At 41.8% G+C, this 121,896-nt stretch overlaps 7 protein-coding genes across 8 annotated transcripts in view; 2 read left to right on the forward strand and 5 right to left on the reverse strand.

Moving 5' to 3' along the window:
• The window catches only part of epha4b (eph receptor A4b), a 70,506-nt gene extending 42,331 nt beyond the window's left edge, over positions 1 to 28,175 (reverse strand). The window contains 5 exon segments of the mRNA XM_026375046.2: positions 8,221 to 8,572; positions 8,789 to 8,896; positions 10,068 to 10,268; positions 15,938 to 16,002; positions 28,013 to 28,175. Coding sequence (XP_026230831.1) covers positions 8,221 to 8,572; positions 8,789 to 8,896; positions 10,068 to 10,268; positions 15,938 to 16,002; positions 28,013 to 28,130 — 844 coding nt within the window. The 5' untranslated portion in view covers positions 28,131 to 28,175.
• A 14,860-nt stretch (positions 28,176 to 43,035) lies between these two features.
• Positions 43,036 to 45,461, forward strand: LOC113171314. Its single transcript, XM_026373604.2, has 5 exons — positions 43,036 to 43,377; positions 43,488 to 43,602; positions 44,064 to 44,254; positions 44,361 to 44,475; positions 44,917 to 45,461. The coding sequence occupies exons 1-5, from the start codon at positions 43,311 to 43,313 to the stop codon at positions 45,179 to 45,181; spliced, it is 753 nt and encodes a 250-aa protein (XP_026229389.1). The 5' UTR covers positions 43,036 to 43,310; the 3' UTR covers positions 45,182 to 45,461.
• A 6,814-nt stretch (positions 45,462 to 52,275) lies between these two features.
• On the reverse strand, positions 52,276 to 53,361 carry LOC113172151 (eotaxin-like). Its single transcript, XM_026374993.2, has 3 exons — positions 53,123 to 53,361; positions 52,875 to 52,983; positions 52,276 to 52,659 (listed from the first exon to the last, which is right to left on the reverse strand). The coding sequence occupies exons 1-3, from the start codon at positions 53,187 to 53,189 to the stop codon at positions 52,536 to 52,538; spliced, it is 300 nt and encodes a 99-aa protein (XP_026230778.1). The 5' UTR covers positions 53,190 to 53,361; the 3' UTR covers positions 52,276 to 52,535.
• Positions 53,362 to 60,793: 7,432 nt separating this feature from the next.
• Positions 60,794 to 62,184, reverse strand: ccl20l (C-C motif chemokine 20-like). The gene is made up of 4 exons (XM_026373734.2): positions 62,059 to 62,184; positions 61,824 to 61,944; positions 61,245 to 61,322; positions 60,794 to 61,128 (listed from the first exon to the last, which is right to left on the reverse strand). The coding sequence occupies exons 1-4, from the start codon at positions 62,138 to 62,140 to the stop codon at positions 60,981 to 60,983; spliced, it is 429 nt and encodes a 142-aa protein (XP_026229519.1). The 5' UTR covers positions 62,141 to 62,184; the 3' UTR covers positions 60,794 to 60,980.
• Positions 62,185 to 69,724: 7,540 nt separating this feature from the next.
• On the forward strand, positions 69,725 to 90,715 carry LOC113172392 (ephrin type-A receptor 4-A-like). The gene is made up of 19 exons (XM_026375339.1): positions 69,725 to 69,881; positions 70,288 to 70,355; positions 72,462 to 72,659; positions 72,907 to 73,017; positions 73,419 to 73,773; positions 80,471 to 80,626; positions 81,285 to 81,836; positions 83,275 to 83,399; positions 83,523 to 83,682; positions 83,780 to 83,891; positions 84,659 to 84,717; positions 84,909 to 85,022; positions 85,109 to 85,294; positions 85,376 to 85,437; positions 85,593 to 85,802; positions 86,034 to 86,210; positions 88,426 to 88,613; positions 88,845 to 89,030; positions 89,673 to 90,715. The coding sequence occupies exons 1-19, from the start codon at positions 69,725 to 69,727 to the stop codon at positions 89,788 to 89,790; spliced, it is 3,294 nt and encodes a 1,097-aa protein (XP_026231124.1). The 3' UTR covers positions 89,791 to 90,715.
• A 7,548-nt stretch (positions 90,716 to 98,263) lies between these two features.
• LOC113171387 (phosphatidylinositol 4-phosphate 5-kinase type-1 gamma-like) lies at positions 98,264 to 108,981 on the reverse strand. Of its 2 annotated transcripts, XM_026373713.1 has the most exons (18): positions 108,687 to 108,981; positions 106,405 to 106,433; positions 106,139 to 106,228; positions 105,872 to 106,002; positions 105,649 to 105,766; positions 104,441 to 104,593; positions 103,797 to 104,096; positions 103,446 to 103,654; positions 103,264 to 103,347; positions 102,738 to 102,786; positions 102,482 to 102,566; positions 102,147 to 102,314; positions 101,715 to 101,871; positions 101,483 to 101,551; positions 100,838 to 101,393; positions 100,233 to 100,307; positions 99,623 to 99,709; positions 98,264 to 99,520 (listed from the first exon to the last, which is right to left on the reverse strand). In XM_026373713.1, exons 1-18 carry the CDS (start codon positions 108,778 to 108,780, stop codon positions 99,518 to 99,520), a joined length of 2,457 nt encoding a protein of 818 aa, XP_026229498.1. In that variant the 5' UTR covers positions 108,781 to 108,981; the 3' UTR covers positions 98,264 to 99,517. The 2 variants fall into 2 exon arrangements, with proteins under 2 accessions (XP_026229498.1, XP_026229497.1); XM_026373712.1 differs by having other exon boundaries at positions 98,264 to 99,709.
• Positions 108,982 to 110,605: 1,624 nt separating this feature from the next.
• LOC113172419 (phospholipid hydroperoxide glutathione peroxidase-like) lies at positions 110,606 to 114,379 on the reverse strand. Its single transcript, XM_026375380.1, has 7 exons — positions 114,275 to 114,379; positions 113,462 to 113,556; positions 112,975 to 113,119; positions 112,539 to 112,690; positions 111,526 to 111,550; positions 111,340 to 111,399; positions 110,606 to 111,103 (listed from the first exon to the last, which is right to left on the reverse strand). The coding sequence occupies exons 1-7, from the start codon at positions 114,338 to 114,340 to the stop codon at positions 111,071 to 111,073; spliced, it is 576 nt and encodes a 191-aa protein (XP_026231165.1). The 5' UTR covers positions 114,341 to 114,379; the 3' UTR covers positions 110,606 to 111,070.
• Between the last annotated feature and the right edge of the window lie 7,517 nt (positions 114,380 to 121,896).

Raw genomic sequence — 121,896 nt, forward strand, 5'->3', positions numbered from 1 at the left:
AAAACACTCTCACAGTTGAATTGGTTGGAGTATATTCACACTGCTGTAAATAAACATGTATACATTTATGTGTTTGTGTCCAACTGTCGTCTGCCACCTGAGACATACAGCACTACCTTGACACGAATGAAGTAATCCATATATATTAAATCCCCTTTAAACACCTCCGTGTCACCCTGGGGTTCATTCAGTGCTGTGCAGTAAGTCAAGACTGTGAGATACAAAAGAATCCCCCCCCCCCCCCCTTGGGAAAATAGTATCCGCGTGTCCCCTTTGTGTCTCCACCTAATAAAATCTCCTCAGTTCAGGAGCTTTTCATTTGTCAAATAAATATCGACATTACTATTAGATCTAAGGGGCAGATCTGCTTATGAAGCAGCCTCGAAGGGTAATGACACTCAGACCTCGCTGATGCCCTTTTAATCACAGCGGTGAATGCAGCTCGGTGGCAAGTAACCATAAACAGAGGAGATCTTAGCAGTGACTGAGATTCTCATGATGACTCATGCCCTTACTCCTGCTCCATTAATTACGAGCCTTTAAAATAAACCAACCCTGAGTGTAGTTTAGTGGATGTTTGCATAGAAAAGAAATCATTACCAGTAAACCTGCGTAGCCTGCAGATGCATTTAGCTTCTCATACAAGATGTCAGTTTGAGCCTGCAGTGGTTGTAGAAATGCTCCATTTATACCTGCACTACTGCAGCAGCTGGTGTAAACAGCCATATTTAAAAATTGAAACCTAATCTGTCACATCTCTCATCAGGTTCTGTGTAACCACAGCTCGTTCTGGCCGACGCTGGAGCTGAAAAGTCTATTTGAATTTTCTGAATGGTTCCTCTTGGCTGTGGAATAATAGTGCAGCTGTACTGCATACGATAGCAGCAACAAATTAGACGTCGGCCACGGACACATCTGTATGTTGTGTTTGGAGCTGAGCAGTAAGGCCTGTGCAGTGCTGGCCTAATCAGTCTAACAGGCAGATTGTACATCTGGAAGCTATCCATAAACTAAAAAGAGAGCGAGAGGGAGGGGGGGGTGAGGGGAAGGGTCAATGGCTGCCTTCCTGTTCCCGTGTTTCCTGTTCAGCAGACACGCTGACTGCCTGCACGCCTCCTCTGCTCTCTGGTGCACACACACACACACACACTCACCTTTCTTGAAACCTTCAGATCTTAAATGAAGTGAATTAAACCTTATAGAAATGTGAAAATGATGAACTTTCCCATGAGTGCACACATGTTTATCCTAACCGAAACTTAACAGCATAGGAAGCAAAGCCAATTAACGGCAACTGTACCCGAAGGAGACACGCTCCCCTCTACACCTCTCTCTGACTCTCTCTGCAGGGAATAGTGCTATATAAGGACGTGAGGAGTTGAAACATGCGTTAACAGTTTTGGAGTCCTTGGCCTGCTTTTCCTTTTTTTCTCTGAGGGTTTGTTCACACAGCTAAACCTACTGCACCAGACTTATACGCACCAGAATTATACAATGTCCTGAATCCCAAAGCCACCTTGATGTCTTCCGGTTTCCTTGTGCCGAACACTTAAGCACTGCAAACACCATTTTGATGCTAAGGCGGCTTTTGGCAACTTATGTCTGGTGAGTGATGTGCTATGGCAAGAGGGAAGCTGTGCTGGGAGGCTCTGTGTGAACAGACATTATCTGGGTCAGTGCTGTGTGGGTATGTAGATTGGGACTGTGGCGTGTAGAGGACATAGCCAGAGCGCCTAAGCCTTTGTGATTTTGTGTGTCATTTATTCAAACACAAAAGAAACGGGATGAGAAAGAGGGAGAGGGAAAATGGGTTGAGTCAAGGAGGGAAGTGTGAGAGAAAGGAGATAAAGGCTAATAAACGAGACATGGACGCAAAGGTGGCTGTCCACAAAATAATTTTTAAAAAATTCAACATGAAGTCAGACAGGTGGAGCAGCGGAAAGACACACACCCACACAGACAGATAGGTGAACAGATGACCGGCCTTTACTTGCCTTATACTCCATATCCATTTGTCCTTTATGAACATCTGGCTAGTAATAACACCCTGCTGCCTGACACTTCAATAGCTTAATGCCCTAATGCCTGCAGCACACACACTCCGTGAGCTTCGTACACACGAAAGATCTCCTGACTTGCTGTCTAAATCTTTCTGTTAGTTGCTCACTCCCCTCCCACCCACACCTTCATGCTCTCAAGCTCCCTGAGCTGCCACCAAGAGAAGCGCAAGGATATGAGAGAACTGTGTATGTGTGTGTGTGTGTGTGTGTGAACATACTACATGCAGGAGGGAGCACTTGACCTTCACGCTCTGTATGTGATCAACATAGAAATCACTTTGCCCACTGCCTCCACTGTCCAGATCACATGGACATTCCCATGCACAGACACACACACACACACGCACAGACACACACACACACACACTTCTGGCAGAGATCGAGCTCTGTGTTGGAGAGGTAATAAAGAAAGGCAGGTTCCCTACTGAGCTTTCAACTCACAAACACACACACACACACACAGAGCACTGTGTAAATGAGCTCAATCTCTTTCACAGGTGTGAAGATTAGCCTTTTCCTACATGCTCAAGCCTTTTATTATGTACAGAGGCTGCACTCCTCTTATGAGATATAAAGTGTAAAAGTCTATTGTGTGTATGTGTGTGTGCATGTAGTCCATTACACATGGTCACTGACCTTCTTTCAATACATATATCAGAGTGCGTACATTACAGCGCACATATCACATAACTTGCACTTGTCTGTGCAGGATGTACAGATATACAATGTACCGATTTTGCAGGGAAGAAACAACAGCTTTCACTGTAAATCCTTTCCTGCTGTGCTGTGATCGGAGCCAGGTCTGATCAACTGAACGGTTGAGCTGGAGGCCTTTGATCACTGCTTGTCACTGGGCAGACAGAAAGCTCCCTTCACAGTTTGATTTTCCAAAATGATCAATTATAGTTTTGTTATTCCTAAGAAAATGACATTATTCAAAGTGTATTTATGGCTCCCAAAAAAGAAATGATTCCCTAAAGTGTGTTTTCATCCAAATGCACATTTGAACCAAGTTTTTTTTTTTTTTTTAAAAAAGAACGTGGGAACTTTTTGTTTGTAACTTATTGCAAAAGAAAAAGAGAAAGAGACCAGTCTGCAGTAAGAAATCATAGACTAATGACACAAAGATACAAAGTAGTCTACCTTGTTAGAAAAATCTCCTTTTCTAAGGATAACCACTCAAAGCTATTCCCTAACTCTAACCATCTTTGTCCTTCGATTTTCCGTTTTCCCTATTCATTGCTCTAAACACATTTGTTTCTTTAGTGCAAGTCTAAGTCACATAATCTGTGTTCATCATTATTCATTTGCCATATCTGGTAACTTGTAAGAGGCTGAACATTAGTGTGGCTGCATTACTATGCCTTAAATGAATAGTTCAACACAGGAGGTATTTATGAAAAATAACAGTTTCTCCATCCACCCACTTAGTTCCTGTGCGCACTTGCTGGAAACTGCCAGATACAGTCGGTGTGCACAGATTTTGGGTTTGACCTCTGGACAGACACATGGCTGCTTCTCTGGGATGAAGAGACTTCATAAAGGGGCTTTGTTGAGCTAAGAAACAGGAACATAAACTCGCCAAACTCGCTTTTCACTTTTATGTGTAAAGAGTGACACATGTTTTGTGCTCAGCTAAATTAAGGGGATGTTGAACACGATAGTGATGTCCGGCTTCTCAACTACTGTATCTTTCTGCAAGAAAGTTAATAAGTCAATATTAAACTATTCCTTCAACACAGAGACACGATCTTGAGATCAGCAATGTTATCTCTCAAAAGCTATAGTTCACTTAAACATTTCTTAAAGAAAAATCAAGTAGGAACTCATTGTTTCTGCAGCCACAGTGTTCCAAGAGAGCACACAGTTGACACAACACATCACACCCGATTGCACAGTGGTTCACACTTTGGTTTGGGCCCAATTTGAGAAGTGAAAAGAACAGCAGGAGAGCCAAGTGGAATCACTACCACCAGGAGGATGATGTGACTTTGAAAAGTTCTTCTTGTAAACTAAGTTCTTGCTTCGCACTAGCAGCATCAAACAGACAAATGAGTGAGAAGGGGAGAAGGAGACCATTAGAAAGCTATAGCTGACGGACAGACGTGTCACGGCTGACCTATATTACTTTTGCCTGCTGAGAAAGAAAGAGAAGCGAGCAACAGAACTTGTGTTGAGGTGACAGGTGTCTGTCCTTCTCCACTCTGTCTCCTCCATCTCTCTGGCATCTGAGGCAGTAATTGGTGCTGTCAGACACACAGAGAAGGACAGAACACACACACACACACACACATACGCACACTCCTGCCCTTCAGCATGTACCCCTAGGGCTTAAAGCTGGCAAGGTTTGAGAGGAGAATTCACTACAATCCCTACCAGCTGTGAGACAGAGAGACAGCAGGAGAGGGCAAGGCAGTACGAGGTGGAGACGGAGGGGGGGGGGGGGGGGGGGAGAGGAAGCAGTGGCAGACAGAAACAGAGCTGTAGAACAGACACAGAATGCACAAGAGACAAAAGGCACAGAGAGAGAAAAGAAAGCAAGAGAGCGAACAAGGCAGTGGCAGTTTGACTGCACAGACAGCGGTCCCTGCATGGGGTGGAGAGAGATGGAAGAGAAGTGACATGAGTGTTTAAATGTATGTGACAGAGAGACGGAGAGAGAATGTGTGAGATTATGCAACTCCAGTGGTGACAAAGCAGATGAGTGTGATTTTATGTGACTGAGCTGCAGCGTCACGGCCATCGGAGCAGCAACGCGTTTACATGCACGTCTCTGTACATGAAAAAACCATAATAAGGTGCGTCCAAAAGCACTAAAATGAATGTTTTAGGAGCTGTAAGGATGCCTATATTTATCTTAATGAGTGTTATTTGTGTGGCTAAAGCCTAATGCTGTTTGTCCTTTTTTTATTATGTAGCTTTATTGATGTTAATCAACAACTGAGCATAAACTCTGGAATTGTCTCTGTATTCCCTATAATTACACTGTTTCTTTCAAGATATGTCCTAGGAAATTACAGAGTCTGTTAAATAAGGTCTCCCAGAAATTATTTCAAAGAATGAAACTATATAGTTGTGATCTGTTTTTGAGGACGTGGTGGAAATGAACTGCCTTGGGACAGAGATGCACAGAGAGATGAGCGATGGACAGATTTGTTGATAATACAGACTGCAGCTTTTTCCATTTCCCCAGAACTGCCTTTGTTGTGCTCGGAAAAGAAATAAAAGTGTCCTACTCCATGTGAGCAACATCCTACTTTATTGTTAAAAAACTCGCTGTCCAAAATTAAAATATGATACATGCATGTAACATGCTGGACTACCTCCACCTCATTTTAGGGAATGTGAAACAGTCATGAGGTGGGAACACAGAGGACGAGAAAGATGAACCCCTGATCTATAAATGTTTAACGAGAGAAGACAGAGGAGATGAGGGCTGCAAGGAGGAGGATGGAGACAGAAAGAAAAATAGGTGAAAAGCGAAGACAATATCAGAAGAGATGGGTGAGGAGCAAAATGGGGGCTTGCAGAGGGAGAGGTGGAAAACAGTCCCATTATAGAAGCAGACACCAGAGCAAGGTTAGAAAATAGCAGAGAGGAGGGGAGAGACCGAGGAAAAAAAGCTGTAATTGGAGGTGTCTGGTGTTTGTCTAACGCAGAGAGGCTAGTAATGATTCCATTAGCGCCTCACAACGAGACAGGGGGACAGGGACATGAAGAGGGAGACGGGGAGAGATAGAACAGGAGTCAGAAGAGAAAGTGACACAGAGACAAAAACGAAGGCAAAGAGAGGCCAAAACATTGTGAGAAGACAGAGTTACAGAGCTGCTAAATGGTTAAAAAAAAAGAGAAGAAGACCCACAAAAAGAACAAGTGAAAGAGAATTCAAGGTGTCCATTAAAAAGCTTGTTCACCTGCACAGTGAAAATAATTACAAATGGCCCGCCAGTCCCTGCCAAGCTCTCTCTCCCCCACCTCACCCCTTCATCTCTGTGCGACTGCGAACGAGAGAGAGGGTGATTTAAATGCATTAGCGGAGCGTGTTTTCCCTATGGAAGACCCTCAGACTGTGTCAGGGCAGGAACCTTTTGTTTGGAGCTGACGCCGAGCGCTGAGAGGACTCTTTAAAAGCCTGGCCCCTGTTCTCTCAGGGACACATTAAAGCGCAACGTGCCGGGTTGTTGTTGTACTTCTCTGTGTCCTCTCATGTCTTTGTTAAAAGCAGGCAGATTACAGATGCAGTTGTATTTAGTTGGCTAAGTGAAATTTTTGACGAGGAGACTGTCAGAATGCAGGCAAGAGCAGGCGAAATGGCACAGGCACAGGGGCAATATGAACAAAAGAAAGCTGGTTTCCAGGGTGTGAATGTGGTATTATTTCAAAAGCATCAAACAAATATGAGATATGTTTGGCTGACATACGTGGGACAGTAAATTCCCCTGCTGTATGAAGAGGAAATTTCATTGCTATGCAAATCCTGCCCAAGATCCCACAAAAATGCTTTTCCTAATACTGAGTAGGTGGCGCAGACAACCCTGCAGCAGAGAAGCTTCAATTCACCACCAAGGAATTAAAATCTAATAAAAAATGTTTTTTTGATTATCTCCAGTATAATTGCTACACCAGAAAATTTCCATTGAAATGAACCGAAACATTTCCCTTTCTACATTACAGACCTTGGACACCTGTTTTCCCCACACACCACATCTTGCTTCGTGAACAGAACTTATTAGACAGGAGACACATATATTTCCTTGCCCTCTGACCTCAGACTGTCAATAAGGCCCCATTGTTACACATCATTACAGCACACGTTCACACACACACACATACACACTGTTACTGAGTTAAAGCCAGCTAGTTAAATCTACTTAGATTGCTTTATTTATTCTCTCCAGAGTGATAAGGCTCGGGGAACAAACCTGTGAGGTCATACAGATCACTGAGGTCAACCGGTTTACTGTGTAAAGCTCGAGTACATTTATATGTTATACAGACCTACACACTGTGAGTGGGTTGAAAACCTGCCAGTGAGGTCACCTAACAAATAGCCACACGTGTCATTTTGCAAGACAGACATATAGTTTACCAGTCGGTGTTTCGTGATTGAGATGCAGCCAGAGTTCTGCCACAATCTGTGCACATGATGAGTCTACAAACTGCAGAGTACAGCTTGTTCTTATTCACTTGTCTCCAAGGCCCAACTGCCAAGTTTTACGGGCCCCTTGGCTGCTTCTTCTCCAAAACAACTGAAATTGCATTATGCGCATGATTCCAAGTTTGCAGTGATGAATATCTATGATTCCATTTTGTGTTTGGGGAGGAAGCGGGCCTGTGGGGACAGGTGACGGCGTGAGTCTAATACAGCTTGCTCTCTCAAATGCATGCACGCACAGTGTACACACACACACAGTGCACACACCATCTGTGGAGTTTTACGACTCAATAATCTGCTTCCTAAGGCATACCTTTTCCACACTTCCTACAACACCAGCACACCGCAACGAGCGCTTTCTCACACACACTCATGCGGCTCTCCTCGACTCAGCAGGGAAAATGAGATATTCAGCTCTGACATGCACACACACACTCAAAAAAAAAAAAAATAAAATGAGGAGATGCCTCAAAGCAACTCCTACCCTTTCCTCTGCAAGAACTGTCCTTGCAGTGTTGGGAGCTATATAAAAGTCACTTGGAGTGATGACACACACACACACACACACACACGCTCACACAGAGAAAGTGCATCAGTAAACGAAATTCGAAGAGTCATTGTTATTCCATCCTCAGTTTCACAGCAGAATTCAGAGTGCTGAAGTGTCTCTGCACACATGCTACAGAAGGACACACAGGCATGCACTGATGCACACACACACACACACACACACACACACACACACACACACACACACACACACACACATATATTTACACATCATATATTCACACTGTAGAGAGCAAAATCAATATGATTGTTGTCTTTTGTTTATAAGAGGGAGCAGTTTGTTTGCAAGTGGCACTCAGGTGTCTTTCATATTAGAAGGCCAACCATTATGAGACTTGTGAATACACTCCCACTCTCACACACACACACACACAAACGAACACACACATTCCCACGCTTAAAAATTCATTGCCCCAGGACCGCCACCAGACTCACGTTGGCAGATGTCCTTGTTCTCCTCAAAGCCCGGTTTGCACACACATCTTCCAATGGGAACCAGCCAACCTCCGTCTGCACTGCAGTACATTTTGGGAGGCTCGAACTCCTCTGAGGCGTTCACACACACACCGTGGACCTCCACCAGTGCTGTGTCTCCTCCTGTTATTGTGTCGGGGAACTGGGCCAAGTTGAGCACCGTGAGAGGACACTTCTTATAGAAGACTCTGACTGAGACCAGGGCAATACAGGCGCCCAGATCTTGGAAGGCCAGGTAGAAACCCTTTTTACTCAGATTGCTGATGTCGCGCACCTCCGTGTTCAGTTTCATGACGCGGTCACCAACATCCACCTGTGGAGAAAGGACATTTTTCATATCTTAGCTCTCAGCTCTCCTAATAGAGGATTGTGTTGCCACATACAAACACATGGAGCTCCAGGGTGAATCAGTATATAGCCAGCATAGCCAACATAGCTGATTGTTTGAAAGAGTGTGTTTACATATTGTGTACATTGCACATGCAAGTACTTGTGTGTTTATGCCGTGTAAGTATTTGTGTCTCCATACCTGTGTAAAGCTCTCATCTGCAGCAATAGTATCAATCTTGACATACTGGCTTTCCTTGATGAACCACAGGTTGGCATTGTTGGACTCATAGTAGTACATGTTAAATGTCTGCAAAACAAACACAGTAAAATCAGTGTATGTATCAGTGTATCAGAATAGCACACAGTAAATCTAGACAGAAAAAAAAGGGGGAGAGTCCAATGTGGAATTTAACAAGGTTCTCATAGCGCTCTGGCTGTTCACTCTACTTCAAGTCTCAGTATATCTGTCTCAGTGGCTCTATACTGTCTCATTTTATCTCTACTACTTATTCTGGAGGTGTAATGAGGCTGAGAAGGGTTTGGAGCTCAGACAAAGCAGACCGAAAGGAAGGCATGAGAAGCAGGGATAGTGATATGACAGAATATATAGGCTATATATATATAGTATACACACACACACACACACACACACACACACACACACACACACAAACTATATGTATATAAAGGCTGTGATTCAACATTCTGTGAAATTTGAGCACAAGCCCAGACCCTGTATAAACTGAATTTTGTCTAAAAGCAACTGGGAGACATTTCTATTGTTCCACTTTACATCTATGACCATCTCATCTTGTGGTGTTGAATTTCTACATTTTCACCATAGTTGTATAAACAAATATAATGTACAAAACAACAATGTCTGGAAGCTTTAATTGAAATCACAGAGATGCCCCTTGCTACAATTTGCTAATCAAAGATGCCTAATGGACCATTTACAAATTGGTATACATCTGAATATGTTGTTAATTAATCTGCTGTTTTAAAGACAAATGCAATACGTTTCTACAAAGTTACACATTTAAACACAAGTGAAACAACACCGATTACATTAGAGTGAAATCAGTAATATCCAAGAGGCTGAGAGCAATCCTAGGATATTCTGTAGCTTTGAAGTGATTTATCTGAGACAAACCAAGACTGCAAACCTCCACCTCGTGTGGTATCAAACTTCCTCCTGTGCTACTGATCTCCAGAAAAATAAAAAATAAAATAAAATAAAATAAAAAGGCGAGAAAAAAAGAGATGTCTCTTTATTTGCTTCGGTACAAAGGAATCCAGAGAGCAGACAGCGACAGAACAGCACCCGCAGAGCTAAATACAAAATTCAGCATAAATGCAACAGGAGGGTTTAAACACAAGGACTTTTGTTATTTGCTACCACGTTGGCCATGTGCTTACAGTGTTATCCTGTATTAGTGTGTGTGTGTGTGTGTGTGTGTGAGATTAGAGATGCAGACCTCTTTGCAGGTGCCAGGAACACCAGGCAGACTGTTACAGTCCCTCAGAGTGAACTTGATCTCGATGTAGACGCGCTGTGCTCCTTCTCGACTGATGTGGCGCGTCCTCAGCCAGTTGTTTTGGTTGGCCTCCATGACGTTGCACACCTGGTAGGTCCTCATCGGGGTGTTCCTCTCATCCATCACACTGATCTCCTCCCACTAAGGATGAGAGGTGAGGAGAGAAAGGAAAAAGCAAAGTGGGTCTGTTAGATGACAGATGAAAGATAATTGAGAAAAGTCTGTTTTCCCATAAATACGTGTTTTCCCTTCCCTTAATCTGAACGTAACCTTAGCCCTAACATTGACCAGTCATGTATTCTAATTCTTAACTTGACTTTATCCTTAGTCTAACCAGTTACATGTGTCAATTTCTGAGCATTGGGGACTAACGTTTACCGTATATTTACTTTGAATGTTCTACCTTTATCAGATGCTCAGCACTTTTTGATGACGAAGGGAAGGAAGAAAGTGAAAGTGAAGAGCAGAAAGGAAGCTGGAAGAATGAGGATGGTGGAAAGGGTTAAGAAAAGAATAAATGCACAAAGAAGGAATAAAAACTGTAAAGACAAGTCAAAGGAACAGATAAAACAAAGGGAGAAGGTATGAAGAAAGGAGTGCAATTCAGAGTAAATGTATCAGGAGCAGGAGGAAGGAAAAGAGAGAGAGGAGCTGAGGGGTGCTGGAAGTATTTGGCAGATAAATCATTTCAACTAAGACATAAACTTCAAATTAAAGTCTGAGTGGACGTGCAACCAAGACAGAGTGGTGTTCAGCAGCACAGGTCCGGCTTCACAACAGCAGCGCTCATCCTATTTCATCACAAGTCAATGGACAAAGGCAATCTCAGTCAAAAGATTGCTTATGGGAAACTGGGCCCAAGTTCAATGAACTGTGGTTTAGTGCAGACCAACGCTCTGTTTTCACGTCCAGGTGAATATGACTGATGGTGTGTGTCAAGACGACTGAAGGACTGTCTTTGTCTATGCTGCACGTGTTGCACAGAGCGAGCGTGTTTTTCTAAAGTGCATGCGTGATTTAGCGCTTAAGAGGTAGGACGGTGAGTATGAAAGAGAGAAACAGCGAGGGAGAGCGAGAGGGAGTAGGTAGGACAGAGCTACTTTGTCTGCCGTCATCTGCTACCATCTGTTTCCACTTCTGACTAAGGCGGTAATTGAGAACACTTCTCGCATGAGCAGGAAAACATTTCTATCTACACACAAACCCATACCATTAGCACACACACACACACACACACACACACACACACACACACACACACACACACACACACACACACACACACACACACACACACACACACACTTCTTTTCCTTAAAGAAAAGGAAAATAAACCAACGTGGCTTCAGCGTCTAAAGACATCTGATCCATTTAAGGGAAAGCTAACTGGATTTTGTTAGACGCACACACGCCAGTGCCCACACACACACACACACACACACACACACACACTAAACTGGTTGAGTCCTAGTTTGTGGTGAGGGACGAGAGGACCACCATCTTTGTTCTGAGCTCCTGTCATCATCTTAAGAACGAAACTGTAAAATGCAGAGTGACAAGCACATGTCACCTTCTAACAATATATTAAAACATACTGTTTACACGCACCTGTGATACCCACCGCAATTCAGTAACAAGTAACTAACGTGTCCTTAAATTCAAATGAAACCAGTATTGTATTTGAAATAAAGTGCAAGAAAAAGAAAGAAAGAGGAAAGAAAACAGAAGACAAAGAGAGAGAGAGAGAGAGAGAAGTCCATGTTAAGGTTGGATTCTTCAGGTTAATCAGATTTGACGGCCCAACAACCCGACAAAAGCTTGATGTGTTTCACCTCCAAGTCCTGAACACTAAAACAGATCCGCATAAAAAAACACACACACATTTGCACATAGGCTTGCACATGCTCTTACAGCTCTCTCAGATGCTTTTAATCTCCAACGGCCTCCGCTGAAATGTCTACTGTGTATAAATTGGAGCTCTAACAAAACCAGCCCTCTCCCTTGATCCTGACCCAACGCTCCTTCAACTGGAGAAATGGAAAGAAGAAGAAGAAATGAGAGAAGAAGAAGAGGAGGAGGCAAAACGATTATTTCAACTGCACAGGCAGCCACGGCGTCACAGTCACAGACACAAGTGTCCCTGACAGCGAGTGCGGAGTTTGAAGATCACATATAAAGGATGTATAGCTGGAGTCTCGGCATCACTGTACGCGCGCCGAACAACTGCGAGTCGTTGTGATCAAACGCACTCGATTCAATTAAAAGAACAAAACATGAAACAGAGCGAGAAGGAGAGAGAGAGAGAGGAATGAATGTTAAATTACAGCCGCGCCTGGCAGCTAAATAGACCCATCTGTGCAGAGCTGCGACCAGTCGGACATCACAGGACAGTCGCACACACCCACGCACGCACAAATCTGAGTCCCTGAGGAGCGGTGATTAAAGCATTTATGGGAATAGTCATTGAGGGATAAAGAGGGCTTTATGATGTCTTTGTTTATTTCTTTGTAGGCACAGTTTGGAGGAGCTGGATTACCGCCACTTCCTGGTGAGTGACTTATATCCCTAGCTGGCGTATCTGTTCACTGTCATTTTTTGCCTAGTGGAAGGCACAGGTGTGTTTATGAGCATGAAAACAACCTGCTCCCCTCAGAATCTGCTAATGATACACCAGCCGCTCGAGAGAAAATCTCCCAAAAACACAACTGGGAAAATGTTTGGATAGGCTGAAGAGTTTAAGCTGGGATTTCTGAGTCTCTAAACACACACACAAAGTGAAAACTGTTGCCTGTGTCGGTTCAGTCCGAACACTAATTAAGAAACTCAATGAAACCCTCCTCCCTGAACCCTCAGTCACCTCAGCCAGTCAGCACTGAGCATGCCTGATTGCTTTGAAGTGAAGCAGGGACGTCGGATCGGGGTTTAAGTTCAACCATTCACCCGCTTAACATAATATCCCTCCTTCTGCAATCATCTGATAGCTACACCTACGAGGACATAATTGGCCTCCAAACTCCAAACAAGCTCTGGCGTGGGGGGTGGGGGGTGGTAGACAATGAGGGCGACAGAGAAAAACAGAGATGCAAGATGAGGAAAGAGAATTGGAGGGAGCGGTGACGGCTGAGGAGCCTGCGGGGGAGTTGAGATGCTGCGGGGGCCTCCCATTTTCCAACATCATTAGGGGGTATCTGTTTTGTGTCCCTCACGAGGAACACCCTTGTCCGGTGACAGAAGTGGGTCGCTCAGTCTCAGGCACATCCGGCTCAGATTAAGCGTGACCTGTGAGGGTCAAGTGTGGCTGTGGACTAATTCAGGTAGACATTGGTTTCCAATCGGTGGGAACTGCCCGCTCACTCAGAACAACCCCCAGTTTAGAAATTGGAAGGTCAACTAGATAATCCTCTTGATATGAAACATTGGGGCCTTCTCACAGCCTTGGCATTCTCCTTTTCTTCTTTAGATTTATGGAGCATTTCTATAAAGACATCATCACTACATTAAATCTGAGACATATGTGTGATTATAGTAAATAAGCAACACTGTTGCCCACAGAACTGGCAGCCTGCGAGGCTCTATACTGCTTTTTATTATGTGTGCCACCAGGTTAGATTTAGCTGGGAATTAGCTGGATTGCTTTATTGCACAAACAGACATAAATGTATTTGTGTTTTAGAAGTTTATCTTATAACAATAATTCCTTTGTAGTGTTTCAGACTGTTTAAATACAAACTGGTATACTAGGGATAAGAATGCACACAGGAAATACAGCGTGACATGTTTTTCTTCCTGCAATGTTCAAACCTGATGTGCCAAACAAATAGCACAAACAACACTGATATATACAAATATACTGTGTATTTAAGTCTTTCACAATAAAAGCCTCCAGCAGCTACTCTAGCACCGCTCTGGGTGATTTAAGCAAACTAAGCCATGCCCAGAAAAACACAGAATAGGAATCAGTCTAGACGAGCGGGCCAATCAGCAGGCAGGAATGAGTTGAGATGATGTCATTACTCACTCGTAGCGTAAGAGCTTCACAAACAACAGATGTAAATGAAACATCAATAAGACACTGCACAGACCACTGTTCTCTCAAAATGTATTCAGAAACTCGTCTTATTGATGTAGCCTCCGTGTTAGAAGTGAAAACATAAAAACTGGAGAGGTGTTGGGTAAATTTTATGTTTCTGTAGGAATTATATCAATGTATGGGGTTTAAAAGTAATTCCTTTTATTTAATCTTTAATCTCTGTTTATGCTACTTTAGTCACATTAGTTTATTTTTCTGCGCGTCTGTTTCTCTCTAACTGTTTAAGACAAGCACAATTTTTATTTCATGTCAAAGTCGCAGCTAACAGTAGAAAATTGTGCCCGTTGTAAGAAGCAAAAGCAAACGTGTTTATTTCAGACAACTTATCCTTTTGTTTTCGCCTGCTATTAGTAAGGATCACGACACATAGAGAAAGACGAGCAGGATCGAGTTTATCTAGGAGGAAGATAACATCGGCTCTGTGAGCCACAAGACAAGATGAGAACAACCATGAAAGCAAAGACTTTGAGACCAGCTTTAACCAATTTTTATGATTTCTTTGGTCAGATGACGCCGCTGATAAGGATGCGCCTCACCCCAAAGTAAAGAAACTCGAACAAGCTACAAACACGTTTGTAGTATTTACTTAGCAGAGGAGTTGTGTGGAGGCCCGCAGAGCCACTTTCTCCTCGGTTTCAGTGCACGCTCGCGGAGGAGATGGCAGATCCCCACCGAGTTGTCAGTTCAAAAGAGACATTTCAGTTTCCAGCCAACAACATTTCTTTGAGGGTAAACTAACAACACATGTGCTTTTCCGGGCCGTGAGCAAGCCACCTCAAACTGAACCATATTTTGAATAAAAAAGTAACTTGTGTAATCTGGTTTTCTAAATTAGATTGAACCTTTTGGCTTCGCCACAGATGGAACGCATTCTCCTCGTCTATAAAAAAAAAAAAAAAAAAGACACACAAACATCCACAGTATGGGCACACAATGATAGCATTTCAATTAAGTGAACTTGATATCCTTGATTGCTTAAGAAAACAACCTTGCTTAGCTCTGCTCACTTTGGCTGGGCACCGCCATGAAACTGCGTGTGGCATCCTGCAATTTAACACACCGATGATGAATAGTGCAGAGGAAGTGTAACTCAAGGGGAAACAGAATTCATCCATTCAACAACTCCTGTGCTAGACTGACGTACAGAAACGGCTCTTATTTCTTTATTGAATGCACTATGTCGTTCTTCCTCTCTACACTCTCGCCCTCTTCCTCTCCTCTCACGCCTCTGTTGTCATTTTCTGATTCATGGTGGCTGCACTTCAGACTCCCTTGGTCCCTGTACCTGCAAAAAGGCTAGTTATGCAATCCGTGCACACACACACACACACACACACTCACACGCAGGTACACACATGCAGATAACACAAACACACCATGTCCTCTTACGTAAGAATATTTATCCCTCAAACCCATCCCTAACATTGCAACCCGTAATAAATGGAGGCTCCAGTGCCACAGCATTTTCAGCACAGCGGAAATAATTTGTAAATTCCCCCTGCAGACTCCCGATTTAGCAAAGAACGCTCGAGAACCCAGTGCTCTCTAAAACACACACTCCAGTGCTGCTGCTAAGTTCCTGGCTGTTGCCTGAAAATAAAAAAACATGTCACACAACCATACTTTCGGTGCCAGCTCTGGCATAAATAGAGGATGATTTTGTGTGTGTGTGTGTGTGTGTGTGTGTCTGTGTCTGTGTGTGTTTATAGCAAATACTCACTCCCTCATTAGGGTAGGCCTCCCAGCCTAAGTCAGCTAAAGCTGACATGGAGTCCAGCAACGTAACTGCAAGAACAGAGAGAGAACAGACATGTTAACACATATAGAAAATAACGCAGTAGTTGACTAAATGAACTCACACATTCAATATCCAGTCATTTATGCATCACCTAACACCATATTGTCTTCCTTCAACATGTTTCGTGTTTTATACAACAGTGTCTTTTGTTGTATTGTACAACAACAGTGGAATCACAAGTAGTGGTGAAGCTATAATTTCAACTTTAAAATGACTGTGGTTTCTGCTGCAGCTGGTATGATTCAAGGGGACACAAAGTCAGTCATTAAAACACCATCAAAATACCAAGGCGAGAGCATATTTTACAGTTATATTTACATTTTAAGCTCTAGAAGTCAAAATGTCCTGTATAGCAACTCAATTTTAAGCAGAAAGGAGACTGTGGCCAAGTTGTATTCAAGTGGTTACTATGGATTTCACTGCTGGCAAGTTTTCATGCCAACAACTTCCAAGCCTGAAAAGGTGTAATACGATAACTCTGACTCTATTTTTCCTTTGTTGCTGTTGTGAGAATGTGGAGAATGTCATTCAGGACGAAATGCACCACTGTAGGATGCTGGTAACTCGAACTGCACATGTTGTTTTCTGTGTGTGATCTCTGCGAGACAGGAGGAAGTGAGGGGAGGATGCAAGAAGGTGAGAATGAAAAGTGGGGAGAAGAAGGTGAGTTGACCAGCAGGAGGCCTAATGAAAACCTGCTCAGATTCTGGGCCAAGGTTGTCCACCGGTGTTGTCAGTGTGTGTTCTTGTTGAGGCTTGGCTCAGTCAGATCCTAATCAAGCCTTCAACACCGCTGACCATAAATATTTGATCATTATCCATCTGCAGAGACTTCTGCTTCCCTCTTTCTCCATCACATACATTGTGGCTCTCCCGGCTTAGCCTCCCACAATTAAAATCTTTGAACCTATGCTTTCAATCCACAGATTGAACATCAGACATGAGGCACTGGCCCGACACAATCTAAAGTAACTGCATCACTTTAAAGCAACACGCTTTCATATTCTCTCCGATTTTTATAATGTAGAAGCAGTGACCTGGAAAAACTATTGCAAAATAAAAAGAAAACAGAGTTTGCCCTCCTGAATGCAAATGAGACTAATCACTCAATTGGAAGAGGCTGGAAGTGCCTGTTTACAAGCCCCTCTGTGTATCCATACTGCTTCTAAGTATAACAAAGGGACTGTAAAATTGGTCCAACCTCCCCGTTTTCCCTATCTTTCTTTCTCTTCCTCTTGCACTCATGCTGTTCATCAGCCCTAACTGAATCCCAGCCGTTCTCCCCAGCTCAGCACACCGTGACAGCGGGGAGGCATGTCATGCTGCATTAGTGTGTGCGTATGTGCGAGCGACGCCACATGCATTCGCCCGCGCTCACACACAGCGGAGCCTGCGTGAGAAAAAGCAGCTACAGAGAAAATAGCGCACATGGTATAATGAAGCAGACAAATAGGCTGCACAGCAGAGCCGAGATGAGAGCGAGATTAAATGAGAGGGACGAGACAGAAACAGTGGAGGAGAGGTGCTGAGCGGCAAAAGGTCACAGGGAGCCTCCAGCCTGTGTGTGTATTCAGGGAAGACTAAAGACCATTTAGACTGCTTTCCTCAGTTCATGAGCATTTGAGTGGCGTACAGAAACAAGACATAATAATATAATAATATGTGATTTCAGGGCTCTCTCTCTCTCTATCTCTCTCACACACACAGACACACAGACACACACACACACGTCTAAAAGCTACTGTACCCATTGACGAGGTTTGTGAAATTGCCTGTTTCACATCCAGTCAATTATGCCAGAGATGCTCTGTAAGTCAGTAACTTTAAAACAATGTGTTTGACTAAAGAATATACCCAAGTGCAGCCTTTATAGTTTTCCATAAAAACACATTTTCTCACTTTTCTATACTTTGTATCCAGAGCTGTCCCCTTTGAAACTGTGATTCAGTGTGTATTTTCCAGAAATAATGTCCTGGTTACTCAAATTCACAGGCGCCACTGAATTTTTCATAGGAATTTCTTCTTGCGCCAAAGAAAACGTCCCCACTGAGTGTGTGTTGTGGACTATTCTGTGGAGCGAATGTGTTATTTGCATGTTTATTTGTGCAAATTTGAACTGTCTGTTTTTTTTTGCTGCAAACATCCAATTTACAGACCGTACAGATGTTAGCTGTTAGATAGTTATCAACATGTGCGCTCGCCGTGTGTGTGTGTGTGTGTGCCTGTGTGTGTGTGTGTGTCTGTGTGTTCTCCATTTCTCTCTCCAGTTTCTTTTCTTCTCTGTTATGTTTACACAGTGGGATTTAGAAAGAATTAGCATAAGCAACAGCCTGGCGGTGAGGTATTAGGATATAGAGGTGGGATAGCCTAAGCAGGAGTGAACAGCAAGCAGAAATCCCATGTATTGCACTTTGAAAAAAGCTCTTTTTCCAAGTATTACCAAGCCACACAGAATATTTCATTTGTTTATAGCATCAATGTTAGAAAATAATTTGAAATCACACATATTACATTTACATTTTACAAAGGGATTTCTCAAAACCTGGGAATTTAAAGCCTAAACTATCTGCATGGCTAGACACCTCTAGAGGTTAAGTGGGAATTTGGGCCTATAAGACACTTGCTCGTGTCTGGTGTCCTTCATTATGCATATTTATGTAGTGAGCAAACGCGTTACTGAGACCTTTACATATTTTAAAGCCATTTTGCAGTCCACTGGGAAAAAACACATATTTAAACCTACACATCAACACTTTTTCCTCATCTCCTCACACCTCCTGTCAATACCACTTATCACTTGTAATCAATAACTGGTCTCATCAACTATGTATTAGCTATAGCTTCCTGTCTGCTGACACAGTCAATATGCATATAGGCTATCTGTGTGTGTGTGTGTGTGTGTGTGTGTGTTTGTGTGTGTCTGTGTGTCTGTAAAGAAAGGCAGGAAATTGTACAAATGATGTACCTTTTGTTCCAAATCCAACACAAAACCACGTTTTTACCTTTTACTTCGTTCATCTATAAACATATAAACGCTTCTTTTTCTCTGGGGGAATTCTCTAAATTGTGCGTGGGTGAAATCTAGGCTTTACCCAAGAAACAAAAGCACACACTAAATATTCACACACACACACTGTTCAAGTTAGTTGCAGTGAATCGCCTTCCAGATTTGATAACTACAGTAAATGACAACAATGGAAACAGTGCTTCTGCATGTATGTACAGATTTCTATTATCATCTACATATCCATTATCTCACAAGCTTTCATCACATAAGACACCAATGCACCGATCCCTCCACATGCACATGTGACCTGATTACTGGGAGAGTTGTTTGGTTACAGGGAGACATGCTGTCTTATTGATTTTCACCACCAATCTGCAAGGTTTACATTCTGAGAGTGAAACATGAGGAGAAAGCGGGGTTGCAGGGTGTGAATTTCTACATCAGAAATTCATCTGCAGATCCAGTACAATGCTGAAACCACAACTGCGTTTACTGTAGAACCGTGAAAAGAAAATACAGATTTTTTTTTCATCTCTTTGTCTCTCCATCTCCTTCTGTGTCTATTTTTCTTCCCACTCCTGTTTCCTCCCTCTGGGGTGTCTGTCTCTGTCTGTCTTCCTTTTCTTTTTCTCTCTCCTTCCCTGTCTGTTTAAGTCTCTCTGCCACTCTCTCTCTCTCTGGTCGGTATCCACTGCTATAGCTGGGCTGCAAGAAGCTGTGATCCACCTGCCAAGAATCAAACAGCGCTGCCAACAGCCAGACTGGCGCACAAAGACACCAGGACACTTACACACACCGACACTCACACGAAATTGACACACACCTTAAGATGGTGCCAGTACCGCAAAGAAAAAGGACTACACAATACGACCACCACACAGACTCAATATAGGCTACAATATGTGACTACATAATGAGTTCACAAGATCTTCATTCCTGCTTAATTTTAAATTAAAACTGGTAGATTATGATTGAGACTGCACATACGCGACAAATTGTTTTTGACTTTTAATGACGTATTTGGCCACACACCCAAAAGTTGTGTTTCTTGCTGCAAAAAAGTGATGTGTTTTTTTTTATAAAGAAATATTGGAAGAAAATTCAAATTAGATGCTACAAAATAATGTAATAGTGAGCGGTGACTGGTTTCCAAAATCAAAGATTTTACCTTGAGTCTTTTTGAGCTGTTAATCATTTATATTTAATATAACTCCAAAGAAACACCAACGAATGTGTTTGTTGTCTCTAAAAAACAAAGCCCACACATTAAGTAGGACAAAATAAATAATTAAAATGATTTTAGGAAGAACATGTATTTGCTTTCTATCCAAAAGTTAAGATTTTCAGATTGTTAACACTTTCATGCCTGTAGAACAGCTACTGCCTGTAGCCAGTTGGACGCTGCATGGCTCTGTTCGCTTATTAATGAATGAATCAAAGAAGATATAACTTCCTGATGGGTGAGATTTAGAGGTTATATAAGTATAAAAGTATATTTTGCTAGTCTGTAAGCTAACTATCTCAAGAATGAAAAGAAATTCTTCACAAGAAAGCAAAAAAGGATTAAGAGCATAAACATTTTGCCAAATGTCAAACTACCATTTAACTTCCTCAAGGCAAGGACAAAAATATTTGTAGAATACGTTCATACACAAGGAGATTCTAAATGCTTTACACGAAAATAATCAAACACTGGTAATAGTATCAGTATTAGTAGCACCACACACACACACACACCACACACACACAAGTTCCCCTGCTTCCACTCCACTGGGAGTGCAGTTCAACGAGCAAGAGTGTTGTCAGGGCAACAAACGGGCCGGTGGAGAGCAGGATGAAGGAGTGAGAAGAGTTGAGCTATGAACTTAAGGTACAAACTGGCTTCGCACCAAGACGGCTACACTTTCTCTCACAGTCTTTTCATCAGTTCTCCCTCTCATCCACAAATCACTACGTCTTTTTTCCTCTCCTGTCATCTCTCTTCTTCTCTCCTTTCTCTGTTAGCTTTGCTTTCTTTTAATAAATATGTGTGAATGGAGAAAATAATTCATGCATGTGTTAATTAATACACAGAGTTAGCTGTCTATACTAATATAAGCAGCTAAGCACCTTATAAATATGTTTCAGGATAAGAGCACTTTTTCACATGGTAGGATAGAATACTAAATACTGTCACTGCTGGCAGGAAGGTGATCATTCTGCTATCTGTTTATTACTAAGGTCATAGTGCACGGCCGAGTCATAGACTGAAGTGCATTGTATTGGGAGGTGTTTCCAGTGTTTGGCCCACAACACTGAGGTTTTTGATCTGCGTTTCGTTAACTCGAGTCACATCTTCAAATGGTGACCTACACAGTTTGCAGATGCCAGAAGAGAAATATATGTAGCAGCACTCAGCCTGTGAAAAGTGGGGTAAAACCTTAAACTGGTGCCTCATCTGGGACAGAAATAACAAAAGGTGGGAGGATTGTCAGGGAGTCAAAAATGAGAGAGTTGGAGGCCTAAATAATGTTCATCAATCATGTAGAGATATGAAATAGTAGCATGTGTTTTTAATGACTTTCCTTCCAATTTTTGTCTGAATTGTGAGGTGATAGTATGTCAGAATTATAGCCACAAGATATCTTAACTGCATACAGGGGAAAACGTGACGCTAGTTGAGATGCTCCTTTTTAGTGCAGCTGCTTTAGTGAAGGGATTTTTAAAAGGAAGGCACATGGTTTATTGAAAACCTTATTCTCCAAAGCCCTAAAAAAAAAGCCCTGGTAAACCAAAAGGTAGATTATGTGCAACGCAAAGCTAAAAATAATCATCAAAATAAAAACATATTGTGATGAACTTTACCTCGTTGAGCTTGTATTTTTGCCCCCCTCCCTCCCTGGTTCACTGTGAAAAAGGTATATTACCCTTCTCTGCCATTTCATATACAGTGGCAGCACTAGTAGAACAGAAGATGCCATTTTGACAGACTGTGACAGGAGCACTGCCCTAGTTTGTCGCTTGAATAGACTGTGTGTGTGTGTGTGTGTGTCTGTGAGCGCGCACGTGTGTGTATATGTGTGCATGTATGAGTTTTGTCTGCACTTGCTGGTTGAACGCTTGCACTGTTGAACAGTGACACCCAGTCAGATCCAGACACTTGTTTTTTTTTTTTAATAAGCCTTTTCCACCAGTATGCCAAACAACTCATCAGGGGCAAAGAGCAACAAATGCACACACAACCATAATGACGCACACCGACAAACATGCACGCAGACCAGACCTTGAGAATCCAGAAACAAGTTGCAGTACAAACCCCAGACACATACGCCTCCGCACATGCCCCTCCACACACAGTCAAACTGTGTGACGCATCCCATCATTCATTTAAAGAACTGAATTAAAATAGCTAGTGCCGAGTGAATAGAGTCAATGTGAGGTGATAGATAAAGCTTCTCTTTCCTTAACAAGACACAGGACAGCTAATTCTGCAGAAGCGTCTGTCTCTCTTCAAGTGCGTGCATTTCTCTGTGTGGGGCTTCTTCTTGACCTTTTTTGTGCTCTGTTAGTTCTTAAGACATTCCTCTTAAGACTCGCTCTCCCACACACGCGGCTGTCACACAGTGGTTGGTCACAGGAGGGTAAATTGGCCTGGAATCTCAGGAGTGAGCCACAGCAGTGGAGACAGATAGGAAATCACATGTCAGATAAAAGTAGTGCTTAGACAGGCTGCTACTGTTGGTATACACACATGTAACACACACATATACACACACACACACACACTGCCTCTGTGCAATCTACTTGCATGCACTGCAGTAATTGTCTGTGTAGCAACCTTCCTGCTTCCTTCATCAAACCACCCTAAACTACTTCTCAGCAAACGAAGTCAGCAAAAGGTTCGGTTACCATTTAAGACAGAGGGCATCAGGTATGCACAAATATGCAGAGACTGTTCCAAACACAAGTTCCTCCATGAAAATACTCCATGTCGAACATTAAATGATTGATATTTGCTAATTAAATTGAAGCTTTCCAAGTTTTCAGGTGTTTTCCTCTCATTATACCTTCACAGCTGTTCATTAGCAGGGGAAAGTCTAGAGCTGGTGAGCAAGCGTACCATAACGACAGCTGACAGAAAAATCTGTGCTTGTTGCTGCATAACGCAGCGTTTCACAGTCATAGCACGAGCCGACGTAAACAGAAAAAAAGCGAGAGATGGGTGGAGATATGGAAACACTCGAATTCGATGTAGTCAAATTAAAGGAACGGGGTTCGCAGGGTTGGGTGGTGTGTGTGGATAAGTAGATGCAGTGAGAAGAAACGAAGGAAAAGAAGAACTGGAGAGTTTGCACAAGTCAGGGTGGCAAAGAGATAGTGGTGAAGGCTCAGTGCTCAGCGATTTAACCAGCAGCTAAGGGCTCGTTCAGAAGGCAAAGGGTCAACAGATGTGGCGGTGGAGCAGGGGCAACCCATTTATACCCAAAATTCACTAGGGCCTTCACACATCACACACTGAGGGAAGACTTCCTTTGACATTAATGAACTCAGCAACTGCTGGGAATCGCTCAAGCCTAAAATGTTCAGGTTCAATGCTGGGTTCACATTGATGGTAAGAACTGGGCTAAACATCTAGCCAGAAGCTAGAGCCCGCTAGAGAACATGTGATTAGTTGTCTGTGTGCAGTGGGTTTCATCCAAATGTAGCTCCAATTTGAACCAAATCAGTTGCACTGAATGGTTACCACGTTTCGCATAATTGCTGATTTATGCAAAAATCTGCAAGAGAAAATGAGAACTAATGCATGTTTCCCTCCACTATCATTTCGCAATACAAACAGAATTAGTTGATTTATCGGGACAAACAACATTTATTAATTTGATGAACGTTACAACCTCGTTAACACACAGACCCGCTCCAGTCTGCTGCTAATTTCCATTTCTTCAGTGGATGTTAAAGTCATGTACGTCATGCACGTCAATCGCCAACTCAGTTTCCATTTCGCCTTCACGCATGTTACTTTTATTGATACAGCTCAGCCTCCACCTAAGCCAAGTTGTTTCTTGCGCAAATGATGTGTCCATTCACCAGTTTTATGCACATTGCTTATTGATTTTAACTTGCCTCACAGAGTCTGTCTTGTGGATTTGTCTTTTTATCTTTTACTTCTATAATTCCTCCCTCTCTCCTTCTTTCACTCGCACACCCACCCTTCACACTGAATCCTTGAGGTGATGTCCTCACAGCAGAATCATTCTCTGTCACTAAGCTATATTTATAACCCCATCTATCAGCCAGCCCTGGGAATATGTGACATTATTCTCTAGACCTAGACCACCAAACTGCCCCCTAACCATACATTAGGGCAGGATGGGTATATGGGCGTGGGTGTCTGAATGAGCACATACATCCATGTGTGCTTATATGCCTGTGTTAAGTAGGTATAGGAGCTCCACCTCATTCCAGAAAACATGCCGTGACTCAGTGCTCCTGTTCAACTGTAACACGGCTACTGTGGGTCAGAGACAGAGCCAGTGTGATGGAGAAGACAAAAGGGAAAACAACCAAGGGGAGAGAGATGAAGGCCAGCAGGGAGGTTGATGGAAAGTGGAGAAGTGCAGATATGAAAGAAAGGGATTAGAGATGGATCGGAGAAGAAGAGGTAAAAAAGAAAAAAAACAAGAGGGTGCTGGCGCTTGCTGTCTCTCTCCGCTGCTCTCTGATGAGAACGGAGATCTATATCCTATTCTGTCCAAGGTCATGGCTGTTACATGGGAGCAGAGCAATCTCTCAGACTCGCACACATGCGCTTTGTAAGCTATGGCTCTGCCGATAGCTACAAGAAACCATTATAGATTAAAGCAATTAAACCAGAGGAGACCTTTGACCCAACATTATACCACAGGCAGGGATCTTGTGTGAATCATACGATGTGTCCGTGCAAGTAGAGGCCGCGCTCTACATATGCTTGTCTCTGCACTAACTGCTCACCCCCAAGTTAACCTTACAAAGCAATACAGCGATTTCCCCCTAGCACCCAAAGGCCAATCCAATGAAAAGCTTCATGTGTAGTTCCAGGACCAATTAAAGATTACAGCAAATTGCAAGACTATCATACAAAGTGGTGTCATGTTTTTTCATATGTTTTGTTGTCCTTGTCCTATCTCCTCCTTATTAATTCAATTGTATATCAATTTGCACGCTAACTGCAGGCTGAATTTGGAGTTAAATCATTAATTTGCCTCTCCGTATACAGTACTGTAATCACCATCTAGTTGCAGTGGAAGGAAGCAGAAGGCTGCAATCATGCATCTGTGTTTTCTAGGATTGAGGAGGTATATTTAGAGCCAGAGAGAAGACTCAAATATAGGAGTGCTCCCTTCCTCAGCATGATTCTGCTCAGCAAAGCTGCAATAAAAAAAAAAGAGAGAGAGCGGGAAGGGAGTATATGCAAAGAAACAACAACAACAAAAAAAAAAAAAAGAGCCACATGCCCTTCCACTGTGTTAAAGTGGAAACAGAAAGAGGGGAAAGAAAGGATGAAATCAGCAGTTAAAAAAAGAAACCAAGGGGGAGACCTGTGCACATCCACCCAGCTGTTACACCAGCATGCCCTCAGGGTTCAGACACAGAGTGTGTCGGGCTCCCTCTGCTGGTGCACAAACAAACTCATTCCTTCCTTTCCTTCTCTTCACTGTTAACAACAAAGGGCCTTCAGATGATGCTCTTCGCGGCAAACACTTATGAATTAACCAATTTCCACTTCAGATCATGTTCCCCACGCAATCTGCAGTTAGCAGCAATTTCAAGCAATTCCATCAATTCTGCTGAAGCACTGTGTTCCTCCGGTCCACCCTCACAACTGTGTTTCTTGTAAATGCCAACAATTTTGGAGCAGATCAATAGCTCTGGTAGTAAACTAAGCTTGTTGACATCTTAACACTACTTTCCTGCTAACACTATCAGCTCTATCAAAGGGACTGTGTTCTTAATTGAGCCTTGAGAGCTGTATTTCTCCTTTTATGACAGCCTAGCTTCTGCTACTAGACAGACTCAGAGGGAGGATTTCCTGGAATAACATGACTACCAAGATGCGTGGGTGGAGAATATGCACACTCATAGACAAACACAAGGTACACACACTCAGGGAACATGCACACACACACACACAGGCACAAAGAAGAGCAATCTCTCAGCTAAGCGTGTAGTCACAGCAGGCAAACTGGCAGGCCGAAAGGTAAAAGCAAAGCACAGAGCGGCTGACAAAAATGGCTTCATTGAATTTCTGTCCCGTTGGGGCACGTGCACACAACTTCCATACACACACACACACACACACAAGTGAGCCACAGGGCTTAAAAATGCCAATTAGGCCAATAGTTTGAAACAGCAGGACAGAGAATTGACCGAAGAATGAAAGACCAAGTGAGTCACACACAGCCTTAAACACACACACACACACACACTGCTTGGGAGATTTCTTGAAGTGTGTATTACTAATGAAAAACCCTTTGACCTGACAGTCACCTCAACAACTTGAACACGATGCACACAGAGGCATAAACGCACGGCAACGCTGATGTCCGTGTGCGTTTGCCTCAATCAACAGGAGTTTCCTTTGGCTTCCACTTGGTTTCATCATTCCTGCTCATTTGAATGAATATTTCAGTGCTATCTTAGTGTCTCTACCACATGCATTGTCTCCTTCTGTTAGGAAAAAAAAACTCCACTCCACTCTCTCTCATCTCTCTCTTGTTGCCTATCCTATCCTCCAGAGCCGCGGTTCTCTGTGAACTCCTCGGGGCTGTGACATACATTCAGCGCTATGTACTGTACACACAGCCAGTATATTGTTAAGTCAGCCAGAAACAGGAGTTTCCATAAAACATTAGTGTTGCCTGGCAAAATGTGTGTGTGTTTGAAGAGAATCATTTAAGTGTTTGATCTATTTTGTGCAAGTGGTTGGAAAGAGGTTGTGAAAGAGAGAGAGAGTGAGCGAGACAGAAAATATCAATGAAAGGCAAATCCTGCAGCTCATAACAGGGATGGAGAGCTTTGTTGAGCTGCACAACAGGAGTGACTGGAGCTTTGGGGAATACTGAATGAAATGATTCACAGGATGACAATCAAGTCACAGCTGTATCATCTCCAGACAGTCACCACAGACCAACAGTTTGGTTCCAACATGCTGCACAAAAATAACTCATCAGGTTTTAAATACAACTTGTGTAAACTGTTCTGTTCTTTTCTGCATCTGATGCAAATCCAACCAACCCCCTCAAACCATGTTTCAGGCCACTAAGCAGTCAGGAGTAGTTAGGAAGTAAATGCATTGGCTAATTTCGGGCCGAGCATCGATGTTAATACAATAACTGAGAGAGGCTCAGCAGCAGCGTGTGACAAATTTAATGTAATTGCTGCTCCTCATTTGCAGACTGAGTCAGTGGGCTCTGGTCCACAGCAGAGAATAAAAAAAAAACATTTATCAGTGCGTTATAATGTGGACATCTATAATTAAGAGGGATTTGGACAGAGATGCCAATGCTGTTTTGCCATAATCATTATAAGTTGGGCTACTTTAATGCAAGAAAAAAAAAAAAACAAAAAAAAAAAAACAGTTCCACAGATGAATCAAATGCGAAGCAGCTTTAATGTCACAAAGTGAAGCGTCCACATCAGGCTGCTCTATCTTCAGCCTGTCTCTGTGTATCTGTCATACAAATTTAATGGCAGTGTGCTCAGAAAAAGCAAAAACGTGACAAGCATTTTCCCCCTCTCTCTCTCTCTCTCTTCTTTTATTTATTTTATTTTTTTTGCATGATTCATAACCGAGGCGAGCACTTAACGGGAGTCTGTGCCGCGCTCTCTCTCCGCTCCTTCCCCGGCGAGTGGAGCCGCTGGATCGGGGCTCCCCCCCCCCACCACCACCACCACCGTTCGCCAAACCAGCGCGCAGCCAAGTCGCGTACCTCGCTCGAATTAAGGTTCGCACAAGCCGCCACGGCACCCACCTTCATTCTCCGGGTAATTCCGTAAAGCTCGGCACGGTGACAACGCGTGAAAAAGAAGCAGGAAGGCATGAAGGAAAAGGGATGGATAGATCCACAGGACGCGCGGTGGTGGTGCCATTTTCAGGCTGCGCTGCGCCCTCGCTGCATCCCTGTTGGCGGTGTCGAGTCGGTGAGCGCAGCCTTGCGATTGAGAGGAGAGAGAGAGAGAGAGCGAGAAGGGGAGAGGACAGGAGAGGAGAGGAGAGAGAGAGAGAGAGAGGAGGAGACGATGGGGGAAGGAGGGTCCACAGTCAGCCAAGTCCTGTCAATCAGCTCTGTCTCTGGGGTGGAAAAGCGGCCTTTGGAGACTCCTCACAGTTACACTGCAAAAATGTCCATCTGTATGGTGATTTAGCCTAAAGTCCTGTTTGTTTGGAGGAGAATATAACTTCCTTCAGCACATCTCCTAAAGGATGCTTTCAACTGTCAGTGTTTCAAGGACATCGTGTTGAAAATGTTGTAATCTCTTCCAAGGCGATCCCAAACTGAAAGCTTCAGATTGAATAACAGCCTATGAATGTCACAGCAAAAACCAGGCCCCTAAAAGGATTAGAGGAGTTTAATTCTATCTAGTCCAATTCTCTAAAGCCCATTCACTTACAGGTAACTGAGCAATAACACACAGAGAAAAGTTTGATCTTCTGCCCGGGTATATTTACAGCAAAAGTTTTATGACATTGAATTTTTGTGTGGATGAGATTTAGAAAATGTGTTTAACTGCGTTGGGTTGGGTTCCCAGGTAGAACAAATCACGATGTAGCCAGCCATTCCATTACTTATATTGTTGATATCCACAGTAGGTAGTCACAGGGACAAACACTTCCATATCACTGTAGAAAATACTGTCAATTATTTTGATAAGTGACACGGGCACATGGCAATTACTGGATTAGGGTAAACTCCAGCTCATCCCTCTCTGTCTCTGCCTAGTTGTTGATATGGTTCCTGCAGATGCCACCATCGGTAGACACTGCTGACATGCACAAGATATTCCAATCAAACATTATATGGAGATTTATTCACCCTATAGGCCATTACATGCATCTGACTGCAGTTTGGACGTCAGGAATGTGAGCGAGCGTGTACTGTGTTTGTGTTGGTATGTGTGGAGCAGACTGTCTTTAAACATGAATAAATAATGTGTGCAGTGTGTCATATGAAATGTGCAAGGAAGAGCGGAGAGGGTGCAAGGTCAACCTTTCAATCTTCCACTTCTTTAACACAAGCCACCGACAGAGCTCGTGTGGTGAAACCTCTGCCCCCGATGGGAGAAGATGCCTTTAAAGGCAGCATGTTACCTCTCCTGCGTAAATGCTCGAGTGTGTTTGTGTCCATACGCAGAATGTTGTTCTTGTCGACCCGCCGGTGTCAGCTTCCCGATTTGTTTTACCAGTGTTATCACCTAAAAGTTGAGCTCAACACAAGATGTCACACAACTCTAAAAACCAGGAGTAGTTTAAAGGACGTAGATGTATTCAGTAAAAGGTGTAATTTAAGGTGTATAATTAATTAATTCCTTTCAGTCACAATTATCAGCACAAGGTGGAAGGGAAGTTAATATAATTGTCATTTCAAAATGTATGTGTTTTCCTCAGACTCAGAATCAGGGGAGATGATGAAACCACTCCCATGTACAGTAAACGATGATGCTATGACTGGCAACCAGTTAGCTTAGCATAAATACAAGGCAACCCTGTCCCTTAAAAATAATTATTACGTTTGCTGCAAACATGTTATCACAGTTGCAGTTTATTTGCATAAGAATATTATGGTTTTTTTTTTTATAAATGTAGCACTACATTTATTTAGGTCGAGGCCAAAGTCCTGGGTTTATGCAAGAAAACCACTGAGGTTAGGTTAGGGTTAGAGAGAGGTCGTGTTTTGGTTTCAATTTTAATGCATACGTTGTGCCTGTAAAGTCACTGTTAGATTTCTGTCTGTTATCGCAGCCCTCTTTCTGTGAATGCCTAGCCCTGCTGGAAGAAGGATAAAGAGATCCCATATGTCACCTGATGCACTGGGATTTTTTTTCCCCCCTGTAGCCACCAGGCTAATGTGAAGTAACCATACCATGATTTATGTAAGGATCATGACCACAATTATATTTACCACGAGTAACGTTCCTCTATCACGCTTCTGTCCCAAATGAGGCTCCTGAAAGAGCTATAAAGCTGTCAAACACAGCCTGATTTATGCTGAGATTCTGTTTTACCCCCTCCCGGCCATGTGTGTAGCTATACAAGGGTGTGTGTGTGTGTCAACTTTTGTGTTTTTCTCTTGTCTGTGTGAAGCAGCCACCTCCACAGATTTGTTAAAGGTCCAATTATGATGATGATTTGTTCCCTGCAATGGCTTTACTTGGATGACCTAATTTCTTCACTAAATGTGGGAGAAGGAAAAAAAAAAAAAAAAAAAACACTAGTCCTTTTTCTTCACCTCCTCCTTCTTCTCGCGCGTTGCGTCTTTTCCTTTCTTCTCCTCCTTTCACTTGTGCTGCCATGATGCTGCAGTCATGCGTACAGCCACAAAAACATTGCTGTCATGCATTCCAGTAGTGACTGTGTGACACGGCCCCTTAAAACCTTGTCACTCTCTCTCCCACACCAACACACACACACACGCACACGCAGCCAAGCACGCGCCTCCTGCATGTTTTGTGGAAGAGTGGTCTCACCAGTGTAAAGCACTGCTTTTGCATGATGACATTTCAAGGCTGCATACGCACATGCAACTGACAGAACGGAGACTGTAGCCAGCAACAAACTGTTGAAATATGTCATGCATTTCCGTTATGCACCTATTTGCAGAACCCCATCTTCATCTGATTCTGTGTTTTTTTGCACCTCCTCTACAGACTTTACCCTGAGGAAGTGCTGGTCTTTTTCTAACCTTTAATACATTTTGAGAAGAAATTCTTTTTCATTTGTTTCCCTCCTCTTTCGACCTCTAGATTCTCACCCTTCACCTTACTTGGCCTGGCTGGGTCAGCTATTCACTTTTCTGTCTTAGTCAGCTAACTGGTCACACTATTTCGCAATGTGATTTCCTTACAACATACACGCACACACACACACGAACACACACCCATTGCATATATACACAGAGGGCCTCTCTAGGAAAACTAGATAAATGCAACAGGCAGCACAGCACGCGTGTGCTTAGGTGTGTGTATGTCATGCATGAGCCATTGGCAGCGATCGCTTGTTTGACAAGGGGCAGAGGTGATGACAGGGTCGTCTGCCTTGCCGGGAACTCCCCCCATAGCCACCACACTCTATATACACACACAACCTTAGCCCTATTCAAAGCCACTCACTCATGTGGTAATGTCTCCATTGTGACAGCCTGAACGCTTTATGGGCAACAGCTTGGTGTTGGCATTTGGGCAGAAGCATTTGTGTGTATTTGATCCTGGCTCATCCGCTGAGGGATCCACCCATCTAGAGTTTGAAGCATTGAAACCTCAACTTTGCTGTTCCACACCGGTGACAGATGAGCAGAGAATTGCAGGACAGTGGATGGAGAGCAGAGGCAGTTTCAAGCAGAAAGATTAAAGGACGACAGTGCACACACATAAACACACACACACCTACATAGTACACACATCATTCCACTTCACTCTACTTTTGCTTTGTGACTGCCACCACCTCAGTTAAGCAGGCAGAACGATTCGTCATGTCAGAGAGGTCTGGTGCTGCCATACAACAAAAGGTGAAAGGGAGTGTGGGAAAGGGCTGCTGCACAAAGCCCTCCCTGCCCCCGTCTGTCTCCCTGTCTCTGCTGCATACGCGGGACGAGAGCCCCTTCAACATCCCCCACCATGTAGTCTACAGAGTTGCCCATCTGCAATAATATAACCCATCTCCTTATACACATGGCTTTTTTATTTTGTGGTATAGTATACCTTAAAGCTCAGGGCATTAACACCACCAGGAGTGACATTACTCTGACCACCAATTGTAAAAAGTACAGGTTCATAGATGCACACAAAATGTCTCAACATCAGGTCTCTGGAGCCCCTAAAAAACCCTTTAGCAGAGTCCAGACAGTCATTCAGCCAGGGAAATAGAGGGAGGATGAGACAGCAGGACACAAGGAGGGAGAAAGAGATAAAAACAGCTATTCAGCGAGGAAAATCTGCCCGTCTCTGCCAGTTTTACCCACAAAAAGAGAGAGGGAAAGAGAAGCAAGATCTCATTGAGACTGACGCCAGCTATGCAGACAGAGAGGCAAATAAACAAACAGACAGACAGAAAGGCTAAAGGGGGGGGGGGGGGGCATTCACACTGTTCCAAGTGTCTTCTCATCTGGGCCGCTGCTCAACTATGTTTGTGCACCTGATTTTTTCTGGTTGCAAAAGTCCAAAATGTTCGGGGCACATAGGCCCACACAGACACACCTATTGGCAAACTGCTGACACAGAGGCAAAGTGAGTGTTGTCTAGCGTACAGCTAAGCCCAGAGCGGGCATGGTTACCGTAAGTCTGCCGTGGAAAAGCAGTCAGTGTCTTACCGTCTCAATCGTGTCCATCTCAGAGGAATGATTTAACAATCAATGAAAGCTGACCTTGTCTTCCTGTATCACATTTCTCTTAGAGCTGATCTATTAGCATCTTATGAGAAAACATGTAGATTCACCCAAGCAGGTGAGGTCAACCACGATTTGAACTACATCTGTGAAGAGAAAAAGGACATTTACAAAACAGCTCGCCATCATATAACAGTGTGAAAATATTCATTTACAGCATGTGGGTCAAATCTAGGGCATACATGCCATGTGCTTTAGAGGATGTCACATCATATCAAACGGGTTGAAATGAGAGGGACGAATGGCTCAAAGAAAGGATGGAGTCATCGTGAGTAATTGGCATTTGCCCAGACAGTGACAGGACATTTGAATTTGACTGTTGGCAGAGAGAAGAAGGAGAGACGCCCACTCAGCGCTCAATCATTTCCTGCTTGCTCAGTGGCTTATACTGATCGGCTGACTGGGATCAAAGGGAATATTAATTGTGTGGATTTATGCTTCGCTGCCATGCATATGGCTCACAGGGAACTGCTGCCATCAGGTTTCTGGTCTTATTATGATCCGTAGTTGCTGATTCCTCATTGACAGTTAATCCTTTGTCCAGCAGAGTTCAAGTGTGCAGGACATCATGAGTAGACAGATAATCAAGGAATATGGGACCTTATTTATCTGAACTGGCAGATTTTGAAATGTCCCAATATAAAAATCATAGTTACAAATAAAAAATACGATTGATGTCGTATTTCCAGTTAGCTGCTTCTGTTTTAGGGTCCTGAATTTGCATTCTGGCTTACAGTCACAACTTCTTATTTACATGGCCAAGAATATCCTGGGTATGATGAGGCATTTGGGCTATATTTTTAATAAGGACCTAAATAGGTTCAGTGGAGTCCTCCTCCAGTGACCTTATCCAGGTTTCTGATCATTCTGTGCTACATGTGTTGTAAAGTTACATAGTAGTTAGTCATTAAAAACATAAGATGATCGTAACGAATAAAAACATGTATTTAATGATGCAGTACATGATAAGTTGTGTTATCCCTCTTGTCTGTTGTCTGACCACAGGCACTGTACTGTATGCCTTATGAGAGCAGGAAGCAGAGCACAAGTTTAAGGTAAAAAGCCAGGCAAACATTTTCCACCACTGAGGAGTAACTACACTCATAATGTCTTTCAGTCAAACTGCATTAAGTGCATGTTTGACCACTTAAGGGCAGCAAGTAGCAGAGGTAGTGGGCCGCACAAAAAAATATTGCATTTACCTGTAGCTTAAAGGCAGCTGGATTTCCTGCTGAGCCACCTTAATTCAGTAAAGTAAAGTGCAGGTGTGGACTGAGACTGGCAGACGAAAACAACTGGCTTCCATTTCACTCAAAGTTAAAAATATATATACATACAGTGTCACTAAGTAAAGTCTGTGTAAGGAAGTGTTGAGTTATTATTAGTTATTATTAGTTATTATGCACGCAAAGCAAATGCTGATTTTGCCGTGATTTGTCACCATCTTTGCCGGCATGGAAAGACCTGTACTAATGGACGGACACTCTTTGTGTGCTAAACGAATTAGCTCTATTACTAAGAAGCAGACAGCAAGGGTGAGAGAGAGAGAGCGAGAGAGAGAGAGGCAAAGGTTCAAGATAAGGAATACAAAGGGAGGTAGATGTAGTGAGGGGTAAACAGAAAGAGAAACAGGAGCAAGGAAGAGAGTTATGGACGGCGTACAATGAATAAGAGAGCAGCCGTCTTATCCAACACAGTTTTGTACGTGTGAGCGTTAATGTGTGAGCCAGGCTAGACATCTAAGCGCTTTGAGGCCTCGTGAGAGAGGGAAAATGTGCATTATCGTCCATCCATCACTCACTCATTACCCATTCACTTACTTACACTCAGACACACACAAGAAGCACATACATGAATGCTGATACGGCCTAATACGTGCACTTAACACCAGACTGGATGTGAGCGAGACACATTTATCTCAATGCAACCTTGTAGAAACGCCGCTGAGTGCATCCGCGAGTGTGTGTATGTGCGTAGGCGCGAATGTGATCCGCCAGGTTTCAGGTCAAAGCGATTCTCTGTCAAATGACTGGTTTATAATCTGATTGACAGACAGGCTCCCTCCTCTTCTCCGTCTTCTCATCGGCTGTCATCCATTTTCGTTCTCTCTCACTATCCCTTCCTCCAACTTTAAACATTCCTCTGTTCCTTTTATATCGTCTCACCTCTCCTCCTCTGCTCCTGCATTTATTTCTTCCACCCCTTTTAAACACCATGTTTGCCCTCCCCTCCCCTCCCCTCCCCTCCACTCCTCTCCATCCTCCCTCCATTCTGTCTCACTCTTGATGATATAAATACATCAGTCTGTCTACGCAGTGATCGCATTACCTGTGGCAACACTACTCATTGCCACAGCACCTCTGCCATCTGGAAGTGTGTGCGTCTATGTGTATGTGCGTACAAGGTCCTCAATACAAACATGTAAACATGCCCTATATGGTCAAGGTGAAGGGAAACAGAAGCACGTAGATCCCAGTCACAGTGGTACTATAGTAGCCTTGAGTATTTCCTTCAGAATTACTACAGTTATGTCACAGTAATGTGGAGTGGATCTTCTTCAATGCTGACATGGTGCGTCATTCGAGAGATTCTATTTAAACCACCTAATTGAAAGGTTTCTGTGCGCACATGAAATAATTTCTGACTTTTTGAACCTGGCTTGCAGTTATAGTTGGTTCTCTTTAAACCTGAAGGTCCAAAAACACTCATGTCCCTAATCTGACACCTGAGGATAAGCTGTAATAACTTCAGGGATGCCTTCTGTTGCCATAATCGGCTGAAACGTTAAATGTGTTTTAGGAATGAATACCTGCAAAACTAATGATATTATGATCAGCCTTACTTGCACTCTATGCTCAATGCAAATTAGCAAATGTTAGCATGTCAACATGCTAAACTAAGGTAACTTTTTATACCTGCAGTACACCTGCTGATCATCAGCATTAGCATTATCATTGTGAACATGTTGCCATGGTGACAGTAGCACTTTAAAATCAAACACAGCTGCAGGTCCTGCTTTCATCATCATTATAAACATCTTTTTTGTCACTTTTCCCGACAGAAAAAGTGTTTTCCAAAAATGATTCTTAAAGGCATACTCACCTGTTTTTAACTGCACCTTCATAAAGTTAGGACACTCACAAGAGACTCAAGAATATTTTAATTTGAAGTTGAAACATCCTTTTAGACGGATCACCTTCTAATATCTCTGGATCCTACACTCCCAAGAATGCAACCTATGAAACTTTTGCTAAACACAATGTACCTAGTCCACATCTTCATCAGTACTTGTCAAAGCCCCTCCACAGCGACGGAGGACATTATTCAGCTGCTTTCACAGGCTGAGCCGCAGTCACTAATCTGAAAACCCTTCATTATTTGCTACATTGGTGGAGTAATCCTTAAAAAATTGTGTGTTAGGGAAATCTGAAGCAAGTTGATGCTGATCATTTATAAGGAAAACACTTGAGTTTTTCTTTTTATACGTGTTAGTCTTCGGCCAGATGTAGCAGGAGAGAAAAGGATGTAGAGTTCAAAGTGAGTCTGCACCCTAATAAATTCAGGATTATAAAGCTGATGGTCAATTAAAGCAGGGCTTGTTTACAGCTGGCCTTCCCACCTCTAATATTTGAATGGATGTATTTATTGTTCAGTTTGAGAGATAGCAGCCAGGAGAGCGTACAACCAGTGTTGCAAATCATACACACACTTCAGAAGAAAACCAGCATCTCCTCTCACATTATCATAGAGTTTTAATGACCTGCTGTAGGCCTCAGTGAATCTCTTAGCAGCTGGCTGGGATCTATACTGCCACGTCACTCAACAGTCAATATCTTTTACACACACGCATATGTACACACAGCCTGGGAGGAATCTCTCTTATCGGGAAACATCAGATCAAGCAGATACACTTGAATGGTTATTGGGGCCAGATTGACTCACAGGGAGGCGACTCAGGATCAATGTTTTTGCTTGCAAGCTAAACTCATCCTGTTGTAGTGTGTATGTGTGTGTGTGTGTGTGTTTGAGTGTGCGTATCCAGGGAGTGCTTGCCTGCCCAACCAGCTGTCTGCTTATTCACGGCATATTAATATTAAAATGGTGTGGACGAGGATCAGAGGACGGACCTGGAGTCCCAGAGCAGGCCCAGTGTGTCTGTGGCCCTCGCCTGACAAGAGAGGCCCCGGGTTGTGCTCCCCCGCCGGGCATGAGAGACAAAGACAAGTGCCTGTGTTTTCAAACATGGGCCCCTCTCACCACCCAGAGGTCAGGAACTTGGAATAATCTATCTCAAGCAGGAGAGACCATGCTTTCTCCAGCACACACACACACACACACACACATGCAAACACACACACATTTAGGGATTAAGCTTTAATATGACCCTGCTTAACCCAACAGAGGAAAGAATAGCATGGTGTTGCAGTGGGAAGAGAGGGTTGAAGCAAATTGGGAGTCTACATTAGCAGAAAGACAAAAAGGTGGTTGTGAGTGAGACGAAATGGGCAATCGTGGGACTAGTGCTTGGCAGAGCGACTGTAGCTCGTATCTGTTAAAGGACAGAAGAAGCAAGACGGTGAGTTATGGGCTGAATGCATTGTATGATCAAAGCAGACAAATGAAGAGCAAGATGAATGAATGAGCCTGGTGGCACACGCTCTTTGATCCTCTTCTAATAATGTTTCTCAAGCACCACCAAAGGGAGACAAATGACTGACAGCCAGACACAAAAATCAATCAGCAGATTCATCATCTGCGCTCGAAAGGACACACATCAGGTTTTTCGAACACTTTTTAAGGCACAATGTCAAACTAACAGCCTGTGTTTAAACTGTGCGGCGTCTAGAAAGTGGGAAGTCTAAATTATTCAAGGCTAGCTGACATTTTATCTCTGTAGCCTTACAGCCTACTGTATCGCCATGAAAAGCAGATGAATGTCAGCAATAGCCCAGGGGTGGCAGTAGTTGTATTTTTGCCACTCTCAACTACTGGGCTCAGTTTGGATGACTCTCTCGCAGCCTGTCAAGCTGAGGCGTCCTGATGCCTCTCTGCAGGGGAATTACGCCATCTAGTGCAGAAGCAGTATAAAGAAAAATGGAGTAGAAGTCAGTCAGTCTAGCCAAAAGACTAGATCATTGGGTGCCCCAGAAATTCAGTAAAATACAACCATGCTTCAGCTTCTGTTCTTCTACGTCTTCCTTTTCCCTCCTTGTTCTGTTTATACTCCATTAAGTTCTGGACCTAACAAACAGAGCACCATAAAACTTCAACACACATGACTTCAAAAAGATGATAGTTTGACAAAATGGAGTATGAGTGAAATCCACATGCACAACACAAAAAAAGTAAGGCAGTAGAAAGTGGCCTCCACCTCTCCACTGAACGGCCCATTTCTCCAGGTCTAAGCAGAGTGGACAATTTGCTGTCTATAATAGCGTTTGCCAAAAGAGACAGGTTACTGAGGCGGTGAAAACACACTCCATCTGAAATGATCGTGCTGGATCAGCTGTGGCATTGCGCGCCCCCCAACCGTGAAGAACTGTGGGCCGAGCGCCGTTATAATTAAAGCGCTTATTGATTAGACTTTACGCGCTCCTGCGTCCTCTGGACCATGAACCGAGGAGCAGGGGGCGGGTCGGTCCCTCTCACAGACATTCAAATCACCTCAGAGCCACGAGACCAATGTCTATGCTAATGACTATGGTAATGAAGCCAGATTATTGTCAATTATTGACGCTTTCCGTAAATGGACGGTTGGTCCACAATTGCAGCTTTGTGTGATGGGGTCAATAACAGCGAGATTGATACCGGGGCAGAAGGTCAGTTTCACTGAAACCCCAGCAGTTTCAGGAAATGAGTGGGAATGACTTAGTTAATTGAAATGGAATCGGAATAATTGGAAAATAAATGACATTTCTCAGCTCCAAGTGGGATTTCTGTTCATCCCCTGGTATTGAACAGAAATATAACAAAATCCATCTATGGAGGCCCATGGGAATAAGCCCAAGAGACCCTCATTTGGTGAGGATCAGTCTCTAGCTGGTTACATTTGGGCATGTGTACATATATATTTTTTCAGTTTGCAGTAGGTAGTGTATGTGAAGAGAGCACGAACACAATAAAAGATCAAATTAAAAGCACAAGAAGAGAACTGAACATACTTTTCCTGCTGGAACAGAGAATAACAATGGTTGACGGTTGATGGACCTCTGGTGGGTGCTGATGCCGGGCTGGGCAGGTGCAAAACTGAACATCATGCAATCAGTCTGAGAAAGGTCGGTGTATTGATCGGCGTATATGGCTCCACTGTTACATATCAAAAACATCTCTGCTCTTCGTAACACTTCTGTAGCTCTAAAAATGACCTGAAGTGCATTGCTCTTTACAACAGTCCATCCCCAGACAGTTTCGTGCTGTCACACTGAGGCACCAGCTTCTTTCAGACTGAAAACCAGACACATAGCTCTTTGTTACAGCATATCTGGCCTTTGTAAAAGTTTTCTGGTTGTTTTTCTTACTTGAGATGAACTTATCAGTAGCCTATGTGTACACAGACAGAAAGGAGGGAGAGTTAATCACACTGTCTGATCATTATAATTCTACAAAAACGAAGACAGAATCACATATCCTTATCTTTGAAAATGAATCAATAAAATTCCTCACTGTTGGATGAAGGATAAAATTAAACCTTGATCTGTCTGGAGCGGATTCTTTATTAAACAGAGACAGCAGACACAGCCAAATATATCCATCTGATGAAACATTCTTTAATTACTGGTCTCATTTACGATATGCCACTCACATTTTGTCTTTGCCAGTAGGTGTGAGTATGTGTGTGTGTGTTTGCTTTGAGCCGCGCACGAGCCGATCATGAATTTTCATGTCAGGAAATTCTTCTCTGCCTCAACCGGATCCTAAAAAAACAAAAAAAACTCTGGTGTTATAGACTGCAACGGAAGAGTACACAGAGAGCAAAACCATGATTTAGGGCATGTGAGTCATGCACAAGAAGGTGCTTGTGAAAAGAAGTTGTGGTTTGGGGCAGAGGAGTTTGGTTTCCTTATTCCTTTTTCTCACCTATATGCTCTGTTTATGGTGGTGAGGCAGGGCTCTGTAAAACATACATTAAATGCCTCCTTGAAACTTATGTGTTTCTTGTGTTTCCATATCTGAACATGTCAACAATGAGGCTCAACCATTCTCTTCCATTCATTCTAATTACCACTTTCTTTTGACATAGCATAAAGATATGACTGTGGACACTGATTGTAATGTCGTCTGACATTATGCTCCACTCTCTTATTCTATTCCTATCAGCTGTGCTGTTGGCCAACCGACAACCATGGCTTCCTTGCAGAACAACAACTGATGAATTATAGAGGAATTAATAATCCAGCGGAGTTTTTCTCTTCTGACAAACAAGTTGCCACAGGGATGATAATGATGAGCCCAAAACATTGAGTGTGCACAATACATATAGTGCCTATAAAAAATATTCATCCCCTTAGATTTTTTATCGTTTTATTGACTCTTTAAAATGACGGACCTAATCCAACAGAGGCACAGATATTTGGTGCTAGTAGTGACGTAGGAATCAAATGAGTGCAGTGAATGTGTCTCATGTGATTGCAGTATAAAGAAACTTGTGTCTGGAAGGTCCAGTCACCTATTAGTCAGTATTCCTGGCTACCAGACAAACACTCCCAGCAACTCAGAGAACAGGTCATTGAAAAGCATAAGTCAGGGCATGGATACAAAATAATCTTCAAGGCATTGAACCTCCCCCAGAGTTCAGTGAAATCCATCATAAAGAAATGATAGGAATATGGCACATGTCTAAATCTGCCTAGAACAGACTATCCATACAAACCGAGTGACTGTGCTAGAAGGAGATTAGTGAGGGAGGCCACTAACACACAGATGACTACTCTGAGGGAGTTACAAGCTTCAGCAACCGAGATAGGAAAGATACAACAACTGTTGTCCGGGTTCTTCACCAGTCAAAGCTTTATGGGAAAGTGGCAAGGAGAAAGCCATTGGAGAAGAAAACTCTTTAAATCACCACTTGAATTCGCCAATAGGTATGTGAAAGACTTGATCAAGTGGAAGAGGGTTCTTTCGGCTGATGAGACCAAAATAGTGCTCTTTGTTCATCAGACAATTCACTGCGTTTGGTGCACACCAAACACTGCACATCACCACAAACACACCATCCCCACTGTGAAACATGGTGGTGGCAGCATCATGCTGTGGGGATGCTTGGCAGCCGGCCTTGGAAGGCTTGTTAAGGTAGAGGGTAAGATGAAGTGGCAAAATATAGGACAATCCTGGAGGATAATCTTATTTAGTCCGCAAGACAACTACTACTTGGGAGAACATTTGTTTTCCAGCAAGACAATGACCCGAAACATGGAAATGGTTTACAGACAACAAGGTGAACGTTCTGGAGTGGAGTCAAAGCCAAAGCCGAGTCAAAGATGGACTTGAAAAGAGCTGTTCACACCCAATCGCCACGCAACCTGACAGAGCGTGAGCAGTTTTGCAAAGAAAAATGGCATAAAATTCCAGTTTCCAGATGTGCAAGCCTAATTGAGACCTATCCACACAGACTCCATGCTGTGATTGAAGTCAAAGGTGCAACTACAAAGTTCTGACCTGAAGGGGGTGAATATTAATGCAAACACTGATTTCACCTTACATGTTTTTATTTAATTAACATTATAGAAAGCTGTTTTCACGCCAACGTTTATTGACCATTGATTGATTTATAATGTCAATGACATGAAGAAACATCCAAGGGGGTGAATAGTTTTGTATTCTGTATATGAATGCCAAGTGCAGACGGGTCATTAAGTGTGTTTGCTTTTCTTGTTGTGTATTTAGCTTCATTTTTTGCCCAGAGAAAACAAGCGGCAGCCAAGATTTCACTGATTCTAATGACTGGATATTTGTGTTGGGGGGTTTGGTATCTACTGTTGTTGACTGAAGGAGTCAAGGGCATGAAGCTAACATTTGCCTTCCATCATGACAGCAGGTGGACGGGTCTTTATTTTTCTTGTCAGTGGAGCTGGTATAATGATGTGGTGGCCGAGGCGTACCAAAGAGTCTAGACATAAACTGAAGCTCCCCTTTAGCTTTCTCTCAGATTCACATGTGTTATGTTTCAGTTTTTCTTCAATGCGCCACTTCTTCAGGGAATTTTAATGGCTCTTTCTGCTGTTGATCTCTGCCTTTTTGTATGTCCATCAGTTTCACCTCCACTATAGATCTCGTTCACTCTTTCCTTTTTGGTTTCTCACTTAATCCGCCTTCTCTTTCTTTCACATTTTAAGCTTTAAATTGACTCCATTATATTGTCAGTTTGACTGGCGTCACGGTTGGTTAAATGTTGTGTTTAAACTTTGGACACCTGCCTCCTTTCTCAATGGGCACCGTTAAGCTTCTCTAAAAATCTACTTTTCAATATTATTTACCCCCTCCTGAAAGTGTTTGCCCTTTTACTCATATTTCTGAAGTGTTTTAACTTCTGGCTAAATAGATTCACAAAATGAAAGGAAAACACCTTTTGCTTGCCAGCATGCATGTAATATTCCTATAGCCTTATATAATCTAGCTATCTTGGCTTAGCTTTTGCAGAACTTTCACGCCCCTATTGATGAGTGTGATCACTGTCCAGAAAGTTTATAGTTGTCAAATGACTCAAATTCTGATGTCAAAGTAGAGCCCGGTGCAGATTTACTTGGCCCATGCCAGCAAATCCACCTATCACAACAATTAATCTGAAACACGTGTATTTCTGTGGGCAGTTTCATAGTTATACGCGCTGATGTGAAACACCAGGTGTGACAGTCAAGGAACTATCAGTGACACCATCTCCACACACCCATGCAGTCTAGAGGAAGAGCAAAAAATAACTCGCTGTGTAGGAACACTTTTGGTGCCTGGCTGTCAATCAAAGCCAGATTGAAAATGTCAAATTCATTGATGTGTCTACGGCTGACAAATAATGGAAGTTATTTTTGAGTAAAACAAGAATTCGTTTGGATGATATATGTCACATTGCAAACATAACTGTTCTTAACTGATTTGTCTTAACTAGTACCTCTAAAATTTACCCCAGGGCTTATTCAGACATTTGATAAGATTCAGTGCAACTTTCAGCTATCACACTCAGTCTATTAAAGTAAAGTCAATCTGTGGCTTTAAGAGTGAGTGTAAAGGAAAGTGATGAGTGTTTCTGTGTGAATGTGTATGCATATGTGTGATGGTTGTACTTTTGAGTGATGCTACAGTTGTGCTTGTGGGCAGAAATGTGGTCTCTTTCTATTTTGACTTGACAAAGATGAACTCATTGTTTCCTCTCCCCCCTTGTGTGGCCACAGTGACTTATCCGCCATGCTGGCTGGTTAGAAGACGTGTAGGAGAGAAGCGGAAGGGCTTGTACTTAAAAAGAGTCAAGACCCAAGCTTGAACGATCAGACAGACTGCGCGAACTTCACCAGTTGGAACAACCATAAACGTCTACACACAACGCCTGTTGGGTGAGCGGCACGGGTTCTAACTACTCAGGAAAACAGCAAGATTATTTTCTGTGGGGCGATTCTGACATCGCTTGTATTGAGAGATACTGTTGTCAGCCACTGAAGAACAAAGCCACGGTGTCGTTTTGAATATGAGCTCCAACCTGGTCATAGTCACTCTTCTTTCCTTCATCACATGGATGAGCTTGACCCATGCAAGTGAGTATTGAAAAACATCACAGCACTGACTGATTGAATGTGTCATATGAATACATGTCTGGATAAAGTTGAGTACTTAATCTTTCTTTCTCTTTGTGTGTCTTGTTTAGACAATGGACGTGTTTCAAACTGTTGTCTTCTGTTGTCCAACACGAAAACCTATTTGGAAAATATTGTGAATTACACCATTCAGTCAGACAGCGTCTGTCCCATCAAAGCCGTAGTGTAAGTGGTTCAGTAATTTCACAACATTAGCTATCTATGAACTCCAATATGCAAATGCACTCTCAAAAAATACTTACCTTTAGTGGTTTCTTGCCATGCAGACACATTTGGTTTCATGTGTCAAGGTTTTCAGATACAGTACCTGTCTTTGAGACAGATACTGTATCCTGCCATTATCACAATGCAATAAGGATAAATGGAATTAAATTTTTACTGTTCAGAGTACTGAAAAATTATGTTTAAAAACTTCAACAGCAAAATGTCTCTGTAAATAAAATGTCACTGTCATTCTGGATAATCCAGTGGATAATACAGTAGTCCCTTTGAAATCAGTGAGAATTGTGCATTGTTGACTTTGTCTTAGACTTATTTATGAATGCCAATTGAAGAAATTATTAGTCAGTAAAAAGCAACATTAAAACTGCATTAGAGTGCCATTAAAAGCTTGTGATCAATTGCAGGTTTCATACCAAACGTGGAAAAAGGATTTGTTCCGACCCCGAAAGCGAATGGGCTAAAAAGGCCATTGCAAAGGTGGACGCAGCTCGACAAGCGTTACAAATGAAGGGAAACAATGAAGAAGGATCAACAACTGACATCACACCGGCCATGCCAACCACTTCGAAAAATGCACCAACAACTAGAGCCAAGAGTACGGAAAAACATCACAGCACTGACTGATTGAATGTGTCATATGAATACATGTCTGGATAAAGTTGAGTACTTAATCTTTCTTTCTCTTTGTGTGTCTTGTTTAGACAATGGACCTGCATCAAGTTGTTGTGTTGGGTGGTCCACAACGAAACCCCAATTGGAAAATATTGTGAATTACACCATTCAGTCAGACAGTATCTGTACCATCAAAGCCATAGTGTAAGCGGTTCAGTAATTTCACAACATTAGCTATCTATGAACTCCAATATGCAAATGCACTCTCAAAAAATACTTACCTTTAGTGGTTTCTTGCCATGCAGACACATTTGGTTTCATGTGTCAAGGTTTTCAGATACAGTACCTGTCTTTGAGACAGATACTGTATCCTGCCATTATCACAATGCAATAAGCATAAATGGAATAAAATTTTTACTGTTCAGAGTACTGAAAAATTATGTTTAAAAACTTCAACAGCAAAATGTCTCTGTAAAAAAAATGTCACTGTCATTCTGGATAATCCCTTTGAAATCAGTGAGAACTGTGCATTGTTGACTTTGTCTTAGACTTATTTATAAATGCCAATTGAAGAAATTATTAGTCAGTAAAAAGCAACATTAAAACTGCATTAGAGTGCCATTAAAAGCTTGTGATCTATTGCAGGTTTCATACCATATATGGAAAAAATATTTGCTCCGACCCCAAAAATGGATGGGCAAAAAAGGCCATTGCAAAGGTGGACGCAGCTCGACAAGCGTTACAAATGAAGGGAAACAATGAAGAAGGATCAACAACTGACATAACACCAGCCGTGCCAACCACTTCAAAAAAAACAAAAGCACCAGCAAGAAAAGCCAGGAGTGAAAGGAAACCACGCAAGAAAAGGCTCCTGAGGAAGAACATGAGAAAGAGAAAATGTTGTTGCTGAGGAATCACGACACAAAACAAACTTCTGCACTTCAGAACAGCACTTCTCTATATATGGACTATATTAAACTGGATGATAAGTGAACTTCATCATCTATCATCCGTCCTTTCTCTCAACCACTTGTTCTGCAGTATATATTTACAACATATTTAACATATTTTAGCCATACCCTGTCATAAATGTGTAAGTGGATTTAAGATTTAAGAGAAGTATATATTTGATATTTGAACCTTTCCAGCTATAAGTTGCTAATAAAGTCTTTCTAAGCTTTCTAAGTACATCATGTGTCCTTGTCATAAATAAAATTAGAATATTAAAAAAGCTCGAGAACATAATAAGAAATCTTACTTTAGTAGAGCACACTGTATTTACACACTGTGCAAATATATTTAAACAGGTCTAAACATGGACCTTGACCCAGTGTTAATGAGTGCTTGTCCTGTACTGAAAATAGGAAAAAATACTCAAAATAATCAATAAATCACCACGGACCTAGATGGAAGGTTTTGAAAATACTTCTTTGTCCTTTTACTGTCTTGCTACATGCAGTGCTGGCTGTGAGCCGATCAGTACTAACTGTCTGTCATCTATGCGTTCAATTTGAACCACACTTTGAGACATGAGGGGATTCCTGCAATAATTTTGGTCACTAGCATTTCAGTTAAGTTTGAAAATGTTCCATGCTATTTTATTGCATTATCAAAATGTGAATCTGTGTTGTGGCTGATTATTAAATATCGCCTCATCGACTGTGACGCACACAAACTCCCACAGAAACTACTACAGAAACCTTTCTGAGTGTGATAGAATAATGATAGTGGAAATCTACAGATACACTGAAAGAATATATTTGCAACCTGCCAATTACATTAAACTTGAAGAAATTTAGCAAAGATATTGAGTTATTTCTATTAACTAAAGATACACTAACGCTCAAAAGTTTGGAATCAGATGCACATTTCTTAATTTTCCAAAGAAATACACATTTTCATGCAATTCACAATGGATACAACTATTTTATCCATTTAACAAACAATTAAAATGAATGATTTCTTAAAGAATCGTCTACATTTTTCAATAGAGGCTTATTATATATCAGTAATTGTCAGTGCTCTGCATCAATCTCCTGGTGAGCCTGCTAATTTAAGTCAAACATTTTATAAAGCTAATAGATTATGAAAAAACCTAAGCTCAGCTGAGACCTGTTGTATTAATGGAGCAAACAAGGGCGCATGGCATTCTATAGGTTAGTTTACTATCTCAACATCAGAAGCTGTTTGTTTACAGATTCCAATAGGTACTAATAGCCCGAAAGAAAGAACCTGTCAATCTATTGTTGTCATTAGAAAGGAAAATTACTCAGTGTGAGAAATTACGAGGAAATTTCTTATCATGCTGTGAACTACTCCCTTCAGAGAGCAGCACCAACTCACTCTAACAGGGAAACAAAAAGAAGTCGGAGGCCGAGACAAATATCTGAGAATATGGCATCAACAGAGAAGAGGAGACTTCAGGATGCTGGACTTCATGGCAGAATTTCCAAGAAAACGCTGGATCTCAGACTGGCCAATAAAAGACTGGAAGACTGTGTGAGAAAGTATGAGGTCTTTGGATAAACAGGAGAACACTTGTGAAATGCAGAACAAATGTAAAGATTTGAGCTAGAACAGTGCTTAAAACCTTTAGTTAAATATGGGCGGAGGCAGCATGTTGGTCTGGGTGCTTTGAAGGTGGTAAAATAGTAGATTTGTACAGAGACGAAGGGACCTGGAGGAAGGAAAACAAAAAGCAAAAATTGACAGCTAGAACGCCTAAGGTCTACCAGGCTCTACTGCTGCATGAGGTTGAAGAACACATTCATCATTTCCATCAAAATCATTATTCCTAACTCTGACAATGTCAGCATGTCCTGTTCTTTTGCTATGTTTCATATTCAGTTACTTAGACTACTACTTAAACTAACTAGTCCAGTTAAAAATCACTTAAAAGTATATTTTTCAATCTTGTATCTTTTGTATAGTAAATTACATGTGCTGTGTTTGTGTTGTACAGTGGAAAGACGTTTGTGCATGAACTAGTCATGTCAATGTGATCTAGTTGTCACCGGATAAATATCTTAGCTGATCTCTAAGCTGATAAAACACACACAAACCAACCACAACCATCCGTACCCCCATTGACTACACCCAAAATACCAGGGTGACAGTTCTGAATAACTGATTGAACTATCTTTGACAGCAATCTCTCATCCTATAAGTTAGGATGAGACCTGCACAACATCCATGAGGAACTTTGGACCATTCTTCCTCACAGAACTGCTTCAGCTCGGCTGTACTTCGTGTCAATCCACAGCAATTCAGTCTTAGTTTCATCAGACCGCAAATCCTTTTCCCAGTAGCATTGTGGAGTGTTGATGTCAACCTTTGGCAAATGCCTTGTCAAGCCAGAACTATGAAGAAGCTGTTCTACAGCAAGAATTGTCCAAAGTTCCTCCTGAAAGTTGTGCAGGTGTGATTCACAGCAACAGGAAGCACACGCTTGAGGTTATTGCTGCTAAAGATGGTTCAACCAGATATATATATTAGAAAAAAACAGTTTCACTGACTTTTTCACATATTTAATGGGCGTGTTCAATAAAGACATGAAAGATGCATGACTGCTGCAGAGCTATTCTGCAGCTTGTTGTAGTCATGACCTTTTATTTCTTTATTTCAAAGTGCATAATGTACAACACCAACAGACACATGGTCCTTGTCCCATGATTGTTTTTATTTTATCACCATAGAAATATCGTGTTTATCTAACATAATACTTGACTTACGTTTTTCTTTTGAGAGTGTGTTTGGTTTTGTTTAAAAACGGGGGGTTGCATACCACCTTAACCACCACATCCTGGAGGCTTTGTTGAGTACGTATATATGAAAGTACATGTTTGTGGTCACCTAATTCAGCAGAGTATTAGTGGAACTTTGTCCTCTGTTCTAAGAAAATTAACACAATGTGATAAAATCTTTTAGCAGCTATGCATCACTACACATATAGAATCACAAAACATGTGACAACACAGATGGTTAATTTGAAACATGACTAGCTCACAACATGTAAGAACACATTATTCTATAATAATACTGATAGAACAGTTGATAGTGTTTTAGTTTGCTCGCACCTGTTTCTAGCCACAACGTGCAGTGCACACAGAATTTGCACTCTGTACAAGATACAGCACCAACTAAGACATGCAATAGATGTCATGTCCACATAATGTGGTACAAGATAGATCATTATATTATGATAATCAGGATGATACCATGATAGATTATCTACTATACTGAAGGTCCCCCTCCGCTGCCAAAACAGCTGTGAGCTGTCCACACATGGAGTAAAGATATCCTCTGGCCTCCCATAGTGCATGCTGATGCCACGTCTCTCCCCAGTAAGTGAGTCACATGCACTTTGCCGTCCAAATGCTGTAAGCTAAAGTGTGACTCATTAGGCCAGACCATCATCTTCCATTGCTCCTTGGTCCAGTTCCAATGCTTGAGTGCCCATTGTAGGTACTTTGTGCAGTGGACAGGAGTCAGCAGGGCTACTCTGACCAGCAAGCAGCTATGCAGCAAACTGTGATGTTTTGGCAGCTGTTGATCATGGCCAGCATTACATCTGTGCTACAGTAGCTTTTCTGTGGAATCAAACCAGAAGTGTGTACCCTTCTATCTGCATGTGCATCAGATGCAAATTTTGTTTGATGCAAAGATCTCAAACTGTAGACAACACCTTCTTCCAGTCTTCCAGTGTCCAATGTCTGTTCTCTTTTGCTCATCTTAATCTTTCATTTGTATTGGCCAGTCTGACATCCAGCTTTTTCTTGGTAATTCTGCCATGAAGTCCATCATCCTGAAGTCTCCTCTTCTCTGTTGATGCCGACACTTGGTGTTTGACGTGTACTATTTAGTGAATCTGCCAGTTGAGGACCTGTGAGGCGTCTCTGTCTCAAACTACACGCTCTTGGTGTGTAGTCGGCCTCCGACTTCTTTTTGTTTCCCTGTTAGAGTCAGTTGGTGCTGCTCTCTGAAGGGAGTAGTTCACAGCATGATAAGAAATTTCCTTGTAATTTCTCGCACTGAGTAATTTTCCTTTCTAATGACAACAATAGATTGACGGGTTCTTTCTTTCAGGCTATTAGTACCTATTGGAATCTGTAAACAACAACTGCTGATGTTGAGATAGTAAACTAATCTAAAGATTGCATGCTCCCTTGTTTGCTCCATTAATACAACAGTTCTCAGCTGAGCTTAGGTTTTTTCATAATCTATTAGCCTTATAAAATTGATTAACTTGAATTAGCAGCAACACCAGGAGATTGATGCAGAACACTGACAATTACTGATATATAACAAGCCTCTATTCAAAAATGTAGATCATTCTTTAAGAAATCATCTGATTCATTTGAATTGTTTGTGAATGGTATGAAAATGTGTATTACTTTGGAAAACTAAGAAATGTGCATCTGATTCCAAACATTTGAGCATTATTATATCTTCAGTTAATAGAAATAACTGAATAACTTTGATGTTGACTGAGGCTCTGACCACCTAAAAAAAACGACAGACAGGAAGACTGGAGAAAAAGAGATACACACAACTTTAACATTTGCACTTTAGGGAACCAATGGTGCAGCAGGACAACAGGGGATATATCAATATATTAACCAGTTAACACTGTATTTAGACTTGCAACTGAATCAAGGAGACTAAAGAGATTTAAAGTGTTCATTTCAGTGCAGTTTTCAAGCCTGTCACAGCAGTGAAACAAGCCAGGAAGTGCAAAGACGTGACAAAACCACTACCCTGTGGCACAGCGTCAGGTCAAGGGTGTTACTGTTTCGATAGAGCATTACATTGAACTTAAATGTTTTAAGTGGCCAGAAATTTAACTGGAAAATGAAAGCTGACGTTGCTTTGTAGGGTAGTAATTTAACAATATCTAGTTAACAACCTGTCACCTTTAAATAAAACAAACAATTAATGCAGCTTTGGAAAGTCACAAATTTTCATGGAGATCGTCACGCTTAAAATGGAAACTGGTCCTTTAATATGAGCAAACGTTTCTGCATCATTAATTTATTTGATAAAGAAAAAACCTAAAGATAATAAGAGAATGTTAAGTCAAAAGGCTTTTTAGTGTTTTTAAAGCAGGGATGGCACAAAATGATCTGACGAAACGCTGCAACATGCACTGTTCAAAGGAGAGGTGTTTTGTGGTTAACCCAAGTGGAGGAAAATGCAATCTCACACCGCTTCTTTCGGATCCACTCTTTGAGGTAGTGGGGGCATGGGAAGCTATTCATTCATCACTCCCCACACACGTACAGTACAGAAAAACCAAACAAATTAACCTATATGTCCTATGTGTGGGAATGAAAACCAATCTGTAGCTCTTTTGATTGCAGTCATGTGCTGTAAAGTACTTGAAGATCCCACAATACAATCACAATGCAAACAAACTGCTCTTTAAACCCTCTGGTATAATAATGATACTATGACACATACCGCAAAATCTTACCAGAAACATAGCACTCCCAAAACCATGAAACAATAAAAGTCTCAAGACCCATATATGACGTATGACACAGTATGTTTACACCTAAATGTATTATGTAAATATAACATTGACAATTATACTCATTATTATTATTATTACAATGAGTTGTAAGTAAGTCAGCTGCTCAGTCATACAAGTAGCAACTATGGTGGGCCACTAGGCAATGACTGGGGAAAACCCACTGTGGTGACAGCAAACGTTGCATCGACCTCAACTCTCCGCTCCTAACCCCTTACACCTCCCCCACCTGAAGCGCACTGAGGCACTGTTGTACTTTCTCTCTCTACCCACATATAGTAAACATCAGTTTGTTTGATACCTTTTTTTTTCTCAAAATCACACATAGCTGTTTTAGCGCCACTACATGATGGAAACATCATGAGGTGAAAGCCCCCAACCTTCCACCTGGTCAGGCTGAAGCCCACCATGTCACACTATTAATGTGAGGAGGGGTGGAACATGACGGCCTTTGGAATGGATTAAAATGAATAAGGTGACTAGACTGTGAGTCACCAGTGGGTTTCTATGAGAAGTTACAACTTTTAATTAAAGTGAAGTCTGAGTGGGCGCTAACATTTTGTTTAGTATTTTTCAGTATGTTTGATGGCAGTGCAGTGTGTCATAGAGACATGCAAACGGAAGACTTCAAAAAGCTGAGTTAATTTGAGACTGCGTAGTCTAAATATATTTATTGTCATCATTATTTCTATATCTACACCACTAAACCACTATACAAATACGTTTTATCACCTGTATGCACCGAGTATGGACAGAATCCCCCCTTTGAATAAACATTCTCAAAATAAAACAAAAGGCATGCTTTATATTATGCACATATATAGATGCTGCTACAGATGTTCTGTCCACCCCGACAGCAAGAATCTGCACATGCTATCATAACTGGCACATCAAGATTTGAGGATGGAAAGCTCACTTCCTCCCTTCAGAATTGGACTCTGTGCCTCGTGTGTGGTAAACACCTGAGGTCTTGCATGTTACTGTGCCCATGTGATGCTTATTGAGATTTTACATATTAAACACATGACATACTCGAAGTATGATCCACTTTTATAGATTAAACTTTCCACTGTATAAATAGTGCAATAGTATAAGAATGTCACCCTCCCAAAGAAACAATGTGTACTTTAGCTTTACTTTTTATAGTTCAAGAGGAACTTGCTGGTTATACTCATTTACATTTAAACTGCAGCAAGTTGTTTTTTTTTTACTATGTGGTACTCCCACTAGTGTTAAGCCCTTAAATATGTTCTCTGACTGGCAGTTAGCTCCCTATCTTATAATTTGATGGAATTTTTGGGAGTTTTTTTGATGTACTTTTATGAAGATGGTAGATAAGAAGAGGAGATATGAGAGCACAATGACCTCGTACTGTAGATGATGAGATACAGATTGTGTTTTCTTTTTTCATATATACATATACGATGCTGTGTTTATTCATATAGTCTAGACAGTCACGCGAAGCACTGAAACTGAGCAATTACTCTGCAAATATTTTATTATAAGTTGTTTGTTGTTTTTCAGTTTGCAGTACAGCAACATCTTATTTACATTTTACATTCATTTACATTCATACAAATAATCAAACAAACATAATTTAATTGAACATTTAACAATTTATCACACCATATGTATCATTTCACTTGAGGTAAGAGTTTTGTTGCAAATACTAAAGGGCTCAAAATTGGAATCTTAGTGGAAATAAATGCCCATGAGAGACAGAGCTGTGGCTTTTTCATTGAGGACGTGAGATAAAATGTTGATGGTGGTAATTCTTTCCATCTAAGTAGGCCTTGCTGGTCTCTGTCCACATTTTACCAGGGGCAGCGCAGATTCTCTTGCCGTGCAATGTGGTAAAACTGTTGAAAACAACACACAAAAAATACACTGTCAGTAACATTGCTGAAGAGAAGATTGTTTATGACGTTCTATGAAAATTTGTGATTAGTCCTGAAATACGAGCTGCAGAAACCTCTAATACACAATTATTAAAGTGTTCCACTTTTTTGGTATGAAAAGACCCAAGATCAGACAACAACAAACTATCAGACACTGAATACTGCTGTTGACTTACACCACTGCGTGTAGATAGCATGACGGTGGATACTGATCATGGTAACTCTTCAGAAACTCTCTGCGGACTTGAATATTTGAAATATGTCGACAGCAGTTTCCTATCCCACCTTTGAAAAAAAGAGACAACTTCATTATTACAGTGATCATCATTAATCTCCCATAACTCTCATAACCTCAAACACATTTGAAATAATACAAAAACCAAAAAAAAAAACCACATGCATAAATAGTTTCTGTTTCCTTTACCTTGACCTGAGACTGACGACACTGTGACAGTTACGAGTAACAAAGAGAGAAAGGCAAGACTTGTCATTATGCGTCTCTGGCTAAAACAGATATGATGTGTAGTCTGCTCTGCAGGTCCTTTTTAAGCCCACCAACCAAGAGAACACATTCATTTATGCCGCTTGCAACCTGAGCGTGCTGCACCCACAGCTTTGCACACAACTGGAAAGTAGAGTGCATGTTTCCTATCACAGCAGCATCTCATCTGTGTGGTCCTCACCCCTCCACACATCTCTAGTGGTCTGAAGGTGTCAAGACTTTTTCCACTGTAAGTGCAATGTGGTCTTTGCACGCATTTTGTAATCGCATTTACAATTCAAATTCAATTCAATTCAAATTACTACATGGGAAAAAAATACCTGTAATATCTGTACTTGCAATTCCGGTATATGCGTCTCTTGATGTTGACCTTTACGGCCAATTGAAGTGATGATCACTGCTTCACTAGGTTTATTTTAAATGGATCAGTGCACATTTATTGACACTATCACTTATCATGGTGACAAAACAGCATGAAATGAAATCTGTGTAGATTGTTAGTGTGTACAAACTGTTCTGTTTATTTGTCTGTTAGTTGGGTACAATAAAGAAGATTTCCTGATAACTTTTACAGCTAAAGAGTCTGGTAAACTTTAATGAAATCAGACCCACACACAGAGTCAAAACCCTTTAAGTATAAGCAAAGGTTAGGTTGAAGTATATTTTCAGACTCTCTTTCTAACACGGAAATGTTCTACTGGTAGGCTTTTGAGGTGAATGTATATTGACGCTCAGTGCAACCACAGTGTATACAAAGAGAGAGATACTGTATGTGCCTGTTTGCATGTTGGCATGGCATTTTGCAGACACGTCTAAGGTTACACACGCAGACACACACAGTGATATACTGGATAAGTGTTCCACAGAAACCCACATGGCTTGTGGTCACCTCTTTTCTTTCATGCGGAAGAGGAAGAGCATGACAGCAGAAACATGCAGTTAAGATAAGGGTTAGATGAACAAACAACATAGCGATGCAGTGCAGTGTTCAAAACCTGAAGCAAACTGGGTCACAAAACACACCCCTTGTACCAAAAACAGAAGAATGATCAAAATATATAATCTATAATATGCAATTATTATTATGTATAATAATGTAGTGATTTATTGGCTATAATATATGGAACCGGTAGGAAAACATGAAGTGGTGTGTTTGCATTGCCCTAAATGTCCAACAGGGGGCGTCAGCGCAGGAGAAAAGTGTCACTGGAAGGAAACAAGCAAATTAAATTTAGCTTAGAGTTATCTCAAACAATTAGAGTAAAAGTTGCAGTTTATCTTGAATTGCGATGTCAGTGTGTTTCCTCCTGGAATGTGTACAAAAATTCAACTTCAGAAATCCTGAGCACACACCACTTGTAATGGAGATCCACTATCACTGAATGTCTTCCATAGACTGTAAGAGAGAAAAAAAAGAGTGTTATCTGCAACAAAAACTGTGCATTGAAAATTATACAGAACAATTGCGTGTACATACGTAAATTAAATTTTTTGGCCCAACCAATAAACTTTTCCAAATTACAATCATGCAAGGCAAGGACTAGCAGCAAATCTTTGTAGTTCAGAAGCCATTTTAGCTTGAAAATGGAACTGAACACTTAATGGATGATCTAAGCTGTTGCAGATTAACTAACAAACTCTAGTTCACATTTCTGCAAGAATGGTCATTGATATGCATACATTGTGCATTATACATGGTATTTCTTTATGGTGAGCAATATATATATATATATATATATATATATATATATATATATATATATATATATATATATATATATATATATACACACACACACACACACACACTGTGAAGTGAGATGAGTGAACATACAGTAGAATAATCAAGAAATTACGGGATCTTTGAAGCCGGTTCTGTTCCTTTTAAATTGACAATGTAAGTGTTTTTTTTTTTTTTTGAAGGATCCATTACTGTTAAGTCACTCTGGCCTGTCGCTCCTCAATGACAGGTTGTTATTATGACTCAGGATTAATCACTGATATATCCTTTGGTTGTGCCGCAGAGTGCCAAGGTCTGCAGTGCAATAATTCACTCTGAGACTTTTCTGTACTCTAAGACTTTCTTGTACTATATTGTTTCATCATTTGGCAACAAGTTGAACACATAAAGATAGTGATATGACAGCAGTCATGACACTGTGGAGCTGCCTGATAACTCCTCACACAATTTCAGACACTCCTGACACAGTGACATCAGTTGAAACTGTTTGATTTACAGCCCGGATGTAAGATAATAACTTGTGAATAGGATGCGTTAAAAAAAGGGGAACTTTCATTTATAATTTGCATTGGAATTCGCCAAATGTATTTTGCAAGTATATCTCCATGTTGGTGAAATACGCTGTTCAGACTTCCTTCTTCATTTTGAGTTATCATTTCTGCTTTTCACTGAAAAGGAATTTTAAAGTTTCATTCAGGAGGATGAAACCAAGTGAAATCAATCAGCTGACATGGATCAGTGCAGAGGCTGGTGACTGAACTATCTACTGTGTAAATCTATATGTTCTCAGATGAATCAAAAGAGGTTATTTTTACAATGTCTTTTTTCAGATAATTATTTATACTCTTAGTTTTAGATAAACGTCACTAATGAGTTTGTGAACAAGTGTGTGTTATTAGAGGTTTTTACTTTTTAAATTACTTTTGATGATATACAGTGGATTCAGAAAGTATTTACAGTGCTTATCCTTTTCCACAAATATTTTCCTCAAAATTCCTCTCTTTCAAATCTTAGCATTAGAAATAACAAAATCAAAAAATCAAAGGTCCTTTTGTGTATGATGCTACAACCTTTGCACACCTATTTTTGGGCAGTTTCTGCCATTCTGGCAGATTTTCAATTGGGTTCAAGTCTGGGCTCCGGCTGGGCCACTCAAGGACATTCACAGAGTTGTCCCGCAGCTGTGTGCTTAGGGTCATTCCTGCCGCTGAAAGATATCCCCAGAGCATGATGCTGCCACCACCATGCTTCACTGCTTCACAGGAAAAGTTGAAACATACAAGTTCCCCTTTTTTAATTCACCTTAATCACAAGTTTGTATCTTACATCAGGGCTGTAAATCAAACAGATTCAACTAATGTCCCTGTGTCAGGAGTGTGGGATTGTGTGAGGAGTCACCAGGCAGCGCCACAGTGTCAAGGCTGCTATCATATCACTGTTTTGGCATTTAGGACAAAGAATGTAATCTTTGCCTCCTCAGACCAGAGAATTTTGTTTCTCGTGGTCTGAGAGTCCTTGAGGTGCCTTTTGGCAAACCTTTACTGAGGAGTGGTTTCTGTCTGGCCACTCTACCATGCATCCCTCCACTTCACCAGAGTGCTGCAGAGATGGTTGTTCTTCTAAAAGGTTCTCCCCTTTCCACAGAGAAAGGCTGGAGCTCTTTCCGAGTGACCATCTGGTTCTTGGTCACCTCCTTGACTAAGCTCTTTCTCTCTCGAGGACTCTAGGAAGAGTCCTGATGGTTCCACTGGGTTCATTCCAACCTTCAATGCTGCAGAACTCTTTCTTTACCCTTTCCCACATCTATGCCTCAAGACAATCCTGTCTCGGAGGTCTAAAGACATTTCCTTAGACTTCCTGGCTGGGTTTATGCTCTGACATGCACTGTTAAATTTGGGAAATTATATATACAGGTGTATGTCTTTCCAAATCATGTTCAATTAATTAAATTTTCAAGTGAATGGGATGATCAGGATGCGTCAGAGCTCAGTTTTGAGTGTCATGGCAAAGACTGTGACTATTTATGTACATTTGATTTTTTCATTTATCATTTTTAATACATTTACAAAGGTTTCAAACTTTCACTCTTGGAGATGAGGGAAATAATAATAATTTTGGAATAATACTGTATAACTGTGAACACTTTCCAGATGCTCTGTAATTCCGTTGAAAAACAAAAGTAAGAATGGAAAGGAAGTGCTGAGCCTTGGTTTTTCTTTCATCATATTCCAGCTTCTGTATGTAATATGTCTTTAGGTTACATTTAGGTTCATTTATGTTATAATAGTAGGTAAACTAGAGCAACAGGATGCATATCTGAAACCTAAAACCAGATCAAGTCTGCAGGGATTTTGGTTTGTTTTTTTTCCCCTGCCAAAAAACAACCAGCCTGAATGTTGGTGCAAGCTTCTGAGAAAGAAAGCAGAAGTACTCAAGTCCTTCCTAAGTCCCACTTATGGCATTTTTGAGAAATTAGGCTTTGGACTTCGACCGATTATACTGAAACTGATTGACATCATAACTGCTCCTTTTGACAGTCTATTTTTTAATTTGATGCTACAGTTGCAAGAAGTATCTGATCTGATCTGTGAAGTCACAAATGGCAAAAAGCACATTATTTCAATTTTTCTGATTAAACACATACACAGTTACTCTTTAATGTCTTTGTCGAACACACCCATTAATTATACAGTGGTGTATAAAAGTGGTGGTGCAAAAAGTCAGTGTCACTAAACCTCTGTTTTCACTAAATGTCCGCTGGGGTCCAATCACTGAAGCCAGAATGTAACTAACACTCACTGCTGAGAAAGTATCTACAATAAATATGGAGATTGACATCTCAGCTTTACATTTCTTCAGTGTAAAATATGAATAGAGTTTGTGTAGGACAATGCAACATTGCTTAACTTGGCTTTTGGCAGCTTTTTTAAAACTGAAAGACTCATCTTGTTTGTAGTAAATCACATATTCAGTTTGTCAAAGAACACCTTTGTACTTCTTGCACATCTTTTTCACTTCAAATGAAATGCATGAGGACAAATGGCCATATTTGGGTGGCGGTTGCTCGGAACTCTGTGGTTTGTGGTGGAAAGCCTAAGGGTTTCCTTCCTTCCCTTTTTCTCACCCCCTAACTGACCATGACGGTTAGCACTAGAAAACGATGAACAATGGAAAGAAAGAAAGATGACACATCGGGTAGAGTGATCAGCACATGATGTAGCATCTACATTATTGCTGAAATCAGCAGGATTTATACAATAATGCAATAAGAGTTACTCTCAATGTAAAATCAATATCCATTTGTCTATTTTATCCTTAAATTTCTGTGTTCTCTATCCTTGCTTACTCACTTCAAGGTCAGGGATCAGGGTCATGGTGGGATGAACAGCTTCCCAGGATGCACGCTGTGTGAGACCAGATACAACTTGAGTGATTTGTCAACTTATCAGAGAGCAAGCACATGTAATCATGCATACATGGTCATATTGCCAAGTAAAAGCAATTTAAGTTTCCAGTTTAGCTGAACTTTGATTTCCTCTGCATAAAGAAATTAACAACCAGTGGAAACACGCACAATGTATGTATGAATGAATAAATGCAATGCTATTAAACATACTGTTAGCTACTGTATGCTGCATGTGTAGGTTTTACAATATGTTGCCTGCATAAAGTGAATTACAACTGTAATATACACAGCCCTTCCAGAAAAGTGACACACTTTTTGTTGGACCATTTTTAGTGTTGATTACAGCTCTCACTCGCCGTGGCATCACTTCCTGAACCACTCTTTTACATTTTGAGCTCAATGAATCCTGACATTGTCACCTTGGAATATGTCCGTGACATCAGGGAAGAATAAATCCATTGATGGAAAAACCTGGTCATTCAGTATATTCAGGTAGTCAGCTGACCTCATTCTTTAATCCTTCTCTTAATTATCCAATGGGAGGCTCTTACCTATTTGCTTAGTTAAATCTAGCTGGTGACCTTTTTTTTGGACGGGCAATGTGTCTATATACACAACATTTAATGTATACCGTATCATGTTACGTATGTATTATAGTAGTTGTTTCACTAACCATAGTAAAATGAAAAGAGAAAGTAATTTAAGTAAGCACTAAAGAATCATTGCACTGTAACCTCATTTTGTGTAACCTTCTTAATCAATGACGATAGCACAAAAAAGGGAAATGTATCACCCAAATGTCCTTGCCTCCACCCATTTGGAAAAAAAACCTGAAGATACAGCTCATCCGGCTTATTTCTCCTGGTTCCTCTTTTAATAGTATAAAAAATGGAGGTCTGGTCCAAGGAGATCAGTCGCCTCTATCTGCCAGATCCACCAGTCAGCCGGTGCAGAGAACCTCTGAAACCTATCAAGACATAACCATGAAGCTGTGCATCACAAGACTGGCATGCCTCGCTGTCCTCGTTGGGGTTCTGGCAATGATGACAACAACATCTGGTAAGTTGCCTGTCAGAGCTTCTGCAACCTGTTACACTGTTAGTCTGCTTCAGTACACATGCTGCAAATTCAGTACTTCAGTACCTTTGTGCTCACATTTGAAATTTTGGAAAAACTGTAAATATTGTTCATAAATATTGCTCATAACAACTTGTATTTTTGTGTTTCCAAAAGCACAAATAAAGATAAATGCCTGCTGCACTAAGGTCAGTGAGACGAACATCACTTCTACCATCATTGGCTACAGGATCCAGAGGAGGAACCCGCCCTGTGTCCGTGCTGTCATGTAAGAAACACTGCTTCAGTTTTCCAAGAGAGTGATAGTGATAGTGTTTTTTTATATTAAATAAAATCAGACTGTGATTTTGTCACTAATGGTGTTTTTTTTCATCCAGATTTGAGACCACAGAAGGAGAAGTCTGCAGCCACTGGAAACAAGACTGGGTGTTTGACAAGATCAAGGAGCTAGAGTAAGTAGACCTTTGTCACCTTAGTTCATCACCAATGTGAATTATTGAATTTTTCCCAGACATGATGTGTCACATTAAAAACACCTTCAACTTTCGTTTTTTAACAGTTTTCTCTTGTTTGTGTGTTTACAGGCAGGCTCGTAATGCAAAGAAGACCACAGCCTCCTCCCCACAGGAAGCATCTCATCACCATTAGTATCTACAAGCAGTTGTTAATTTAAAATATTTAAATGTTAAACTGTAATATTTATTATTTATTATAGGCACTATTTATTTGTGTTGCCTTTTTCTTACATCTTCCCATCTGTGCTACTTGGGTCAACTAATAACACACCAACTAAATATATAGTAGTATAGCTAGTAATACAGTTTAGAGTACTCTGCTTTATTGCTGTCTAATTAAATCAAAATAAATTATTTTTTACTGTCTACACTTGTTGTTGCTGGTTAATGTTAATGTTGGAAATCAAAGGTAGAAACGTCAAACATCATCATGAATAAAACTGTAACAGATCAATTCCTCCATCTTGTGGCCTCTTGAAAATATTGCAGCGCGACATCCATGAAAGTAGTGCGTCGTCACAGGAGTCAGCTTGTCACCAATCATTTGGGGCACTGTTCTCAAACAGAACAAGAACTCGTCGTCAGTCGTGTCATCGTGTGCATGTGGAGGGCAGGAAAGCTCGCTGAATAGTTTCCATGTTACGCCAATAAAGCATGCATTGGCTTTCAAATCACTTTACACAGTTTGTAATGAATTGTTTGGTAAATGGACCTTTTATTGATGTTGAAGGGACAGTCCCCTCAAATTCCCCTCATGTGATGCTACTTCTGTCAAAAGGTTATCATACTGTTGAAAGTTACACAGTGTTGTGTGATTAAACAAACCAGACACAAAAACGCTGGAGAACCTATCGAATACATTTATTTATTTGAGAGAATTACACAAAGAAACAGCATAGTCAGAAAACTGATTAAATAAATGCTGACTGAAATCTAAATCTAAATAGCTGAGCTGAGACAATATCTGCAACATGATTTGATTATAGCTTTTATTACAACATATGTTTGATGCAGTTGTCTTGGCCAACAACCTGGCTTCAGCTAATAGAAAGTGTCAGTTTCATTAAGGAAGGATTCTGTGGTACTGAAGAAAGCTCCGTCCAAATCAGTGAACGAAGGCTTTACGGTTTTCTTCACATGGGTTTTACGTCCAACAGAGCCAGCCTTGGACATCTTCTTCAGTTTGGAACTATAAAGGAAAAAGTCGTTAGTCATAATTTCCGCAAATTAAATATTTGTGCACAAACTTGTTCTGGTTTCTTTGTCTACATGGAAACTAGTTAAAAGTCTGTAGGAGTGTCATACCTGAGGAGTTCCAGAGTTTTCCTCACCCACTCATCTTTGCGGGTCGCACAGATCTCAATCTTCTTACTCGTGTAGAAACTGTAGTAGTTAAATAGGAATTATTAGACACACAAGGAAGGGACGGTGTTGAAGCATTTGAAAGTGCAGCAGTCTTTTCCCCCTACGTTTTATTAGTATCCTAGAAGAAAACAATTGTTTCACAGTGTTTTTTTTCTATTTAATGAAAATAAGCAAAGTTTTCTCAGATGCAGAACATTTTATTCTGTGTCGCTGTAACAACATTGAATCCTGAGGTTTGATTCTCAGCTGTATCAATTCAACTGGAGTAAAATTCAGGATGCTTTGGCAGTAAAATGTGTGACTGGAGCAAATGCTTTATTTTTATATACATAGCATTAATGCATCATCAAAGTTATTATTAGTATTTATTTACTTTATATTCTTCTTATTATTATTAGTCAATGCAATAATTGTAGTAGTCGCCCTTTCTTACAGGCTTAATTTGCTGAAACACATTCAGATATTATGTGGAGTGTTTCACAGGGTTGGTGATGTGATGGTTTAGTCGTAGAGTCTTACATGATTGCCTCGATGCGGCAGTTTTCCGTGATGGTTTGCTCTCTGTAGCCCCTTATACGCTGGAAAGGCACCGGCATCCTGTTGTATGCTGTACAACAAGCTTTGTTCCTGCGGGAACCAGCTGAACACACACACAAAACACACACAGCACATTATCAGCTCACATGTTCAGTTAAGATTTCTTAGACTTAGTTTTTAAATCGACAAACAGTTAAACGTGATGAATTCAACTTACAGGCAGCTGGAGCTGGACCCAGGAGGCCCAGTACGAAGCAGAGGAGAAGAGTTGTCACAGTGATCATACCTCTGGGAGCCATGTCGAGAGTGCGGGGAAACAGCAGAGAACTTGCTGAACACGTAATCGCTGTGTATATATACTAAAGGCACTACTCATGTTTTTTTGTAACCTGTGGCTCCTAAATTGAGGACAGGAAGCCCACTGTGCATTGTGGCAAAGAAGCAGACTTTGCACTTTTTCCAATTAAGTGCCATTATGCAACACTGAGATTTTTTTACGTGGGCCTGTGGAGTTTTTGTGGAAACGATGCACTGATGCATTAGGATCACAACGTCTCATATGCTCCAATTTATATTTATGGTTTTGAGGTTAATAATTGAACTGTAAAGTTTTAATATACCCCACTACATATTCGACATGAAATGTAATTAGCAGTTTCTTTTACATTTGTTTAAAGCTACAATTCACTGCAGCATCTCAGGTCTCACCCTACATGCCTGTATAATACAAAATGTTTCTCCTATCTCTTATATCCATCTCTTTTTTCTGTTTTTTGACAAACATGACTGTAATATCAGCTGTCACAACTCGATATTGCTTAAAGCTGTACAGTAGTCAGTGTGCTTTACGTAATTAACAATCTTTGTGGTGAGAACTGATGGAGTATGAGAAGCTTGTCAAAACCCCCCTCCTCGTTAGCATGACCTATTTAGTTTGCAGAAAGCTGACAACTCCACAGCTAGCTCAGCTGACCTAGATAGGCACGACATCGTCAAGTTGTAAATGCTCCACGGCTCTTTACTGTACGACTCCAAAATGACACGCACACGCTGTAACTGACTGATTGTATAAATGAGCAGCCCGTGCACTGTAAAATACAGTGAAAAGCTTTTTTCCATATTTGATCCATGACTGCTGTAGAGTCACCATGGGTTTTCTGGTCGTCCCCCCCCCACACACACACTTAAACCACATACAGTGTGTGATGACATACAAGCAGCACTTAACACAAAAATGTTGCAGATAATAATTTTCACAGACATAGAGGAGACAAATGGGATTATTTGCACCACCGGTGTCACAGCCAGCTGATCCCTGAAGGACACGTCGATTTTATGGTTGTTCCTTTTTTCACTGGGTAATTGAGAGTGTGGGCTGATACAACACTTCTGAAGCGCAGATGTGTGCCTTGTTACAGCTGGAGACAGCGCTGCCAGTCGAATTAATCTCCAAAGTTTCATCACATAAGCTGATGCTAATTAAGAGCTGGTTAACAGGTGTGTACATGACAGAAATGAGCAGGAATTTCATTTCCCGCATCTTCAAACATTAAACTGCAGTGACAAAAAAAGAAAAAAAAGCCTTCTTGGATACACTGAAATTTATTGGCATTAATTAGACAAGAAGCAAATAAGCTGAATTGATGTACTTGTGCTGGTGTGTTTCTAATGTTGAAGGTTTGTGCTTTACTCTGAGAATGAGGGACATAACTTATTATTAGTATAATGTTTCTTCTGTTTTCTGTGAAGGCCGTATTGGCAGATTTGAACATTCATATCAGGCCTGTTGTATCGTTATCAGCTACATTTCAGTATTGTTTTGTTTGTTAGATCTTACTACATCAGACAAGACCCTTGTCTGATGTAGTAAACCCAAATTAGCTTTGAGCCTTCTGAGCGGTGTCATTTTGGGACTGTTTCAGAGATCATGACTCACCGGGTTCCCGTTATGACTTGCCCCCTGTTTGACCTCATTAAAAACTCCTCTGCCCTCCCACCTGGCAGACAGGCCCACGCATCTGAATTTAGCACATCACACAAACTCATGCCACGTTTGATGCTGTCCAACCACGGCTTCTTTCTGGCTTCACCCATAGGGGGGCAGTGTTGGTGTGGACCGCTGATGGTTGTCAAGCAAGACACAACAAAAAAGATGTGAAATAAACGTCTAACGTCAACCTGAATATCTGTCATAACAACAAAGGGGGAAAACAGGCTTTTGTGCTGTAGAGTAAGTACAAAGCACACATCATGTCTGAAACAAAAGCGGGACGCCTGTTAATTGACTTGTGTTTTACCATTTCGTCCTGTGTGTTTGTGCATATGTGTGTGACCTATTGTGTGCACTGATAAAGGGAAAGGTAAAGCGATAAACCGGACGATTGTCTGGTTTGAAAGCGTAATCCCTGCTAATCCTCCGTAAGACACAGCCTCTTATCGTCGTCCTGTCTCCTCCCTGCCAAAAGACATAAACACGCACAGACACGCATTTCCTGTGAGGATACAGGCCGACCTCAAACTGTTTCTTTAAGGACTATTATTGTGCTTGTTTTTAATGAATTGATTTCTAATCTGTTTTTCTTTGTTATGTATGAGTTAGTGCATCAACAGAACCAGACATCATTTTGATAACCAACAGTTCAGCCTGAGCTTCTGCTGCTTCTCTCTGCTGTATATCACTGAAAACTTCTTGGACTGTTTCCCAAACAACTAAACAAAAACCTTTTTCACCCACACTGTTTTTTCACTATTGGCCCACATTTTATATACAAACCAACTGATCAGTTAATTGAGGAAATAATGATGAAAGGAATAATTTGTTGCAGCCCTGAAATCACACAGTTGCAAAATGTGCATTGCAAGTTACCAGTGTAATAATGTAATAAAGATTTAAAATGTAGCATAGCATGAAACCATATTCAGGAAATCTTTATTATTCTAACAGTAATAATCAACTTATTCATTTTAAACCTTTTAAACACATTGAGCAAACCTCATCATCATTTTGGAGTCATGTTTATGGCAACTTGACTACTCTACGTCCAGATTTCACTTTTAGTTCACATTTGCTCTTCAAAAACCCCTAAGAAAAAGAAAACTACCTGGACACCAAATATCTCTATTCTTTGCTAACTTTCTGCTGTTGCCCAGCTACTGCACAGTCTTTCTGTAAGTTTTTCTTTTTCGCTTAAAATAGCTGCTTGCTGCAACTGGAAACAACGTTGGTGAGAGCGATGTGGGACGTTAACCGAAATAGTAACTTCGTGGGCTGTAAAACCAAAAACATGAGCTGAAAGTTCCTAAAAAAAATCTCCTAGAGCTGAGGTGAATTTTATGCACGTTCACTTTGAGTAATCCTTTTAATGTGACTTTTTTTTTTATCATTTGATTCATTTCATTCAAGATATTTCTTTGAACCTACTTTGTTAAGCACCTACTTCTTTAAGCAGTTCTTCTTGATTAAAGGACATACATGTGGTCTCGTAACATTTTTGCTATTTAGCTGTTATACTGGCAATTAGAACAGTTTGGCCAGTGTCTCTGCCTGAGGGTGGGTGTGAAACAGGCTCCTCCCAGGCCCCTCACCCTCTTTTTGGATTCATAGTGGTGGACGAGCAAGAAAAGAGGCAAGGGGAGAGGAGAGAAGGCGAGGGTAAAGAGAGGGGGTCACCATTGAGTTGTCCACCCACACGAGGTCCTCGCTGGTCACCTGCGTGGGTTTGGGGCAAGGAAAAGGCGAGGATGCGCGCACACACAAAAAGAAGAAAAACAACAGCTTTCTAACCCCGAATGTCAAACGTGGCAATAGAGCTCGGAATAAAAGCGTTTTAAATTAGCAAGAAACTTCCTCGAAAGTACAGAAAGACGTATCGTCGGTATCCTTAAAAGCACTTCACAGCAGAGGAGAGTTTAGGCAGCGATGGAGGCAGCAGAGAGATGAAAAAGCTCTCAAAGCACTTGGCTGTGGCGTGATCTTCAAAAAAAAAATGCCTGGTTTATCATAATTAGCATTGTTCCAGACTGTCAGACCCGTGAGGCATGGAAAACAATGCACTCTTCAATATTTTATTGAGGACTTATGGTAAATTACTTGTATAATTATGTGAGCCCGGCAGATTCTGTCCTCACCATCTCCTCCTACATCCCATCTGCCCTGTGTGTCCAGAGTGTGGGTGACTGAAGTAGCTGCGAGGGGAGGGTGGGGGGATGGAGGGGGGTGAGGAATTATTGTGGAAAATTATAAGAAAACTTGTGATGTAACAGTCTGAGTTACACTTCTGCTGTTGAAGCCGACACTGTAACATCCACGGCTCCCACAGAGTGAGTAGTAGAAGACGAAAAGAGGGGAAAATATAGACTTTAAAGACCTCTGTGACATTAGGAAGCGCCCATAGGTATTTTTGTCTGGCAGAGCTAACTTCTGGCCGGGAAGACTCCGGAGGATACAGTCAGCCAGAAGAGGTGAGGAGAACAGAGGGGAAGAGAGTGGAGTGATAGAAAGAGGAGTATTTTTAGGGTGGTCTGTTATCTGCAAAGAGGAGGGCGTGTGATATCACAGCCAGGTCACATCGCTGTGGGGGGAAACAGCATGGGCTCTCCGCCGAGACGGCAGATAAGGAGGAACAGAACAATGAAAACTCTCTCTGTCTCTTGAACACACACTTTGTACGTCCACAAAGGCGCATAATACACACTCGATACCACATCAACAGGAAGACACGCTGCGGCTTCCTCCACACACATCCTCTCACAAATACTTAGAAACCCCTCAGACATGTTAAAAGATCACATCAGAGCGGAGCCTCGGCGCTCCACAGGTGACCTGGGAGTGTGTTATTGCTCTGGTGACGGACTGAAAAAACCATTATCATTCAATCACTTCACTTCACTCGTTCTCGTCCTCTCTATCAATCTATCTCTCTTCTATTGTAGCCCTCTGAAGATGTAAATGCCAGCAGAACAGATGGATGGAGAGAACATCTCATCACTTTGACACTATGTTTATACAATCACACGCCACACAAACTCACTCCACGTGCACACACACACACACACACACACACACACACACACACACACACACACACACACACGTCTATGCTCTGAAGCGAGACGCTGATGGAGATTTCTGCAGTCATCAAAATGAGCACACGATGTACGCACACGCACACACGCTTTTGGTGTTTTGGTGCTTTTGATGAAACCTTCTGTTCGCTTCTTCCTTTGTTTATACTAAACGCACACATGCACAAACACAGGCGCACATCCACACGCAAGCACACACGAATTGAGTAATTCGCCAGACTAGCAGCTGTTATGGAGGGAACTGGGTACTAACGAAACGCCTCTGACATGCAAATGATGCTTTGTCGACCCGAGGAGTACGACTGCCCTCTCACACTGTACAGATTTAGAAAATCTGACTATTATCCGTCAGCTAACCTGGAGAATATCAGTCTAGTCATGTGAATATTAAACGGTTTGAGCTCCCAGGACGATGTAAGCACTCTGTGTAGGACTTGAAGCCAAATGAAACCCTAACTCGCTCCAGGAATATCTTAGTGAGGCTTTGAGGGAAGATCCTTTTTCAACACCCCCCCCTCTCCCCTCCACACACACACACACACACACACACACACACACACACACACACACACACACACACACGACCGCCACCCACCCACCCAATCAAATCCTCACTTGCAATAAACTACTCCTCATCTCTCTTCTCTGCTTCTTTTGTTCATCTCTCTCAGCCACCCACACACCTAGCGTCCCTCGGGCTTTTCTCTTTACACTCACTCACACATGCATGCATGCATTTACATTTGGCTACTTCGCATGTACTTTGCTTTGCTTTATTTCGTCTCGCTCCTCATTATTCCAGGTACAGTATCCGCATGAATGCAGGTTTCGCATGTGCACATGCAGTGTGCGAACAACAACATACACAGGGCCTATATTTAATGCTTTGTGATACAGATGTGTGGGCAGCAGCCATCTGGGGCCCCGAGTGGGAACAAAAAGCAAGCGTGCATGTATGTGTGTGTTTCTGTGTGTTCGTGTGGCGCGGGGCTAAGGGCCAAACTTAAAGTAGGGGTTTGAGGCCTGCGACTTGATGTGAGCACCCCCTCCAGAGAACTGGGACTCTCAGGAGAGAGTGGGAAAAACATCCCGACGGTCATCAATCAAAACTTCAGTGACACAAATGACCAGAAACAACGAACTGTTCTCCATCCAAGTCAGTGTGTCACCTCCACCCAACAACCATGTCCCACCCACTTCACGCCACAACCCCATAGGCCCTCGCCGAACGCCGACTGATACGATTGGCCTGTTGGTCCCCGGGCGAAATCGTGATCCCGTCTTGGCTAATTGGGTCTTTGTGCTTGCGCAGTCTGTCGTGGCACTGTGGGAGAATGAAACGTGAAAACCGTATTATGGTGGATGGAGGAAGACTGGCAGGTTGAAGCGGGGAGATCGTTTCTGGCGTCACAAAGCGCCAGATGCTCTTCCTGGGTCCATTATGATGCCTTACAGGGGATCGAGATGGTTTCGACGTAGCAACTGCGAAGACACAAAGCAAGATGGAGACCGGCCCAAGATGGAGACTCACACAAACACATACATGCAAATGCAGGCGCATACACACTCACACATACGGCCCCTTATTCGATGCTTGAAACCAGTCACACATTTGCTATTTCAGGTCATTTTCAGTGAAAGGTTACGAGAAACCTTTCAAAGTGTTAAGCAGGGACGAAACAAAGTGGAATACGTCTCTATTTTTATTTTTGTGGTTAAAAAGTACATCAGATCGGGAAGAACCCCACTGAATCAATGAAAATGAAAGTGTTTTGCCTCTGCAAGCTGTGCCTCCATCGAGAGCGATTGTTCACCAGAGTCTTTGAGAGAGGGAGAGCGTAGGCGGATGGGTCATGAGCCTGCTCTTTGTTTGATCCACCGTGCTTCTACATGAGGCCGTCGTCCTGCCCCGTTGTGTTTATAACAGCCTTCTTATCACCAACAAGTCTGCTGCATTTTTTTTTTTTATTATATTATATTCATGAGGGCTTTAGGAACATAAATGATTAGAAGTTGCAGATGACAGATGGTGCAATGATTGAAGCTCCTTATCCTTTGTTTATTAGCCTTAAAATACCCAACAGCCTTCAAGGGACTATCCTTCATCATTCTCTGGGTTTCTCCTCCTTTCCCCCCCCCAACAATCATCAACAGGTGGCGCTGTAGTCACGCTCTTCGCTGTTGACGCTCCTCAGGACAAAGAGCCTTCCAGCAGCCTCAGTTGCCATGAAAGCAAACAAATTAAGGCAGTCCAGCCTTTTATTGTGAAATGTTCCTACTCGTGTGACAAGCTGTCTGATTTTAACAAACACTATGAGTGCTGCTGAATGTGCCTTTGTATCTAAAGCTCTGCCATATTTATTCTTAACTGTATTCTGCTTTATTATTCACCTTCAAGGTGCGGTCCTAGATGGCTGGGGCAGGTATGGGGGGGGGATGATGGAGCGTCTCCCTGGAAAGTCAAGAAGTGCCACAACTGTTTTAGCAACATAAAGTCAATACAGTCCATATGCAAGGAAGCTTGTTAATCATTTCCATTGTCCTTCTACTAATAACCTATATATTAGTCAGTCAAATAATCAACTTCTTTCAAAATCCTTCTTTCAAACTTGCTTCTATAGAGAGAAAACAAACACCCTGACACTAACAGGGACCACTGCACTGGATGTCATTTGGCTCATGTCATGTGAATTACCATTAAGGGAAGCATCTAAGTGGTAGAGACCGCCCCAGTATCCGCTGCTGCATCCAACTCGCTTTCACACTCGGGTTCATTCACACACACTTTTCCCACCGGGATGGGTCCTGTTCAGCCAGTGCGCAGAGCCAACGGAGAGCACGCACGCTTCACCACGGCACACATGGCTGCACATTTATGGCGAATATTTTCCACTTGCACCTGGATATTAACGCTAGTTTCGAGTTCGAGGACGAGGATTTATCCACCTAACGAGGGTGAGTATTGAGAGATTCGTCCAAGCTGTGTGGCACATTTTTATTTATTTTTTTTGTGGTTTCCGCTCCGGAACGACTCCGCTCCGTGCGCGTCCTAGGATGGAAAGGAGCAGGACGAATAGGCACGACAGGAGAACCAAAAAAGTTGGATTTGGGGAATATTTCACATTTGTTGTTATTTCTTGTGGAGTTAAGCCAAATGTGATCTTTCCCCAGGGCTGTCGCGCATATGAGGTTTCTCACACTGCGCAGCGCAGAGTTGCCTGCTTGTGTTTTTGAGATGTTTAAGCATAAACAAGGAGAAATGACAGAAATGATTAAGAGTAAGAGACTATATCAGATCAAGTGAGCTCGACTTCCTGCTATTTTCCCATTTGTATTTAATGTGTATGTGTGCGCTTTTCAGTGACCCTGCTGGACACCAGGACAGTGCCAGGAGAGCTGAAATGGGCAGCCAGTCCTTCAGAGGGAGGGGTGAGTGGGAGCTTTATTTATTTATTTATTTATTTATTTTTATATATTTTAAACAGATATACTCTTTACAACCTGCTCTCTCTTTGGAAAACACACTCTTTATCTCTCTATCACACACACACACACACACACTTGCACACACTTGGTCTGGAAACTGTAAATAATCATCCCACAGATTTTGAAATGTGCTGTTGTTCACCAAGCCTAAGTGCTAATATGAGAGTGCTGGCATTGTGTTTGGCACAAGAAAAGGCAGAAACCAGCTTGGTGGTGGGTGTCGTTTTTTTAGGGATTTTTACTACCGGGCAGTTGCCAGAGTGAATCCTGGAAATATCATTTCATATCATATCCTCTCATCTTTTTGTACTTTTTGCTGTTGGGACATTGTGATCTGCCGTTTATGTGTCCTCACTTCCGATCTCCGTCCCTCTCCCCTTCACTCAGTATCTCTCTCACCTCTTTGTTGGTTTAAGAGTTATTGGTAAACTTGACTCTTGTTCCTTCACTCTCCATGCTCTCGTTCTCTCACACACTAGCTTGATTGACGGGGTCCTGGTCTGCACGCACTGGGCTTTTGATTACAGGCACCCCCCCCCCCCCCCCCCCCCCACACACACACACACACCCTCTGCATCCCTTAGCTACACACACATGCACACAAAACACCATTTCTGTGTAGATGGGGCAAGAGCAAAGCTTTTCCCCCCTGACAGCTGTGATTTCTGTCTGCTGACAAAGACTCCAAAGGAGACTACACAAGGAGGCATCATACTTCATGACAGCTTTTCCACTGCTCTCTTCCTTAGACGTACCCCACAAAGACACATGTAAACATACAACAGCACACAAAGACGTGACTGTGTGCTCGGACTCATGCTCATACACTATACATACATGCTTTTCTATCCACATACTCTACATAAAGAGCCAGACTGATGCGGGATTCATTGAATCAATGCCAGTGTTTATATTTGAGACAAAACGGATAATGATAAATCGGCTAATGTTTAAATATTGAACTGAAAAAATCAGTACAACAATAAATAACAATAGAAATGACAAAAGAATGAGATTGATGAAAACCACAAATATAATTCTCAAATTACAGTAAATACAGATAAAATGTACTCGATACTCAGGCCTGCAAAACATTTGAAGATTTCTTTTCCTAACTTGTTTTCTTCTAACTTAAATCGTTAAATCAATTTATCTATGATAAGCCAATATCAGCCAATAAGATTGGCTCTGATTACACATCGACCCAGCTCAATAAGACTCACACAGACACCCCCCTGCAGCATCCACACATTCTGTCATTCACAGCTTTGCCTCTCTTTTTCTCTCTCTCGACACGGCACATTTAGTGTGTATACAGCTCTCGCTAGTAGAGAGAGACCAGATTATTATTCAGTGGCAATAAAAAGCCAATTTGGAGTTGGGAGGCTCAGCGGTCATTTGAAGGGTCACAGTACAAGGCAAATAGTTGACTCTATTGAGATGGATAGTGCATTGAAGGTTGAGCTGTTTTCACTTGTATGGAAATGTGCCTGTAAAAACCTTGGAGTTGCAACAAATCTGAACCAGTGTCCACTGCAGAATATTGATACAAGAATGAATGCTACTCTGTGAGGTTTCAAATGACAGCAGTGAATTAGAGGATGCTCCCCCCTGCATCTGAAATGTGTTTGAACTTGTATTTATGAGGACAAAAAGTTCCTAGAGTATGTAAGATAATTATCCACATGTTTTACACATGAGTATTTCTGTGTTATGGTGTGTGGCTACTAGGCCCTAACATTTTAGTGGGCTGTATCATGACAATGGTTTCAGATCATACTAGTAAAGTAGAAAACTTTAAAACATATTATCTGCAGCTGCCAGGAAGGACCCTACTTTGTTGGTGCATTTAAATAGTGTCAGCAATCTTACAAAACACTTCTATACCCACAATTACTTTTTCTCAGGTTATTTGTTTTCTTACTGTTGCTATGTACATATGAACTTATGGAAAGTACAAACTATTTCTGGTTAATTAGCCAAAACAGGCTCTAAAAATGACGAATAGAGTCAATGTATATTCTAAGTTGGATGTATGTTTATTCCCAGTGGGAAGAGGTGAGCATTATGGATGAGAAGAACATCCCCATCAGAACATACCAGGTGTGTAATGTCCTAGAACCCAATCAAAACAACTGGCTGAGGACGGACTGGATCCCTCGTTCCGGCGCTCAGCGGGTCTACGTAGAAGTCAAGTTTACTCTGAGAGACTGTAACAGCCTGCCAGGGGTCACAGGGACCTGCAAGGTACAGGAAATTATACTTATCGTTTGTCTTAAATAATGAATATAAATAATGGATTTGAGCACATTTGAGAGTCTCAACATAAGTTGATGACAGCAAGGATTTTCAATAAACGCTTAATGCTTTAACTTTCATATCAATTAGTGAATAGACAGAGAACTGCTGATGCAACTTTATTATATATTACAGCTGCTGGTTTTTTAAGCATAAACCCCTGGTTGATTCATTATCATGTCTCTTTTGTCTTTAGGAGACATTCAATCTGTATTACCACGAGTCAAATGAAGACAAAGACAGCTACATTAAAGAGAGCAGCTTCATTAAGGTGGACACTGTGGCAGCAGACGAGAGCTTCACCCAGGTAACACTAAACACCTGAGTCACGCTTTGAGTTCCTCTTCCATCCTCCACTCACATTTTCTCTAATCTTAAAAATAAACTCCCCTGGCACATAGCTGTAATTTTTAAATTTCTTTTACCAGCACCTACATCTCGGATGTCCATTTTGCCACCCCAGGAATGTTGGCAGGGAGCTTTTGCTGAGCCCTTTTTAAAATTACTTCTGATTTTAGCATTGCAAGCAGCTTATTTTACCTTTGTAATCAATAGATGTCAATCTGAATGAGAGCCAAATGCTGAAAATGTGAAGATCAGCCATGGTTCAATAGAAACTCCTACTTTAAGTTGAACAGGCAGATTGAATTAATAAGGGCTGTCACAGTTTACTGCACATTTCATTGACTCTTTTCTCTTTCTATCTAGGTGGACGTTGGAGACCGCATTATGAAACTGAACACGGAGGTGCGGGACGTGAAGGTCACAAACCGGAAGGGCTTCTACCTGGCCTTTCAGGATGTCGGTGCCTGTATCGCTTTGGTTTCCGTCAGGGTTTTCTACAAAACCTGCCCGCTCACCGTCCGCAACCTGGCAACCTTTCCTGACACCGTTACTGGGGCTGATACATCCTCGTTAGTGGAGGTCAGGGGGTCTTGTGTTAACCAATCCGAAGAGAAAGAGGAGCCTAAAATGTACTGTGGTGCTGATGGAGAGTGGTTGGTCCCTATTGGCGGATGTCTCTGCAACCCAGGATATGAAGAGAAGGGGGCAGCGTGTAAAGGTAAGTGATGCTGGGTGTAGCGTTGTTGTTTGTTTTCGTGATGCTCTGACTCATCTGCTTTGGACTCCTCAAATAGGCTATCCACTCCTTTTGTGTTGCCACTTCTAAATCCCATGCCTCTATGAGTAACAGTTATTAGAGCTTGACTTAACAAGCTACTTACTAATGATGGAAAATATTGACAGGGGTTTGGTTTGTGTGGTCATTAGCACCTGCTTGATTAATCTGTGAATTGCTTCAGTTACTTTAGAGGATTTTGTGAAGAACTGTGTTTTAAAGGGAATTTCACTTGTGTTTTGCTGGACAATTTAACTGTATTTAACACATTATTAACCAATTTCTTTGAAATAATGAACTGTGGGAGATAGCAGTAATCATTTTAAAATTTGCCTTAGAGTCTGTACTTCTGTATAAGTACTGTAACACCAAATAACAGACACTAGTCAGTCTTTATCATTGTTTTTTTACAACACCGCGCTCTTCAAATAAATCCATTAAGTACCACAGGAATAAAGTCTTTTTAGTACCAGTAAAAGCTCTCAGGTCTCAGTGTGAGGTGTGCTGACATAACAACAGCCATCTGGACAAAAATCATTTCTATCACTTACAAATCTGGGCTGAACTTTATAATAACAAATATGCAAGCTGTTCACACCTCTCACCAACATACAGTACATGTGGCGTGGATGACGTGTAATGTTTGGAAGTGAGTGTTGTGATAGTGAAGACTACGAAATGTGTGTGCTTGAGTGGGAAAGTGGGGTAAACGGAGGACGGCAGACTTGGTGGCGACACAACATGGCTTCACATCCCCCTATTCGCTCACAATCACGCAACAGACACGCAACATGTTTGCTCATACACACACACACACATACGAACACACATACGCAGATGGACAGAGACCAATAGAGAGGCAAGGGTGAGCGACTCGCTGATATGCTCCCTCAGCTTTATTTATGAAGCCTATCCCAGCAGGCTAATTGTATAACAAACAGACCCATAATTCAAAGAGAAAAGAAGTGACGCTGAGAGAGAGAGAGATGGAAATAAAGAGAGGGGCGCAGTTGGTGCCAGTTGGTGATAAAGAAAAAAAAACTTTTTTTCTTTGCAATAAGAAAAGCAGTAGCCAAAAATCACTATGTGACAAATGCTCACTAAAACCTTCACCCCACTTGCCCCATTTGTTCCTTCTGAAAAGCGGAGGAGGTGGTCCCTGAGGCCTGAAAGATGTTCCTCCTCAACTTGATTTAGGAGAGACCCTTGACTCTGCTGAACCTCCAGCAGATGCAAAGTGCCATCTATCTATCTGCAGCTCTCTTCTCTGCCTTTCCGCTCTCACTGGCTGTCAGGTTGTTGGCCGGGCTCAGCTGCCTCAGTGGAAATCCATCAATGTCTGGATGAATACTGAATGCTGCTCAGTGAAAAATCTGACCCTGCACTATTGGATAGATGCCTTACTGCTTCTCCCATTTAAGTTTGAAATTCGAGGTGGGAAAAGGCAGATAGATTTGAGAGGAGATTTAGGTGATCTGTCTCTCTTACCGTCACCAAGGTCAAACGTTTTCTAGACTCACAGACAGACATACAGACTGAGTGAACGTAGCTCGGATAGACAAACCTGCAAGTACATTTTTCATTCTGAAAACGACATGTAGCCTCATACCCACCTTTATGGACGACATACCCTGAAGGGATAGTTTTAGGACATTACACTCCTTCCCCTTCATTCACTTTTCATTTAGTTTATTCAGAGATGAATGAAAAGAGCCGAACCACATCACAACCAATAAATGGTGCCAACATATATTTTTCACACTATGCTTTTTGTGCAAATAAAAACTAACAAGGTGTAACATTTTGTATTAGTAAGTTTTAGAGGTGCTGGTAGGTGGATTTTGTTTCCTTTGGAGAGAGAGCCCTGCTTCAGGACTTATTTCAAGAATACTGTCAGTCTTATCATTTAACTCTCTATAGCAAATGCCTAAATGTGTCCAGATCTCACAATCACACTGTGTAAAAGTTAAAATCATCATCAGATTTTCAGTTTATTCCTGTGTATTCTGTAAAATTCTGTTATGAATGCCCACATGTTATATCTATGTCTCCTGGTTTTGATAAATACCCAATTGTTGCATCATTTTACTACTATCTAACAGCCCAGGGGCATAAAACACAGTTTATTCTTCAGGAAAACTCAAACCTTCATTTGAACCAAAATAAAAGCAGACTTAGCTAAAGTAATGAAATGTGAAAAGTTCGTATTCAGTGTTGACACGGAAGATGAGAAGGGGTGCTCTGGGGAGGAAGAAGGGATTAAATGTTGAATGGGACACAAGGGGGACTGAAAGAAGGCCACTGACAGCAGAAGGGATCAATGCAGAGTCGCCCCCTCCCCCGCTGGAGGTTCGTCATCGGGTGCAAAGGGGACGAGTAGGGAAACACAAGAGAGAGGGGACCCCCCCATTCTTCCTGAACCTTTGAGACCGAGGTCATGACTGAGCCTGATGAAGACGTCAAAAACTCTGACTGACAGCCGCTCACACACACACACACACACACACACAGACAGACAGGGAGCTAAGCTGCAGAGTGCAGGGTCATGACCGAGGTAGATGAAGACGTCAAAAGTTTGACAGCTGCGATCCGTCTGAGAGGATCGGAAACGAGAGCGAGGAGACGAGAGGCGAGCGGAGGAGAAACAACAGAGAGAATTTGAAATGTGAACGGCTGGAGAGGCGGAATAAAGGAGAAGCCTTCTGCTTTTTGTTTCACTGTCTCTTTGCTGGCCTCCTTTTTTTCTGTCGTCTGATTCTGCTCGCTGCCTGGGAGGGTTGAAATGTTTCCGTGCGTGTCTTTGCGTGTGTGTCCTGTGTTCCCTCCATCCAGAGAGATTTCACGGTTGTGCCTCTCTCTAACGCACCTGCGGGGTCTCGTCAACAGCAGAGCGGGTTTGAACGTGAGGGATGAAAAGAGGGGGAAGAGGGAAAGACGGGGCGCGCTGAAAGAGAGATGAGAGGGAGAAAGAGTGAGCGGATGATAGAAAGAGTGCATAATCGCTGCATTCAGTCCCTCTAATTATTGCATTGCATTTCTGGACTCTGGACGTGTTGGACTGCCGACTTAGTGTGTGTACACGAGTGTGTGCATGTGTGTACTGTATCTCTGATTTTCTGCCTAACAAAGCCCTCCCTCCCATAAACTGAGTTTGGAGGACTGCCCAGGAATGCCGAGAAAATAGTGTGGTAGGACAAACAGAGAGATAGGAGGAGAGAGGAGGTGTGTGTGCGTGTGTGTGTGTGTGTGTGTGTGTGTGTGTGTGTGTGTGTGTGTGTGTGTGTGTGTGTGTGTGTGGACGTATGGCAGGTGACAAAGCAGGCAAAGACAGTAGAAATGCACAAATGATTGTTTGAAGCAAGCCAAACCCAGGTGGGGGGAATGGTTCGCATTCCACTGTCACAAAGTGTGTGTGCTAGTGTGTCTGTGTGTGTGTGTGTGTGTGTGTGTCTGCTATTGTCTCCCTCTCCCAGGTTGTTCTCAGTGTAGGGGTGGTTTGCCAGCTCCACCAGCCCGTCTGTGGCTCTCTGGCATCGTAACAAGCACCGCTCGCCCTCCCTGTCGCTCTCTCTTTCTCTCATTATCCCTCCTTTATCTTTTTCAACTCTTCTCCCTGATCCACGGTCAGGGGTGGGGGTGCTGCTGCTGCTGCTGCTGCTGCTGCTGCTGGTGGCAGGGGGTGATCTGAGTGTGATGGGGAGGAGGGTTATTGTTGTAGAGCCCCTTTTCACATGCTAATTTTCACGCTGTTGGCTTTGGGCAGACACACACACACACACGAATCCACACGTTTCTCTTCAAACCAGCCGTTTTTTTGTGAGTATTTAAATTTGAGCAAACTTAACCACATTCCTGAGGTTTTAAATGCAAACGCCCTCCGAGATGTGAGACATGAGATGAATTTGGCAGCAAACTATCAGCTGTAGGATTAGGGAACGGGCAGGTAATCTTTTTTGATGAGGACGTACAGTTGGGGAAAGATGAGAGCCAAGTCTGAGAGTTTTAATTAACAGGGCACGACCTCTGTGATTAGTAGTGTCCCGCCTTCTTGTGCGACAGTCCATCAATCTGTCCATCCATCCGTCAATCTGTCCCTCCCTCCATCCATCCATCACAAAGACAGGTGTCAGACTGGAGCGGTCAGGGGTACTTCCTCCATGTACACCCCTCTGCTGGAAAGGAACAAGGGATGATGACAGATAACATGGGGTCAAGGAGAATACACACACACACACACACACACACACACACACACACACACACGGATGCATACAGTGTGCCGACGGGGTTCTTAGTTGGATTTGCAGTGAGCTGCATTTGCATTTGAGGTAGCAGAAGAATGCATATGCAAATGCCGACAGTGCTGATAGTAATCAAAGGGCACCTTCCCCTCCGTGTCTTTCCCTCCTCCTCCTCCTCACTCGGTCTTTTTCTCTTTACCTTTTTATCTCTCACTCCTTGTCAGTCTTTTTCACCAACTATGTCTCCCATCAACCTTCCCCAATCCTTTACACTTTCTGCCACTTTCTCTCACTTGTCTCAAACAGCCAAGCAGCTGTTTAGAGCATATTTATTGTCCTCCTCACAGGCGCAACCCCACACACACACACATACACATACACACAGACACAGACACACAAATATCTCCCCAAGCTTTCGTCTTATCTCATCAGCGTGTTTGTATCCAGATCCCTCCCATTTCACTGGTTGAATTCAGCCTATGCACAGCCCTCGGTAGCGTAGGGTTAATGTCGGGTTAATGACACCCTCATGAGCTCTTATTCCAGGTCAGCAGCACTCACCACCCTGTGGAAACCAGCACTTAAAAAAAGACACAAAGGGCTACAGACAGCGGAGAGAATAGAGACAGGAGAGCGTGCTGAAGGAAGTTTATGGCTTCAGATACTTGCTACTTTCTTTCTTTCTCTTCCTCCTTCATTCTGTCCTGTCTGTTGGAGACAAGGATAGAGGATTGGGCTGGACACAGACAAAGACATTGTGTTACCCCCTGGCAGGGTCTTGCTGGGCTCTGTAATCAACCTTAGCAGGTCACATACTTTTCAGACTTCCCAGTCCTTCCTATCCATGGTCTACTTACCTACTTTGATGATTGAAAACAAAGGAATGTGCACAACAGCAGGAAAATGATAAATCAGTATCTTATCGTGCTTTTGATGATATCAGCTGACTCAATAAAATGAGTCATTCACTAGATGAAAGCTACTCTTATCAGCTTTAAATGTGTTTATGCATTTACAGGTTTCGATTGCAGGCGTTTTTCAGCTGCATTTGAATTTGTATTGATGTAATATTTGCAATAAACATTACTAGCTGGCTCCAGAGCTTTCATGAGGTTGGAGAGGAGATATATGGAGATAAAGCAAGAACGAGGGAGTTAGCACGGACACAAAAGCAGATAAGTAGAGGTCGAGGAGGAAGTGAATGGAGAGCAAATGAGGGAGGTTGTGGAAAATGTGAAAGAGAGGACAAATGAGTGTGTGAAAGAGCAAATCCGTGGAGGCACACACAGATGGGGCAGGATGGTCGGCGAGAAGATTACAGAGGAGACTTCCTCCCTCTCATCTACTGATGAGAGTGTCATAAAGCATACTGACACACTTGAACACACACACACACACACACACACACACACACACATCATTCCCACATTCCTATCCACTCCCACTGGGATGTCTTCATCTCCCTTGGAAATGTGAAAAGGTTGGGAGAAAAAAAAGGAGGGAATCTGCAAGGATGGTGGGATTGAGGAAGGAGAATGAATAGGGTGTAATGATGAAAAAGAAGGTGTTGAAAAATGATTGCGGCAGAAACAAATGGAGGATTTCCTTCTGAAATTAAAGGGAGAAAAATGTCTCTAACCAGCCATGCTTTGCCATCTCCTCTGCTTCACCAGTGGATGTCAAGCAGTATAATTATGCACTCATTTATTGTATTGTTGCTCTGTCAATGCATGAACTCCTTAGTATACAGAGAGAAGATTTCTCTCCCTCCACTCCCCCTCCATATCTCTCTCTCTCTCTCTCTCTCTCTCACCCTCTCTCCTCCTCTGTTTCTCCTCTTTCATATATTTAAATGTCAATTATATTTGTGTGGGTTGCCAGCACCTTGGAGTTTTGATGTATTCAGTTCTTGTGTTTTTGCTGCGTGTGAGTGGGAGCTGATCAGTTAGTGTTCTTTTAGGTGTTTTCTTCTTTTTTTCTTTGCTCATCAAAATCGGAGATAAAAGTGCCCGACGTTTTTGTTATATCAATTTTATACTAGATATTTCTTTACAGTTACTTGTCTTTGGATCCAAATGCTGCCCGTGGAAAGAATTACTCACTGTGTTGATTAACTACTAGTCAGAACCAACAAATATAAAGACTATGAAGGCACAGGGGTCAGTGTTTAATCCACTTTCTGCAGCCCACATTCACCCATATATATTCTGTTGATTAAATGATCTATTATTGAGCTTTTTAGACATTTATTAAAGCTGCAAGCTACAACTTGTGAATGAAACTAGCAGTAGAATAAGACTTGAAATCAGTCCACTGTGCCCTGTTTTATTGTTATTGTTATTGGTTAATAAGCATGGTTATTAAAGTGATGTCTAAAATCGGTCTTTGTCTCTCTACAGCCTGTTCTGTTGGTTTCTACAAGGCCAAGTCTACAGATACAGGATGCTCGAAGTGTCCTCCACACAGCCACTCGCTCAGAGAGGGAGCGACTGTGTGTGACTGCCACTCTGGATTCTTCCGCGCCGACAGCGACCCCTTCTCCATGGCTTGTACCCGTAAGAGCACACACACACACACACACACACAAACACACACACACATACTAATAATACAATGCATAAGTAAAAACACAGACAATATGTGTGTGTGCATAGCTTCCAAATAAAAAACAAAAAGCTCCCTCATTGTTTCCCCAACTTCTCTATTTCTACCAAACACTGGGAGACACAGACTTGTCTGAATGCCACCTCTGTTTCATGATCCCATTACTTATGACTAAGCCACCATCTACATCCTGTTTGGGAGTGATAACTAAAGGCATTGAGAAGTGGATAAATGTTCTGTCTCTCTCTCCATCTCTCGCTTTAAATCTGTGTGTGACAGACTTGGAGACCTCAGTCTGTGTGTCATAAACTTAATTACGCCTATATACAGCCCATGGTTTTCTTGGCCTGGGAAAAATGAAAACACACTCACACACACAGTCACTGAGATACACACAAGAAAGAAATGCCACAGAAGAAAACATCCAAGCCATCAAAAACATCTCTGAACAATATGGTTTTCGGTCTGCTGCCAGATGTCTACATTTCAACCCCTACCAACAGCTCCAGTCCCTACCCCCTCACCCCACACCTATTTTCCATTAACTTCCTTTATATCGTTTGTAGTTGGTTATGTTCATGCTCATGTTTATCCCTGTCTTTTCCTCAGAGCCCCCCTCAGCCCCGCAACAGCTCATCTCAGTTGTGAACGAAACATCTGTGGTCTTGGAGTGGGCCCCCCCTCGCCGGCTGGGAGGACGAAGTGACACGAGCTACAGCCTGGAGTGTCTCATCTGCCAAACAGGGAGTCAAGCAGGCGGCCACAGTCAGACTGGTGGTAAAGTCCTCTCCAGGAATCATAGCGTCTCCCAGCTCGAGGGTCAGCACGTTGGCCTCGGGATGCAGTCGGACCAAGGGATTGTGGGAACTGAGGTGCAGTCGGGGAGAGGTGTATTCCAGAGCAGACCAGCACCTGGGGATTACCCAAGACCTGGCTCCAGCTCTGGCTCTACCTCCAGCTCTCAGCTGTGTCTGCCCTGTGGCTCCGATGTGCTCTTCGCCCCCGGCCAGACCGGTCTGAAGACCACCAGGGTGGTGGTGAGCGAGCTGAGGGCCCACACGCACTACACCTTCATCATCCACGCGCGTAATGGGGTCTCCCAGGCCAGCGGTGCAGGGGCAGCCCAGAGCGTGTCTGTCACTGTCACCACCAACCAAGCTGGTGAGAAGAGAGAAATGTTTGTGCGATAAACATGTTTATCAGATTGTTGACTGTTGTAGTAAAACAAAATCTGCTTATAGTTGTTGTCTGTAAGTGGGTCAGCACAATTCAGACTGTTAGTCAGTGCATGTGGGCCCACAGGGAGGGACGGCCCCATGAGTAATGTTTGGATCTGTGGAAGCAAGATAGGAAAAAGCTCTGCATGTAGCTGCACATGGTGAAGGTAATATTCACCCTAAATCGCTATTGAGCTGCAAAACAACAGCGATGCATTTTCTGCTTTTAGATTTAGTAACTTGTTTGGACTCGCGCTCGTGTTTGTACATATTTTTGCCACAGTGCCTTCCAACTGTTTTTTTTTTATGTCTCTTTCCTAAATGTAGTCCAAACAAATCTTGTTTCTCCTAAGAACTGAAAAGTTTATTATAGAGTTTTGAGCACTTTGATGAAGAAAAATTAACTGATCCAGCTTGAGAAGCAATTCTGCATTCGAATGGCTTTGCTATAACATTGCGTTGAATCTGAAATGCTTATATAACAACACAATGCACTGTTGATTAATCATTCAAGGGCACGTCCATCACAGAACAGAGAGAGAGAGAGCAGTTTCCTCACTAACAAAAGCATGAAATACAACTACAAGACACTTTTCTTGCCCTCTCAACTGGAATCTTGTTCTTACTATCACTGTCATAGTTGCCATAGTTATTACTCTGTCCTCCTACACCTAACAACAGTTGAATTAATTATAGGGGTGTTCTCAAGAGGGTGTCAGAAGGCATTCTTGGAAATGTAAATCGCTGACTTAAATACAAATAGACTGAGCTGGTTGAGAGGAATGTAGATATAATAAACACTACACACTTCTTAGTGTGGGATTTAGTCAACTCTTGACCACGGAAGTGTTTAAAAAATCACCCAGATTTTATGGTGTGTTTCATTTTAGTTGTGAAGGTGTCAGCAGCTGTGTGGCGCCCCTCACACATGCTCTCCATTAGTTTTCAGCGGGCGCTTTTCTTTTTCGCTGTTACATCTCAACTGTCATTGCTTTAAGTCTTTACGGTGGCATTTTAGAAACTGGCGCACCTGCTTAGTTCCAGGTGCCCCGGGGAAATAACTTAGCTGTGTGTGCACAGCATGAGAGCGTGTCTGGGATGTGTCAGGTCCAACCTGCACCGCCATATGGCTGGATATCATATGAACACCGTAATAATGGAGTGATGAGAGAGAGAGAGGAAAATGAGGCATGTCTCTGTAGAATAGGAAGGAATGAGATTTAGGTCAGTTTTCAGGTGCACGTGTGTCAGTGGGATTGTTGACAAACAGCTGCCAAACACATTATTATTAAGCCATTAAGGATCATAGAATAAACAGAGTCATCCCACAAAGTTATTCTACTGTAACTGATCATCTCTCCTCATCTCTCCCTCCCTCTCAGCCCCGTCCCCGGTGTCAGCCATCCAAGCCAGCGATGTCACGCGCCATAGTTTGTTGTTGTCGTGGCAACAACCGGATCGACCCAACGGGGTCATCCTGGAATACGAGGTCAAGTTCTATGAAAAGGTGAGTTGCCGGTTAAAGCCGCTCCGGCAGCTGTGTTGAATGTCAGTGTTTGTGTTTCTCCGATGCTGAAGCTCAACCTTTGACGAGCGACCCGTGTGTTTTTTTTTTGTCCCACATAATCAGGATCAGAGAGAGAGATCCTACCGCATAATGAGGACTTTCTCTCGCAGCGTCGATGTCACAGGTCTCAACCCCCTCACTGTGTACGTGTTTCATGTGCGTGCACGCACGGCTGCTGGGTACGGAGAGTTCAGCGCTCCATTTGAATTCTCCACCAATTCAGGTATAATGACAATAATGGCAGTAGTTTTAGAGGCTACATTAAAAGTTGTATGTTACAATCAGTCGTAACTGGATACTGCTGCGTCCGTCCCTTGTAGATCCTTTCCCTCTGATTGGAGAAGGTGTTAATTCAGCTTTCCTGCTGCTGTCTATCAGTGGGGTTGGAATTTTGCTGCTGATATCTGCCGCTGTCTTCATCATCAGCCGCAGGTATACAAAACATATACATACACGATGAACATGCACACCTATAGGCTTGTTAGTTTGGCTAGAAGTTTCCTATCAACACATCACTGACTTCAACATGTGGGCTGCCTCTATCTGAACTACTAGTTTTGACCAAACTGCCCCAATGCACACAGTGAACACACAGAGCTGCTGGTATTGTGGGACTAAATAACATATGTGTGTTACCTGGAGCCTTTAAAGGGGATTAGAGTGGAGACAATGATAATCCCTTTGTCCCTGACTTGTCATTACTGTCTCTTCAGCAGTGCGTCAGCTTCCGCCGACGTGCACGCTCGCACACAATCATAAATGAATGGCCACAAATGAACACATTCGCGCACACACACCTGCAAAACCACAAAGGTGTTTGTGACAGTTTCTTTGTTTAATGGAAAACGCCTTTTATCTCGCGCTACCTGAGGCGTCGCCCCTCCTCCCTCACTCCCTCAAATGCTTTCATCTGCTCGCTCTGTGTCTTCCCCGCAGCCTCGTTGCTCTCTGTTCTCATTGTCATCGCTTTCTTTTTCAGAAAATCCTAAAAAATCTCATTGAACGGCACAGCACAGTGCTGGAACAAACAAATTAAAAACAATGTGACATGTATGGCCTTTTGTCAGCTCACTTAACTATAAAAAATCAGAAATATATGTAGTTATACAAACCCTCTGACACACTTGTCTTCTTTTCACTTGATTATCTTCCACGGCTGTGTGTGTGTGAAACGTCCATCATTTCTTATGTCTCATCAGGAGAAGCAAGTACAGTAAAACAAAGCAGGACTCTGAAGAGGAGAAACATGTTAATCCAGGTAGATGGCACGCACACATACAATAAGAAGACAAAGAGACAGATGGATGCTCTTTTTTTTCTCTGATCCACCTGCACACATCTTATAGACATACTGCCAAAGACATTTACATAACATATTTCTCATCCTCCTCTGCGTCCCACCTTCTCCTCCCTCACTTTCTCTTCTCTTCCTCCTCTCCTCTGTGGCAGGAGTCAAAATCTATGTGGACCCGTTCACCTACGAGGACCCTGACCAGGCCATCCACGAGTTTGCCAAGGAGATTGATGTTAGCAGTATTCACATTGAGAGAGTTATTGGCATGGGTAAGCTTGGCATTAGCGATTAGACACACACACACAAACCCACACACACATGCTTACTTGGCACTGACTGTTTGCTTTGTGTGTAGGAGAGTTCGGGGAGGTGTGCAGTGGTCGGCTCCGCGTGCAGGGAAAGAGGGAGATCTACGTGGCCATCAAGAGTCTGAAGGCAGGATACTCTGACAAACAGAGGAGGGACTTCCTGTCTGAAGCCTCTATCATGGGACAGTTTGACCATCCCAACATCATCAGGCTGGAGGGTGTCGTCACAAGATGTGAGTACTAATGATATTTGGGTTATAACTTAATGTGCAGGGTATGATTCAGCCTAATGTTTATACATTTTACCTGTTTAGGCAAGCCACTGATGATCATCACAGAATACATGGAGAATGGATCCCTGGATGCTTTTCTTCGTGTATGTGTCTTATTCTGTTTTGAAACAAACATAAACCCAGTACTGAGTAGTATACTGAAGACGTATCATAGCAGATCAAAGGCCCACCCATCACTGTGCAGACAGTCGTGTATGTCCATGCTGACTATTCTGTCTCCATAATCTCAACGTTTCAGAAACATGACGGCCAGTTCACAGTAATCCAGCTGGTCGGCATGCTGCGTGGCATCGCCTCAGGTATGAAGTACCTGTCAGACATGAGCTACGTTCACAGAGACCTGGCAGCTCGAAACATCCTGGTCAACAGCAACCTGGTGTGTAAGGTGTCTGACTTTGGCCTGAGTCGAGTTCTGGAGGACGACCCAGAGGCTGCCTACACTACAAGGGTACGACACATACAGAAGTACAGTTTAGGTATCACTTGGATTAAATATTTACAGGCTGTTTATCACAATTTTTGTTTCTTTGACTTATAGACAAACATGTATTGGACACACTGGCATAGACACCAACTCAAACACATAAATAAATGGTGGAATTATTTTCAAGTGGATAAATTAATCAGCGAGTCAATACATAGAATCATTAATTCACTGGACTTACATGGTTTGTTTTAGGAGGCCACTGGGACTTATCTTTCCCCTGGAGGAAAGATCCCCATCAGGTGGACGGCTCCAGAGGCCATATCCTACAGGAAGTTTACCACGGCTAGTGATGTGTGGAGTTACGGCATCGTCATGTGGGAGGTGGTTTCTTACGGAGAGAGACCCTACTGGGATATGAACAACCAGGATGTGAGTCATTTTCATGTTGTATAACCTATGGGAAGCCTCACAGACCAAAGTTAAAAAGAAAACAAATGTTCAAAACTCAGAGAATTGAAATGAGTCAGATTCAGATGATGGATTACTTTTTTACTATCGCCACTTTCATTGCTCACTTCTGGAGCAGAAGCCACAGTAACAAGTTAACAGTTGTTCAAGGAATCCTTTAGGGCATGGTTTGATGATTTAAACCAAGTTTAAACCCCCAGTTAAACCATATTATCGAAAGCAGTCATTTGGAGGTGTGCTCACAGGTATGGTAGGTACAGTGGGTTAAAGCTGACATGGGAGGTAGCACTTTAAGCTGTGATGAATGTTTACAGTTTAAGTAATAATATGAGGATTCACTTTCATATTCATTTCCAAAGAAGTAGTTTACATAATGTGGCTGTCTGGCTGATGGCTCATGCGGTCACCCCCATCCACTTGGTTGCGAAGCTATTTATTACTAATCCATGCAATGAAGTACTAAAAGGAAAGATGGACAAAAATAATAAAACAAGAATTATATTTTAAAATATAATAATTTTCCCATCAAGTGTCTTGTCTACACAACTGTTAATAGCACAGTCTCTGAACACTTTGACAACCACCAGCATTAACATCAATTACAGTTTTCCTTAAACATAATTTGTGTGCTGTGACTTTCTGTCTAAGTCAAATTATACTTTTACGTGTATAGAAGTCTGTGTGCAGTCCACAAATTGGACTTAAATTAACCCCACTTAAAGAGATACTAAATAAAACAGGCAGCACTTCTCTTCTCTATTTTAAGAGAGACGCTCTGGAGGAAACTATCTGTGTGACATACCGAGTTTTATGTCTTTGACCTCTGCATCATTTAAAAATTGCAATTTTTGCCTTTAAATCATGCACAGAAAGGCCAAAAGTCATTTTAGTTAGAATAAATATTTAAACTTAGTATATATTAGTATTTATCGCTGCTTCGTGGCATCCTTCAGCCCGACACACACACACTGTACAAACTGACGGGTGATTTAGTTCTTTAGAGTTTCTGAGATCTGAGACGAAATTTCTGTTTCAGAGCAAATTTGCAATCACTTTGCTATCAAAGCTTGTTAAGTTTGAGTAGGTCAAAGAGCCAGTGCGGCATATGGAAATTTTCAAACATGATTGATTTCATCTGCAGCACTTGAGGAGTCTCAGTAAACTTTCCTGATGAGACATTCCCTAGATCCATCTTATATAATTATTTTTTTTCTCAGAGAAAATTAGTACACACTGAGCCGCTCTTTGTCTTTTATCTTATTTGTTTTAGTGAAACACTGAGGTGTAGATTTATCTCACCAGCTAAAAACAAGCATCTTCAAAACTGTTTCCTTACTCAGTTCCTCAGCTGTGATCCAATTCCAGGCTACATACTACTGCTTCAATATTAGACACGTTTTCCCTATCTGCGCTATTTGTGAATGTTCTGTTGATGTGCGGACGTAGTCCCATGATGCAATGCACATGGGAAGTAAATGAGATCCCCACAGCTGCTAAATATTAAAATAAATTGCAAATGGGTGTGAGACAGCTTTGGAAAGATCTTTGAAATAACAATAAAGTGAAAAATCTTGGGGAAAAGATTTTGCCTTCTTTTAATTAGCAGTGGTACAATTAAAGTGGCAGTCCAAATGAAGTTTTATGGCAAATTACTTGATACAGCAACTGTAAATAAAAGTATATTTTGACATTAAGTATGTGACAAGCTGCCATACCACAAAAGGAAATTGCTGGCAGTGTGGATATAGGGACGTCTATATCATACTAAAATGTATGAATGGCCGTGAAATGTTGTGTTCAGGTTTTCAGCAGAATTCATCCCCAGAGGACGACTTTCCCTGCAGAGCAGATCAACATTTGTTTAGTGCTTCGTGTTAATTAGCTACTGTTAGCATGCTGACAGTCTAAACTGTGATGGTAATTAAGATGGTATGTGGCAAACAAACCTGCTTAACATCAGAACGTTATCATTGTGATCGCGAGCGTGATAAAATAGCAAAATACATATAGGCTCATAGAGCCACTGGCATGACTGTGCAGTACTTTTGAATTGAATAGAGGACTTTTGTTTGATGTAGAGAAACATTTTTCCAGATCTGGCTCAGATTTGTGTAACTATTAACTTTGCTTTCATCCAGATAAATATATAAAAACTTTGTTTCTGTCAATCCTGCAGGTGATAAAAGCGATCGAAGAGGGCTACCGCCTGCCAGCACCCATGGACTGTCCTGTTGTGTTGCACCAGCTTATGTTGGACTGTTGGGAGCGGGAGCGAGCAGAGAGACCCACCTTCAGCCAGATACTCAACATGCTAGATAAACTCATCCGCAACCCGGGAACTCTGCGTCGGACAGGAGGGGACAGGTACACGCTCAGCATCTAGAAAGAAGTAAAATAGAAATACTGGGGACAAACATATCCATATCCACACAGAGCCAGTATATATGTACATATATACAATACAGTATCATAGAATACTCACACCCACACCCACTTGCTTTCTATTATAATGGTAGGTTAACATACCCAAACCTCAATTATTTTCACACTTACTTACTATTTACGTACGCTTTCCTTTCTTCTTTGCGGTTACAGGCCCACACCCACAATGTTGGATCCTGGGGTGGGTTCAGAGGTGTGTGTGTCAGTCGTACCGGAGGTGTGTGTTCCCGAGTGGTCGGTGTGTGTGTGGCTGCAGTCCATTGGGTTAGAGAGGTACAGAGACACCTTGGCAGCAGCAGGTTACACCAGCCTCGAAAACCTCCTGGCTCTCACACACCAGTAAGTGTTCCTTCATGTGCCGTGCGCTGAAGTTAAAGTCACTTTGACATGTACTCGTCACATTTCTTAGCACAAAAACTATTTCCTGTGTCACAGAACTCCGCTGTCATTCAAAGATATCAAAAACATCTTGAAGAGTGGTATCAGTGCATGGGTGACATGTTCCTTTATTGCACTGAATATGCTCCCTGACGTTCCACGTAAAACAACCTCGCAAATGTCTTTACATGTCAGTGGGTATGCTTAAGGAAGTGGTTCTCTTTGTTGCTTTATTCTTTTATGTGTTTTTTTATAGTTCTGAATGACAATGTAGGTCTGCAGCACAAAGGCATAAACTGCAGTACATCCGCTTTGGTTACGCGGATAGCCTGATATTATAGTTAAGGATGAACTGGTAGACAGGGTTGGCCATTAATTGGCAGGTTGCTGGTTAAACATCGGTTCAGATATGTCCCTGATGTATGTGTATAGGAGAACAAAAGTGCTTTGGACAAAGTGCCTGCCAAGTGGTTGTAATGTTGGTTCTGGTTGATGACACTGTTGATGATGGAAAAAAAAACCCCCACCTCAATCTAATCCTTCAAATACTGCATGTTGTGGCTTTGCCTGTCTCAACATATATCTTTGTCTCTGCTCCCACAGGGAGATGGACAGACTCGGAATAATCACACCGTCACACCAGGACATACTAATTGCCAGTGTGCAGCAAGAAATGTTGTCTCAAATGCAGCACATGCAACACACAATGGTTCCAGTCTGAACCGGAGAACCGATACAAACCTGTTTGGAGACGAATTTCATTTACCTCATCCATGCACTTTAGAGGGACTTTTCACCAGTGGAAATTAAAAGGAGTGGAATGAAGTAAAAATACGAAGTGAGAAGAGGAGGAAGAAGAAGAGAGCGAGAGAAAAGCAGCACTTTTTGGTGAACTTCCGTCCTGTGGAGCTGAAAAACATGATCTGGATGTGGCCACAGATATCACTGAGCTCCCGGGAGCGTAGACTGAGGCCTCATCCTCTTATCCAGTTCTATTTTTCTTTGTTTTATTATCTGTTTTGTGAAGGCTGACATGTAAAGCTGTGCATAAGCAGAATGGCTTCCAACTTTTTTTAAACAATTTTTATTTAGCTGCTTTGGGCTTGACTTGAATAAAATGTCTTTTGTTTTTGCTCATACAGTATGTCTGCATGTGTGCACTGTATGTGTTGGTGCGAGTGTGTGTGTGTGTGTGTGTGTGTGTGTGTGTGTGTGTGTGTGTAGCGCGAATGCACATAACATGGAATCTCCCAGTTCAAGACGTCAGCTATCTTTGAATATTCTGAATATGCAAAGTTACTCAAAACAGTGTGGGAGGAGCCGGACAGAATGTATCATTACAAGCTCTTATTAGTTTCATACTTGAAGATCATACTGTACTAACAAAGTGTATGATTTGCTTGTGTTTTTTTATTGATCTTTTGTTTTTTATTTTACTTGTATCAATTATTTTTCCGTTAAATTAGACGATTAGATTAGAACGATGTCCATCTGTGTCCGTGTATATGTCTCTTCTTTGATGCTAAGAATTAGCTACATGAAGCTTTTTGTTTATTTATGGTCTTTTTTTATCTAGTTTGTACATTGTAAAATAGAAACACTGAGGACATATTGTAATGATCGCCATATTGCATTGAAATAAATGCCAGAACCCACCTGCTTACATAGGGTTTAATCTTGTTTGAGCAGAACATTCGCATTGTAATGTATTTAATGTACACTATATATTGTAATTAGGCAGAATATCAAGTAAAGCCTCAAGCGCTTTATGTTTATCATCTCTGAGTTTGGCAGAAGAAAGTGTCTTCTGTGAAAGTTGAGACTTAGTCAGAGGTGCCTGCAACAAGGAAAACAGCTCCAGAAGAACAGCAAGCTGAAGTGCTGCTAGTGGAATCACACACACAGTGTCGGTTTTGTCTGTGTCTGAGTGTGTGAGAGAGAGGACGGACACGCACGGAGAGATAAGAAAGGGTAGGAGAGAAAAGCTGAGAGGAGAAAAAGAGCTTGGATTAAAAGGAGAGAAAATTAAGAGTGGGCTGTCACCATCAGTGTCTGTGTGGCATCATGTTTTTGTCGGCTAAATTGGGCTGAGTTTGCTGCGCAAACTCGTCGAATCAGCAAACATCTGTCTCCCACTACACTGCCACACAGACACACACACACACACATATATATATATTCATACACATACACAGTCATACACACACCAGGGAGTTGATTGGAGGAACCCTTTGATACATAAAGGAAGAGAAGATATGATCTGGATTCTGGCAAAAATGTCAATGTTTTTCCAGCCTAATGAGTTCCCTGCACACACACACACACACACACACACACACACACACACACACACACACACATACCAAACATTGCCTCACTCCCAATACATCCAAATCACACATAGCAAGCAAAATGCTGATGGTGGTTAATGAGGCAGATGCCTCTGAGTAAGAGACAAAAAGACGAAGAGAGGCAGAGGGAAGGAGTTGACTTGGCTTGAGGCAATGAAACAAGGCAGCTTCTGTCAAATAATGAGGCTCTGACATCACATTTAGCAGGTAGCCTTTTGTGATGATGCCTCACACACTAAACTCTCCACTGAAAAGTGATAGAAAGACGTCTGTTCTAATAGAAAATGACACGCAAACAGCGGATTAACTCAATATTAATGGTTTCAGACTTAACTCAGCTCCGTGCTTCATCCACTTTGGTCCAGACTGACAATATCTTGACAGCTACTCGATGAATTGCTATTAATTCTTTTAGACGTTCATGCTTCACAGAAGATGAGTCCTGTTGACTTTAGTGATCCTGTGAGTCACACATTCCCTCAGGGATTAAGTCCTTCTTTGGTCAGACTGATGAATTGGTATAACTTTTAATAAAAACCTTTAACATGTCCATTACTTCGGTTGAATAGGTTCTTTGGGTTAAAAAAAACATTTCATCACCTTCAACCGTGTTTTGTGTTTTATTCTAATTATCAAATGTTATCATGTTAGCGTGTCAAACTAAGATGTCACTGACAGATCAACACGGCATCAGCTTTCACCTTAATGCATCACTGACCCTTAGAGCTGCTGGCGTGGAGAAGCCCACAAACACAGTCTGTGTATAAGAGGAGTGTTTAGCAAAGATACTGCATAATAAATGGTTGATTCTGTAATGGCTCCTCTCTCTGATCATCACCCCTGCTGCAGACAGCAGCAGTTTTACATTTAGAGAATTGTAGGGACGTTGACTTAGCGCCGCAAGTGAGTTTAAAGTTTATCCATTTGCCTGTAGCTGTTCCAAATCGTGATAAAAGGGATCGATCATATGGATAAAAAGGACACAGTTTAGGGCTGAATCCACATTGGCCGATGGTAGACTGAGCCGTAGTCATTTTAACCTTAAAGGACACTCTTTTTTATTGAGGAGGGCACATCAAATTGAATCTTTCTGTCTCCATGTCTCAGTGGGAGGCAATTGTGTGTTTTTGTCCCCAGATTAGGGTGGGCACAGAGCTGGCTAATCCTGCCGTCTCTTCCATGTGGGAGTGGCAGTGGGGTGTCTTTGCTGCGCGACCAGCCGTAATCTAATGGGTGTGAGATTGGGCTTTATACACGTGCACGCTCGCTCACACACAGCCGGTGACACGCAACAACACAAAGTCTAGATTTGTTTCAGGATTAAAGGCATCACCTCAGTGTCTGACATAATGCCAAAGGCATTCCCACGGTAGCCCCGACGAAGCTGCCTGCATTGGTGCATGTGTGTGAAAGTGAGAGACTATCTTTCCAGCATATGTGTGTGTAGCCGTCTTATTATTTGCTGATCATGAGAAATAAACCCAGAAAAGCAAAAAGAGCACAAGAAAAGGAGAAGAAACAGATCGCTGCACAAACACACACACACACACACACCACTCGGTCCCACTAGAGAAGCAGCTGTCCAAGTTGGCAGGCCATGTCCCTCTCATTATGCTGGTCACTCACTCGTGTCCTGGCTCTCTCTCCCGCTGCTGCTGCTGCTGGACAGGTAACATCTGACACACATTAGTCTGCTATTAATGACTTCTGCTGCAGCCATTACCACACACACACATTTAGGGAGAAACATCCCCAGGGTCTCATTTTTGCAGCGACACGCATTATATATCCAAAACCATCCAGTTTCCTCCAAAGTTCTGCAAGTGAAGCACGGTTCCTATAAAATCAGACTTCTTGAGGGTCTTAATCATGCTGTGTTTTCCTTCTTTCACTTTGGGGTGGGGTGGTCCTTCACAATAAGTCCAGGATGTCCGTGAGTTGCTCTCAGAGGTGACTCTGGAGGAATGTTGGTGGGTGTGACCCACGGACCTCCCACATCAGTTTCATTGTTTACACGTGATCCCAAAGGGAATACCACTGTGATTAACATTAATCCTACAAGTCTGTGCCCAAACAAAACGAATACCATCTCAAGATCTCCAGCAGGTGTTCAAAACCTCTCATCTGCTGCTCACAATTTAGCTCAGGGTCTGGTATTGTGTCTGTCCAGGCTTGAGCAGGTCCATGAAATAATATTGCTCACAAGGGTCGCGGCCATTTGACATTTCCTCTCATTTTCTCTCCTCTTTCAAAGCACGTTGAGGTCACAAATGTCACAAGAGGAGAGGATCACAGGGGGTGAGGCTTTCATTCTACCGCACCATCAAGATTTGCGAGGGAACAGAAATCTGTTGTTCTGCGTCATAGCTGAAACGTGCTAGAGCAGAACTCAACACCGAGGAAGCTGTTTGACTTTTATGTTACAAGTTGTTGTAGTTCGTGTAATCGTGTCAGGCAGCCACATGCACAGTGTCGCTAAAAGCAAGAACCTGGCCTTTCATGGCCGCATTAAGGAGCCTAATAAGAAAATCTCCGAGCATGAAGATTCAAATTAGATGTCCTTCCTTGCAAAAGTGAAAAAATTTGCCTTGCAAATTTAAGCAAAAATGTCAAGTTTAGTTTGGATGACTGTTGAGCTGTGTGCCAAAAAAACACGAGCACAGTCCTGAGTCAAGACTGATCAAGACAGCTAGAAATGAGACTTTCCCCTAAAGGGTTTGCATGTGACAAAATCAATATAGAGTTATTATGAAACAATGATGCAGGAATGCATACGATTAATTTACTTAAAGGGTGATTTCACACAATTCTGTTAACTCGCTTCCAATGTTTGTGTGTACTTCAATCTTACTAATCCTCCTTGTGCCTTCTCTACGTTGAAATCTCTCCCTGCTTCCAGCTAAAATAACCCTCCAGCTGACATCATGTGAACTGAAAACGTCTCCACGTGGTGTAATCTTGACATTTTTTGGCAAGAAGTAGAGAGACCTTTTGAAAAACACTGTAGTGAAGGCAGAGGGAAGTTTCATACCATTCTTCATGTAGTCCCCACTGGAAGGAAGCTGACAGAGGGTGAAGTTGCCTATCAAACAAATGTAAAACATTCCTCAATAAGTCACCAGTTACATTAAATCATTTGGCTTATTTAAAATAAGAACAAAGGAACAGGAGTCATGTTTCCAACCATCAACATTTATTCTCAGTTTTTATTTTTGGGTATCTCTCCAACAGCTTCTCAGGAAACATCTTCCTCTTTAGCAGCTAAATGTTCTTATGTGTTCACCAGCCTGTCGCTACCTGTGTCTGTCTGTCCTGAACAGTTAGTTGGTTTTTCAGGGCTTTTATACTAAAAATCAGTTACTTCCATCAGTTACTTTACTAATAGTTAATTCAGCTGTTAAAGAAAATGAGATTTCTGTTTTAAGGAAAACCTTTTGGTTCAGAGTTTGACATACATTGATTTGTCATGAAGTGTGATGTGATCTTCATCTTTTACCAAAAATAAAAACACAATCTGATCTGATCTTTCATGTCTTTATTGAAAACAACCATGAAAACCTCATAGTGCGATTGGAAAAAGTATGTGAACCGAACCCTTAGAATTAATTACTGGTTGACGCCCTCTTGGCAGAAATGACCTCAACCAGGCGCTTCCTGTAGCTGTGGATCAGATGTGCACATTGTTCAGGGGGAATTTAAGCCCATTCTTTCAGGCAGTACTCAATAAAGACACAAAGGATCAGAATTTCTTTTGTGTTATTATTTTAGGTACATTATATTTGTTAATATTCTTGAATTAGATGAAGATCAGATCATATTTTATGACAAATTAATGCAGACAACCATGACAATCCAGAAGGTTCACATCCTTTTCTTTGCCACTGTACACCATAAGGGAAACAGACCAGGAAGTACAGACAAGTGCAAGTATCAGCAAGAGAGTCATGTCTTTGCTTCATCTTAAATAACATTTGTTTGCATATTTGTATATAATATATATCACTGACTCAGAGACGAGGTACCACACAGAGAAAAATAGCATTACTGCTGTTTGCACTGGGGCTGCATTCACCCTCCCTGTTTATGCATGCATGTGCTTCTGTGTGTTTTGGGCATTCATCCGTGCCACCCAGTTCCAATATTTAGGCAAAGCTCCCCAGCTTTGCGAGTCCCCAGGTCTGATAAACCTCAAAAAAAAAAAAAAAGGCACAAACATGCATTTCTTTTCCATTCAACCATAAAGAATGTCAAGAATTTTTTGCTAGGGAAAAAAAAAGCTCCACGAGCAGGAGAGACAGACTGAGACGAGATGGGCAGAGAGGCAAAAGACGGCAGAACACTGGCAGAGAAAGTTTTGCCCTTCATCAGCCCTCCATCCCTCTATCCCTCCATCTCATTAAGGATGGATAGATGATCAATAGGAGCGGAGCAGTGGAGGGGGATTAGGATTAGAAATCGATGGCTTTGTTTTCTTCAACCTGCCAAAGATAAACACTGCCTTAAGACAGTGAAAACGCAACACAGAGACTTTCACGGCTTTTCATCTGTGTGTGAGAGGGCACGACATCCCCTCTGCGTGGACACATAGACATCTGTTTGCAGCTTCTCATGCTGAGATAAAGAAAAAAAAAAAAAAAGAGAGATGCTTGGATCCCTTCACGAGATTGGGAAAAGGAGGAGATGGGCTCAGATCCAGTAAGCTTCATACGCTACAGTAAGATGGAAACCAAAACTCTGTTGATATTGTGCAGACTTTTTTGTTCAGCACATTGCCGTCCCACGGCCGTGGAAACGCACACGCCGAACTGCGCATGTGGGAGATTATGTGTCACAGATCAGAGATTGGCTGCTGGTTCATACCAAGCCACTGTTTTCAAGACTCTCTGAGAATAGCTGGAGATGACTGATGAAGGGCTAGCGTGCTGCAAAGAGATGCGATGCTCCTAAAAACCTGAGTGGGCTGCAAGGAGTGAGGCAAGGCACTCTGGGTAGGTGAGGCTTCACCTCCCACACAGAGATTCAATAACATATCTCCTGCTTTGATCTCTCTCTGCTTTCTCTTCCTCTCTCTCTCTCTCCTCTTCCCTTCTCTCTTCTCTTTACGTCCGTGCACAACACACACATGCACACACACACACACACACACACACGCACACACGCACACATGCACACATTGCATATTCGCCCTGTTTGTTGTGGCTTTCGCCCCTCTCTCCTTTGAAAGAACAAAGGCATTTGTTTATGTTTCCTGCAGATGAAAGCGCAGCTTTGTGACGGTCCATTTCACCCCAGGTACAGATGCCGCAGCTCCATAATTTCTCCTTAAGTTCTGAAATATATTTTTTTGTAAATGAGAACTTTGGAACTCTGTCTTTATGATCTTTTGTGTCAACCACTTCCTTACTCTCCTTGAGGAGTGCTTTGTGTGTGTTGGTTATGATAATCATGATGATGATGATGATGATGATTCACAGGTGTGTGATGCCCGTCCCAGTGAGCATTTGGTACAAGGGAAGGGCGAAAGCCGATAGGTACAGTTCTAAGCCCTGTGTGCTGTGTCTACTGAAGAAGTAAATCTTTAAAGCATGTCAACAACATGTCTTTGCCTAAAACAGTAGTCCAGTTTCTAAGGTGGGAGCTGTAGATATTAGTATAGGTCACACAAACAGCAGCTGAAGCATCTGTTCTGGACTATTGATGCTCTAGTGAGTATTTCCAGTACAACATGTGGGGTGGATTCTGTTTGCTGTAATGAACAAACATGTCAGCCATCGTCAGTGTTTTGTTATTTTCCCTATGTTTTGGACAATGGAGGTGTGCAGCACAGCAGAACATGCTGTATCTCTCTGTGGCTACACAGCTATTGACTATAAGCCTGATATAGTGGGATTAACTATCGTTGTTGTTGGTTTTGATCTTTTCATGGGATTTGCTGACAATAGGAAAATCCACCCAGTGGTGCAACTGACTTATTTCAGTAGAATGATGAAGGAAAGCAACTTGGGTGAAAGTCAAGGAAAAGCCACAAGGAGGCAGGAGAAGGAGCGAAAGGATTAAGTGCATATGTGTGTGTGTGTGTGTGTGTGGTAGTGTGTGTGAGTTAGAAGGACAAAAAGAAAAGGTACAAGAAGAGAGAAGGCTCATTTCAGTTTTGGTAAGGAGGTATAGATCATTGTCCATCACACATTTCATCACGGCCCCGGCATGGCTGACTAGTTCAACCTAAAGCACATGGAGGCCAATGCTCGTGTCTCTGCACACGCACGTGCAAAAAGTAAAACACACTGTGTTCTTGGAGTATACTGTAGCTGTATGTTTTAGTTTATGTTACTTCAGTTTTATTTATATAGAACTGTATCTATATACAGTATAGAAAGACAGCTCTACTGCCAACCCCAATAAAGCGATCAAGATTTCATATCATTAGGTCTGTGTTTGTTGAAATGCCAGCAGGATGTGATGTGGTGAAATGTAAGGCTTTAAAAACAAGTCTCCTTTTTATAGTCCATAAAGAATACGATGCACATGCCTTTGTGCAGTTTAATAGTGCAAATAAGAGTGGTGAATTTGGAAATTACCCAAAACACAGAATGGGATTCTACTCAAGATGAGCAGGATTAAGAACACTGAGACATTTCAGACGTTGTGGTGCCATCTGGTGGGATATATATGCAAATAACATGTTACAAATAACAGACATTCCCCCATACAGGATATTTGCGAATCTTCTATGGTTAAAAAAAACACACTACAATTCACCAAATATGTTTTCATTTAATATATCAATATATTCAATATTTAATATATTCAATATATCTATTTTCTTTTACACAGTGATCAGAGTTTCCAACAAACAGGCAGATGCAGGCTACAGTATAATGTTACAGCAGTGCTTAATGCCACAGTGAGTTAGTTTAAGGGTGGTCAGATGTGTTACAAGGAATAACATAGCGTATAGTCTTTTCTCACTAAAATGCATAGAAAACAATTTTTTGAGTTGTATAGTTTAGTTATATTTCAGTTGTATAGGCCAGTTAATCTCGTAGTGTCATTACAGACATGGGATATCCATACGTGACTATTTCTGATTTCTCATATAGTGAACATGCTTAAAGCCGGTTCAGATTTTAAAGGTTTATAACAACAAGTTTCAAGTTTGACAATTTGACAAGTAGCCAAGACAGAAAAGTTTAAACTGTCTCCCAGTCATACACTCTACTATATACATGCAAATACATGCACACACAAACAGACTTACAGATAATTTGGTAGTTTTTTTATTGATGCTGCTGCGATAAATACTACACAATGTAATATTAATGGCTGCTATGTTTCTTAAAACTCTACTTGAAGAATATGATATTAACTTAGTGGAGTATTAAGTATGTTTATGTCTTTTCATTTTTAAAAAGTATTACATGTGAGAGAAATATCAAAAACACTTATGAAAATGAGCTTGTCAATAAGGCATTTTGAACAATGTCAGATTAAAATTTCTTGAGTGGACCACGAAATGTTTTTGGAAAAACAGAACACTGAATACAATCAGAATAGTACCTGCGTTTAAGTGGTTACCGTGTAACACGCAGTTGAAATGACTGATGACAAAATAATGAAACATATATAAGATTTCAAAAGACTTCACATTTACACTGATAAAGTGCTAAAAAAAAAATTATGCTGCACAGCTCTGACGTTCCTCTAGTGAAAAATAAACTTATAACAAACCAATAACACATAAATGCATATTGCATAGGTAGAGGCGGCACAGCAGGCAGCATATCTGCAGCATTACCCGACCTAACAGCCACCACAATCACTCACAGCGCCACTCAGCTGATTGTACCATGTGATTTCTCGGCTTCTTATAAGTCAGTCTGTCCATGAACTGGTCGTTTTCTTTGGATCTTTTACACAACATTTTGATAACTGACTTTTAGTGTCTGTCACAGTTGGCAAAACAAGCGTTCACATGCAACTCAGGCAACCAGGATGAAACCCTTCAAAGTGTTCTGGTGACTTTATTAGAAAACCTCACAGCGTCTGTATCTGCAGAGGGCCTGTGGCTTCACCCATCCCTGCATTCTCCACTGTGGGTTACTGAAACAGAGGATAGAGGATCACTGTAATAAGAGCACAGCAAACAGATATACCTAGTTATCTGTGTTCTGTGAATTAACTATAGGTCACGGAAACACTCACTGTGTCACTCTCCCCCTCTGAGCCCCCTCTGGGCTCTGAGCCGTAGTGCAGAGGAGAGTACACCCAGCTCCGATCCTCCTGAGTCTGCTGTTACCAAACCCAGCCAGTAGAGGGAAGCAGCAAAAGAACAGAGACAAAAGGGGAAATGAGAGTTGAAAAAAGCTATATTTCTAAATCATTACCCCAGATAGGCTGCACTCTACAGTTTTACATGATGGGGGCTCCACAGGACCCTTAGCCTAAATATACACAGTGTTCAGGGTTAGTTTGCAGCTATTGGAGGAAAGTTTTTGTTGATAATATGTACAAAAAAAACATGTCCTTTACATGTAGATGTGTCCGGGTGTTTAAACGTGAAAGTGGACTTTAATTTGGAGAAAAAGAAGGACAGGGATGATTTTATATTCTGGCTATAATAGGGGGTGCATGCTCCATTTCTCCATTTCCTTTCTGTACATTTCTGCAGGTACCCCTGGCCAGTTACAGGCCCTACCAACCCGCCCTTATTGCTCAGGCGAATCAGGCCAATCAGTTACAATGCCTGGTAATTATTGGCGATGGGAACATCTCCTAACAGGAAAAATGACTAACTACATTGGTGGTGACTTACATTGTGACTTGAGCTAGAGTTTAGCTTACGACGGCCAAGAACTGGAGAGTACACCCAATATCTGCCATCTGCATACTGATGATGGACACACACACACGCAAACAAACACACACACACACACAGATGAATGAAAAGATGTGTATATCATGCACACAAGACAATACAGGAAATTCAACTGTTATACAATGCAGGAGGGATTGTGTGAGATGACAGACGTGGCCATGACAGTAACAGGGCGCATAAATGCAGAAAGACAGATGATGATACATTCAAAGGCATTCGAAAACACAAAGTGGAGGAGACTCGTGCTTTGAGAAAAAACACATTTTAGATGTGTCTCTGCTGCACGTGCATACTGGAACAAACACACGGCCCCCCTCACCATCACAACTCTACCACGCTGTCCTGACTGGGCCACTGCAAGAGACCCAGTAGATCAAAGAAACAGAGGAAGAGAAATATCTTTACTCTACGGACGTGGAGTCATTTCTACAGTTAATGGTGTATCTTAGTTTATGTCTTTTATTCTGTCTCCTGTTCTTATGGCACCCGAATAAAGCTCGTCTCACTGTTTTGAAACGGACTAATCTCTAACAGGGACTTACAAAGTAGATGTCGGACACCTGCACTTCCCCATCCAATGAGTTGTGGCTGCTTGACACAGACAGCTGGTTGCATGATGTACGTGGCTCCGGCTGAGGCATCTGAGGGCTCGGAGGTACAGAGGAAGGAGGTGTCGAGGGAAGATGGTGGGGGGAGCTCTGTGTGGAGGAATGAGGAGATGCGGGGCAGATGGGAGTAAATGCTGAGGCAGGAGGTAGAGTGGAGGCTTTAAGACCTGGTGTGGGAAGTGTGGATTGTGCAAATGAATGAGAGACTGGAGAAAAAACAGTGGAAGACTGAGCAACTGTGGGAGAGGTGAGTGGTTTGGTGGATGGACAGATGGATGAACAAAGTGTGTAGGATGGCTGCCCAGATGACTGAGCAGTGGAGGAGGAAGACACAAAGGAAGGAGGAAGGGTGGAGGAGGAATATGCTGCGGATGGACTAGTGGAGGAAAGACTGCTTGAAGTAAACACACAGGGCTGGTGATCAGGTGACAGATGGCCGGGAGAGGTCATTTCTGTCATCTGTGTGAGCTCCGTGCTCTGTGGGATTTTACTGTATGAGGAGAAAAACACTGTTTAAACACAGATATGAACATTATCCTAGAGTGATACAGCAGTACTGTGTATGGTATACGTGTGTACCTGAGCTCCACCTCTACTGTTATGGTGTCCAGCTTTTCCTCATGAACTTCAACTATTTCCTTATGTGACCTGAAGTATACATGAGAAAGCACAGGGGTGGGACCAGCACAGAACATATGTGAATATAATATATAATGTATAATGTTTGGCCGGCCTTAGAGTACTGTCTCTATAAAGAATAGTGCTATTATACTATGATATTTTATATGATTATATCATATGTTATTCTCACCTGGCCACACATGGTGAATGCATTTGCCTCCTGTAGCGAGGGTGCTCTGGAGTATCAAACGGGGTGGTTGGTAAGGAGTTATTAGAGGAGAGCGTGGTGGTGATAGATGCAGTAGTGGCATCTTCAAATGAAGGAGGAGTGCAGGGCGGCTCTCTCCCTGGCAGAGTGGCATAATAAGTATGAGCCATGGAAAGAGAGAAGGAAAATATAAAAAGTAAATTAACAGTGAATACTAAAATAAAATGTCAGAGCTCTTCTGTGATGTGATGATCTGCTGGGATTTTTTTTTTTTTTTACATCTTATAAATGGATACAAACTAATCATGTTTAGTCAGGGACTTTCTTAAATGTTTCTCAAATACTAAATATGCGTTGATTTGCTTAACTTTCTAAACTTCTACGTTTATTTATGAGAAGAGAATTTAGTCCTACCATTGTTGCCCAGCATGGGGAAGATACAAGCTCCACGTAGGTTCTCCAAGTTGTCCAGGTTTTCCTGCCTCTCCTCACTCAGCGAGGGACGCTGCCCCGTTGAACTGCTTCCAGCGGTGGGCTTGGTGAGAGTCCCTCGGCCCCTCTTCGATGGAGAAGATCGCAGTGCTGTGAATGCAGGAAAAAACTTTACTTGTATGGATCCCAAAAATCTGAATATTCCAATAAATAATAATATGGTGAAAGATAAACTATTTTTGGCACTGTTCATGTCCATCATCCATAACAACATACAGAAGTACACATATAGGTTTTATGCACATTAGTAGACTCACAGGAGCTCTTCTTGAAGACAATGGCACTACAGAATTGGTAAAACCTCTCAGCGTAGAAATCAGGTTTGTGAACTGACACTGTGTCCTGTAGGTTAGGGGAAGCAGCAATGACAAAAGACACATCAGCAAACAAACATCAGCATATTACATAAATAGATTAAGCAGCATGTGAAAGCTAAGTAAAAAAAAACTAAATGTGAAGTTTACTTTGCTTGGAAAGAGGCAATTATATAACAACTTTGTAAAAGCTACTCACTCCATCATGGATGAGGGACTTCCAAGAGTGCTCCAGTTTCTTAATCAGTCTGTCAGACAAGACAATTAAATTATTTAGCTGAACTTGCTCAGTGTCTCACTGTGGTTACCTGGCAACTGGGCTGAATCCGTGACAACAGCCTCACTGGTAGATGTGAATGTTAATATATGTTTTAATACTTATATCACTTATATCAGACCTATCACACCTCTGCGTGTCCACACTTGTTTTGATAATAGCTGTTCTGTTTCTTCTCCACATGTATTCCTTCACAGACAGCTTCATGAGCTCCCTCCATTTTTTATGTCACTTGGCAGCATTTTGTGTCTGCCTGCCAGCTGATATCTTTCCTGACTTTAAAGCCACAGAAAAAAACGGTGTCACTTAATTTGCCTCAGAGTGTCCAATGAAAGGCGAGCAGATGCAGCCTGCGATGCTCAGTCAGTGATCGGAAACGTCCAAGTCAAACAAGTCGAGCTTTCTTTGCAGGTATTACATGGTGCGACTCTATTTAACTGAATTTCACCTGTAGGACTGCAGAATGTCAATTATTCCGATGAACAGTAGGAGGCGCTCTCCTTTGCCATTAACAGCGGGAATACCACCCATGCTACAGAGAGATAAGAGAACATAACCATGACTTGTAGATTCAATGTGATAACGATGAATTGACTAGGCTAAGGCTACCATTAGGAAACCATGACTTACGTGTCATCATGGTCCAGCGTGTCCCTGCATGTTGAGCCACCCTGTATAGACTCCATGGCAGTGGAATACAAGGCCCTCTGGGCTGCAGGCCTCTTTTCCTCGCCACCTCCTGCAGGTGAGCCCTGAGACTGGTGCTCTCTCTCTGCTTGGCTCTTGTTGTGAACCCCAAGCAACAAACTGTAGTCCATAATCTTAAAACTCTCCAGAACCTGTTGTGATAGATAGATATACATGAGATTTCAAAATGTGAGCTCCATCTTTTGCCTGTCCTTGAATTAATCCACTCGTATGTTAAAATAAAACTACATTTAAATTCATGTCTACGCGATATCACCCTCTTCTCTCTCTCACCAGACAGTCTCGCTGCAGAGTTTTGACCAGAGCATTGTATGTGTCCTGGTCCAGGGTGAGGCCATCGGGAATGTCACACAGAAAGTCCAGGTCTTTGTAGGTGGGTTTAGACTTCTCTCTTTCCTTCTTCGAAGCTCGCCTCTTGTATGTGGATCCCTTCAGGTCAAATTTGAGATGCATGCATACAGAGCGTGGTAAAATATTGTTCATCACAACAACTCTGATGTTCTTGCCGCCACACTGGACGCAGTAGAGGCCAAAAAATTTTGGCAGCAAAGTCCGAGGGTTCTGGTTCAAATTCTAGAAAGTAAAAGAACAAAAGATGCAGAGACAAATAAAGTCTGTGAGTTTAGGCTACACAAACATGCACCAGCTGTTCAGTGTGTGTATCTTGACAGTGCAACTGCTTAGCATCTTAAGGAGTACTTAGGCTGGGTCTCAGTCAGGTATAACCTCTTTGCTCTTATCTACTACAAAGCCAACTGCTGGCGTCACTGCTGAATGGAGCCAACGCCAGGGGGTAGGATAAAGGGGATAAGGATGACTAGAAGTTTCAGCTGCTGCTAAGATAAGAGATTAAGATACACTTTTTTTTTGCTATTTGCCCAATTACAAGTTTGGATAAACTGAGGAGTTTCACTTACCATATAATACCCTGGAAGCAGTTTCTGTAGAAACTCAGCCTCCTTGTGTTGTACTGTTTTAATGATGAACTCGTCATCACGTGTTACGTAGAATATGGAGCCGCTTGCTCCTGGATTTGTCAACTCGATCAGTGGCTCATTACATAATGAGTACTAGAGACAGGAGAGACATAGTAGAACAAACAGATATTAGGATTTAAAGTGGTTTTGCAGATGATCTGACCTAAAGTGTTTTAAACTACAGTACAACAGCCACAAAAGCACGCAGCACATGTTTTGAATGAGTAGTCTGACCCTCTCACAAAGTAGGCTTTTGATAATGCCAATAAATGCCATCTGTGAAATGTTGTTTGTCTCACCAGGGTTTATGATTTCAGGTCATGGTTACTGCAGGGCTGTGTATCACTGTTAATACTGGATCAAGTAGACATTTCAAATAGCCGACAAAAAGACTAATGTATCAGCCCACTCACATGGCATTGCTCATCAGCAGCAAAAAGGGAGCTTTGCTTTAAAAGTGAACATGTGTGCTCATGGCTGAGTACGAAAGTCATTCTGGGTGTAGGTGGGAAGAATGACACATTTAGACCGTTAGCAGCGTACGCTGCTCTACATTTTGACATTTCTGCCTCAGTATAGTATTAGTAGCTCCAGTGAAGTAACTACATCCACTGTGGAAATGGTGCTTCCACCCACTACACGCTTGTGCTGAACATTGTGTGAAACAGCAGAAATGATGTTAAACTAAAGTGAACGATGTGTGTTTAATGCTACACTGGTGAAATAGATGCATTAGGGAACTGTAAATAATAAAATCTGTTCTAATGAAAGCAATTGGAGGAGGGGGAAGTGCTTATTATTTTTTATAAACTCTAAAAAACATATTTTAACAGAACCTTTCTATGGTTTTGTTCACACAGCGCAAGCATACTGACCCCCCACTACTCCACCGCCAACAAAAACAAAAACAACTCTCGGTCTGCTGTCACTACTTGCGGTTAAAATAGAAAGCTTTAGTCTTCTAGTCTCCCTCTGGCAGAGCCAGAATGTGAGCTTAAACGTGTAGCTGTAGGTCACCACATGTGTGTTCATGTGTGCGTTTTGCCCTGACGTGCAATATATGTCAGGGGATGTGCTAGAGGCTTGTTTTGTGTTTGTGTGTGCATGAGGAAAGCCTCAAAAATCATCAAAGAAAATAAAAATCTCACCAGGTAGTCATCTGGTCGGATTCCAAACAGCTCCCGGAAGTAGCGGAAGGCCACGGGGGCATAGGTTTTAAACCTAAAGTCTGGGAAATGATGAGCTGGCGTGAGGTTACTGCCTTCACTACGTGGGGGAACAGCGGGAAGAGTAAAAGAAGATAAAATATTTTATTAGATACTTAGAGATACAAATGGTCACATATAAAGGCATCCACTCACAAAGGCACACCTTGGGAAGAAGATGCTTTCGACCACATAGAAGTCCTGCATCAGCACATCTCTCTCCGGCTTGGAGCTGAGGTTGCCAACGGTATATCCAATGCCCAGTTGGATGGCCCCTTTCAAGGCAGAGGAGGTGGTCTGGAGGTGGAGAACAGTGAAAAAGAACAACAGAATTAGGTGTGGGTGGAAAGCTGCTGATGAAATCACGGTTCTTCGCAAACCAATAAACAATGTTTAAGAAAAAACAGAGAGACAGATAAAGAGGAAAGCCTACTTTCTTGTATGTTGTCTCTCCTGATGCATCTACCCTCCTGTGGCCAATCTTTTTCTCGTGGGCTGGGCCTGCTCCGAAAGGCGACGGCATCTGACAGGAAGACAATAAAATGTAACAAAATGTTGCATGATATTGGTGAAGTACATATTATACAGTATATTGTCTTATCGGGGGTGATGGGAAATTGAAGCATGCAGCAAATCAATACAGATTTGAGAGAACATAAGAAAGTGGCGGAGACAGTGTAGCGTGAAGGAGCCTCTCACCTCTCTTATCGGAACCTTCTTCGCCGAATCTGTGCATAGAGACAGAGAGAAGGTGCAGGAGAAATAAGTAGAGAAACACTTAGATCAGTATATTGTTTAGCGTAATCAGCCAGTCCATGATTTAGCAGGGGAAGCCAACGTCGGCAGAGTGCTTATTTTACCGTGTATTTCTATATAATATCTTATTGCACCAGGTTTTGCGATCTGTACAACCAGATACACTGCTGGTTAACTCACCTGCAGCAGAGTTCAATCCCTAAAGGTTACGGGTCACCAAATACCAAATAATCCAGAAAGGGAAGATACAAAAAAAGAAATAAATAACATGCAACTAAATTCCTGGCTAAACCACAGTCTGACATTGATCAGTCAAACCACTACAGTTAAATGGATCAGTTAGATTTGTACAAAGTAAAAACTCTATTGGATTGACTTCCTCCCTAATCTGAGTGCTGTCATTGGCTGAGGTCTCCAGATTACATGACTGGCCAATAACACACAAGGATTAGACGTCTTTCCAACTGACATGAAGGACGCAACTGGACTGCGCCTGTACTGTACATATTTGTGTGTAGAAGCGGATGAAAGAGCAGGAAGGAAGGAAGCAAATGGGAAAAGTGAGGATTCACAATGAAACAACTTGGTTTTCATCACCACGCTGAATTTCAGGTCATGTGAGGGTGGGGATTAAGAAGTGCTGCCGACAGAGCAGGGATAATGAATCTTTAAGCCGTGTTAAAGCGCACGCTGCAGCAGATGTTGCTGTCACTGAGGCGCCACAAAGACAGTTAATGTACAACATAATCTGAATCAAAATGACTTCTCATTGATCGCTGAGTGGATGCAACCAAAATGCAGTATGGTCATAAAATGTGAGCCATCAAAAACTTGAACAGCTTATTTGGTTTTAAATCTTAACAAATAGCGAGGTAGTACAGTCCCTCGGAGCAATATAGCCCTTTTCTTGACTCTTTAGGAGCATGTTAGCTTTCTAACATTTGCTGATTAGAGTAAAAAGCAATGAAGTCTACACCACAGTTATAAAGCTACACAAACAAAACAATTTTTAATTGATTTCCTTTTGGGGCTTGTCGTGCACCGACAGGACACACATGGCTGCTCACACCTGTAGCCTGCATCAAAACCTGTCAGGCATAACAATGAGTGGGAATATCCTCGGGCAGGCGTACACAGAGAGTCTTTGTGGGATTAGGGTCAGGCCACAATAATGTGTCACTGTGCTGCAAGCAACAAACAGGAGAGACTCACTGCAGCTTACTCTCATATATGACTGCGAGACAATTACAGCACTTAATGGGGTAAAACATCAAATAAATGGGCATTAACGGGGCGCTAACTCGCCACAGATAAGGGAATCAAGCGTTTTGTGTCAGTGTTGAAGCACGCCTTGAAGCCTGCGCCTGTAAAGAGGATTAGATATCTCGCTTATCAGATGAGAAACTGACGCGCGTTGCTGTGACACTAATGTGACACCAAACACAGAAGTAGATCTTAATGTTCTGTGGATGTCCGCACCTACAGTAGGTGCATTATAACCAGACCGACGTATTAACAATGATTTGAGCACTAAAACTGTACACATGACCGTGCACATGCAAATAAATAAATACTTGCTGGGAGCTGATAAACTGATGAGGTCACATTTGCATTCAATGATCTCAAAACGATTGTATTTGTGGCCATGTCACTGATGTTGTGAAATCAATATCTAGTGAGGATTAGAGTGTGGTTTATATTTCTGTATCAGATTACATGAGTTACTCTTTACATTTAGGTAGGAAGTGAGAGAGAAGGAGAGAGAAGGTAAGACTGCTGAACACACAGACAGAAAAGGAGCAAAATGACACCTGAGTCACCACAATGTGTGTTCACACTACAGTGAATGCTTTGTGTCTATCTGGCAACTAAATGGCAGCAGATCCACACAGCAGATCCACACAGGAGTGTGCACAGTGTGTGTCGGGTCTTTCAGGACAGGGGGTTTGCATCCTTAAAGGAAACCTTGTGTTTCTTTGATGCCATTTAAAACAGGAACGGGAATTTCACTCATCGCTGCCACCAAGCTAATGTATTATTCATTCCCAAAGCTCAGGCTTAGCTTGAATTGACTTGAATTGTCTGCGTCTGGTTCAAGTTCATTACAGCGGGATGCTGCTCACTTATCTAGTTCCAACTTCCTATGTCCAGCACACCTGGCGGTTGGATCTGATCTGCAGCCAACGATAAATGACTCAGCTACTGAAATAACGTTACATACGAACCGGTGTCCTCCAGGTCAAGATGCAGACAGAGGCCGGCGGCCGCTGCCTCACTCGTGGACTCGTCCTCCCCAGTTTGCGCATTGCTCCAGTCCATCTCCGGGACGGTTCCTGTGTCCACGACGCGCTGCCGTGTCCTTCCTCCTCACCGACAACCAGGCGCGACGCTACAGTCTCGTTACACCCTGTAGTTTCTGCTTCTTAGATATTTATTGCTCCACACACAGCGTGCATCGCTCCGTGGGTGTCCATTTGTCGCTGTGTGCTGCCCGGCGACACGTCCAGAGCCAGCGGTGCTGATCATCTCCGCCGCTGTGCGTCATCACTCTCACGCACAGGCTGCTGCGCGTCGCGCTGCAGCATCACTCCCGTTTCACTGGTACATCTTTACCATGGGTTATATTATATGTTATGACATCTGTACACGCCATTATTGACAATTTAATAAATGTAATACGGTTCTGCATTGTATGGGAGTAAAGTGGGACAAAAAAAAAAACTGTTTAATACTATTAATATAATACTATTAAAACAATAAACATTTAATTTTACTGTTACTTTAATAACATGCACGTTTAAACAGACTTTCATAGTAAATTAAAAAAAACATTCATGATATGAATTCTCTGAACTACAGAGGTCATGGTTGTGCTGTTAAAAAGCAAATAAGGTTTTACAAAACTAATCACACCCTGTGGGACCCTCAGTTTTTGTTGAGATGTGTCCCAAAATTGACCAGAACCTGTGTCAAACTCAATCTACTGCACATAGTTCAGAAAGGCTCAGACCTGTCAATATGCATTTCAGTACATGAACCAATCCATACAGGCTGAAGAACTTTCTGTGGACCTAAACAATAATATTTTGCTGTGAGCAATAAGATCAGGGCCATTTCTAAAACTGAGCACCCTCAGGAGAACAACAGATGTTGTGAATGTGAAACTAGAGTACAAGATTTGTCTGTGTGGCCAAAGTCACGCGATGGTGATACATGTGATACATCTGCAGGAGCAGGGAGACTGGTAACAATTGAATAAAGGATGAATGCAGTCAAATATGGAGAAGACATTGAAGGAAACCTGCAGCAGAGTGCATCTAAGCTGAGACTGGGTTGACGTTTCACCTTTCAGCAACAGTAACCTGAAGTAAAGTGACAATACACAGATCTGCTTCAGGACAAGTTTCAGATCGTCCTTGAACGGTCAGGCCAAAGTCGAGTTAAACCCTTTAGTACACATAAACTTCCCCTCTTATCTGATGGAGCTTGAGAGAGTCTGCCAGGAAGATAAACTGCCCAAAGCCAGATGTGACAAGCCTGCAGACCTGAGGGTGTAACTGAGGTCAGTAATATCTTCAAAGTACTGAGCTGGGGGGTGAATATTTAGATTTGAGTTGATGATTTTTAATACATTTGCAAAGGTTTCTAAAATGATGTTTTCCCTTTGTCATTATGGGTTATTGTATGGAGACTGATGGGAAAAACGTTGCAATGTCGAATCCAATTTACAGGTTTGTGCTGCAGAACTATAATTTGTGCTCCAGTATTTTCAAGTTCATCTGACTTAAGTTCTGGTTAAATTTAATTGTACATAATGCACAGAAATTTACATAAGAATTGTTTTATCTTGGGGACACAAATTAAAGCTTTAAAATCTGACCAAACTGTGATTATTCTACAAGTGTGTGTTTAGGGGTGCTGGTACTTAGGATAAGACTGAAACATAATTACAATATTAAAGCATCATATTAATCTTGGCTGAGAAAGTAAATTACAGTGATGCTAATAACTTAACACTAATCTTAGTGTGGTTCAAATTATCCCATGTAAACGTATCATCAATAATGAAGCATATAACATAATCTACTGCAATGAATATTATAATACTAAACAGACCAGTACATTAACAAATCACAAAGCTGAATTTTACTGTGACTATTATTTTAATTAATAAGTGCATTTAAATTGACAGAACAGTGTCTGAGACAGCATTTATGTTCCCATTTCATCCCATGGTAAATCATGGTACAATATATGGCCATTCAGTAGGTTAAGTGGAAACATTATTGGTGGTCCGACATTGACACATGCACCAACTTGTCACTTCACATTCAGAAAGGACAATATAGGGTTTGCAACCTCTTGTGACGTGGATGTAAGATTCGTAGTTCTTTTCTTTGGATGACTACTGATGGACTCTCACATGCTCTTACAGGGTTAGGTGTGAGTGAGACTCTGGAGATTAGCTGCACGCTGATAATCATCAGGTCTGCCTTTCCCAATGCTGGGTTTACAGACAGGCCGTCACTGGTCCAGATACACACACCCCCACCAGTACACTGAAGTTCATGAGAGAGGTCAGGGGTCAAATATACGAGAGACAGTAGGATTAGAGGTATGTGGGTAGGTCCTTCTCCACCACCTGCAAACAGAAACAAGTGGAAAATTGTCACTACAAAATAAAATATATTTTTAAAAAAAGCTCTTAGAAGCTTTAACTACCATAAACCATGACAACCCCAATCTACAAGCTTGTCTAAGTAGACTTAAACAAGCTGAGATTAGCAGTAATATACCTGAATCAAAACAGCAGGAAACTACTATGAAAGGTGTCAGTTTCATCGCAATATTATTAAAACCACAGCGAGTGCCACTTACAACAGGATCATCGGTTGGTCCATATCTCTTCACCACTTGTCCCTCTCTATTTATGAGAAACTGGTAAAGAAGTAAGAAATAAAAGTGTTAGGACAAATATGCATGGTTTTCTGTAGAAAGTAAATTAAGCACCTTTTTACTAAAGATTCTTAAAATAACGATATAACAAACTATATTAGAAATTACCTTTGTGAAGTTCCATTTAATGTTACTGTGGAGAGAGAAGAAAAAGTTCACATCTGTCAGGCATTACCGTTAAAGAGTGCTGTTCACACATGGAGTCAGTTTTAATTGAAGTGGGTTACAATGGACCAGTGACTTGTTTGTACTAGAGAAAAGTAATACCCCTTTACAAAAGTCACTTTTCAACACATTTATGAAGCATAATTCTCCTATTTGTTATGTCTTTGTTTACACAGTATATAACACTAGTTTTCACCAAGACATGGATACATGTATTGCTTCAGTGTGAATCTTCAAGAAGTAATATGTGCTGGTTTGTACTGGTGCCCATAATCAAACATCACCTTTCAATGGACTACTTGATACTCAACTGAATCCTTTAAGTAATTGTCACAGTCAACAGGTAGGTTAATGAATGTGAATGCCATCATAGTGGAATGCAAATAAATATATTGCATAAATGTCCTTTTACATTTGCTCACCGTCACAACTGTGAAGCATTTCTCAACTTAACTCAAAGCAAATGAGAAGTGAAGAGGAAACATGTAGTAAGATGACACAGAGCAGCTGAACAAGGTGTGTTTTACATACAGTGTTTCCATTCCAGGCTTAAACAAATTATAATGATGTCACAACCGCCAAATTTGGAAAACGTATGATTTAATTCTGAGCTATACAGACTTCACTCCCAGTGTTACAACACTGTAAAAGACGCAATGTGCTGATATAAATCATTACAGCAATTATAGGCATTGATAAATGAAGGAAGACTAAAGTTGCTTTTTTTTTTTTTTATTTAACTTATACTATGTTGGTAGGACGACATCCATGAATTTAAATGCACGACCCAAATGTTGACTAAGGTGTAGACAATGCAAAACACACATGATGCCATGTAGAAAACGTACTCATGCTATGGCACATAGGGTGTAGTAGGTACTTTTAAACAACCATTTGTATGCACAATGTCATGAAACGTTTGATTAGCTAGAATGAAAAACAAGACGTTAACTCACTTTCCAAAGGTTCCCTTGCCTTTGGGCTGAGCCTTCATCCACTTCCAAAGAGGGTGAGCATTATCCCCATTCACCTCAATCTTGCTGAACAGGTCGAACTCAGCATTGTAACCTTTAGCAAACTCTTTAATCTCTGCCTCTGTACCTGGTTCCTAAAGTACATTAAAGACATAAAGCCAAGTTAGCAAATTTGAATAGAAGTGTAGCACCTGAAAGACTAGTAAATGTATCATCAAGAAGAAAGAAGGGGTGTGAATACTGTCCTAGTGTATGCAGAAGTGCATGTTGGTTTGAACTGAACAGTGTAAAGATGAATAATTATTGAAATGACTACCATGTGGCAAACTGACAATGCTCCTGTGATACAGGACAAAATAAGTAAAATCAAATGCACAGAGGCTGTAGTGTCGTTATAGTTGTCGTAGGTTATAGTTACCTGTCCTCCAAACTGGTTGCATGGGAAGCCCAGGATGCGTAAACCTTTCTCAGCATACGAGGCGTGCATTCCCGCTAGCTGAGTATAGTTTACTTTGGTCTTTCCTCATTTAGAGGCCACATTGACTATGATGCACACATAGCCTCTGACATGGGAAAAACAGGACACACAAGAACTTCATCTAGGAAACTAATTCAGAAAATGATGACTGTCAAATTTACACACACACACACACACACACACACACACACACACACACACACAGTGGCAAGAAGTATTTGAATTTTGTGGAGACATAAAAGATCAGAATTTCTTTTGTATTATTACTTTAGGTATCTGTCAATACTCTTGACTTAGATGAAGATCACATCACATTTTATGACAAATTAATGCAAAAAAAAACATGAACAGCTGCAATAAATGGCACTTGGTGCTGCTATAGTATTTTAAAAGTCAGAGTAAAAGTCAGTTAAGTCATGGGGTTTACCTGTATTTCTCAAGAGACACCTCGTTGTCATCAATATCCTTAGCAGAAAACTCGTAGATTGACTTGGCAGCCTGCCAGTCTGCCGCCTGAGCACACTGCAAAAAGATGAAACATGAAGGTTGTGTGAGTGTTTGTGACTGAATATGACTTCTGAAAGTTGGGCTTTATTCGAGTTTAAATCCGTGAAAACAGACGAAAGGGCAAAGTTGAGCTTAATAGATCAAGATAAGCGGGAGCTGAGCGCAGCTCTTCGCACTTTGGCCCATTTAGTTCATAACTCGTATCACCCCTATTAATCATCCTACGAGCACGCATGTCTGTCGGCCACACACACGACATAAGAAAACAGCAGCACATTAAGAATTCAGCTCCTCTAATGCGATTTCATCCTAAACCTGCAGCAGTGTCTCCTCCTGCTCTCACGGTGTCTTGCATCACCACGGATTACGAGCAACTGTAACGGCACCTTCAGCCCTTATGACAAAGCTAGTGTTACAACACAGCTAGCTAATGACACAGACCATGTTTTTTTTATTGTGACTAAATATCTTAAACATTTTAGACTCGACACATTTGTGTAACTGAAGCAGTGCAGTTTTATTTACATTGTGCCACTGGACGTCAGAGCTAATACACGAAGCTAATGTTAGCAGCTGCTGCTTCGGACACATTTGTCCGTTACACTGTCTTTAAAAATAGACCTACGCTTTATTCAGCGGCCACCCAACAGCGGATACATGAACGTTTAAGCCACAGCAAACCTAAGAAAAAAAAATAAGAGAAGATACACGTTATCGTGCTCCACAAACTCACCATGCCTCTGAGTACACTTCTGCTCCCCACCAGTCCCAACAACACCGACGGACCCTTCAGCCACATGAAGGCCACACTGACGACGGATATCACGTGACACGTAGCCCCGCCCACTGACGTACTGCGTGCAGACGCGTCTCCTTCCTGTCAATTAAAGATCAGAGTGTGTGTGTGTGTGTGTGTGTGTGTGTGTGTGTGTGTGTGTGTGTGTGTGTGTGTGTGTGTGTGTGTGTGTGTGTTTGGATTTAAGTCAAAGCTGTAATTTCAATGTTATTCCAACAGATGGCCGCAGTGAACTGTAGAAAATATTGGTCGGGGACAATATTCAGATCCAGTAAGCTGACATGAAATGCTGAGCAAGAAGGGTGGCATGAGATTAAATAAGATGTGACAACTTAATGCAGTTAACATGACAAAGTTAACCTAATGCATTAATTCTCAATATCAGCCGAAGTGTGTCTGTATTGTAAGTTCGGTGCCATTGGAAGTTTTGAGGAGATAATAGTACAGAAGTTCAAAAATCTGATATGGTTTTTTTTAAACCGTCAAAACTTCTCACTGCACTTATATTAGGCCAAGGACAATTCTTCTTCTGGGACATTGCTTTGAAATAGCCAGTGGTCTGACGTCAGACTGGTGCCACAGTTAAAGTCCCCATGAAACTGCATTTTGCTTCTATAATTGGACTTAGTCCCTGCTGAAGCTGAATATTAGCATGGGATTTAATACCCAAAGGAACCAAAGTAAAGTTTAAATCAAATGCATATGCTATTTATTGTTTGTATGTTATTAACATTATTTAATTGTTTTCTTGTATACACATTGCAGATTTTATAATATGCCGATGCAACAAGTCACCTGTGTTAAACTGACAACATAAGTTGGAAACAGTCTGCTTACAGTAATGCGCTTCTTTAAAAGATGAGATTATGCAGGAAGTATGATTCATGTGAATTTATTCAGGACAATTTTACATGTCATTACGTCCCATCATCATTGACTGAGGTTTATAAAAAGAAAGAGATTTGACCAAACCAACATTCTGTACTGTCTAGACTGTGATAGCAAAAAATAATTAAATTAATGCTGCACAGATATTTACTGTTAGAGGAAGCTGTGGGTTATCTGGTCCTACAACACACAAACACACACACACGCACACACACACATACACACAAATGCAGTGTTTGGGTGATGCAGAGGTCATGTCCGCTGAAGATGAGGCATTTAATTAGGGTGAGATAAAACACGGAATCCGCAACAGGTTTTCACCTGAAACATCCAGTTTAAAGCCTCTAATTAAACATCTCAAATACAGTACATAGCCAATTAAAGCTCAAATCAGAGGGGTTCTACTGTAAAAGACATCAGTACAATTAGTGCAGTAGGTGTATGTGTGGGAAAGTCAGGGGAAGATGCTGTAATTAGTTGATCCTCTGGCTGTACTGTCAAACTTTATATTTATGGAATAATGCAGTAGGGTTTTGCCGTGCATATGTTTTTCCTACTCAGCTGCACTGACATTAATTATTGTTTAAGGGGTTTCACATAAACTGCAGAGTTATTAAATATTGTAATAATATTTTAACATATTAAATATTTTTATCTGTATCTGTTGTGCACACAAACACAAGTTTAATGTACGCACGCAGGCTTAATTAAAGCAATGAGGATAGTAAACTGCTCCACGACTCACATATGTCATCCGACAACTGTGTAACTGGCTCCATACCACTTGCAAAGTTAATGAAAGAAGGTTTGTTTATTAGTTTATTTATTTACTTTACCACATCTCACAGGCAGTAATTTAATGAACTGCTTCCATCGGAGGCAGAACTGGGCAGCAAACCAAAAACTGCTGCAGGTCAAATCTTCAAACATCACTTCATGTGCGCCAAAGGCAAGTGTAAAAAAGCTGGATGTGAGTGATCAAAATGAGGGCAAGTGAAACAAAAACACTCACCACACGTTTTCAGCCAAAGAGTAAGAAGAAATATGGCAAGACAAAATGTAAGACGTTGCAGTTTGTGTTGAAGCGAGAGGCAAGGAAATGGTGCTTAAGCATAGTTCTGTCCAAACACAGCAGATAAAGTGTGTAGTTAGTATAAAAGTCTGTATAGGATGTGGTTACCTCTGACCTACTCTATATTACTAATAAACAGCTACACATATCATGACATAACACGTTTGTCATCTTTTGCAAGCAGTGGGAAGACCTTTATTGCTGACACTTCTTTCACCAATGTGGTTCCCTTAAGTCATACACACCAGAGAAACAGTTAACCCAGCCTAAATAATGAGGAATCATATTTGTGAAAAATGAACTATAATGAATAGGAAGAGACAGAGAACACAGAGAAACAAACAAGTTTCATATTAAAAGAAAAAAAAAAACAGTTGCCTAGAAACAATCTCTGCTAAACCTGACTCTCCCAACCACCACCACCACCCCCCACAACACACGCACACACATACATACACAGCAATATGCGCACCATGAGAGATAAGATCAGATGCTTCAAGAAAAGTTAGGGTTATTTCTCACTGTTCCTAAGCAACAAGTTTGCTGTTTTCTTTCCTTTGCCATATCTCTCAATTGGAGATTAATAGTCAGAGACAGAAATTAAGTTGACCACGAAACTTTAGCAATTTGTCAGAAGTTTGCTTCAGAGCTTAAAGCAGAGTGGAAACTGGCATCACCTGGGTTGCACCACTGGGAGTTAAAAAAAGAATTGATAGGATGAGATGATTTTTTTCTGTCTTTCATTTCATGACAACTGAAAACAACCATTGATTTGAACACCTACAGCACCACCACGCCACACTGTTGCATGTTTTAGAATAGATAACAACAAGAGTGTAATGAAAACAGATGGAAACCTATATTTGCACTGGCAGAGAATCCTTTACATTTAACCCCCACACGCTGAGGGGCTTGGTTGGCAAGGCAACAGATTCTGCAGTCTGTTTCCCATGACTGCCTCTCGATAGTCCAGATCAGCCACTGTATCCCTCCATCTTCCATAAGAGAACACAAGTAAGACCAGGCAGGCATGACGTGTGGACATGTTCGATGTTATGCTGACAGGCAATTGACAGCCTCACTACAGTCTACATCCGTATCTCTCAAATCCATCCCCGGGATCAATTTAATACCTGCTGCTTTTGCTGCCACTGCCAAACCTGCCTGTAACCACTGGAGCCCTAAATAAATCAAATATTTTATTTCAGTTAAGTGAGAAACCTGAAGCTACCTTCCAAGAGTTATAGTCCTAAGTGTGTGGAGTCCTGAACTCTTATTTACACAAAACCATCAGTGGTGTAACAATGCAAGTCTTACACAAACTGTTGTGCAGGTACATTTTGTTGGTAGTTTAGAATTGTTTAGTTAAACCAATGGATTTAAATATTATTTTATTAGCTGTGACAATTGTTCTATCTGATGGACTGTCGGAAATTTGCACTATTGTAAAGCTGAGCAGCCAAAACAACTGTTATTGTGTCGATGTACTTCTGTCACACTGAAAATGTTAAAGAAAATGTGTGCAGAGTCAGTCTCTGTATTATATGAATAATAATAAGAATAATACCTATTATTATTGTTATTGTATGACACAGTGGATTGTAAATGTGACTTTTACCACATTGGGTTTACTTTACCCACAGAATGTGGTGGATGTATTACATCTACCAACAACAATGAACAGATAAACATGATATATTAAAAATAAGAAAGGATTTTCCCACGCGCAATTATTGGACCAATTAAGTCAGAAAGGATTAAAAAGCTGAAACCATTCTACAAATGTACACCATCTTGTGATGACAAATCGTAGCACTTTATAAATCTGCACTGTGGCAATGAAAAGACACTCAGCGACAGCACCTGGTGTTGGCAGAAACACAACAAAAACTTGACAGTGTCAGCCAAAAGATTTTGTGGTCTGACAGAAACAAGAACTGAACTCTTCAGCTGTAATTGAAAGTGTTATGTCTGGAAGAAAAGAAGGCACAGCTCATTAACCATTTAACATGATGCCTGCTGTGAAGCAATGAGGTGGCAGCATCGTGCTGAGAAGGAGCTGGTGCTGGGCGACAGGGACTGGGACACTTAAATAAAAGGTACAAAACAAATGGAATATGAGAAAAACCTTAAAGAGAAAATAATAAAAATATACCACATTAATATATTTCAAAGTGGGAATCAGATGATGAGGAGCTTACGGTAGCTTAGATTAATTATTTAATTACAGCCTGATTGCAAAGTTAAAACAATCTACTATTACAGCTAAGCACATGTTGTGTTTTGTTTGTTTGAATTTTAAAATGCTGTGTTATGATTTTATGGAGAGTTAGCTGCAATAACTTTATTATGGCAACAGGTTGCTGGTTACTTATTGAGAAATAGGCCCAGAATGAGATGGCACATATTAAAAGGTGTGTGAGTCAGTTTTTGTGAGAGCCAGGCTGGTGAAGCTGATGCTTTTCAAAATGTTGATCAATTTCTTTTAATTTTATACAAATAAATGCAATTAAAATAATTTACAGCTTCAGTTTGACAGGGGAAGGTGAGAAAAAGAGAAACAGAACAAGAGAAAACCAGCAAAACACAACAGACTGATATGTATTTGCAGTTATTGGTTTGCACTGTCGCCACACAACTAGAAGGACCTGGGTTTGGGTGGGTCTCCTCCTGGTGCTCTGGGTTCCTACCACAGTGCATTGACATGCAGTTGGGTTCATTAGTAATTCTTATTTGCGTGAATGGTTGTCTGTTTCTACATGTCATATGTCGTGATAGACTTGTTGGAAGAATTGGGATCGGCAGGACAACAACAGGTTAGGATGCTGGACAAATCAGACAGCTTTGTAAATACATAATTTTCATAGTGTTGCATGTGATGTTAGTAATTTATTTTATTTAAATTATTTCAGGAAATTAAGTTCATGAGCAGTGGAATAGATATTTGGTTTATTTGGAGGTAATTTGCTAGTATTTACTCGACAGGCATGGCAGATAACATTTCACTGAAGACAATATTTTAACCGCTGTGGTTAAAAAAGGTTATTTTTGTGCATAATAGAGGAAATAACTTGGTTGATGCTCTGATTCTCATTATTACTTATGGAAAAGGTGAAGGCAGGATTGATGCTCAATTTGGATCTAACCTGGCTGACAGATCACAGTCCACAGGCTCCATTCGCTGCATTGACAATATGACACCAATATGACTGGAAGAAGCTGCAGCAGAAGGGCTGCCACAGCTTGTTAGAGAAAATTGACTTCAAGGTGCAGAGGCTCCATCTGTTTCCTAAAAGTCAATAAGCAGATGAATATGGCTATTTAACAGAGGTTTTGTAGCCTGAAGTGACACAGCATTAGTGTTTTCAAAGGAGAAAGAGGACATGAGTCATGTGACATAAACAATGGTGAAAGTGCCTCAGTTGGAAATACGCTAGTTAGGATTCAAGTCATTTCAGACCATTAGGAAGTGTGATGTGCTGCTGGCTAGCACAACACCACCCCTCTGTTCTGGATAGGCTTTCAAAAGGGTGATGAGTGTATTAGCAATATCACAAAGGGGAGCATAAGACACTTGTGTTTACCTCCTGCATCACAGATAGCCAGACCTCTGCAGCTACCTAAAAAAAAGCCTTCATCTTTCTTACCCTTTATTCATTTTTATTTCCTTTGCTTTATTACTGACCCGTATCTTTTTTTTTTAATCTCGTCTCTCGTCTTTTCTCCCTCCCTCCCCCTCCCAGCTCTCTGTCTTTGTAGTCCACACCCTGCTGTGTTTCCTGTCTTTTCCTCAAGTAAATTAGTTGATTTTTTTTTTCTCAACTAATTGGTGAGCGTTCCCTCCTCACCTACACACCGGTGACACACACACACACACACACCCACCCACACGCATACACAGAGAACACTTTAATTAGCTTTTGTGCAGAGTGTAATGTGACAATGTGATTTCCTGTTATCTTTTCATCTCTTTAATGCATTTAAAAAAACTTCATAAGCAGTGTATAAGACGATTATCTAATACAGCGCTTCTATTTTTCTGTTGCTTGCTTCCACTGATCCCTAGTCTAACTTAGATGAGTGGATTGTGACACACTGGGATAGCGACGGAAAGTAATGTCAGTAAATTCCATCTCGGCTCATCCTCTTTGCAAACCTCGAAGACCTTTCTAGATATTCCTACAGACATTCATCTAGTAAATATTAAAAAGACCCTTAGGGCCCCTTCAGCACACAAGAACCCATGACTTTTATCGTTTTGTGGTTTGGCGGTGGTGCTCCTTTATGCAGAGACTTGATAGAAAGCTGAAGAGAGAAAACTTTGAAACTTGCTGTAATGTATAATATTCACTTAAAGTGTGTTTCTGATTTTTCTCTCCTTATACCGTTGTTATTCATTTTGATCACAATACCAACACGAGCCCCATCATCCAAAGGCAAACTGAATTGCAATTCTCTTTTTCAGTGATCACAATGATATCTGTTCTGTTCACACCTTTGTATTGTATATTCAATGAGATAGATGCTTCTTTGTCATCAGCTCAGGTAAGACTGGAATGAGGATTACCACGAAAGCTGTTAAACCCATACCACCAGGGGACGCGAGTAATTACACACTCCCGTAGCTACGAAGCATAACCAAGCGAGGAGGCATATATTTGCCATGCTATAAATAAAATTTGATTGAAGGGATAATTGTTTGGCAGGGAGTTTCATCACAATTATCAAATAAAAAACAAAACAAAACAAGTGCATGTATTAAAGCAGACCCTTCACTGTAATGTCAGACTTGGACATGTACTGTAGAAGAAGAACAGCATCAAATGTATCTGAATTTAAACCTCTCTTCTCTATCCACAGTTGACATTATAGAAAAGACGTGTGTGGACAGAAGGAGCTCCTTGACAGGTAGATATGTCGGGTATATGCTGGAAGGAAATTTGATCTTCCTCTCTTTTCAACTCAGTTGCAGTTCAGTAGGCTGTACAGTACACGGGCATGACATTTCCTTGTTGCTTTAGAAACCGAGAAAAGAAAGTGTCTCCCAGTCTTGCTCTGAGGTGTGGTGAAACTCGACGTAGTCGAAGGCATGTGTGAAAAAAAAACAGCACGCGAATTCCAGCGTGTATTTGATTAAATATCTGTTTGTGATTAGTGGTGAGGGAGTTACGTGGGCGGTTGTCACCAATTAAGTCCATCCTTTATTGGCTCATGATGCTGATCATTTGCATAACAGCAAGAAAAACACAATAACAAGTCCTTTGAATCACACTTTTTTTTATTCCCAAGCTTCCATACATGCTTTAAAATGAAAACAAAGAATTAATTATATATATATATATATATATATATATATATATATATATATATATATATAATTATATATTTAAGAGCCAGAAGAAAGGCACATGATGTGTAGTAGTAATGATTCTGGAGGAGTATTCCTTCAAACATAAAATCACAACAATGGCTTTCAAAAGTTTGCTGGCACCTGTGTCCAGTTAGCTGGAGGCTGATAAGTCTCCAACTGTAGTTTGTGGGAGTGTTAACCATATAAATAAATGCAGGCTGTGTGGTGCTGAGTGTGGCCTGTTATTGT

This window comes from Anabas testudineus, chromosome 17 (genome assembly GCF_900324465.2).
Source record: "Anabas testudineus chromosome 17, fAnaTes1.2, whole genome shotgun sequence".
Taxonomy (NCBI): domain Eukaryota; kingdom Metazoa; phylum Chordata; class Actinopteri; order Anabantiformes; family Anabantidae; genus Anabas; species Anabas testudineus.

Excerpts from the sequence above, each read along its gene's own strand:
- LOC113171314 (XM_026373604.2), top strand. The coding sequence starts at position 43,311 with ATGAGCTCCAACCTGGTCATAGTCACTCTTCTTTCCTTCATCACATGG. Across the intron at positions 43,378-43,487 it reads GATGAGCTTGACCCATGCAA|ACAATGGACGTGTTTCAAAC; the intron begins GTGAGTATTGAA and ends TGTCTTGTTTAG. Across the intron at positions 44,476-44,916 it reads TGTACCATCAAAGCCATAGT|GTTTCATACCATATATGGAA; the intron begins GTAAGCGGTTCA and ends GATCTATTGCAG.
- LOC113172151 (XM_026374993.2), bottom strand. The coding sequence starts at position 53,189 with ATGACAAGTCTTGCCTTTCTCTCTTTGTTACTCGTAACTGTCACAGTG. Across the intron at positions 52,984-53,122 it reads GTCGTCAGTCTCAGGTCAAG|GTGGGATAGGAAACTGCTGT; the intron begins GTAAAGGAAACA and ends TTTTTTTCAAAG. Across the intron at positions 52,660-52,874 it reads TGCTATCTACACGCAGTGGT|TTTTACCACATTGCACGGCA; the intron begins GTAAGTCAACAG and ends TGTTTTCAACAG.
- ccl20l (XM_026373734.2), bottom strand. The coding sequence starts at position 62,140 with ATGGCTCCCAGAGGTATGATCACTGTGACAACTCTTCTCCTCTGCTTC. Across the intron at positions 61,945-62,058 it reads GGGTCCAGCTCCAGCTGCCT|CTGGTTCCCGCAGGAACAAA; the intron begins GTAAGTTGAATT and ends GTGTGTGTTCAG. Across the intron at positions 61,129-61,244 it reads AAAACTCTGGAACTCCTCAG|TTCCAAACTGAAGAAGATGT; the intron begins GTATGACACTCC and ends TTTCCTTTATAG.
- LOC113172392 (XM_026375339.1), top strand. The coding sequence starts at position 69,725 with ATGGGTCCTGTTCAGCCAGTGCGCAGAGCCAACGGAGAGCACGCACGC. Across the intron at positions 81,837-83,274 it reads TGTCACCACCAACCAAGCTG|CCCCGTCCCCGGTGTCAGCC; the intron begins GTGAGAAGAGAG and ends CCTCCCTCTCAG. Across the intron at positions 89,031-89,672 it reads CTCCTGGCTCTCACACACCA|GGAGATGGACAGACTCGGAA; the intron begins GTAAGTGTTCCT and ends CTGCTCCCACAG.
- LOC113171387 (XM_026373712.1), bottom strand. The coding sequence starts at position 108,780 with ATGGACTGGAGCAATGCGCAAACTGGGGAGGACGAGTCCACGAGTGAG. Across the intron at positions 106,434-108,686 it reads TCTTGACCTGGAGGACACCG|ATTCGGCGAAGAAGGTTCCG; the intron begins GTTCGTATGTAA and ends CTCTATGCACAG. Across the intron at positions 105,767-105,871 it reads GAAAGCATCTTCTTCCCAAG|TGAAGGCAGTAACCTCACGC; the intron begins GTGTGCCTTTGT and ends TCCCCCACGTAG.